Source organism: Numenius arquata, chromosome 6 (genome assembly GCF_964106895.1).
Source record: "Numenius arquata chromosome 6, bNumArq3.hap1.1, whole genome shotgun sequence".
In the NCBI taxonomy this organism is placed as follows: domain Eukaryota; kingdom Metazoa; phylum Chordata; class Aves; order Charadriiformes; family Scolopacidae; genus Numenius; species Numenius arquata.
Window position 1 is genome coordinate 58418303 of NC_133581.1, and position 144179 is coordinate 58562481.

Consider the following 144179-nt stretch of genomic DNA (forward strand, 5'->3'; position numbering starts at 1 on the left):
CCAAGAGGAAGTGATTAAGCCGTTTGCTATGTCTGTTGTTGATAGAACTTGAAGTAAATGGGCTTTGATTGCAGTGCAGGAGATTTTAGTTTGATGTTACAAACTTTTATTAGCAGTGATGCAGAAGCATTAGAACAGGCTGTCTGAGAAGGGCTGAAATTTTTTCAGAATAGGCTGGAAAAAAAATCTGTCAAAAATAATGCTGCTATAGCTGATCCTCCATTGGGACAGAGGGATACACTAACCACCTGAGCTGGTCCTAGCCCTATTTTCTGTGACTCTGTGAAATATTAAGATGTGTATAACTTTTTGTCCAGCTGATGTAAGCTTGAGATGGGTGCAAGTCTGTATATCAAATAAGCACTAGCTCCTATAAGCTAGCAGGATAGTGTACGAAAGATTACAAGCAGTCCACTTTGCTTCAAAGGCCTGCCATCCAAATGCTAACGTACCCAACCATGGTATGTCTTAAAAAGAGGTGGCAGCAGCACTCTTTCTTGCTTAACCAACTTCCTTAATTTTCATCTTCATTTTCACTGCCATGTACAACAAAAAGACTAGTCTCTCTACCTTTTTTTACTAGTGATTCCTGTAAAATTTAGTTTCAGTTGTCCAATACCACTGCCAAGCTTTAATCATTGCTGTAAACATTTTCTATGCCTCTGATAGACTTGTTTTGTGGAAATTTTTATCAAAAGCAGCAATTATATATATATATATTCTATTTTTTTTTTAAAGAAAAAGTAGGGAGTATGCTGTGTTCTTCAATTATGCCTTCTTTCCATTTAGAAACAAATCAAGAAGATTGCTCTTTGCAAAGCTCTAAATCAGCTTGTGTTTTGGGGACAGCTGGGGCTGTGTGGGGGCAGAGGCAGTGTCAGTAAGTGTGGCCACCAAACAGTAATGGAAAGACAGGGTAAAGGGAGCTGGGCAAAAAGGCAAGGAGAGGAAACAAATAGTTATAAGCAGCTGTTGAACAAGGAGGCTGGGGCTGTGGAGTGTGGGGGAATGTGATTTGGAGGGATGAGAAGAGAGCAAATCAAAGGGATAGGATGAGAAGACAAAGGCAGTGAAGAAAAGAAAGTAGGCTGGGATGGTCTGGAAAGGAGAGAAGAGGCATGACTTGGATTGAATGGTTGGAAGAGCCTCTGAATCGTTATTCCTCAGCTGTCACCAGTGTCTGAAATTCACCCACTGTTTCACGCTTCTCAGGTTAGTCTTCACAAAGGAGGATGAGCTACCCTTGCAGCTCATTTACTCCATTACCGTGGTTGTAGTGGTCCACGTGGTGGATTCGTCTCTTCTGATAATCCACAAAAGTGTCATTGTGATGTTTCATGAGGGTATTTCTTTGCTGTAAAAGAAACAATAAACTCTGTGAAAAGGGCACTTTGAAAGGTGCTAATGCAATAACTGGAAGCTGGGGAAAGACCAGTTATCCTCTGCGTGCACTTCTGTCTACCTGACTGTGTCCGATACAACTCATGTTTTAGCTACATCACTGTGTGCTGTTTCTTCCAGAGGACCCCTGCCTCACTCACTGCATGTGATGGACCTGCTCTGAGACAAATCAGAGTTGCACAGTGAAAGACACCATCTGTAGGACCACTGCCTCATTTGTCAGGTGTGTACTGAGTGAGACAAGGACTGCAGGAGAGAAAGGGAAGCTTTTATAGTTGGGCAGTGAAATTCTGACCTGCCAGTTGACTTTCTTCTCTGACCACTTCTGTATGATAGTTTTCAGGTTTTTTGAATCAACTGTTGTGCCAGTGGTTGTTTAATTGTGCATTCCTTATTTTATAGGGGACCTTTTTGATCCCAAAGGACCTGCTTTACAGAAACACTGAGTGCTTGCAGCTGCAAATGAAGTGAATAGGAATCCACTGAACCCAAAGTGCTATACAAGCACAGATCAGTCAGGCTGTTGATGTCTCAAACTGGACACCCAGAATTAGCAAATATATTTTAATACAGTCTTCAGTCATTCACCCAGAAAATGGGAATAAAAATACCCCCTCCTCTCAGAGGTGTGTGAAAAGAAATGATCTTGGGCTGGTGAAGCTTGGACAGTGTAATGATAAGCCCATAGAAAAACACATAAGGAAATGAATAAATCTCTAGAGACAGGTTTGAATAATATGCGGTAAATAAGGCCTGGGGCCACACACTGAACAATGAGCAGAAACCAGCATCTCAAGAAGCTGCTCATTACATAGGAACAATCCCTTCTGAGTGCAGTCTGATGGGGTACTGTGGAAAAAATATGATCGTGTAATTAAGGGCTATAAAATAATACATATATACATGAGAGCCAAGAGTATTTCTCACATGTAAGCACAACTGTGGCATTTCCTAATTCTTGACTTCATTTGTAGTTTGCCTTATTTAACATACAGGTTTTTTGTTTGTCTTTGTTTCACGGGTCCTGTCACACTTTGCAGATTCGTGTGCTGTGAGATGGTGTTGTCCTGGACTCTCCATTTGGATTAAGTGTTGCTATTTCATGTAGTTGCAAATCAGCTAATTGCAGGTGGTCAAAACCTGCTCATCTTATATATTATGTATTCCACAAGTTGTAATCTCCACTGAGGTGCAGATTTGTGTGAGAAAGGCAGATCTGACCCTTTAATTTGCCTTCATGAGCAAAATTAACTCCCAGATGCTGCTGTTCTTGACAGTGAAGGAATTGAGGATAGTTGAGATCTTACAACCCACTAGCAGTAATTAAAACAATAAAACCCCCAGTAATTTTCCTATGCAGCAATATGCAAGAGAGGAGAATATCACTAGGGCTATGAAATTACTTTAAAAGTCTTTACTGTAATGGGTGGAGGAAGAATGGCAAAGCTTAAGCTCCTAGTGAAATTATGCAGAAATGTAATGCTCAAAATACCTAATTTTAAATAACCATGCTTTTGATGACTGATTATGTGCATGTTTAGGAACAAATATATAATGACTGTAATGGTAGTGGAGTAGTGTTAAAATCTATCAAGTTGAGAAGTTGAGTATAAATGGTGTTGGGATGATCACTGTCCAAACCTAATACGGGTTAATCTTTCTGTGGCATGTCTGATATTTGCTATAAATCCAAGGGAGAATGTTACGAATAGTACAAGAAGTGGAGCTGTGACACGTACCCCTGACATTTTGTTTGTAGGAAGTAGAATTGTCTATTGCAAGTTTCTAAGAAATGTACCATAAAATCTTTTTCTCTTATATTTTTCCCTTCTGTTCACAACCTCAAATACTGGAAGAAGAATTCATTGGCCTATTTAGGCTGTAGAATGTGATGCCTCTCAAGGATGACTACTGTCATTGTTGGCCAGTTGATGACTTGGAAAGCACTGGTTCCCACATGTGTTGCAGATAATGGTTCATTCTGGAAATGAAGTAATCCAAACCTATCAAACATATTTTAATCTGTGTAAGAGACTGAATGAGTGTCCTTTGTGCAGCGGTTTAACTTCCCAGTTTTAACAGTTTCATCAGACAAATGTATTGTATCATTTAAAGAGGACAGAACAAAAAGTGATGCCAGGGTACCCAAGAGAAGGAACTCTGACAAAAATCCCCTCAGGCAGGGCCTGGCACTACTGGCCAAAGGAGAGAGGAAAGGGCAATTAGAAAAATGCAACAATCTGTTCTCATAGTGGTCAGACAGCAAGATGCAGCACGTGTGCTGGGTGGGAGCCATCAATGAGAGCGGTTTCCCCATGGGATATGCAGACCTGGACTATCAAAGTAAGCTGGGGCTAGGACAAACAGATGTTATGCCAGACACGTCAGCAGAGCTAGTCCGTTTTGCATAGGTGCCTGATCTTACTTGGCATGCTTTAAACTCTCTCTTTTCTGAATTTCAGGATGCAATATAACCATTACGATTTCATCCTCACTGCTCTGTTCTCCACATATGGTGCAGCTCTGGGGTATTGCTTCTAACCTACACAAATGGGAAGCTGAGGCATAAGGTGGGGTGTTGCCAGGTGCACAGCTCCTGAGTGTGCAACCTCACTCACATGCCTCCTCTTCGATGAGAGAAGGAAGAGAGGTTGTGGGGGCACTGCATCACCAAAGTGAACAGTCTTTCCCTACAGGTGTCTTATTGACAGAGTTAGGTAGCATTAGTGCCCCAAAACTGATGTTTTGAAAACACTATCCTGAGGCATTGCTGCACAACAGGTGCTCTGCCCTCTGGAAAGCCAGTTTAGGACAAAGTAGGGAAAATGAGCCTGAACATATGGGCCAGTGGCCACCACACCACTGTGGCAGTGCAGGGGTAAGGACAGTCCTCGGCATCACAAAAGCTGCATGTGACTGGAGCGTGTGATTCTAAGTGTGCTCAGGGGCAGGCAAGTGAGGGTCTCACTCTTTACAGACCTGCCAAGTGGAAAATGTTTATTTGCTGCTCTGAATCCACAATCTAGGAGAAAAGAATAAAACTGATTTAACCTCCAGTGTGAGGAGAATCACCTGACTGAGCAGGACGCAGAGGACAAATGTAACAGAGGGCCTTAACCTGCCCAACCAGGAGGGATGGGGAAACAGAGGTGAGACGTGGAATCAGATTCGTTAATTATTATTTATTATTCATTTTCTAATTTTTCCCTTGCTCGGATTCCATGATTGCTGGAAATAAAGGCTCCTCTAGCTGTCTGGGTGCATCTGTGACATTGACTCTGTCTTTGAGATGGGGAGCACCCTCTGGTGGTAAAGGATAATCTGACATTTCATGGGATTGGCACCCATCATCCCTGCAAGACGCCAGCTAAATTGGGCAGGCGGCATTGCTGGCTTTCTGTCACTGCTGGGATGGGTGTTTGGTGCTCTGACTTTCTAACCCGGGAATCTGAGTTGACCCCTTGGGAAGCCTTTTTGCCCTGTGAAAAGGGTGTAAGGCATGTGTTTTCTCCTTGCCCTGCTGTTGGGTAAAAGCTCACATTCAGCCCCTTCTTGCTTTTTCCTGGTGAGAGGGCAAGTAAAGTTCAGTTTGCTTCATTAGTTCCCAGTGGACACAAAATCCGGCCCTGGCTCTCTCCTTAGGGACTGCTGTTCCCTGCCTCTGCTCTTGCTCCTGTCTCCTGAAAGCATTAGTCTTGCACCCAGAGCTCTCCCCATTCCAGCTCTGGCTAGATTTGCTCTGCTGAGGTCCTAAAGCCAGCACAGTACAGTCCCTTGCAGGGAGCACAGGAATTCAGCTCAGGTTTCCCTTCTTCTTTCCTAAGTGGATTAACAGGCTGAGGGGATCGTCTCTGCCTGCCTGACTCAATCTTCATTAGCTAACATGTTTTGCCAGCCGCAGTCACATCCTGGTCTGGAGAGCTGTGTGACAGGAGCGGATTCTGGCTCCAGCCTCCCACAAAGACTGTTGCATCTTCTTTGAAGGTTTTCGTGATAGCAAGGCTCTGTGGGCTGCCCAGGCTGGTAGGGATGGAGGGCAGGAGTGCTGGAAGATGTGCCTTCTTGCTCTATGCAGTGTTCACTTTACAGTAACTAATCTGCATCCTCTGCTGAGACCTGCACCCCTGTGTAATGCACATGCTGTATGAGTGACAGAACATGTTCTGCATCTCTGAAGGTGCATCTGCATGTGTTTTTTTTCCCCCCTTGTATTTTCCAGGCAAGGGAGGATCCTGCATATATTGGGATATCCCTGAAACTTTTGTTAGTTGGCTGTCACTTCTGCACGCGCTTTCCTGGGTGCTTATAGGTAGTCAGTCTGAATGCAATATTTCTGAACAGGCTCTGTGCAAGAAACTGACCCTATCTCCTCAGCCCCTTCTCCTCCCTACTGCTTTGTGGTACTTATCAGTGAGTGCTGCACCCTTGTGCAGGCAGTCATTTATTTTACAAGTGCTGCTGTTTCCTCACTCCAGAGAAGATCTTTTATACACAAGGAAGTCAAACACTTTAAATTGCATCAATTTGAAAACAATCCATTTAAACTACTGAAAATCCAAACTGTGGATGCTCTTCTGCCTGTTTGAGGATGCATCATTTTTGCTCATCAGATGTCTAAACAGGTTTAGTTTCAATAGTAATGAGTGCCTTTTGCATCAGTTTAAGTTAATCTATTAAAACTGTACCATAAGATGTATTGCAGTACTGTTCTCATGCAAAGACAGCCTGGGAGGAGAGGAGGTGAACACTGGGCATCAATAATACCAAATGCCATTGGGGGACCTTTGTGCCGAGCTGTACAGAGGCATTTGGTATCTGTGCAGGGGCCTGAGCATACCTTAGCAGGAAGAAGAGGCCTTCTTCTGGCTGTCAAATGCATGTAAATGGGTGCAGATTGAGCCTTGTATTTCTGCAAAACTGAGACTCTGTGAAAGCACAGACCATGCTACAGGAATTATTGTGACTGAAAAATCTCAATGGGAAGTGTTTCACAAGGAAGCAAATGTTCTCCTTTTGTTTTTGTAACCTGACCATTGCAGCGGGGGAAGTTGGTGTGCCAGGCTCTGAAAGCAAGGTCGACTGGCCAGGAACAGAATCAAAATGGATTTTTTTTTTCTTTTGGCAAGTTGGAAGGGAAATAAAAAAGGCAAATGAGCATGAAGGGGCAAAGAACACTGTGGACTCTAGAGGATTTTAGAACCTAAAGCTGTATTTAGCAAATTAAGGGATGAATTGAATTTCCCAAACAATGTGTGTTGAAGCACACAAATTAATAACCCCAGCATTTATGAACTAGCAGTGTATTTGGTTTGGCCCTGTAAAGATTTTCAAGCCACAAGTCAATGGTCAAAGCAGAACAGTCCCCCAGAGAGCTCTGGGTTGTCTGTGCCTTAGCTCCCTGGGGGATGCAACCCTCTCTGGAGCAGTTCTCCATCAGGGCTAAGTAGCTATCAGTGCTTAATGATGTTCTTCCCAGAGTGGGAAACAAAGGTGATACTTTTGTGTTCTTCAGTCCTTTCTTTTTCAAAGGTTTCCCAAAGCACTGTATGCATTAATGAGTTATTTTGCTACCACAACTGGTTTTGCAGTAGCTTTAATGGCACAAAACAATGTAGTGATTTGAGACCATAATTGAGGAAGAGTATCATTGCTGGGGAGTAATGCAAGATATATTAGCAGAGGCAGAGCAGGAATAAACTGGGAATGTTGAATGAGATGTGTCTAAAGCAGTAGTTCACTGTCCACTCCTGCCCTTTTCGTCTCGGTCTCTGGCATCTCATCAGTAATGAATTGCAGGGAGACATGAATTGACACAGTGCAGGTGGCACCACTCACATAATGTGTTCAGTCCCTGTCAATGACCCTTTTATAACACTGTTCCACAGCATCTTCCAGTGAAAAATTCTGATGGTTGATAGTTTCCAAGCCCCTGGTTTCCCTTTGTGGCCCTCTGACCAAAGCCAGAATGAGGGGATAGTTGCCTTATCTGTCTTACTGGGCAGATCTGTCTGTCTCTACAGCTCTTTTTCAGTTAGTGGTGAAGGGTCAACTCTGAATACTGAAGGAAACTCTGTGATTTTAAGGGATAACTCATCTTCGTTCTCCAGTTTGGGGAAACAATAAGAAATTGTTGATTGAAACAATAAGAAATCAGAAAAGACAGTACTGTATCTTGAAAAGGAATTTTTGATACAATATCAAGAATTCCATATTTCCATGCTGACTTTTCCAATTCATATACTTCCTCCTGTTTAATCTGGTAGTCCTTCCCTCCCCCTTAAATTTAGAATGTCTAGATGAGCTTTGAATACAGACTAGACTGATGTGCTTTCTGTGTAGTTAGGATCTGGTTGCATGTAACTTCAGGGTTGCTTTATCAGCTGTGGATTGAATTGAGGATGTCTATTGGGAGTTTCAGGTCTTGGTTTTCTCATTGGAGGTCCTTCCATCAGGCAGGCCTGTTAAACGCTTGCTGAGTCCCTAGAGACATTTGATCTGTGTTTAAAGGGAAGCAGCTGAACCATGAGAAGAAAGAAACGGCTGTGTACTCAAGCACTATTGCTCTGAAGGGATCTTACTCTAAACTGTGCAAAGCTTGCACGGCAATCTAGGTGCCTGGGGCTCTCTATGTGCTCCATCCCAGCAGAGACCCGTGTGATGCTCTTTCTGGCCTTTCCTGTTCTGAGAAAGACAAGTTGATGGGTCCAGGATGCTTTGGGCATGAACTGTGTTTAACTCTCCTGAGGCCCAGGCCAGGAAAACCTCTGGAGGATTCTAAGCAGCACCTGCCTCCTGGTCCCCACTCCTCTTAAAGCTTCCCCAGTGGAGACACCTGCTCAGGGAGAGCAGAAGTCCATAAATAAATAATTCCCTCTGTCTGTCCTGATCAGCCCAAGCAGCTGTGATTGCTCCTGAATGCCTGGGTTGCTTTCTTCTTAATGGCTTTTAAACCAATTTTGCCCTCATCTGATGACCCAGCTTCTCCTCCTATTTTTGGAGGAACAATTTCTTCTTTTAGAGAGAGGGTTTTGGGGGGGTACTTATATTGTGTCAAGAGTTTTGGCTGAGGCGAAATAGTATAGCACTGAGGCAAAGCTGCAGTTTGGTGCTCTTGAACTCTGTATGTATGAACTGTAGTAGCTAGAAAAAAAAAAAAGCGGTTCTTGCATAGCATGTGTATAGCCAAATCTAAAGGCGCTTGGTTTGTGTCCTACTGCAACCCCTGGAGATATTTACTGCTCATCTGATGGGTGTCATCTAGGTTTGTCTATGCAGAAGTATTCTGTCTTTCTGGAAGTATCAGTACTGCCTCTGCAGGCAGAATGTAGGCGAGGCATGTGCTGAACATCTTTCCGGTGCTGGTCAGGTATCCGATGTAATGTGTGCTAGCACAGCCCGGTGTTGTGTTGCAGGCCAATGATGGTCCCCCTTGGTGCCTTTGGAAGAGGCACTAGTCTAGCTGGGTGGAATGCAGGTGCCATGCCTACGGTTATAATGCCAAATGGGTTGATTAAATCCAAATGATTGCTGGCTAATCAAGGCTAATGACCTACATTTTTTTTCGGTTGTTTTAAGCATCCTGCTTGACCAATCAGTTTACTCTCCTCATGAAACAACCCCCTGGAAACAAAGTGGTCTCTCAAGGTACTCCTGCCTGATACCTTCTCCCTCAAATCAAGGCAGGGCGTTCCTGTGTGCCATGTCATTGGCTGTTTGGCAGGCCTCTCTATCTGAAGCAGTAACAGTCTTTCTCTCCTACCATCTTCCTTCTGTCCTGCTTCTGTCTAACTTCTTGGTACTCTGAAAAAGCCGTGGGTTTAACAAGAAGTAGTGCTGACCCCAGGCTGTATGGTTCCCAGGATGATTCTGGTAGCAACAGCTTCTGGAAGTTATGTCATAAAAGCCTACTTGTTACTGAATTGCTGACCACATGAGTTATGAAATACTTCCAAATGTTGAGGGGCAAGGTCTAAAAGATGAGTTGAGTACTACTGAGTTCATCTGACTGTAAATATTTAATGGAAGATTAAGAGCAAAGAGGGGAGGCATGGGTAGTCTTTGATCATTGCTAAAATTAAGGTTTTCAAGAGATGAGCAAAAGACCAAAACTGGGTTTTCCGTTGTAAGCACTGTGGAGACCAAGGGGACCTCTTGCTAGGAGGCTGCAGCACCAAAGTCACCCTCAGACCACGTGGGACTGAGATTTGAGTTTGCCTTAACAATAATACTGAAAAGCAATCTTTTCTAATGCTGCCACAGGAACAGCGAAGCAGTCAACATGTGACTTTGAAGGATGAAGTCATTTTTACTGGAGTCCAATGGCACATGTTCAGGTCTATCAGGAGAAGGCTTTACTGCTGCCCACAACTACCTCTGTGCCTGGATCTCTGAGAAACTTAAAACACATGGAAGTCAGGTCAATAAGCCATTTCCAAAAACGTCCAGGGACTTGTACTTCCACACATGAGAGAAATTGCCATATTTTGGAGTACATGAGGCTGCATAACAGAAGTAGGACTGAGCTAGTGAAGTTTCTCATTTCCTTTCCACAGAAAAGCTTTTTTTTTCTGGTAACCAGCATCTGTCTCCTTGTGCCTAGCTACCCTCTTGATAGTGTATGTGCATATACTGTGTAGCTAAAGCAGACATGTTTATATGGTCATGAGTTGACCTGCCTCTTCTAAATGATGTTTTGTGGCATAGACAAGGATTGTTTTTCTTGTTCCTTTTCCATTTCTTGTTTGAAAAAGTACAGCAAAACAATGATCATTCATGGTCTGTAGGCATAGTATGGAATGTTAATGACTTGTAGACAGCAGCAATTTCCTAACGTGTTTTACTGCAGGTGTCTGAATGAGATACAGTTGATGGAACTCAGAAGTTAAAAGTATGTTAAGAAACTTGGGATAGGGTTTGTTGGCAAAGCTGTCTAATCAAATAATCTGTCATACCAATTTGCTCTTGTCCAGAAAGTGAAATAAATGTATTTTGAGTAATAAATAAACTCAAGAGGGAGTTGTGAAAAAAATCTGTATTGTTGTTCAACCACTAAAGTTAGTACAGAACAAATCTTCAAAATTGTTGTGTGCGTAACCAAGCTATTTGGAGAGCCAGAGCAGAGGAGACTTGCAGTTGTTGTGCCGCTGATACAGCTTGTCAGAAGGAAGCCAGCTTCTGTCATGTCTGTCTGTAGCCAAAACCTGTAGCCCCTTACTTTAGAAACTGGAATATTCTGAGGCTGGAGAAGGTGACAAGGAGAGAAGTCCTGATCATCTGATGATTTCTGCTTTTTCCATACTGTCATGCATCAGGTTTCCTAAGGTCACTTGGGACCTGCAGATTCATCTCACTGTTAAATACTTGTGCATAGATCTGCTGTCGGTGAGCTCCTCTGTATTTTGCCTGGCTGACCTGGTGTAGTCAATAGTCTTGTATTGACTGTGCCCAGATGAGGCCAGATGCAGGTTCCTGCAGGTAAAGGAAGGTCTTTAATCTTTGCTTTCTTCATCCCTCATACTCTAGATAGAAAAGTCCTTTCACTGCTTTGCTTCTTTATAACTGCCTATATCACTTCCCAAAAGGACTCTGTTACCTACTCAGAGAACCCAGCGAAGAGGAAATTGCACACTTATCCACTGTTTTTTGTCACGTCATAGTATTCAGACTGTAAAGTCTGTGCCACTGCAGCCACCTCATTGCTGTTGCTGGGAAATATTAAGTTCCTATTTCCATCACAGACTTGGAAAAATTACCTTCCATTTCCACTGCCAAGCTCTCTAACAGTAGGAATTCTGAAACATTTTGGTTCTTTAAGCCCCACTCCTTTTCTGGGTTGAGACACTTGGCATTGTCAATGCACATGCCAAGAATGCTTTAATTCTTTGCTTGCAGCATAACTGTTATTTCTCCTGACAAGACAGATTTTTCTTTTGATCAGTTCAGTGAATAAGCTGGTACTGTGACTATTAGGGACCTGAGGTGATTAGAATGCATAGGCTTGGAGAGAGAAGCAGCAAATCATCTTCCCAAATTAGAAGAATGAACAAGCATTCCCTGTTCTTCTGACCTCCTTCCTTGGCCTTTTGCAATACAAGACTTGAAGCTAGTGTACTGAAGTAGGAAGCTAAAGGTGAAAAGGTGCTGTTTGACTTTGTCCCATTTGACAGGATGAACCACCATACTGGGAAAGTCATGCTTGTGATGCCTCTGTGCTGGACAATTGGCAACAGCTAAGCAGAAGTATTTCCAAGATTCCTTGATGCCTGGTGTTCCCTCCTTCCTCCTGGTAGCTAAGCAAATACCCCAGCTACTGCTCTGTGGACACCTGGGATCGTGGATGGGGAACCATTCATTTCTGCTTTGCTGCAATTTGGAAAGAGGGTGGGAAATAGCAGTGAGTGTGCTAGTAAATGATGTGTAGCTGTCAGTGTGAATAAAATCACTTTCCAGTCAATGTCTTGGTCATGTTGTGCCTGACCACAGTGGCCCTACTGAGAGTTAGTGCAATACATCATGGGAAGCAGATCAGCAACAGGTCAGAATCTGGAGTCGGATCACAGCTCTCAATTGAAGTCTTCTAAGTCTATGAGATCCATCTACCTCTGTAACTACCTGTCTTTTTTTGAGGAAGGTTTCTGCTTAGTTTAACAAGAGTTAGGCAAAGACTGGCTAAGAAGTAGATTGACAAAGCATGAAAGCAGAGGCACTGCAGTATTTCTGGGCAGGGAGGATAGAAGTTCCTATCAAATACCCTAGCTAACTGATGATGCAAGAGAGAACAGAAGACATAATCCCAGCTATATAATTAATTCTCCTGCCTCCCTGGATGTTTCTTACTACAAGTTCTTCCAAAATCAGGAAAACTTATCTCTTTTCCTGTCATCTTTATTCTTTCCCATTTGGTAAAATACTCTGCTTCTACCTCTTACTCTGATGCCGTGTTTTGAATTCTACAAAAGTTAGTATGACTTCGCCTGGTTTGTCTTTTGTGCATGTGTGTGTCTGCGTGTGCACTTTCATCTAAGATGTAAGCAGGAACATGTTCTGCTCTGGAAATAGAGTCCTGCTATTAACACTGCAAAGACAAAAGGTAAAGAAGGTATAGAAGGACACAAAACAGCATTGGCCCGACAAAACTAGGGGTTATTAAAAGAAAGTATTGGCTTTTTGTTGGCAACGTAGCGACTATGTCTTATCTCAGGGCTTCTAACACTGTTATATCCAAGCACAGGACTTAATGAAAGGTCACATTTTTGGGACAGAGAATTCTCAAAGCAGGATAGTAAGGGTTAAGAAACTTATATGTAGACTCTTGCTCTGCTACATATTTGCTCAGATTGATCTAGGGCAAGCCACATAACCTCTTTATGATATGATTTGGCAGTCTATAGGTTGAGAATTATGACAGATGTTTTAAAGACTAGGTAATGCTTGAAGCATGTCTAAGTATGTTCAGATGGGCAGTTAGTTAAAAATGACAATGTGAAAACTATTTCCAGCTTAAATTGATGTTGAGCTTCAGCAGTGATGGTGGTAATGCCTTTTAGATGGAAGCTTATTGTTCATAAGGCCAATTAAGAGTTTTTTTGGGAAAAATTATCTATTGGTATTTGGTAGAAAACAAGACATTGCTTTTGGTGGGGAGAGCAAACTATTTTGTTTGACTGTGGTAAGGGAAAATAGACTAGAGCTGGAAATAAAGAAGTCTGGTTTGTTCTCATGGATAGAGTCTGTCTGGGATAGCTGTTTGCTGTGGGAGTGGTGAAAGCCTACCAGCGATCAGGGACCTGTGCTCAGGGGACCTAAGTTTTTCTCCAGGGTTGGTAGCCTTGCAAAGCAGAGGGATCAGGGCATGCAACACAGTGACTTATGTGAGTCCAAGCAGTACTATTGGCCTCAAAAGTGTGAAAGGGTTGTCTTCTAAATTCATTACAATGACCCCTCTGTAACTGTTGTTTCTTTAAATGAGACAGGGGCTGGGAAAAGTCTCCTGTCATTGAACTCCTCTTTCCCCAGCAGACAAGATAGGAATGTGTGTACACAGTCTGTTCCCCCTACCTTAGGTTTCCTAGTTATTATGTATGGTTTTTACCCTGTGCAGATACCACTTCATTGACTTCCTTGTAAGAATACAGTAATAGGCCCTTCATAAAAGGACAAGAAATCCCAGACCCCTCAAAGTAACTACATCTCTCCATCTGCTGCATTTTCCTTATTCACAAAAAAACCCTACCCTTATCAACAAGTGAAATCAGGTTTGTTTGGCATGATTTGCAGGTTACTCCTGTATTAGACCCAATGAAATTTCTGTCAGTCAATCAGTCAGCTTGCTGGGAAGTTGATCATTATTCCATGATAAAAGTTTTTAAAAAAGCAAAAAAATTAATCTATCAAAACCAGATTAGTCATTAAAGGATGGCAGGAAATTCTCCAAAGAAAATCTCTATCCATCATCTCGTGGAAGAGCCAGCAAAAGTAGAGACATGCCTTTGCAATTCTTGCTTGCTTTCTGGGGAAGGGGGTTGCATGTCTCAAAGAACTGATAGGCCTATAGCACTCCAGTTGTACACTGTCCGAGGCTAACATCCACGGAAAATCACTGTTCTGAATTTAGACCACTTCTGAGAAGAACCAGTGATCTCAGAAGCCAGAGGCTGCCTTATGAAAGTCATCCCAGTGGATAGCACTTCCTAGAACACCTGTGTGTGTGCTCTGCTTAGAGGCCACAGACTGAGCGGCCAGGACTGTTCCTGCCGCTCCGCAAGCAGAGAGCAGCACTTCCAGGGCAGGATTTGGTGAGGCCGGCAAACAAATGCTGTGCTCACAAGGCAAGGTTCTGCTGCTGTTGCATGTGTAGTTCTGCCTCGTATTCACCCAAACCAAGGTTTTTGTCTTCTAGATCTGCCAGCTTAATCTTAAAAGTCCTTTCTAACTTTGTCCTGGTACTTTTTTAAAAACATACAAGGAACGGAAGGAAGGCCATCTGGAGATCAGTGTTTCCTTCTTTATGCTTTGGGAGGAAGAGAAATTGGCTAAAGTTGTGAGAAGAGCTCAGCAAGTGCTGTGTGTGGAGCGGTTTGTAGAAGATGAAGTCTCCTGAAGTTCCAGAATCAGCCTGTGGGACTCTTACCCTCTTTCTTGGGGAATTCGGGTTGGCAGGTCAGGCCCAGCCAGCAGAGACTACTCATTTCTATCCTTCTCAGAAAGGAAGAGCCAGGCCTTTTCACAGCTACTGCCAGGGCAGGGGGAGCTCCATTTGTCTATTTGCACTGGGTCAGAAGAGATTAATGTTACATTTCTGCACCACTCTGTAAATACCCACCTTACCCAGGCAGTCTTCTGTCAGCAGCAGCCCATTTCCAGAGTACAAACCCACCATTGTACTGTTTGTATCAGTTAATTCGGCCCTGTGGACCTTGTGCCAGGCGATCGCATGGCTCCCTGCTTGCCTCACCTCGGCCTGAATAAAAGTTAAAGTGCAAAATTAAAACATCAGCTATTGGAACAGCAGGATCTGCCTGCCAGGCCATTTCCACCCTTGTCTTCCATATGCTGAGAGCCCACACCAGAGGTAATCTTTGCACAGTCAGGATCCAGCCAGGTCACATCTTTCTGGAGAAAGTTGTTTTCCATCAAAATCATCTCACTGCAAACACCCTGACTGCTCTTTAACTGTAGCCTGCTCAGACCCTGACCCTGTGTGCCTCCTGCAGCCTCTCTTGCTACTGTTCATCAGGAATCTTCTTCATGGGGTGACTAGGTCATCAGTGAGTCCCTCTCTGACCTCAGATTTCTGTTGAAAATGCCTGGGTGCTGGTTTCATCCTTCTTGCCTCTGCTTGGTCAGGTGTTCTCTGATGTGGTTGGTGAGATTCCTTGCTTACAAACTTGGGCCCTACTAATGCTAATGCCCTACTAAAGCTGTTGTCTTCTGTCTCTTCGACATTTAAAGTACCTTAGAGTTTCTGTTGGGCTGATATATCACTTAGGTGTACAAATGTATATGTGTCTATGTTCCATTTATATTAATTCTGCTTCCTGGAAAGATGTGTAATCTGAATTGTGTCAACTGCAACATTCAGGTAATCAGATTCTGCTGTACTCTAAAAAGTCCGTATGAGTCTTCTCTCTAACGCCCATTTTCTAAACTAACCTGTTTTCTGTGCCATCTTCACGTATACCTCTCACCATAAAAGACCTCTGTTTTGACATCCCAAGGCTGTCCTGTCTTAAGGATAGAATCAAACAGCTTGTCCCCCACATGGCCTGGGGACACACTAGGGCATACCATTAGTTTGTATGGCATTTTGTTAAGAACTCTGGTAGAGGAGGTAATGAGGAAGTTGCACTGATAGACTTCAGTAAAGCAAGGGCAGTTTACACTGGCTGTGAATTTGGCCGTTCCTCCTTTTTGAATATTGTCAAGTTTCTACCAATACTGATGTATGAAAAGTTTTAGCCTAATTTACTCAGTGTTTATTGCCGTGCTTATAGCTGAACCACACTGCATTTTCTTCTATGCTGCTTTGCCCTCGTCATCTTAAATGCTCTAGTCCACCCTTTGCTTCTCCCAGTATTGTACACTCTTGCCTCAATTTAGATTCCAGCTTTTATATTAAGAAATATCCTCTTAGCTCCTACTTTTTTGTTTGCCTGGCATAAGAGAATGAAGATTTTATCTAGGTGTGTTTGTATTTTCCGTTTAAAAAGGCGTGTAGTTCTTGTTTATCTGTTAAGGATATTTTTATGTATTTGAGCACTAGGCATCTAAAAATGAAGTGGAAGCATAGGAGAGGTGTGCTTGAGTGCAGTGTGGAAGGTGGAGAGTAGGTAGGAAGGGACAATTAGATCCTGTAGGATACCTGGATGCGAGTCGGGCTTTCAGTGCAAGACTGTGTGTGTTAGGCATGTGCCCAAGAGGCTCACGTGCTTACATGGAGAGGGATCTTCAGATAGGTATTGGTACGTTGCTGTAAATACGCAGTGGAATTGTATGAGTGTGAAAATGCGTGTGGGGATTGTGACAGCACACTGACTCTACCAGCACCCAGAACTTGTGCAGAGCTTTGCAAATGTGTCTTTCATGAGGCTAGTTGTGAGCGCCAGTTTTGATGTTTGTGGAGATTTCTGAGGGTCTACATCTATAGTTTGTGTGCCTGGGAATACGTGCTGTTATCCTGAATGTCTGATTCTGATCTCATGAGCCAGGATTTATTCCAGTGTGGTTTCATAAGCTGTACCGAAGTGACATCTGAATTACACTCGTTCAAAACGGGACTTGGACACTCTTCTGCATGCGTGTCTGAAAGAGTTTGTGTGTGTATGGGAAAGCAGATGTCCGAGTACAACGATTAAGATGTGTCAGTCAGAGATGGGGGGTCTGTGCATGTGTACAATGTGAGCACATGTGGAGTCGTGTTTGTGTGTAACGGTGCCTGTGACATGCACGTATGGAGTGGCAGGCTGGTGCGTTGTGCTGTGCCTGCCGACTGCCATCTGGGTGGACAGAGGCCCACCACGCGTGCCCATGCGGGGTGTGAGCAGGGCACCCTTCACCTCAAGGTCTTGCTTAACCCTAAACTCTACAGCCGGTGCCCACGAGAGACACATTAGTGGGTACGAGGCAAGGGGAGCGCGGGCTGCCGCTGCGATCATTCCCGTGGTGGGACCGGGCTGGAGCTGCGATTTCGCGTCACCCGCGCTGCCGGCGGCCCCGTCGCCCCGGCTGCAGTGCCAGGGTCAGCAGTGCCAGCGGCCCGCACTGCACCGGGCCCGGCCCGGGACGCCCCGCCGCCTGCCCCGGGGGAGCGCGGCGCCTGCCGGGCCGGGGCTGCGCGGTGCCGCCGGCCGCGCTGCGGTGCCGGTGCCGTGTCCGGCGGCCCCCCCCCGGCCGTGCCTCCCCCAGCCGCGCTCCAAGCCCAGCCCCTGCGCGGGAGCCAATAGCCGCCCTGCCGTCTCCATCCGTCTCCCGGCGTTAAAGCTACAGCGGGGCTCGGGGCGGCGAAATCCCCCGTGGCCGTGTCCTGCGCGCCGCCCGCCTCCTGCCGCCGTCAGTGTGTCCGCACGCGGGTGCGGGTGCGGAGCGGCGCTGCCTCCCCGCCGCCCGCCCCGCCGCCTCTGCCCCGCCGCCGGCTCCGGGCGGGCTCCCCTTCCCGGGGCTCCCCGCCTTCCCTGCCCTCCCTGCCCGCTGCAGTTTAGTTGTTCTGTCGTGTTTTTTCTTTCTTTCCTTTTTTTTTTTTCTCTTTCCTTCTTTTTTTTTTTTTTTTTTTTTTTTTCTCCTCCAACCGGGAATGCTCAAACTGGACTGATGGACATTTCCGAGCTGTGCATCTCCGACCCGCTCGGCTACCACAACCAGTGAGTGTGCCGCGCTGTGCTGTGCCGCGCCGGGGCCGGGCGGGCCGGGGGCGGGCGGGGACCGGCGCTGCGTCCCGCTGCGGGTGGGATGGGGCAGCGACCCCGCAAGTCCCCCTGCCTCCCTGCCGCAGAGCCGCCTACCTCCCGCCCCCGCGGGGCACCGCATGTGGCGGGTGTATCCGGGCGGCCGGCCGCGGGCAAGGCGATGCGCACCTCCGGGCGGGCAGGTGCGGCAGAGTCCGCGGTGGAGCGCTTTAGGGGGTCGGTGTGTTGGTCTGTTTCTTTCTTGCCTTGTAACTTCTCCCTCTAATGCTTCATCTCCTAGGAACAGGCAGCTCACAGTGAGCACTGGCAGTCCTTTCTGCGCAGTTTTACTTTCCGTCTGTGCTAGGATTTTTATCAGATTAATTACTAGGTGTCTATAAAGAGATGTACCTTATAAAATTACACAAAGTAGATCCATTAAAGCACTGTCTTTTATTTGAAAAAGTCCGGTTTTCACCTGAAATGCCCTATGGAAATTTAGTTTCCCACAGCTTACTGTTTGGATAGCCGGCCCGGGGAAAGAGCGGAGTGAGTCGGAGGGCTGGCAAGCAAACATCCCGAGCTGGGACCGGTGGCTGATACCTTAGCACCTGCTACTGCTCTTTGTATTCCGAAGTGGGCTGTGCCTGGTAACGCTGTATTTAAAATCACCTTAGTATTTTAAGTTTGGCTTGATCCTTTTGGGGAAGTTAGGAAACAAGGCAAAATCTTCTCTGTGTTTGCATCCAGCTGACTGGCGCAATTAATTTAAAGTGCATTTCTCCTCTCTAATAAATCTCACCCTCAGCAGAGTCCCCTTTTGTGTGTTTGCATGTTAATACATGTGTCACCTACGCAGGTTCTGTGGTGTCATCAGAGGTGGGAGTGAAGTAATTTTGCCTATTTCATTGCTTTTGTTTTAAGAACACATTGTATTTAGTAAAATTAAAACAATTCAAACCAAACAAAACCCCCGCAATGATACTTTTCCCTTTTTCCTCATTACAGCTGTTTTTGTCTGTCTTTCTGCCTCTTGTTTCCTGATATTCCATCTGTCCTTACACTCATTTCTTCTTCCTTTAATCCCCTGCTTCCAGCACTTTCATTAAAATGAGACTTAGTATTGTTAACAGAAATTAATAATCTAACCCATGTGATTTTCTTTTCCCCACTGGTGCTTCACTTGTGGCTGCTCCATTTTGAATTAAAAATAAACAAACAGTTTCTTAAGGGAAATGTATTCTGTATGCTGCTGGGAGTCTTTTAATATTAAGGCAAAGCCAGAAAGTGCATTTACCTTCATTAACAAACAAACAAAAAAAAGAACAAAATGCCACAATCAAAAGCTAGATATTCAGCACGTACTATATTGTCTCTTAACTTTTTCCTTTTATTTTTTCTGCTTTTGAAATTGAGTAAAGGAACTCAAACAACATGAGAATAGTAAGAAGTAACCTGTATGTTCTATTACTGTTGACGCGTTTTACTTTTCCATGCGCTCTCAGTCTGCTCTCAACAATGTCAAGTGCACCTTACCCATATTCACAACTCTTTGGCCGCTGAGTAGACAGATGAAGGTGGCCCTGGGGGAAGTGCCACTGAGCCCCTACAGCTTTATAGGGGACAGAGAGTGCTGCTTTTTGAGATGAGAAACTGTTGGAAAGCTCTCTGTTTAGGGACGCGCTTGGCTTGGTTCTGTGTGCCAACTAACCTCTCTAACACTGATGATGTTGGGGAAGAGAGACAGAGAAATATAATTTAAAATATCTCAATCTCTATTTTTTCAATCTCTTTTTTTTTTTAATTAAAGGTGTACAATGATGCAGGGAAGTATGGCTAAGTCTGGAAAAAGTTGTTGAGAGAAGGAAAAGATGTGAGAAGCCTTAAAAATACAATATATTTAAAGGTATATCTGAAGAGTGTCAGGTACTGATTTGATTTACATTCTGGTTTTGTTAAGGTTAGATTTCAGGTTGCATTCCTGGAGCTGAGCATAGAAGTTGGCCCAATATATATCCCTTTAGCCATTTTTTTTCTCCCACTGTAACACAATTATATTGTGAACATACAATGTAAATACAGGTGGTGTATTTTTGCCCGTATCGCTACACAGCTTATTATCCTTATTGCACTGATTTACTTTTCTGACTGCTAGTCATTGAAAAGATTTTAATAGTTATATTTCTTTTTTTAAAAAAAATACTGCTTTTAATTATGTGGACAGCATTTTTTGTCAAATTATACCTTAAATTAGAAGACTGCCTCTTCTTGTTTAGTTGCTGGTTAAGCTATAGGAAAAAATAGGAGCAAAAGTAGGAAGAGAAGTGGATGCGGGCACTCAATACGTGATCCATACAGTTACCTGGAAACTGTATTTCACCTCACGATTATTGAGAGAGAGAGAGAGAGAGAGGGGATGAACAAGGCAAAGGAGAGAAGAGGTGACTCCCTTCACCTTGGAGTTTAAGGAGAACTTAATTTTTGTAACAGTCAGACCCAGGAAGAGTCTGAACAAAAACTAAGCAAAGGAATTCATTGTACCTAATCCCACTCATCAGGTTTTGGATTTGTCTTCCTCAAGCAGTGAAAGTTCCCTTTCCTTTGCCTGCGTGTGTTGATCTGAGTGATTATACCAGGAACCTGCGGAAGTTCTGCTCGGCGGGTTGTGCGGTTTCCCTCAGTGCAGGATCTTGCAGGGAGAGTAAGAAAATGCTTCTTCCTAATTTTGACCTTCTGTGCATGTGTCCTAAGGCAGCGTATGTATTTAATTTCTTACGTAGGAATCAACTCTTTAGCAACCCCTTACTGCCTTTTGGTACTGACCTTTGGGAGAGTTATTCCTGGGGCAGGTGATGCAGCTCCAAGGAAGAAGCTTTTGTATGAGTTCAAATTGGGAAACTAACAAAGACAATGATTTGTACCTGCAGTTTGTCTCTCAGGTGAGGGCATATGGCGAGAATACATTAGTTACACTGTACTGACAACGTCTGTCTGCAGTACAGCGGGAAGGGAATGCGTGTGCAGACACCGCAAATGTACACCCTGACATATAAAAGATGTGATTATATTCACACACAAACACATGTGTGCATCTATAAATATTTATGTGTAGGAATATGCACATACATATGTATGCTCATACTGAATATTGGTGTTGCGTCTCCCTCATGCAAACCTAAGGCTGTTTCAAAGGACAGTGAAATACGGCATTTTTACTTTTGCGTATTAACTTCCACATCCCGGAGAATTTTTTTTCTGCCTAGTTATAGTTGCAACTAGAAATGTTGATAGGATTACAAAATTGCCATCTCTGTTTCTAATTAATATTCTACATGACAGACAGAAACTGACCGAGGAACCATCATGAAGGGAAAATAAAAATCATTGGCAAATGAGGGCATCCTGCCAGATGCTATGTCTCTTACACTGTTTCTTCTGATGTACAAGAAGACACATGAGTCATTGATCTGATAAAAATGAAAATTATTTTATGAACAGAAGGAGAAAGTTGAAAGGAGTAAGTGACATATTTGATAGAGAGACGGAAAGGTATAACATTGGAATTTTAAGTCAATGAAGGAGCAAATTCCGGACTCTGTGACAGAGAATTAACAAAGTTGTTGTCACTGACTCTAATGCACAGAGTGAGGAAATGTGACTTGATTTCAGAGGTTACTGGAAATCTCCGTATTCTGTGAATGGGAGGAAATCTGAGTCAGAGAAGCTGAATGCAACTGTCTGCTCTGAGTATCTCTGAAAGTCTGGAATAGGGAGGAGTTTTTAACTGGGGAGAGTGGGGAGGGAGTTGTTTGCTTTATTGACAGAATAAATTGAAAAACCTCTGTAAGGGAAATGGCCTAGTTACTGGGTTCCTGATGCGGTTCCCATCATAGAATGGGGTCTCAGTATACTAAGCTTATTGAGCGCAAGGCTGATGAGAAAACTAGTACCTTTAAAGTGTTTACGTTAACTTTTCCCTCCTCTTCCAATTCCACTTGTAAAAGTAAAGATGATCTAATCATTATCAATTATTGAGAAATATGGAAAGATCGATATATTTAAAAAATAGGATTTTTTTCATTGTATCGATTTGAAGTAATCAATAAATATTGCATTTAGCCTGAGAGGGGAAAGGCTTTGGAGAGATTGCATCAGAGAAAGTTGCTGTGACAGAGATTTCACATCCCGTTTTCCTTCCTCTCCAAGAGAATGTTGCTCTACTCTCTGTGCCCTTTCCACTGTTACTCCCCAGCCCCGTTTCTGTGCTCTTACGACTGCTCAGAACTTCATGTCATTTGAAAACACCCATATTCTTCAATTAATTTTGGTCCCATAAGAAGTTTTGTGCATTGTGCCAATGGGTGTCTTAACCAAATTTTCCAGGGCTCAAAGGATACAAGCTCTCTTAGAGAATGGAAGAAGGGAGAGGGTAAAAGGTTTAAACCTGAGACTAGATGAACTTCACAGGTTCTGTTGGGAGCACAGTAGAATTTCTCCAAAGAGCGTAAAATATCTAAAAGAGATTTAATTTAAGAGAAGAAATAGTAAAAGTAGAAAAAGGTGGTGTCAAAGCTTGGATATAAAAGCCAAAATCCTTTCCCCACCTTTTTCTAACATGCAGTCCCCGGTTTAGGAATTGGGGGTCATAGCGGCAGCTAGTGTTACGTGTCAACGGTTCCACTGTAGATTGCAGAGACTGGGAAATTCTTCCCAGTAAGACCTTTTCTTTATTCCATGAAGCTACCAACGGTAACTTTACAGCCAGGGAGCACAAGAGAATTTTTAGTTTGTGCAGTGTGAGCAAGTAAATTTAGCATCTGTCCAGTACCCAGCAGCGAGGTTCCTAGGTAATGCTGCTATAGAAACTGGGGGGAAAAAAAAGAAAGATCAGAGCCGCCATGGCAAACTATGAATCAGAGGGTTGGTTGTTTAGCTAAGAGACTGAATGAAGACGATATTGGCAGTACTTGGCTGTGGTGACCTTGCCAAAAATAGGAAAATCTTGATTTATTTCTGTCTTCCTGGTGTCGGCTGCATTTGAGTTGTGAATGTAGTTGTCTCTATGTAGCTTGCATGTGTAAAGTGCTTTGTTCCTGTCATCAGGAGCAGAACATAATTTAGTATTATTTATTAGTAATAGCTATTGATCTGGTGAGTTTTACTTCTTAGGAATTAAATTGTAGTAACTTATTCTCTGTGTTTGTTTCCATCCTTGCTATGCTGCCTCTCTCTAAAGCTTTGACCTGTCTCTTTAGAGCAATAGAGATGCCCACAAAATGATCCTTGCAGCTGGAGCACAGTGCACTTTGATTCCTCCAGTGCTTCAGAGTCTGGCTGCTGGCAGTGACTGTCCGTGAGGAGAAACATGCCTGCTCAAGGTGGAACGCACTGTATAATAATATATTTGTCATGTTTGTAATTGCAAATGTAATTAGCAAACAAGCTCTGGGGGATTGAGGACTTGAAACTTTCACTGCACATCATTTGACCCTATCTTGACTGGACCGGAGCTTGTATGCCACTGTTAACCCTTGCTGTTCTTGCAAAGAAAAGCTCCTTTTCCTCTCACTGCTGCTAAGTTCCCATCTTTCCCTTCCCCCCCCCCTTTTTTTTTTTTTTGCTTTGAGCAGCGTTGCACCTGTATTTGCTTATACCTTCTTCTATTGTGATGGCAAGTGCTTATGTTCCTCCTGCGACACACGCACTAATATTTCCTCTCCTAGCACTTCTGACACAGTCTGGAAAGCGTTCTGCAATGCCCTTTGTGAAGAGCACTGTGTACCAGTAAGTGCTTTTGCATACTGAGCTGTTCAGTGCATTCCTATCACCACAGGCAACGTTACTATTCAGTGCCCCTTGCACTTCGCAAAGACAACCTGCGAAAAGCAGGTGGCAAGCTGTTATCACACAACCTGCGATGGCTCTGTGTCCCTGCTGAGCTGGAATTTTCTTGCGCTGCCTTTCTGAATGGGGGAGGAATAAATATGTAAGAAATCCTGTTCATTTTGTGGGATCCTGGCAAATCTCAGTCTAGTCACCCTTAGGATGACTTTTGTCGTCCTACAAAGAATATTCCCGAGCTGTAAGGATTTAGCAAACAACACAGAATCTGTTCATAAAGTCACAAACTTACATAGGAAGCAAAGAGGGCTACTTTGCTTTTTCATGTGAATATTGTCTCTTATTTGGTTTTTCGTTTTGTTTTTAAGATAGGACTTAAATTGCAATAAAATTTGGGATAGGACTGTTCTTGTTTTTGACAAAATTTTATTTAGTAATAGCTTAAATGTAGAGAGGGGTAACCATTTTAATGCAATTTTTGTCACAAGTGCAAGGATATATCACAAATATTGCATCCTGTTGAAGGCTTGGAAGGAAAAGGAAGGCTATTCTAGTTTCTTCTTGGTAGGGTAAGAGCCTTTGATGAGAACCCCTTCCTTCAGTCCAGATTTTCCTTTTCCATTCCCGGAAATTATGTTGGATTTACCATGTATTTTAAGGGCCATATATTTTTCTTAATTTAGAATAGCTTATAATGTGGGACCTCAAGCTTAGAGTATCCTGCGTAACAGGAGACAATTTCTCATAGCACCTTTTGTTTTGAATTGATTGTGTGTTACTGCAGCTGTTTTTTGATGAAGATTTCTTGTTGCTCTGTGTCTACTGTTCTGAAAGGCTTTTTGTACATACAGTATATGTAGAAGTGTTATTTTCTAATATTCCCCCCTTTTTCTCCTGGCACTTTAAAGTTCCCTTTAGTAATAATGGCCCTCAATCTCCGGTGATGGAGCCGTCACTGTGAACAATGCTGGTGAGTGTATTGTCTCACTGTCCTTTTACTCAAGAGAAAGGTCAAAAGAACAGCTTTAAAAAAATGTTCAATTCTTCTGTTATGATTTTGCATATAGAGATGATCATTTTAAGAATGTGTAAGCACTTGGGTGAAAATAAGACAGAAATATGATTTTCCATCAGTTGCCGCAAGTACGTTTTTTTTAAATGTGCTGACGTGAATGATTGCAAACCAAATTTCTCACTGAGATTTACACCATTTTATATATTTAAAAATTAAACAGCTGGAAGTAAGGACACTACAGAATTATTCTTCAACAGATTTTATTTTTCTAAAGTCTTCTGTGTTTCTTTTTATTTTTATTCAGTCAGTCTGACATGTTTCTTGTTCACAAACATATTATTTGTTTCCTGATTTAAGAAATTATACTTATCTAGATGAGTTTTTCACAGATGTAGCAACATAGCAGTGAAGAGCATAGGGTGTTACTGATCCCTGAAGGAATTTGGTTTAGGTTTTGGTATACATAAACTGAATTAGCCGATATGCATTTTCAGTGTGTACATTTTCTTCATACTTTGCTTTTTAATTTTTAAATCAATCTTTGATTTATACAGAAATTTTGAGGAGTTGCAGTCATTTTATTTTTGTTTCTGGACCATGTATGGCATGTGATCGCTATCTAGTTTTAACAGTTCAGAAAGTGCTGTAGAGGAACAAGAGCAATTTAATTCTTCAGAAAACACACAAAGTCACTCCTTCAGCTCCTTTTCAGACATACACTATGTTGCTTCTACTTTTATCTTGAAGAGTTTAATTTAGTTTCTTCCTACTGTTTGTATTTCTGTTGATGAGGTTTTTTTGGTCATTTTTGTAGACAAAAGAGGGTAACGGTATAGGGAGATACTGAAAACATTCTCCTGTGAAACTAAAAACGTTGGTGCCTATTCCTGACACTCTTTAGTAGGCAATTTTTGTTATCATATTCATCAGTGGCGCAAAGGTATCTGGCTGGATCAGGGCTCTCCGTACACCTAACTGTATTAAACAGCAACTTCCAAGCGATGCTGTGCAGCCTGCGATGCAGCCTGGGCAGGGGCTGGGGCAGGGAGGGGGCCACAGCTGTCTGGTACAATTGAGACTCACTTTTAAAGCCAAGGAAATCCTGACACGGGAACTTGCATTTCTGTGCTTAGGTTTTGTGAAGGATGTTGACTTTACTTACTGTGGCTTCTTTTTGCCTTAATAGATCGTAGCAAATATGACCTTTTGAAAATGATGTTTAAGTCTATCGATATGTCCATATGTATTACTTTACATAGATGATGCCAGAAGGGTTTCTATCGGAATAATTGATACAAGTTGCACAGTGGCACCAGGTGTGCTGTAGAGGACTAGAATGACTCAACGTACGAGAGAAACAATTTTCTTGCATACTGTGATCTGTAAGTGCATGGGTGGCTATATATATCAGGATGGGGGTGTGTGTACGCACTTCTTTTTAAATACATGTGCACACACTATAAATTAACAGAATGCACATGTCTATGAAATACATAATTTTGTATATAACCACATGTTCATTCAATATTGCATAGAGTACTGTTTCACTTAAACAGTTGTCCGTACAATATCTCTTTGTATGCATATGCAAACCTTTCTGCATATGGTTGCGTATTTCTGTGTGTATATGCACGTATGAATGTATATAAAAAAAAAGGATAGGTGTGTCTGTTCTTCACCACAAGGTACTTCCAAGTCTTTGTTAATTAAAGTTTGTAAATCTGTTGATAGCCTTGCATAGAAGTAGTTCTATAAATGTAGAATGCTGTAAAAATATACCATATATAACATATGTGCTTAAAAAAAATGTGGTGTTTCTTTCAGAACATATGTAAATATGGGTTATATAGGGTTAGGTGCTACTAAACAACTGCAGTTAGATCTTCTGTTTGTAAATCAATGCAAATTGGAATTTGTGATTTTTAAAGAGGATCAGGATTTTCTTTAATTTAAAGTATCAAAGAGGAATTTGAAAAATGATGTGCAGAACATAGATCCAGCTATAACATTGTCCAGATAAAGCTATGCTCAGGTGCCATAGCCAGAAAAGTCAGTGGTTTGGAATTTCTTTCTTCTTTGTGTTTAATTTTTGCTTATTTTGGAAACTTTTATTTCTTCTTTTTTTTTCTTTTTAATGTGATTTTGGTTTTGAAAAGCACAAAATATAGTGTGCTTCCTCTTATGAAACTTGCTGCTTAGAAAGTTATTTGACAATGAGATATTTTGTTTTTTTTATTTCAACATCTACAGTGTTTCTGACCTTTCTCTTTTTATTCTTTTAGAAGTGTTTTTTTAAAACAATAACAAAAAAGCCAAAAAAACCCCACCAAACCAAACCAAAACAACAGAGCAGTTCCTTTTCTTCTAGCAATTACAGCTAGGGAACTGTCCTTGCAGAGGACTCTATAAGCCGTAATCACTGCCCATGATCATTACTTCTATAATAATACAGATCATCTCTGTCGAAATTTCCCCTCTTGAGTTCCTATTCTAACATGGACTTATTTTTAAAAATATGAAAAAATATAATTCGACAGCCTTTTTTAAATAACATAATTATGAAACAAAAAGCAATAGCTTTCGCAGTACAGGGATTTGGTACTTATACATGTTTTAATATACTAATTTTCCGTAGAATTTTCCCCTCAGGTGTTTAGAGGAAAACAGATGCAGCCCCCCCCACTCATGCCCCTTTAATTGTTGGTTGAAAGAAGAAAAAATACCTGCTTTTGGCTGGTCTCCTTTTTCAACATATTATTACTTTGCTTCAGTCTCTGAAAAATGTTATAGATTCAATTCCCTTGTTGGACCAAGAGTTAAAAATTAATTCATGAATAATAAAAACCAATCAGTCTTGTTGAGTTTAAGAAGGATTAGAAGAAAGGTTTTTGTACAGAAGCCGTTATGTATCTTGGTGGTGATGTTGTTGGACTAATAGATATTGTACTAGGTCCCGTTGGTTATCTGATAAAGGTAACTGATTTGCAAATAGGATTGTTATCCCGATGACTAACGAGTCTAATATTGCATGGATTAAAAGAGGTTGGGCGGCTGGTGTCTATTATAAGTTCTCAACTCCCTCTTAGGAGATAATTTATTTGATTCAGACGTGTAGATTGGAAATAGAGCAGGTAAATACATACCATAAAGGAACGGTTCGTGCTACCTTACTGCAGCTGGGATTTTCAAGGAAGGCGATGTGACTTGGGCAGCGAATTCCACCGAGTGTCGGTGTGCCTGTGGTGGGGAGCTGCCCATAGCGCGGTGAGAGGCCGGTAGAGACATCAGGCTTTCCTGCGCTCAGAGCATGTGACTGATAGAAGGTGGACACGGAAAAACTCATGATCCGTTTGAGACAGAGGAAGGATTTGCACCCTGTCCCCGTGTAGATCTGCTGTGTAACACTGGAGAGGGGAAGAAGTGACTAGGAGACATGGCTTTGGGGGAATGAGAGCATCTAGAGTGATGGAGATCTCAATTTTTTTAAAAAGAGTTCAGAGCTAAAGCTAGAGTGGAAGCCAGGGGATGAAGGTAGCTTATTTGAGGGACAATGCCTGAGCCTGACATGGGATATAGGAAGAAGGCTGATCCTGCCTTTCAGCACAGTTAGGTGGAGGTCTGGGGAAAGGAGGAAGAGGATATGGCTGCCATGGGCAAGAGGAGGAATGGATAAATCTTTTCAAATATCTGCTCCATAAGAGCCTTTTAGTACTACAGAGCCTTGGTGAGAAAAGCATCTTGAGCAACAAATTATCCTCCTGTAAGAGGAGATTGCTGTCATGTTAAAGAGCTGCAGCATCTCTGTCTTTCAGCTGTCGTTGTAGGAAAACTTGCAAATGCAGGATCTTTGGGAAGTTAAAGACAGTGATATTCAGCCAGCAGGTGACTGGCTGTTAGATTTGCATAGAAATAAAGACAGCATAGAGAGAAGTGTCCTTCTTTTGAAAGGAGAATAGTTTTTCTTCCTTCAGTGGGGCACTGGTCAGTGGCTTTGCCTCCACCTGCCCGTTGCTCCAGCACAGGTAGGAGCTGGAAGAGCTCTGCAGCCATCTGCAGGGCTCTGCTGACAGTGCGCCGGGCATCTCGCTGCTGCGAGAGAGGCTGCAGGGCCTGCCTGGAGAGCAGCCATCACACCTTTCTTTTCACAGGCCAGCTCTTTGGAAAAGTTCAAATTACTTTGTCCTCTAAAAAGTGCATGCAGGTTTCTCCTGGGCATCTCGGCAGTGCTCTCATTACTGCATTAAGAGGGAGTTTCCATGTTTACGGACCTCTTGGAGCCTTCAGGGAGGCTCTCTGTCATCCTTGATGGGTCCTACCCTGCACACTCTCTTCTGCATCTTAGTAGTATATGTTTGGATGCTGTCACCACATCCCCTGGAGAGCGATTCCACTGTCTGTGGAGATCTCATGGTAAAGCAGCTTGATGAGGAAAGAGAAACTTTAGCGTTTCCCATATGAGTTTCGTGCAGTCTTTGAGAAATATGTAACTGTCTTCATGAGTGCATCTTTTGTGTATTTGCAAACTGTTTCCTAAATGAAGCAATCTCTTGCTTTCTCACAGAATCACAGAATGGTTGAGGTTGGAAGAAACCTCTGAAGGTCATCTGGTCCAACTCCCCTGCTCAAGCAGGGCCACCTAGAGCCGGTTGCCCAGGACCATATCCAGATGGCTTTTGAATATCTCCAAGACAGGAGACTCCACAACCTCTTTGGGCAACCCGTGCAAGTGCTCGGTTATCCTCGTAGTGAAAAAGTATTCCCTAACGTTCAGACAGACCCTACTATATTTCAGTTCATGCCCTCGTGTTGTGCCTCTTGAGGTTTTTCCCTCATACGTGAGTTTACCCAGTCATTTTATGGTGTCTTAAAACTCTAACTAGTTTGTCAAACTCTTCCTAATAAAGTGACACACAGAAATTTTAGGTACATTTAGGTTAAGCCTACGTGGAAGAGTAGTATCCCCTATCTGGTTCCGTGACAGTGAATCTTTGATGTCACTTGTGTAGGTAATTGACAGCTGGGAGTATAACTGTGTCATTGGGATCTGAATCGCTGGGCTCTTGCAGCCTGAGTTAAGAGTGACAGGTATGTTGTCTTAAATTCACAATTGGTTCATCAAGAGCATCTGTTGTATCTCATCAGGAGATACAGGAATTTCTCATCTAGTCTAGAGTATAGTTTGTCCACATCACAATATGATGAATGTGTAGAGGTCTTTGTTTGAAATATCCTCTTTATCTTTTTCTTAGTCAGTAGCTGGTTTATCAGCGTTCTTTTCTTAACAGGTTAAATGAATAGCAGTGAGCAGCAATTAAATGCAGATTTAACAGGGAACAATCCATTAATTTGGGGGTTGCCGTTATTTTAACCCTTGTCCTCAATCCTCATTGTCTCTGGTTTCTTATGGGAGAATGACATCTGAGTGTTGGTGTCACTGTATCTTTGGTACATCACCAATGTGAGAGACAGGATAAAGATTTGACACTTCCATGATGTGGACTACTGAACCAGGGAAAAAAACCCTTTAATAGCTGCAGAGAAAAATCTTTGAGGAGGATGCCATATTAAAATGACTTCTACTGTGATAGAAAACCTTCTGCCTGTAATAATGTAGTCAGTACTTGCTGCCTTTTAGGAGCAACTACGGCGCTAACAGGTTCTGTTTCACTCGCAGCAATAGGTAATTTTTATCAGGTTACTTCATCTTCTGAGTGCAACTAACAACCATGAAATGCCGTCACTGTTGTTGAAGGAAGAGGCTGGTGTTAAGAATTTATATGGGAACCAGACAAGCAGAAGCCACAAGATGAAGAAACCATCTACAAGCTTTGAGGTGTTTGGGAACTTGCTTTTTAAAACTGTCTTCTAAGGTACTTTGGATCTGAATCTGCTGTCATTTTTACTTGTGTAAGAGACAAGTAACTCTGAAAATCAGATGGGATACACCAATGGAAAACTGGCACAAGATTAATATTAGGCCATTCAGCTCAACATCACAGTAGAGGAAGATATATCTGGAACCAACATAAGAAATCATATTATAGTGGGGAAAAAAAAAGGGACTAAAGCTTTGTATGAGAAAGGCGGAAACTAGTGATTTTCCTTCCATAAAACTCTGCCAGGTGTGTTAGTGCCTCAGATCACCAGCTGCTTCTTTCTGAGTTCAGGTTTCATGCTTCTAATGCATGAAATAATTCTTTCAGCCCTTTGGGAATAATTTGGAGTATGTTGGAGAAGGCTACATAGTGGTAATTGGGGAGCAGTTTGATGCATTGCTAAAATGCACAGAGGACAAAATGCCAAATGAGGTGTGAGAGGAGGTGAAGTGTGAACTCGCTGAAGTTGCAAAGAATATTATCGGGATAAAAGCACAGCAGAGGTGAGTAAAGCAGGACTCCAAAGCAGCACTCCAGCATGTGGAGAATTCCAGAGAGCTCCAGATGAGAATGCCCTTTGCCAAATTTATGAGGATGAAACCAGTGGAAGAAGAAGGCCTGTGCAAAGGAGAAGGAAGACTAGAACAAGATAACTGGGAAGAAGAGACCTAAGTCTGGTTTCAAGCACCTTTTAAGGTATCTGTATAATGCCATCAAGCTGAGCAGCAATTGCATCTTTATAACAATAGATAAAATCAAGAAAAAGTGAAAGACCAATGTAGCAAATTGTGCCTTAAGCAAAACCTCCCTGATATTCCCCTGTAGGTAGGAAATCCAAGTTTAGCACAATCTGATTCTGAGACCTCTGGTGCTGCAAGGAAATGCAAAAAGCAATGCCAGGCAATACTCTACTGCTCTAGACAAGAGTTCCAAAGGAGAATTGATGGTTCAGAATGACTATGAGCATTCTGGATTGTAAACAGTATACATCCACTGGACACTGTTGGAAGTGTGCTTAATTGGAGATGGTGAGCTGGAGGAAAGACAAGCAAGGGTTGAACCTGTGTCATGGAGCTTGAGATCAGACTGCGACAGAGCGATGGTGACTGAAAACTCGAGGACAGCAGTCCAGTCACTGTGGCTGCGTCGTCTGTGTGGCTAAGGTTTCTATCTGAAGCACGGTAGGAAACATCTATTTCTCATCGCTTTTCTCATTTAACTTACTGAACATACACTGAAAACACACAGCCATTTCTTCCTCCAGAAAGCTGGAATTTGAATACAACAGCTTTAGGAGGAGGAGAGATCAGAGAAGAGGAAGAAAGATTTTGCTAGCACATGCAGAGGTTTCTGTTTCTAAAATTGAACCTTGCAAAACCAATGCTTTATTTCTCTCCCAGCTTTTTAATTTAGTATGCACTGTACAGCCACTGGACTGGAAATGGGCTTTCCTTCAAATTTGCAGACTGTCTTGTTATGGACAAGGTGCATACACCTCTGCTACAAGGTGAAAGTTGTCAGCAACATCCTGGTGAGGTGAGGAAGAGGCATATATGTAAAGGCTGCCCAGACAAACACACAGGTCCTTTTCACCTGACAGCCCTAGTGTGGCCTCTTGTCACTGGCTGGAAGCAGAACCTGCCTCCTGCACTCGTTGTGGGGAACCTGAAAGCCAGGTGGTGCTGGGAGCAAATTGCACTGGGGAGGGGTGATGAGACATAGGGCAGCAGGATATTTCAGAGGGCAGAGGAGCTTTGAAATGGAGCTTTTGACATTGGAAAGAGCTGCTGTGTGTAATGTCATGGGGCCTGAAGAAAGAGAACTGTTCCCTTGGGATGAGGAGATTTATTACAGTGTGTTTAGCATCCCTGCATCTAGAGAAGAAAGATGCACATTAGCAGCTGGTAGGAGGCCTGTGCTGCACTTCTGCTCCAAGGGAGCGGAGAAGGCAGGAATGACACATTTGCTGTGAGATGGGATGGGAGTGGAGTCCTGTGCATCAGTTGGGGCAAGTTAGAGAAACACTGGCTTGGCATGAAAGAAGGAAAAACTCATCTGACCTTTTTCACTGTGGTAGAGATAATATAGAATATCCCTGGAAGAAAAAGCTCGCAGTCAGTTAGGTGAAGAAGGGGGAACTGTGGACCAGCAACCAATTTTAAAAAATTTTCTGGCCTGTTCTAATGGCTGCTGCTGGCTGTTAATATGGTTTCAAGTCTTTGTGCTGTGTTGCAGGATTACAGGGTGCTTACCTTTTGCCTCCTTGTTGGATCTTGGAAGTCCAGGAGATGGCTTCACTTTCTTCCAACTTTTATATTTATCTGAAGTCCTTTCTGCTGAGTGGGAGGGAAGGAACAGAGAACAGCAGATGGCAACACCTCTTCTGCTTGAGAAATTCATGGGGTGATGGCATTGCTTTGTAACTCCTGTTCTGGTGGTTCTTTACATTTGTGCAGTGCTTGCTCTAGCAGGTGTACATAGAGATGTGGAAGGAGAGGAAGGTTCTGTTTTACCTGTTTTTAAGGAACACTTTCATTGATATTTCATATAAATACTTTATATGCCAACGAACATATGGAGAGTTACATGGTGTCTGCCTTCTACTTCTTGGTGTAAATGGATTTGCTACCTCACTTATGCGCCTTATGCACACCTCTTCTGTGAAGCTCCATCTCAGTTGCAGGAGGTGCTTCTTGCTGAACTGAGTCTCAGAGCATCTCGTTGGCCTGAGGAGGGTGCTGTTCGGACTCCTTCTGTAAAGGTAATAAATAAAACAACCCAACAGGAGTGTGATCTTGCTGAATGAACATATTAAATCCCTGAGAGAATCCGTATTCCAGCAGGAGATGGAGATTTGGGATTGGGGTTATTGAGCCAATGCTTATTTAAAGTATTGTCAAGACTGAAAGGTATTTTGTGGAGGTGGGTTGAACAGCATTTGCTCTAGGAGCTACAGTTTTATTGGACAGGGAACAATGTAGTGCTGAACAGGAGAGTTTAGCACCTCAGAAATTAGTTTTGAAAAAGCCAGTCCATGATGTTGCTTAAACAAGGTTGTTGCCTGTCCCCTGCTTTCTGCGGGGTTTTAAAGGTGCAAAGTGAAAGATCTTCATAGGAATAGGAGGTAGAAGGTGAACCATGTTTTCATGCAGTGATGCTGAACCTCTGTCAGATGTGTCCTTTCCCTGATGTGAATTCTGATGTTTGCTTATCACTCGGGGAGCAAGAACACATCTTTTGTCTCCAGCAGCCCAGCTGCCGGGATGGAGTAAATATTGTTTTGTGGCCAAAGGGGCCTGTTAGCCTCCAGAAGACACAAAACAGCAGCACTCAGAAAAATTAGCAGCAGTAAAAGTACATTATACAATTCATCAATCTTTTGTTTTCAATGCTGAAGCAATGCTACTTGGGGCATGCGGGTTACACCAGGGTCAGCACTTTCATTAGGAGGTCCCTGGTCCTCCACCCTCAGCCTACCATCCGTCCCCAGGGGTGCAGCAGAATTGCTTCCAGCAGTAGGTGCAGGCAGCTGCCCGGCACGGGTAAGTGAGGCTGGGAGCAGCCACTCAGTTCTAGGCAGCGTGACAAATCAGAGGCAGTTAGGTACGAGTAAAAATATTATAAGTTTCCCTGGTGTCAGCACAGGCCAGTTCTGATTTTAAAAATGAAATATGGCAGCTAATTAATCTAGATCACAGCTTAATCGCCTGTGGTGGGTTTTAAAAAAAACATTTTTGTGTGAATTTAGCACTCATGAAAGTGAGAGGCTGAGATTACTGCATAGACCAAAGCACAGCACGGATAAGCTGTCTCCTGCCGGCTCTGTTCATACTCCTCCGCGGTGGCCTGCAGTAGTCACTGCTATTATCTCCGGAGCTTGCCTTTCATACCCTCCTCTGCAGCAACATCCACACATCCAGTGTGACACACACCTCCCCAGCACCTCCACATCTCCTTTTGGGAGCAGTTGCAGAGGTTCAGAGGCACAGAGCAGCAGATTTGCAGATTCACCCCAGGACGATACAGGGAATGCCTCTTCCTAGGGCCCAGGTAGTGGTGTGCTACCTGCTGTTAGGGATGTGGTGAAACACAGCAATCAGAAAGCTGAGAAGACAAAGAATTTGCTAGCTCTGTTCTTTCCCTCAGACCAGCAGCAGGCCAGCGTTGGGGAAAAGAAAAACAATCTGTCTGATTTTATAGACTGTGAGTGCATTTATATTTTGTAAAGATTTTGAAAAGACAGAGCATGAGTCCTTCATTGCACATCTCACCCATCATTAGTGGATTGCTTTCTGCCAATGTTTTCAGTAGATGTAGGTCTTGCGAAGGGATGCGTCACAGGCACTGCTACAAGACAGTGTCAGCCAGTTGGTTGACCGAAGTGAGGGATGGAGTGGCGGAAGTCAGGTGCATGTTTGAAAGATGGGCAAAACAGATGGACCAAGCTGAGTATATGTGATGGATCACAGAAAGGGCCAGGACAACGTGAGAAGAGACTGCCTATTAAATTTTGTGGAATGGCTTTAAAATAATCCATCAGCAAAGCGACAGCTTTCTACTCTGTTCAATCAACTTTTTTAGTAAGAGCCTCTACAGTTAGGAGCAAACCACTTACTTTCTCCTTCCTCTCTCATTCATGCTTATGCTAAATTGTGGTCCTGACTGTTCTTACAGGTTAGCAAAGCTGAGCAGGAGGCAAGTAGTCAAATGTGGAAGGCAGGGCAAGAGCTGGTGTTGCTGATGAAAAATTCTTTGCTCTGAGAGCTGGCACCTCAACCTGGCACCAGAGTTGTCTCTGTGTCCCTGGCACCCATCGTGGCATTGCAGTATTGGTAATTTGGTGGATGCTGATGTTCTGATTAAATTTCAGATGAGACATTTACATTGTTCCTTATTTTCCATTATAGTTTCAATAAGAAAGACAATTCTTTTTTGACTTCTTGAACTCTGGCTGTACGCTGCAGAAGTGCTGCTGCATTAGGCTTCAGAGATGGGATGAGTGAAACGACCCCTTAATGTGCGTACAATTTTGAGTAGCAGTTTGAAGTCCTTGTGGTTGAAAGATGCTGCATGTTGCTTCTTATTCTCTGTAAATCATTTTTTAATATATTTTTTACAGTGACCTGAGTGGATAAAAAAGGAACTCATCCATTTTGTGAAGTAATAACTGCATCCTAGGTGAAATAAAATATAAAGGCAAAAGCTTTAAACAAAATCGGGTTGTTAATATTAATAAAACACAATAGTACTGTTTTATATCTGTAACCTTCAGTGTTTATACTGACCTACATAGGAACAAATACTTAGTCCTTAATTTGAATAAAAACATTATTTCTTATTTTGTTATTTAGATGACTTGAGAAGATGAAGCAGTCAGGTTTACTGAGGGCATGGGGATAGTGGGGCCAGAGGGCAATAGAGATCTGAAGAATACGGTTCCCATTCAGCCAGTGTTATGACTGGCAAAGAAAGACCTGTCTCAGCGTAGCAGCTGGGGAACAGACATGATTTTCAACTTGAAAACACAGTATTAATGGGTTGTATTTTGTTGTGCAATATTTGATCCATGAGGGCCCTGTGGCCAGGACCCCGTAAAGCAATTTGAAAAATGTAAGGTATGTGTGACAAGGTAAGAACTCTTAGAGAAAAGACAAAGAATTCACAGCAATGTGGAGTGGGTTGTAGTGAAAAAAAGGGAGAGTTGCACACATCAAAAGGTGCTTCAGAATGATTTGAGGTATGCACGTGTCCACTAGGTCAGAAACAAGGAGAGTCTGGTTTGTCCTCTTCAATTTACCTTTGTTATTACACAGCACATATCCTCACAGCATCTCAAAGTGCGCTGTTTTGTCTTGAGGAAGAACAACATATACACGAGTTTTTGGAATAACTGTGATTTGTTCTTGTAAAACAGAGCTTTGACAACCCTGTGGGCACAATTAACGTTCATTTTAATTCAGCCCTGTGGGAAGGGGGCAGGGTCTCTCACTCTGTCTCTTTGAAATTGCTTTGTAAAGGAGATGGTTAGTTAGCATCGACTGAGCATCTGCCGTTGAGGCTCAGTGAATAATCATCCAACCCTGCTCTGGATTAGAAGAGGAGAGAGAAATCAGACGACTAAACACCAATGATTAGTTAGCTTTATTGCAGCTTGGGAATGTATATGGACTAGACAGGACTTATTTGGCTTTCCCAGTTTTAATTTCCATGATTCTCTGTGAGCTAGTCAAGACAAGGCAACCAGCAATCGTGGAGGAAAAAGAGCAGACCTGATAGCTCCTTTTTCTCTTTCTTACTTCTTGTGGAAATTCTCCCCTTTTTCTTTTGCTTCATTTGTGATTTCGGGTCACAGAAAGATGAGAGCATCCCTGAAGATGGCAGCACAGACTCCCCAAACCCTAGCTGCGGTGTGGAGTTAATGCTTTCTGGTCTGACAGAGGGAACCTTTCCCTGTTTCATTCCTTCTCCTGCAGACACTCAAGTGGATGTTTCTCCTCTCCAGCACTCCCTTCTGCTGTCTGGTTAGCGTTCCCTGTGAGTGGGAATTATCTCTAGGACTTTTTTTTGTTTTTTTCAAGGAAGTTGTAAAATTTTAACTTGAGAAAATTGATTTATTTTTTTCCGAGCTGTGCTGAAATGAAACGGAGTTGTCCTTCCATAGGTGTCATTTCTGAGAGAAAATGATTTTTCTCTTAAAATAAATGAAACAAAATCAAAGCAAACATACATCATGAAGGAAGAAAAATCCTGAAAACTCTTCAAATGTACTTATAATATAAGTTTTGGACCAAACTGAAAAGGTTTTGCAGATGTGAATGGTGTTTTTTGTTGGTGGTGTTTTTGTTAAAAAGAGATTGTTTTTTCAGTGGTATTATGTCCTCACTAATAAATGAAGTACATCCATAGGTCTTGGAAGCACACGAAGTAACTCCTGTGATTAAGCCACTCTCCCACTTTCCGCTTCTTAGGGAGGGTGGATGATCTAAAGCTGGGATCAGGATCAAAGACCAGTTCCCAGCTCTTCTATAACCTCCCTAGGTGAACTGAATGAACACTTCAAGTCTCTGATTCTCTCCTATGCCTGTAAATTGTGCATCAAAACATTTTCTTTCTTTTATTGTGTCTCTGGAATACAAGTTCTTACAGACAAAGACAGATCTTTAATATGTAGTACACTGCCTAACACTTTGGATCTGTGAAGTGCTTTTGTAATGAGAATAATGCCTTTAATAATACAACCTGCCATGTCCTAGTCACCATCCCACAAATTAGATGGTTTTCCGTTTTTGATCTGGTGGGTAGGAAGTTCCTGAAGATGGGTGCCATGTACTGAGCCCTTTACCTTGAATTTCTGTAGTCAAGATGAAAGATTATGCACTGCGTCAAGTCAAGTCAAGATTATGCACTGAGCAAATGCATCAGTGCTACCTTGACACAGACTTTTAGGCTGAATGGCAAAGACTTGTTTGCCTCTTTTCCAAGCGTGTTCCTATATGTGTGTGTATATATAAACTTACACTGCACATGGCAGTCCTGATTTGCGCACTCAGATTTTGTAGGTAAGCATATTTTATAGTTCTGGAAAATACTGTCCTTTGAGAGGAGGTCTTTGTGTATTGCATTGCGTGTCTAAGCACTAATTTCAGAGACCTTTTGCCCTAGCACCATCTATATCACACTGTCTGTGCCCTGCCTCTATGTATACTCTGTGCCAAAGTCAGAAAGGACAAAGTGCTTTCTTTTCCTCTTTTTTTTTTTTTCTTGCTTTTCCTGCTTACCTGTTGACTGTCTCCTTTTGAGGCAGATCTGCCGCTGTCTGATCCAGGTTGCCTTTGATTTACAGTTATTGGAACCTATTTTTCTCTTTTGCTTTTCTGCCACCTTTTGGAGTCTTCAAAGAGTTAATTTCTCTTCTATGCTATCTCTCATTGTTCCCACCTTCTTCGGGGTTGGCTCTGTCTGGTTTGTGAAATCTAAGGCTTCCCAGGACTGCATCACATGCCTTTTGAGCCATGGAAGGTTCGTTTTCTCCTCTTGCCTTAGCCAGGCCGTCCCCTGATCTACAGTGTCCCTTTGCCCCAGATTGGCTGAGTTAAAGCTTTTGAATTCTACCAATGTGAATGCTATGTGCCTCTGCTATTCTGGGGAGCTTTGTAACTTGAAGAAGGGCAATATTGATGGGTTAATTACTTCCCGGGTCAGTAAGTAGGGCAAAGCTACTATTCAGGTTTATCTCCTGGGCAGTTCTGCAGTATCGTCCTTTACTTCGCAAATGTAGGAGCCAAGTGGCCAAAGGCTCTGTAAAACGAAGGTTCCAATAAGGAACTTGTCTTGGCAACTTCAACTAGTCTCTGTTAATCATCTATTTGTCTGATGTGTTCTGCAACTGTATGGCTCTGTTCCGACCCTAGCAAAGCTTAGTGGTATCTGCAACAGAAATTTTACTTCCGTGTTCCCTCCTTCACCACCTAATGGCTGTGATGTCAACACTAACATGGTATCTTCATCTGTCTGGAAACTGCCACCACCACCAGCACCTACCTTTATTGTGACAGAGCACCATTCAGCAGCCTTACCTCAATTTCCTGAGCAAATGGGACCACACATCACTGACCTTGAAGTGCAACACTAACTATATCCAGCGGTTTTTTTGGCTGGAGTTGTAGGAGATCCTTGTCCCTTTGTTGGATTCAGTTCTAGCCATCCTGAAACACCCACTAGAGCTAAAATGTGATAGTCTGTTTCTCTAATGATAGGAGGGGAAAATTGCTCTTTGAGAGTTGAGACATCACTGAACGTGGCAGATGAGAGGCTTTTTGCCTTCTCACATGCAGAGGTTTAGGTTTCTTTAATTCTTCTTTCCTATAGACAAAAGTTCAAAAAAACCTCAGTGATTTCCATCCAGAGATTGTCATCTTGTATAATGGCAGGTTCCAGACTGACCTTCGGGTGAAGTAGATATTACTGGATGTCACACAGAATGTGCATAGCCCAGTGTTGTTAAAGATGTTAACAAGAATTAAATTTCTTCACAATGAGTTTTCCATATGTATATTCTGTCCCCTGCCCCTCTGCTTTTGAATATTGAGGTTCTGTGGGAAGTGTATGCTGCTCCATGAGGTCTACACACAACACAAGAAAGTCTCCTAGTGGGAGGTGCACACGGAGTGGAACAACACATCTCAAAGCTCCTAAGGTTAGCTGGTTTGTAGCTCTTCTTCCCTTTCCTTGTTTCTCAATGAGTGAGTATGGACAAAGAAACTAGAGTTTCAGGATGTTCTGAACATCAGTTCAGGATGGAGCTGAATCCTGAATGTGTCCTGGCTATATCTTTATCCCATTGGAACACTGAAAACACTTCTAGGATTATGAGGTTTTAGAAGTTTGAGCCAGATCTGTGTTTGAAAGATACACTGGTTATTTGAAAAATACAGCAACGGTTTGTAAAAGAGAATGAGTAAGGTGTGTGAAAATAATGATGCTTCACAGTGCAACTGAAAGCAAACTTTATTGAAAGAAGAAAAGCAACAAAGATGGAGAAAGGAGGAATCTGTAGTCTTGCAATATTTGATTAGGCCTTTTTTTTTAAGTTATGCACCAGTTATCATTTTAGTTCTTAATGCAAATTTCTTGCCCTCAGCATTGCAGAAGGAAGTTTGATATCACGGCTTGAGAGCATACAAGTAACCCAAAAAACTGAAACGGATACAGAAAACAAACAATGGGTTTTTTTATTTGCAGAATTTCTTGATTTTAAAGCCATTTTAATAGTTTTTCAAGGGCGTAATTTAGGTTCTAGAATTTTGGGTGCTTGAGTTTGGTGACACGTCTGTGGCAGGTTTGAAATTAAAGAAGTTAGATGGACTGAGTACTGCAGGATAAATCTCAACAGAGACTCTTAAAGTCATAGGCAAATGTGAGTCAGGTTTGAACTTCTCCAGAACTCCAAGACTGAAATCACCATGGGCTGTATTGACAGGATGGCTTGATGTGGGAGGCAAAGGTACCTGTTGCTTTCTCCCTTCCTTTCTCCACAGGCAGTGCATGTTTGGGGTCGTACCACTTAATATCAGATTTTGACACCATGACCATCACTTCCCAAAGCTCAACAACTAGAAAGGAGGAAAGTGACTCAAAAGCGTGAGCCCTTGGGGTACAGTAGTTGTCCTTCACCCCTGGGAGGGCTGTTGTGCCTGTCTTATTCCAGCTAAGGAGAGTAAAACAGCACAAAAGCCTGAGGCTCCATTCCAAATTTGGTTCTTCCTAAGCCACAGAACAGTTTGCTGCCTTTGTATCACCCATAAGGGCTAGCCCTTATGCTTTCCCATCCGAGGAATTTTCCCCTTTCCCCCAGCTGTGTGCTTCTGCTGCCCAGGGTACGTTCCTGGAAGAACGCTGCCTGTAACACACCAGATCAGTGGGCGCAGACTCAAGTCCCCTCTCGCAGGGATCAATATGATGTTGGAGTACAATGCTGGGGCTGGCACTGCCTGCTCCTTTCAGGTCTGGCATTGATTAGCTGCAGCCTGCAAATAGAAGTGGAGCAGTAATGCTCTGCAACCTCGATAACCCATCCCTAGGAGCCTGCCAGAGTCAAGGGGCTTCTTGCTGCCACCACAGCCAATAGAGCCATTTCATTAGGCTGGAAAGGTTAATTGCATTGAAAACTGGCGTCATCCTCAGCACATGACCATTGTAAAACTCCACAGTGGTGCGAGGCCTGAAGCTGTCTCAGGGCAAGTGGAAACCTTCCGAGCTCTGAGAAATTTTGCTCAGCAAGGCTTCTGTGTAGGGCAGTCAGACCCCATATCTGCCACAGTTCTCATGCTGAGGTCCCCTTACTTTGTGTAGAGAAAGCTGGTGAAGGTGTGACTGATAGGGTTGGTTGTTGTGGTCAGAAGGGCACTTGCTGGTTTTGTACAGCTTTTGGATTGTATGCTGCATGCACCCATGCAGTAAACACGGAGGAACAGCTCATACGAACTACAGGTCTTACTCTGAGCCATGCAGATGAAGAAGGAGCGTAGCAGGCTGGGAGTCATGGTCTCTGCGCTGCAGCTCTGCACTGAAAAGGCACCTGCGATTCTCTCTGTTCTGTGCGAACAGTGAGCAGAGCTCAAGATAGAATCATAGAATGGTTAGAGTTGGAAGGGACCTTTAAGATCATCGAGTTCCAACCCCCCTGCCATGGGCAGGGACACCTCCACTAGAGCAGGTTGCTCAAAGCCCCATCCAGCCTGGCCTTAAACACTTCCAGTGATGGGGCATCCACAACTTCCCTGGGCAACCTGTTCCAGTGCTTCACTACCCTTACAGTAAAGAATTTCCTCCTAATATCTAATCTAAATCTCCCCTCTTCCAATTTAAAACCATTTCCTGGAAATGGTTAAAACCAAGTTCCTGGAAACTGTTGCTGCAGCCCCTTAAAAGGTATAGCTGGGGTCTTCTCTGCTGTAGGACGCCACTTTTGTCCTTCCAAGCTCTAAGAACTGTCACCTGTCCAAAAACCAGGGGGAAGGCTCCCTCTGCTGAAGGTTGGCCCTGTGAAAGTTCAAGTGGTTTCTTCTAGTGTGGTGTTGGGCTTGTGTGTGTTAGTTAGCTGTTGGTCAGAGAAATTTATTTTGTAATTGATGTATTTTTGTTGGGATTTTCAGGGGAGTCTGCTGCATATGCAGAATGTCACAATTCAGTTTGCCAACCAGAGTTTCAGAAATGAAGAACATTCTGATCATCTGAGAACTTTTGAGGATCTAAGCAGTGTATTTCGTCATAGATAAAGAGGAATTTAAATTTTTAAGTGGTTTTTTGTTTTTGTTTTTTTTTTTTGTTAAGACACAGGTGTCCTCTTGTCCTTTTGTTAGAAACAGCATCTTAGAAAGCAAATAGTTATAAGGACTGATGTTGGGTTCCGAGATTTGGCTTTCTAATGTGTGTGAAATGTTTTGAGGTGCTTTTACTGAAAATATTAAAACAGAGCAGAAGATTGCTCCCCGATCTGACACAGAAAACCTTGCAAAACCAGAGTCTTCACAGATTGCTTTATTCTCTGGTTGTTGGTCCCTGAGCAACAGATGGGTTATTAAATCAATTGCAGCTTCTTTTATAAACTGTTTTCTGTCTCCCCTTCATAGTCATCTTCTGTGGTCATTCTTACCTAACGTTTTTTCCTTATGTCTTCTTATGCTTCTTTTCCTGGGTGCCACATTTCAAACCAGAGAGTTAGTTTCAGAGGGGGAAATGTGCTGCCGCAGTTGGGAACTTCTGCTGCTAAACACAGAGACATTAGGACAGAAGGATGTGACGATGCCAGGTGTGCGCAGCTGCTGCTTTCTAAAGGCAGCCCTTTACCATACACTCAGTCACATCTCTGTCAGCACGTGGCTGTTGTGGTGTCCCAGTTATATGTGCCAAGCACCACGGCAGTGCCTAGCACCTTGTGTGTGACTGCAGAGCACGCGTGTTGAAGTAGGACCTCCCCTTGAACCTGGTCAGCTGATCATCCACCTTGCCCACTTCTTGTAGATTCATGGCCTTTAAAGGGTGGACATCTTCTCATTATGTCGAATTCCTAACACATACTAGGACTCTGTAGCTCCCCTGTCTCCTCTGCCCTCTGTGCAGGGACCTTCTGCTGTAGTCTGACAGGAAGCAAATGAAAGAAAGGACTTAAAGTTCTGAAGGAGGACGACAAGAGAGGAGGACAGAAGGGGACATCTCAGGTTCAGGAGAGCTGTTTTGTGTTTTGAGGTGCTCTTCTAATGTGCCCAGGGTTCTTGGTGGGAAGGGCACAGTGAAGAGCTTTCTCTTTAATACAGTGTGCGTTTTATCTCCGCAGAGTTCTTGCAGACTTAGTTTAAAGATCTTAGCTCAATACCATTAGTGTATCTCTGCTGAAGGCCCTTTATAAAATTGATTAGAAAGTGGGCTTTTGCATGTGTGTGTGTGGGCTCTAATCTGATTTGAGTCCGAGATGGTATCTTTAATTCAGTGCATCGCGGCAACTAACTCACGAACTTCACCGAGAGTCAGAGCCCCTAATTTGGTTTGAGAATACATTAGCAAAACGAGCTCAGAAGGCCCCTTTTCGGAGAGAGGGGGAGGGGATATCTTGAGGGGGGCCTTGTGGGAGGATGGGAAGAATTGACTTGACAGAGAAGAATCGTGGATTTAAACAAGATCCTGGGCATGATATTCCTGCAGTGGTTCCCAGGAAAAAAAAAGGAGGAAAGAGAGAAGATTGATTGATTGCTGGCCTTGCACAAACCATGGAGAACAAAGTGAACCTCAAAGGAGACTTAACCCTTTCTTCCCACTCAAACAGAGAGAACTTGAGGTGCTGTTTATCCAGAACTGGTTGTCCTCTTCCCATTCCTTTGTCCTGCTCTGTGGGCTGGTGCCTAGAGCAGACACTAACATTGCAAAAGTAATAGTATGCTTTTGTCCTGGTGGATGATCCACACTGTCAAAACTTTTCAGGACTGATTCAATTCAAAGCAAAGTATTAAACCACGTCTCTCCTTCTTTCCTCCTTACTTCCTGAAATAGAAAAAAAAATTGTTAGAAAGAAATAAATAGACCAATACAACTGGTGTTTGCAGTGGGACAGTGAAAGCAGTATTTTGCTGCAGGTGATATGTAAAAGCCTACCCTGGGGATTGTTAGACTTAGTGGAGTAGATATGTACATACATTGCCTGCTTTATAGCTAACCTTCACTCTTCAGATCCCTTATTCCTGTACGAGAGGTATCGAGGGCTGTGTAGCATTCTGTATGATCCAACAGTTATGGAGCAGGGGGGGAGAAAGTCTCCAGGTTCCCCCTGGCCCCTTTTAAATAAAGGATTATTTTATTTTTATAAATTGTTAAAGTAAATGGGGGAGTAACTTGTCTTAGATTCTGTTGGGTGCTATAGAAATGCTCAAGATAGAAGTAAATATTTAATTTGAAAATGCAATTAATAAGCTGTTAAACACAAAATGTTTGCTGTGTTAATTCAGTTTTATGACTGAGGTCTTACACACAGAGATGTCAGAGATGTCAGAAAACTCCAGGTTGTGCCTCCTTCAGTAGCCATATTGTATTTCCCTTGCAGCTGGGTAGTATTTCCACTTGCCAGGAGTATAGAGTTCTAGGACTTGCTGCCTAAATTTTGTAAAGTGGTACAATTCCATTTATTGCAAAGGAGCCTTACTGGTTTATAACCAGTTTGGCCATTAATATAATGTCTGAGTTACATTTTCAAATAGCGGCTCCTAAATCATGTTTGTAAAGTACTTACAAGATGCCCATACAGTTGCATAGACAAGGCACTCATGGACACAAATGACTAACACAGTAGCACCTACATGTTTATGGCTAAAGTTGACTGAAACATTGTTTTTGTAGTAAAAGTGCATATTTTGTAGTTGCAATTCAGTATTTGTGTTTGAGAATACGACCATCTCTGCAATGCCATGTTATGGTTGTTTTAGGCAGAGTAACATCAAATTTCAGACTAACATCAAATTTCCTAACTTGAGTATATTGTAAAATATTCAGTATAGTGGTCCTTTATGATACATGTTTCCATTCCATTGCTTGAGTATAAAATCAGCCAAGACCATAGCTGCACAGAGGGCTCAACATATTCAGAGAAAATCTGAGCCCTTTCCTCTTAAAGCAGTGTATTTTGGAAGAGGGAGCTTACTATACTTTCAGGAATGAAGAGTCTCAAAACCAGATACCTCAGAAATGCAAGGCTTTGGCAGTAGGTCTTACTACTGTCATTTGGATATACAACAGGATATATGACTTGATTCAAATGGCTAAGCTCAGCCACCTTCCAGTAATTATTTTTGTTGGTCTTCATGCTCTGCAGATAGTATACCGTATGCTTAGTTGAGGTTCCTTTTTCCATGTTCTCTGATGAACTGCTGAGGTCAGCAGTTTTATTTCAGTAGCTTACTCTCATGAACTTTATTTCTACACCAGCTTCCCCATCCAGACAACACTGCAGTGCAGAGAAATAATCCAATTTTACTTGATTATTAATAATTACTCTCAGCTGCTATTTTTTCAGTTGATTGATTAGAATAAACACTGCTTTGATGGGATACACCAGAATCCATAACTCCCCTTCCTTCTCTAATGCTACTTCAGCTCCTGCTTCTCCAGACACTATGTGAAGTGGAATACAGAATGGCTTTTTTAAGTGTGCCTTTTCACTGTTTTTTAACCAGCTGTGACCAAAATTCATTTATCTGGATTGGTGGAAGTCTATAAGCCCTGAATAATGTCTCTGGTTTGCAAGCCAGTGCTTTTGCTAAACAGGTATCTTTTCCTGTTCAGGGTTGAAGCTGGGCAAAACAACTTCAGTCTTTGTTTTATTCTTCCAAACTGATCAAAGACTATAGGTTTGCAGGACACGTGCTTCATATTGACAACTTTGTCCCATGTCTGACTGGTTGTGTATCCCTCCAGCAGAGTTTCAGGCCATGAGTTACTTTGGAGGCATCTTATGTTGTAGTTGTGTGACGTCTTTGCTGTACCAAATGTGACAGTTTCTTTTTAATATTTGAAAGGAGCATAGAAAAAGGCACGCTCTCAACAACTTGTGGCCTGAAACTCTATCCAGCAGTTCTGCTGGGACAGAGGAACTTTAAAGCGTTTGCAGATTTGTCAGGAACTTAAACACCTCAGCTAAATCATGCACAAAAAAATAGGAAAACGAACATTGATGTTCATGTTTGCACCAGCTTTGTGCAGAGTCAGGAACAATCTATCCCAGCACTGCAATCCAGTCTCTGTGGCTCCCTTGCTGATCCAGCCTATTTTGGACCAGATTTGCGGTGAATGCCAAGTGGTGAGCAGCGCTGCAGCCAGTACCTCAGGAAATCAGAACTGGCAGTTCAGGTGTAGCTGGGATGAACAGTGATTTTCCTACAAAGTAGCTGCTGTTAACCATGTGGACTGGAATTCTTTTTGAGGAAGTAGTAGGTGCAGCATGGGAGACGGTTTTGCTACTTGTAGCTGTTTTCATTTGCAGCTTGGGTTCCTTAAATTCATCCCGTGTTGAGAATAATGCTATTTCCGGGGTGGGAAGGTGGTAAGTGAGAAGATTGGTTGAACATGGACAGAATTTACCTCCTCTTTGCAAGCAGGGTAGCTGTCAGAGGTGCCTAGAGCTTGGGCTGTTTATCTGCCTAGGGTGAATCCAAGGAAATAAATGAGTCCCCATTAGAGACTTCTTTTTAGGGATCCTGTTGTTGCTGAATTTCCTCTCTGGAGTGAAGTGCACAGAGTGGACAAGCCTGTCACAGCTGGCAGAAAAGTGGCTTCCAAGGGATGCTCAGGCCAGTGAATGTCACCTGGAGATGGAGATGTGTGAATGGATTCACTGTACCCCATGATTTGCAATGGTTGGTTGGGGCCATCAATCTGCGCAGTGTGACCGGCAGGAGAAGAGTGTTTGTGTGTAAGTGGGGATTTCTGAGAAAGCCCTCTAATGGGAAAGGTTTGGTCGTCTTGCTTTCCTTCCAAGGAACATTTGAAATAAAGGTGTGTTTGAAGAAGTAGCTTAACACTAGAAGACAAGTCACCAGAAATCCAGTGAAGGGCATGGAATAGCTGCAGTGTTCAACATTCAGATGACTCTTCAGATCCTGAGGTCCGGTTCCTGTTCAGATCAATTGAAATCACAATTTAATTCCAACAGTAGTTGAATCAAGGCTTAAATGAAAAGATAGGATCCTGTCCTAACTACTTGTGATTTATTTCCACTGTAGCTACAAAATGCTGGGTAGAGTTCAGGTAGCAGGTAAGATATTTACACTCAATTCCAACAATTTTTCCTCAGTATGTTGTAAAATGAAGTATTGTCTTGTGGCTCACAGAGGTGCTAAGAAGTAGCGCTCCTTGCCATGAGTGAATGAGAAAGAAGTTTCATTCAAGCTCTCATCAAAGTGGATAAAATGTCCAGGTCAATTTTTGTAAGTTGATAGGGAGCCAGGGTTTCGGAGCTTCTGATCACATGCCAGCAGTGATTTCATTGTGATGCAAAAAGAATAGGGTAAAGCTTAAATTGCACCAGATGGAAAAGCAGAGCTGGGTTTCTCCAGCAGCACTCAGCTTTCAAAACATAGTGCTTGATTTTTGGCTGCAGGATGCTCCTTGACACGTGGTTAATCCCTACCATGTAAAAGGACTGAGTGATACAGAATGACCATTTTATATGAGTTGATGATACAGCTTCCATGGCACTCTTGAATTTCCAGAACTTTTATGTAGAGTTCCAGCTTTTCAGATGATTTAGATGCAGTTTATTTGCCAGTAGCTGTCTCTCTATGGTGCCTGGCTAAAGAAGATAACATGAAGTGTCAAAACGTTTCTGTGTGCATTAGAACATACATGTTTCTGAATGCATGTAAATAGGGAAAAGAGACCTGCTGAGTGAAGCGCGAGCCGAGGGCTGTGTGAAAGATACAGGGAGTGGAGCTGCATGAAAATTAGAATCTTGTTTCTTAGAATATTTTATAGAATCATAGAATTGTCTAGGTTGGAAGGGACCTTTAAGATCATCTAGTCCAACCATCAACCTAACTGAGAAAAAAAAACATAACTAAACCATGTCTCTAAGCACTATGTTCAAAATGTTATTTCATCCCAAATCTGGCTGAAACCTGAAATTTTAATCAGAGTGGAAATTTGAATAAAGTTTATTTTGAGGGAGCTTCCCATATTTTGTTTCATTATGTTCTTGAAATAATGCACAGTTGGTCAGTCAAAGAACATGAGGCAGCACATGACAGACTAAACAAAGTCCTAGGAACAAAGCAAAATTAAACATCTCATTTTCTTTAGAGTTGTTTTGGAAATCTTACAGTGCCAAACATTACCAAAATTGACCTAGTTCTGTAATGAAACAGAATAGCATTTTTTAAAAAAATTACTTTTTCATTAAAAATTGTTGTGAAGTGTAACTGCGAAGGAGAATGGAAAAATGGGTTGTATGGTGGTGTGGTCAGGAGGAAGCTGGGGTGTGAAATAGCAGCTAGGAAGATGGAGATAGGATTAGGCAGTATTAGCGATAAGGTTATTGTGTAGACTGGGTCACAGGGGACTGGGCTTAAAGTACAGTCAGATGTAGGAGGAGGTCAGAATTGGTCTGTATAATACAGACAGATTTGAGAGGCCAAGGTTTTATTCCTCTGGCTAGCTTGCATGCAGGAAAACACTAACTACTCGTACTACTTGGGCAAATCTCTGAGCTGCAGTACTGAAGAAAGAGGTTCAAATTCTGCTGATAATCTCGGGGAGGAAGGCCATCATGTGAGCACAGGGCTTATCTGTCCATCATCCTGTTTAGCACACTCATCTGCACACTCCATTCTTTCAATCAGAGTTGCTGATTAACTCTCACGATGCTCCTGAGAGGTAGATCATTCAGGACTATATCCCTGCTTTTCAGCTGGGGAAGCAGTGTCTTGGAGAGCTGCAATGACTTGCTGAAGTCTATGAGATTAGTATTGAGGCTGGAATTAGACTTTGAGACATTTTGGCTGCATTTTAAGGGCTCAGGACACTGTACTTCACTGCCCCATGTCGTAACCACAGAGGTAGTGACTAGGAGTCATGTGTATATGGGTCTTTAGGCTGTCTTTGGAGCATTCATACCTAGTGGTTGGAGAGAGATGTGATCTAGGTGTAGAATGGTTCCCAGAAACTCTGCTCCCAGGAGTGGAGTCAGAGAAAGGATGGGCACAGACACAGATCTGGGAGAGCAAGGTCTAGAGCATAGACCTGGCCAGAGAGAGATGGGTGTGGGACACAGGCTTAGTTTGCCAAGGGCAGAGGGAACTGGGAGTCTGGGCACACAGAGCGGATGAAGTGTGAGTGTGTGGAGTTATAGATCCTGTCTTTATGCATCACATTGATCTCATTCAGTGTGTTATACTTAGAATTTCATTTATATAATGTCAGGGTGTTAGATTGGTTTGTTTATTTTTAACTCATGGATGACTGGCAGTTTCAGTCTGGATGCTGTCTGATTATGAAGTAGGAGAAATTTGTCCAGGTCTGGCAAAAGATCTTTGTCAAAGGGTCTCTGGAAATTGAGATAAATGCATTTTCTTGACTATTTATATTACCTTGTCACTTGGGAGCTAAGTCCAACACCCTCCCACAGACTATGCAGGGGGTGGTGAAAGCACTGACCACCAGTTGCATGTGTTGGTAAATGGTTGTGTCATTTTGTGATACATTACATTTGATTTAGGAATTTAGGCAGGAAAAAGAAAAGGGGCCAAGGTGCATTCTGCACCATGCAGTAGGAGTCTGGTGCAAAACCAGCCACCTGGTGAAGTACATCCTGTTACTGGAAGAGCTTGGGACTAGAAGCTGTCTCATAACCATTTAATCATGCCTGACCTCACTGCAGACTTGCTATTTGTGCTGTGTTTCTATTGTAGACAGGGTTTGAGTGAAACCAGTTTGGAGATTTGGCAAAGGATTCCCTGATGTAAACAGAGTGCTGAATCAAGAGAGACCAACACCTGCCAAAGATCTGTCTCTTACCAACACCTCTGGATGCCCCTTTCTTGCTGTACCACCACCAGATTCTCCAAAGGCAGTCACGTTTCCTGCTATACTGAAGAATCCAGCAAGGACTAAGAGGGTTTCCACCCTGCAGGTTTACACACAGCATCCTGCATCCAGCTCTAGGGCCTACTGAACCCTGGTAGAGCTAGGCTGCAGAATTTGCTTTAGAAATGACCCTGTTTGCCCTGATGGATTTGCAATGCTCACTGCTGGCTTGTCACCAGACATCGATTTCCATTTCCCATTGCTCTGAACTCTTGTATGGCTCACATACAGTGAGCTCAGTCTGTCTTCTGTAAGCTGCCTGGGTTGCCCACTGGTCTGAATGACTAGCTTCCAGCATCTCCCACCATCAAAATATTTGGCAAAGCTGTGCTGTAAATGGATTTATGCCTATATTTGTGCCTATCCCTATCCCTTGTCCAGGTTGCTCACACCGTCTGTTCTGCACATGTCTGTTCCCCTTCAGCCCAGTACTGCCTGTCCATCTCCTTCTCTTTCTGTGCACCTAATGGAGGTTGGTAATCCCGTTAGGTGCTTGCAGCAGGCGCTGCCGAATTTGCTTGCAAACGCCTGTGCCAGGTCGAGTGTCATTGCCAGCAGCGCTCTTGGCGGGATGAAGGTTGCATTAGTGAACAGTAATTGAAATGCAAAATAACATTTTGATCGAGCGAGCAGGCTGTTTATTTATCAGATCAATAGCCAAAATGCCCCATCTGGAGAAGTCAGCGTGATAATAAGTGATGGCATTCCAAGGGCAAAAGGAACAAGCGCAGCGGGGAGGACATGCCGGCAGGGTGGGCTGGGCTGGGTCACACCGGGCCGTCAGTAGCTGAAACTTGCTTCTTTTGGGGTCCCTTCTTTGAAGAGGGCAGCTCCCCTCCTAGTAGTGTCTGCAAAGGGTTCCAGACCTCTGGACAGAGAGCAAACAGTTCTTAAATACGAGATCAGGCAGAGCGCAGACGTATGTAAAATCATGTGAGGTCTTCTCCTACTCGTGCTCTGGTAGACACAGGGCTGTGACTGAAGGTGCAGACTGCTGATGCTGTGGCTCAGTTAGGCAGTGGTTTTTTGATTGTTTGTTTTTGCTTTAGCGCATTATGTTTGCTATAAAGGTCTTGAACACTCACGGTGATGGTCTGGAAATATGAAGTCATAGTTTGGCTTCTATAGCAAAGCTGCTGGAATGGAATGGAGTAGGTGCATCCACATAATGAGGAAAGGAGAGATGTGGGAGGGTGTGTGTGAGGAAGGGTTTGTGTGTATTTGCACAATAAATTTATTATATGTATGCATACGTGCTATACACAAATGCCCTGCAGAATAAAGCTATGTAACTTTTAAGCCTATCTCAGGAAGGTACTATATGAAAGTGTAGAAGCAGCTGTCTATCTTCTTTGTGGGTGCCTGACTGCCTGTCTGTCTGCTTTGCTGTGTCTGTCTGTTTACTTCTGTTTGTCCATGAGTAGGGACACTAAAGACAGGGAACGGGAAGTGAAACTGAGGTTGAAGATCTTGCAAGCTTTGGTTTTGTGTTGTGGTTTTTTTTCATGTCCAAAAATAATAACAGGAAAAAGTGAAAACTTCCTGGGATGAGGAGATAATGTATTCACCATGACAGAAATATTTTTGTGAGGTTTTTTGTAATCATATTTAGTTAAATTTACAGTGATGCAATTTTGGGAGGAAAGTGGAGGGAATTTTAAAGTATTTGCTTTAGGATTTGTTTGGGGTGGGTTGTTTGGTTTTTTTATCTAGATAAATGAATGTGCAAGTTACACAGAGTGTTGGGGAAAATCATGTGCTTGTTCTGCTATACAGTTTTCTGTCTAAAGAGTTGAGTTGTTGGCCGTGGTCTCCTCCTCATCTCAGCCAAGTAAGAAAGCAGGACACCATGGGGCCTTAGGTAGGGTTCAGCTTGCGTGGACTGGAAGCTGCTTTGTCAGTCAAAGGAAATGGGGACAAACAGTCTGGAAGATGGATGAATGAAGTGGATTTAGAACAAGTCATTAGGGTTTCAAGCTGGAATTTGGGTCAGCTACAATGGGCTACTTAATATATGCAGTGTGTGGTAAGAGATCTGCTAAATACCTACCAAAGTTGGGGCTTTAAAGACTCAGCAAAACTGAACCTTGAGGTTATCTTAAATAGGTAGCTAATGATAATCCTGTATGTTACAGCAGTCTAAGGTGTGCAGAAGGAAATGGGATGTTTCCATGTATCACCTATTCTCCTCAAACCTGTGGTGTTCATAAGCTTGAGAGGAGCCTGGTCTACAGCTACCTCTGTTATGTACTCCCTTTCTCTGCTTGTTCAAGTGCTGTAACTCAGCCTCACCGTGTAGCACAGGTTTCTTGTCTGTCCTTGACCCCATGCAGTTCTCCTATTGTGCCTCCATCCTCACTGACAACCCAGCTCTCTCCCACTTCCACACTTTTCCAGTGTTTTTGGGACATCTACCCTATGCCAGATTCAGTGTTTGTACTCAGGCTGTTATCTTGCTTTGCCACTGTATTATCTTAGAAATGCTTTCTGGAGAGTCAGGGATAAAAAAGATTTCAAACTGAAAAGCACTAATTGCCCATTGTTATTTTCCATGCTGTAATTTATGTGGAACTAATTTCAGTCAGTTTTTCAGGATCTGTCTGGTTTTGAGTAATGTTTCTAATGATGAGGCACTTAATTATAGATTCCTTCAAGAGCTACAAGTGGAATCTAGGCAAAAGCCACCTATTCTGTCTGGATTGTGTTGGCAAGGGTGGGAGAAGGAGGCAGAGTCCCACTACAACTGTAAGTTTTGAAGTGTAAGAAACAGGGACCCTCAAAAAAAATTTAATAGGTCCATCTCAGGGAATTCCCAAATGCATCCAGGTTGGACAACAAGCAAGTTCAGATTTTATCTGAATAAAACTGGAGTCCCCTTTCAGCAAAGTAGTACTCATACAGAAATGCTAATTCTTAGGTTTCTTTTCACATTTGTTTCTAGGATGATGTCCTTGATGTGTAAGCGTCTCCCATCCTAACTCCTTCAAACACCTATAGGAATTAAGCAATACCTCTGGGTCTCTCTTTTTTTCCTGCCATTGTTCATCATGAATTGCAGGCAAGGTTGAAGGGAGGGGTGCATTCAGAGGATATCTTGAAATGCAAGGAAGTGCAGGCTGAAGATTTTACACTGGTGGCAGCTTTCTCTCAGAAATGCTAAAAGGGTACTGAGTGAAAGAAAAGCTCTATGTGAGATGAGACAAGGGATCAGGCTGGGATGCAAAAATAAATGTGATATGAATGGCAGCGCTGGAGGTGTTCCTTTCCTTACCCAGCTGAAAAGGTGTAAGCATAATTCTGACCTACAAGTGTTTGAAGTGTGCTTTGCTGAACATGTTGTTGTATGGGTCTCATTCACAAGTGTCTGAAGGACACTGCAGGTACAAAGAGAGATATAGATTATAAGTGCCCTAGATAGGCAGAGTATAAAGAAAGGCATTCAAGAAGAAATGAAGGTCTAGCTGAGCATTTCAACAGGGATTGAGTTGCAGCTTTGCTGTATGCAAGCAAAGTTGTTGAACTGGTGTGAGCAGTCTCCCGGATGTGGAAATGTGAAACACAGAATGATAACATGGTGGGGAAGAGGGTGCTGGTAGAATTTGGATACATAGTGAATAGCAAATCAATCCTAGTCCTTGTTTTGCTGTCGTGTCAACAGTAAGTATAAGTAATAAGTATTAGCTCAAGTGCTGAAGCAATTCACTCTGGAGGGAGTGCCGTTAGCACACCAGAGGGCAAGGTACCTTCAAAAAGGTGATACATTAATAAAAGAATGAACTGATAATATATGTTACACCTCCAGATTAATTGTCACTTCATCTGTGTAATACTAACAAGAGTATCGTGCTAAAGGTGAAGAGAAATTACAAGAATGAGGAGAGGGATGAAGGCTAGTAGGAAATCCATAATGTCTTCTGCCCATGAGAAGCCTTTTTAATGTATTAAGGAGCCTCCAAACAGTTTGCTGTGGCAGCTTTCATCGGCATGAGCTAACTTGACTAGAGAAGATCTACTGATACGTAACTGGGCTCTGGTTATGCAATGGGTCAAAGGGATAAAATGTCTCCTGGGCATTAGACAAGCAATACTGTTTGTGTAAGAGCCAGAATATGAGCACTTGCTGTCTCCATCTCCTTAGCTTGCAGAAGAGCGCATCTTGGGCCTCCATCTCCCTGCTGTGCAAGGAATATGTTCCTCCAGTCTACATGGCAGAACTGGCCTCATCTAGTGGCACACTTTAGTAGATCTCATACAACCCAGTTCTCTTCAGGAATATTAGGGGAACTAACCCCTGGAGACAGGTCTCTAGATAGGCTTTTTCAGGTGGGGAGCTGTGGGACTTTGCTGGCTTCCTTACATGTTTACATTTTAGCTTCTTCAGCCTCCTCACTCAAAAGTTCTTCTCCTGACCCACAGTCAAATTATAAAGCAAATAAAAACAATCTGTATCTCTCTTCAGAGCAAGGGTGAAAGCCAGGCCAAGTGTGATGCATTTTTACAAAATAAGCCAGTTCCAGATGCCCAGCAAACCTAAAGGCAACAGAAAATGGTTGTAATTGGAATCAGGATGGTAGCTCTTTTAGAATGAAATGCTGACAATTGGACCTTGTTGCAACCAGGTTTGTGAACTACAGGTTGGTATTCATGCTATGGAGTAGAAGTCACACAATGCTTTCCACTCCAAATTAGAGAGCAAGCTCATCAGCCTTTTGCTAAGCTGTGGTTTATGTTTGTTCCAAAGACAAGTATGTTGTATTTGTGTTGGGTGTATTATGGACAAATGCCTTGCAAACAGGCTGTCTGGGGCTTGCCATAATCTACAGAATAGAAGCATAACCCACTCAAGCCAAAGGGAGGTACCACTAGCAAACATGACAGAACTCTTAGAAATCATATCTGCACTCCAGAGAAAAATATTTAGATTGATTTGAGGTTCTTGCTCTCTTGTCCTCTATAGCAATGCAAAATACTATGATTTAAACAAAAAACCTCTGAAGTCTATGTGCGATTTGTTTATGATCGTGCCTATCAATGCCCATTTACTACCCAAGCTCTTGCCTAACCCCAGAGAGAAATGAAGTTTCCCCTGGGAACAGGATATGTTCCTGTATGATAGAATAAGCCCAGAAAAAATTCCTGGACTGTGGCTGGTATGGCTGAGTTATCCACAGGTACTGTAAAGTGGCACATTGGCAGATCCCATTATTCTTGATCTGTTGTGTGGAGAAGAGGTGTCAGTAGAGATAAGGAGTCTCTAGATGATGTCTCTCTCATCTGAAGTCCATACCAAGTAGAAGAGCAGGAAAAACCGGTGGGTGTGCTGAGCCCTTGGCTCCCTGGCCCCATGGTGGGTGTCCTCAAGGAGGAGAGGAAGGGGTGGGAGTGTGTGTGAGAACTGTCCATGGTAAGAGCAGGTCGCCCAACAGGTGTGGGCATCTCAGCTCCATGGCATTAACTCTTTGCATATGTGACCTAAAATTACACTGGCTGTTATTGCAGCTGTCACATCTAGCCTGGCACTTGGAAAACATTATTTATTTCTGTCTCCCATATCTAAAAAAAACCACCTGACAAAATCTGGCTTGTTACTGGAGTTGCAGCCAGTGTTTGAGAAGCTGATCTGTATTGTTTGTCAGCCAGCTGTGGATTGCAAAGCTCTCTCATGTGGCCCACAAAGGACATAAAGTCTGTGTTGCCCAAATGGTATCATGGCATGGTATGCACATCTCATTTACACATGCAGTGCAGGTTTATGTCATCTGGGCTAACAAATACTGATAGCAAAAATAGGCCTGTACCAGAGAAGAGGTTGAATGTTTTATATCTGTTTAAATCATTGGTGTTTCTGCAGATTAATGCTTCTTTGGTCTTTCATGGTTGGTTTAAAAATGTCTGTGCAATCTGAAGTGTGCTTTTGTCGCAAGCTGGGGCCTGAAGTGAGCAGGTTTCTACGGGCAGTCTTCTCAGGTTTTGTCAGTAAAGCCTGAATCTACTGTGAAGACTACCTATTTCTCCCTATTAATCATAGAATTTTCCCTATTTCTCCCTATTAATCATAGAATCATAGATTCTGTGATTCTATTTGTGGGCTTCAGGACTGAAGTGCAGTTCCACAAGCACAGCCACAGGGCACCTGGAATTTACAAGCTGTACAGGCATCTCGCCTGCAGGCGTTTTCAATTTCATGGTAGATCTTAAGAGGGACTTTAAAAAAATCAAGATTTTATTCTGTCTGGAATCCACATCCAGCTGTAAGAGCCACCCAAAAAAAAGACCATTTCTGACCTTTTACATTTGTCCTTGTGCCCAGAATAGAGAAAGTTTTGCCTGAGGAAGGCCTGAGTGTTCTCTGGCTCTCCCCTTCCCTCAGCTGATACTAGTCCTACAGTTATATTTCAGCATTCATTTTAAGGAGAATTTCAGTCTTACTGTTAAAGATCTCCAACATGTTGAGTTGGTCAGTGTGTGATTTTATCAGTATATACTGGTGAAAGGACTGGCCTACATGGCAGAACTTCTGATGTCCATTCCTTACCTTCCTCCAGGAAATGGGAGTGTAACACCGAGCTACCCTTGCCTTTCCAAGTGAAGATCACGTAATGAGGACCAGCCACTAGAGAAGCTCAGCAGTGTTGCCTCTGAACTTTCCTTGATCCAGTTTGGAATAGGGAGTGCTGCATGGAGAAGGCACAGGGTCAAATACTTGGGTTTGCCTCAGTGCTTAGATGCTCAGGTGGAATTAAGTTACTGAATTGTGGATACCTTTAGCTGAAAGAGAATTCTTCTGGTGGGGGAAAGTTACCTTCTGTTACAAAGCCAGATATTGCCTGGCTGTCTTTCCAAGCAGGTATGAGTGTTTTTTCTTGAGTCAGGTGAAGGCTTGTAGATAAGGAACACTGAATTCCTATAATTTTCATCTCCAGAAGTGGGGGTAAAGATGTGAACATAGCTACAAATTGCTATTTCTGGCAAAAGTAACCTCAAAGGCTGTGCAATAAAATAGCCTTATCTGCATGTGTCCCAAACTTATAATCCTTGATGTTTAAAAGACCAAAAATGGGGGCAATATTTACTGCCTGAATTTTATAATACTAATCTTGTGTAACTTTCTGGTTCTGTCCATCTAGCAGTCTTTCCCTCTCTTATTATTGCTGTTCTCAAGAGAGCTCTAAACTCATAAGCAGTCCAGCCATTATAGAGAAATATCAAAAGATGAAAGGCCAGAGAAGAACTGGAGAAACTTGTAACATTAACCCAACATCACCGCCCCTGGGAGAGAACGCTAATTGATAAAAACCTAAAGCACAGTCTCGACTTGGTCTAAACCTGCTTATTTACATCCAGAATCACTGAGATTGGAGCGTGCTTGTCTGAGGGCAGTTACAGGCACATAAAGGCTAACAATAGTGTTAATGATAAACAGCAGTGGGTTTATGAAACAGGAGTACAGCAGACAATAACCTTTCTTGATACAATTAGATAATTAGTGGGAAAAAGGAATGCAGTGGATAGACTGTCTCTGGACTATGCATGGGCTTTTGACACAAAGCTGTACAAGATCTTATTAGGGAAATTAGATCAAATTGGTTTTGATACAAATCCTGTGAAATGAATCATGGATTAGCTGACAGAGTGTAAACAGAAGGGTTAGAGACATACTTTATCCCTCTGCAAAGGTGTTGCCCAAAAGGGCAATGTTTTGGTTTTAAATTCATTAGTGACCTGGAGGAAAACGTAAAAGGAATAGCTATCAAATTTACAGTTGACACAACTGAAAGATCCTAGAAAAAAAAATCAGAGTAGAAAAAAGAAGAGCTAGTTTGAAAAAATGAGCATTATTAACAGGCTTTGGTAAAACAAGTGGCAATTAGCAGTATGTGGTTTAAAGATGATACTGGAACTACTTTGGAACAAGGAGAATCTCCAAATTTCATGTTGTGCAGAGCACGGTGGTGAAAGCAGCTTATGTTCAGAGAGGTCCCAGTGAGACAGTGGCTATCAAATGATGTGAGCTGATGTGCAACCTGATGTCTGGCAAAGCTACTGCTCAGTTGGTCCATATGTCCGCCTGGCTGTGTGCTTTCCAGAGCGACTCTCCCCTGTAGCGCTGTGGCATCGCACTGTGCGATTTGGGGCACCTTGCTGCAAGAGAGACCCAGGCAAGTTGGAACAAATCCAGAGAAGGGCCACAAAGTTGCTAAAGGGATTAGAGGGAATGACCTATGATGAGGAAAGGTGAAAAGAACGAAATGTTTAGAACCTCTAAGCCTGTTACATGGACACAGAAATAGTAACGGAGTTTCCTGTGCCAGCACGGAGGAGAGTTGGATCAAGTCTCTCTCCTTTTACATTCCTATTAAGGTAACTAGAGCTGAGCAAAATGGCTGTTCATCACTTTGAACTCTTTGCAAAAAACATTTAGCTGTTCTTCTTGAAGTTCAAGATGTTGTATTTCATTGCCAGGGGACACTCTGAGCCTGTTTAAAAATCGCCACAGGATCTCCATGAGACTTGCAGAAAGTCAGAGCTGGTGAGGCTTAACTCAGGGTGTGCTGCCCAGCAATAATCAAGTATGCAAGTTGTTCCAGAGGCCAGAAAAGAAAAACACAAGCTCTGGAATGGTTGGAGTCACCTTAGCTACGATCTTTGATCTGTCTTGTATTAAGGACTTTTGCCCCTAAAGCATGCGCTCACGTCTAACCAGAACCTGCTATGTATTACTGTCTCCTGGAAGGGAACAGGGGCATCCTCAGCTGTAAGGATGTGGGGGGTTTGTTGCTATGCTTGATTTGCCATCAGACAGTCACTGTTTGCCTGCCTTGGGGAGGAAGGCTGCTTAAAGGAGGTTGTGAGTTGAGAAGTGAGTTGGTCCTAGGAGACTGATCTCCCCTCTTTTCTTTTTTCTTTTTTTTGGCAGTGGAGGGAAATACCTCAGTGGGTCCTCTTGAGATTCTCTGAATTTTGGGCTTTTTAAGAGACAGAAGCTAAGATTTGAACTCTGCTGACTGAATCTGACAATACAACTCACCTTGTTGTCATGTCTTTTTCATATTGTTGTCCTCTCTCTGCCCTTCAACTCCTTTTACTGTGGAGTTCCTCAGTGCAGAACAGTGTTTTATGGTGGTTTTGCCTTCCACTTTGACACTAATCTCATGTTATTTTGCCCAATGATTTTCAGGTTTTACTAGAAACACACTTTTTGGGTAGGAAAAGGTTGCAGAATCTGGCCAGCACAGCAGCATTCAGCTTTGATGTGAGATGCTAAGATCTGGTCTCAGCTAGAAAAGCTCCGTCTTCCTCCACAGAGTCAGCTGGCATTACACCAGGAGATCTACAATCTGTCTAGGTGCCCTGTGGGATTAAAGATGAATGCACCTGCAGCAATTATTCCTGTAGCTGCTCCGTGGCCTCTAGTCCAGTGTGACCCTCTGGGCAAAGCATGGGCATTCATCAACTCATCATGCTGTCTCTGAGAGGGACCAAACTCTGGATTCCTCTCAAGTAACACCAGGCAAAGCAGCCGAGGAACGCGAGATGCCTGCCCATACTCTCAAGGTCAACAGTCTTGCCAAATAACAAACTTGGCTGATCGATCCCAGAGATAGGAGATGAGGTCAAACATCGAGGATGAAACAGAGAAGGGAAAATTAGGAGATACCAGGGTCAAATGAGATCACAAGGATGCAGGACTGTTAAGTTGCTGCATATCGAACGTACATTCATATGAACAGACATAAAGATGGGATATATGTACATATGCACTCCAGCCTTGCTGTATCACAGAATGTTTTGTCTTGTCCCCTGACGGGTTTGACATGTTGGCAGAAGGAGTTGCCACAAATACCAGGTAAATAGACTGAAACTGAAATAGAAATAGAAATTACCCACATGACCATGGTATGGTAACTTTAAACTAGCAGAGCTTCCAAGAAGAAAAGTCAAGCATCCCCACTCAGTCAGAATGCTTTGGGCAGATTATCAGGAAAATGTATGTATTTAGGTTTTCTTAAAAGCCTTTGACAAATTATCTTGCTGAAGGGAAAATTTAACCTCTCAGGTTAATACTATTATCAATTAAAAAGTGTCTGAGACAGAAAAGAAAGGGTAGACATACCCTACCCAGAAAAGAAAGAGAAGTCAATTTTCAGCATGATAAAGGTTAACATGAATCACCCACAAAGATCAGTGTTGTGGTGTTTGATCCATGTGTTAATGATCTGGGAAGCAGGTGAACAATGAGACTCTGCAGAGGACATCAAATTATCAATGAAAACTGAAGAACTCCAGAGGATCCTAATAAAGCTGGGTGCATGGACAGCACAGTGGTAGATGAAATACACTGTTGACTGTTGCAAAACATTGCACACCAGAAGACATTAATTTGATTTTTCATACATCTTAATGGATTCTAAATTAACTGAGTAACTCAGGAAAGATCTGAGGCTTGCAGTAAGGAACTTGCTGATATTCTCTGTTGAAGAAATGGTAACAATTTAGATTTTAATTTAAAGAGGAAAAAAAACCAGACAATGTAAGGAGTTATATAATAGGCTGAAAACAACATTGAAAATATGGTAACGTCAGTAGGTAACTGATGGCGTGCCTTTGTCTTGACTAGCATCCAGACCTTCAGCTGGAGAAGTGATGGAGCAGTGCCAGTTTCATGCTGCTCAGGAGCTGGCTCATTGAACTCTGTTCTGGACTGAACAGAAATAGCCAGACTAGAGGAAGTTCAGAGATGGATGATGAAGCAGATAAGAGATCTGCAAAAATTTCTGCGTGAAGAACAATTATATAGATAATGAAGGGCTGAATGAGGAGAACATGGCAAAAGTACATTTCCTGAGAAGGAGAGTCAGGAGATGTTCAGGGAGCCTGAAAGGCTGCAAATATAGTACGGGCAAATAAAAGCGGGATCTTTTTGTTTGTTCACACACTGCACAAGTAATTGCTGGAACTCATTGCTGTAAGATATCATAAAAATTAGCAGTGTTCTAATAAAAAGACTGAACTTGTATATAAGGAGTAAGACTATCTGTGACTACAATAAGGACTTCGTCCATATTTGGTAAAGATGCAGTCCTTTCCTTATAGTTAAGAGCAAAACCCTTTCTCTGAGAAGTGGGAGTTTGAGAGAAGTGTCTCGATGCAAAAGCCTTAAACTAGTAAATAGAAGAAAAATTAAGATTTAAGATTAAGCTGGAGGAAACTTTTGATCAGATGATTTTCCTTCAGTTTCTATGCTCCCCTTTTTAGTGATGATAGTAAATCGAGGGGGAGGGAATTACTTTACTGAGAGGGTGGTCAGGCACTGGAACAACCTGCCCAGGGAAGTGGTGGAGTCGCCATCCCTGGAGGTATTTAAGGAACGTGTAGATGTGGCACTTCAGGGCATGCTCTAGTGCCTGAGATTGTTGGTTTGTGTCTGTTTGTGGGTGGGTGTGGTGTGTGGTTGTGGGTGTTTGTTTTGGTTTGGTTTTGGTGGTGTGTGGTGGTGTTTGTTTGGGTTTTTTTGTTGGTTTTTTTTTTGTTGGTTGGACTCGATGGTCTCAAAGGTCCCTTCCAACCAAGTAGATTCTGTGATTTCACTGAATTTCACTGAATTTTTAGAGTTGGAAGGGACCATAAAGATCATCTAGTCCAACTCCCCTGCTGAAGCAGGATTGCCCAGAGCATGTTAGAGCATGTTACTCAGGATTGCATCCAGGCGGGTCTTGAAAATCTCCAAAGAAGGGGAATCCAACATGAAAATTAATCAAAGACTTCTGTATTACAAGTTAAAATCTGAGCAGGTTCTTCCTGCAGGGTCTGCTAGTGAACTTTTTACTTAAAGCCAGGGCAGCGCATCCTGAACTAACCAAACATCTTTTTCAGCTGGCCTACCACAGACAGGATCATTTCTTTCTGCTGTCCCAGGGGCAGATTGTTCTCTGGGTAGATTGTGCCTCATCAGCACTGATGCCCCTTCCCAGCACTGCAGCCTGTGAACAGCCTGAAATTGTCATCTACACAAATAACCATGTCTTTATTCTAGTGTGAGTTTGGGGGGAGTAGGCAGGCTGTTCTTAGTGAGGTGTACTGATATTCCTGAAGGAGAAATACCTGGGGCGGGGGGAGGGGGCTGTTGAACTGTCTGAGCCAACTGGAGTTGGACTGAGGTGGGAAAAGGAAGGCTCTTTTATAACCAACATGGAGCTGGGTTTGGCCAGGAGGCCGCTGAGTGCCTTTGCTCTCTTCCTGCAGGCTGCTCGGCAGAATGGCCACGGAGGAGCGGCACCTCTCCTCCAGCTGTGGGTCCTTCATCAAGACCGAGCCCTCCAGCCCATCTTCTGGCATCGACGCCATCAGCCACCACAGCCCGAGCGGCTCCTCCGACGCTAGCGGTGGCTACGGCATAGCCATGGGTGGCCACCCCAATGGTCTAGACTCACCACCCATGTTCAATGGCACAGGGATTGGTGGTGGGTCCTGCCGTAAGCGTTACGACGACTGCGCCAGCGCCATCATGGAGGACTCGCCCACCAAGTGCGAGTACATGCTCAATGCAATCCCCAAGCGGCTGTGCCTGGTGTGTGGGGACATTGCTTCTGGGTACCACTATGGCGTGGCTTCCTGTGAGGCGTGCAAAGCCTTCTTCAAGAGGACTATTCAAGGTATGGTGGGAAAGGAGGGAAACTGAAACATTAACTCCATAACAAAAAAGGGAGGCAGCCCCAGATATTGCTGAGACTGCAGTGTTTCCATGTCATATAAAAGGGGGCAAGAGAGGGTGAATGTAATGTACCTAACCCTCCATCCTTTTGTATGCCTCATCTCTCCTTCTGCCCAGCTCTGGCCCTTCCAAATCAACCTGGACATGAAGCTAGGCTTTGCAGTGGTAGGAACCTTTGCCAAATTCCTAGCCTGGCTGGCTACCAGATCTGGGTATCTAGCCTCGTGGATCTTCCTGCCTCTGCTAGTGGCACTGATGCCCTGATGATGTGGCTGCTAGTGGACCGAGGCCTGGAAAGAGAATGCTTTGTACTCCAAAGGTGGTTTTAAGGCCCATTTGAAGAGTGGATGCCCCTGCCTAGAGATGGCATCTCTTTAGAGATGTCTTTATTGAGATTGAAGCTCTAGCATTACAGGAGTAGAAAGGTTCTCCCTCTGTCCTGCCAGTCTTAATTTGTGGCCATGGACTCCATACAGACCTCACCACAAGGCTGGGCAGGGCACTTGGATGAGAGTCAATCCTGTGTTCTTCCTTTTCCAGCTCCACCAACCCTTTTCCTTAAGATACAACTTCTTTGAAAATAAAAAATTTAGGCACTGAAGGAAATAGAGATATCCAGTTTTTGTTAGTCTTACTAAGGATAAGAAATTCCTCAGGTGATTTTTTAAAACCAGTGCATGTATGTGTAGATGAATTGCAGTGCATGCTCCTGCAGGTACGATTCACATATGAGGTGTATGTCTGTGTCCTGACTGCCGAAGGTGTGCTGCAGATACGCACACATGCAGGTACAACGGTGTGGCTGAAAGTGGAAGTGCATCCAGGCAAGCTCCAACATCTATGGGTGCTTGGGTGTACTTGCACAAGCAGGGCCTGTGTGAGCAAACATACCTGGACATATATATATACTCCCTTTATTTCCTACGCTCTCTAACTGGAAAAAAGGCAGAATCGTTCACCTTCCAGTGGAAAGTGTATTGAGTTTACGCAACCCTGGTGGGGACAGATGTCCAGTAAGCAAGCAGCTCTGTGTTTACTTGGCTGTTGGCTGGGGTCAGTCTACCACTCCAATGCTTCCTTTTCTCCTGTGAAATGAAGGAAATGCACATGTGGGGAGAGCGCTCATTTTTGTTTACTGAATAGGCCTGATTACGCTCTGTCACTGGGATGTTGCAATGACAATGTTAATGACATGTTGTCAATTGACAATGTCAATGACAGACAATGGGATCGGGTGCACCCTCAGCAAGTTTGCTGATGACCAAGCTGAGTGGTGCACTTGACATGCCTGAGGGACAGGGTGCTATCCAGAGGGACCTGGACAGGCTCAAGAAGTAGGCCTGTGTAAACCTCACGAGGTTCAACAAGGCCAAGTGCAGGGTCCTGCACGTAAGCCAGGGCAACCCCCAGTATTAGTACAGACTGGGAAATGAAGCAATTGAGAGTAGCCCTGTCAAGAAGGACTTGGGGTTACTTGTGGATGAAAAGCCTAACATGAGCCGGCAATGTTTGCTCGCAGGCCAGAAAGCCAACTGTATCCTGGGCTGCATCAAAAGAAGTGTGGCCAGCAGGTTGAAGGAGGTGATTCTGCTCCTCTGCTCTGGTGAGACTCTGAGTACCGTGTCCAGCTCTGGAGCCCTCAGTGCAGGAAAGACATGGACTTGTTGGAGCAGGTCCGGAGGAGGGCTAAGAACTAGATATAAGGAAGAAATTTTTTACAAAAAAAGGGTGGTGAAACACTGGCACAGGTCGTCCAGAGAGGTGGTAGATGCCCCATCCCTGGAAAGATTCAAGGTCAGGTTGGATGGGGCTCTGAGCAACCTGATCTAGTTGAAGATGTCCCTGCTTGTTGCATGGGAGGTTGTACTCGATGACCATAAAAGGTCCCTTCCAACCCAAACTATCCTATAATTCTATGATTCTGTGTTCAACTCTGGAGTGAACAGAGCAATACAGGGTGCAGTTCAGCCCAGGTCTCTGCAGAATTCACTATTTCTAGCTTAATTTCTTAGATTCTAGATGTCTCTCCTTACTGTTATCCAGCTGTGGAAAGAATCACTCTGTATTGCCCCACTGACTCTTCCTCTTTTATTATGCCATGTGGAAAACATAGCCATCTCTAGGGCATTGGCCTGTTCCCTGGCAGGGTTTCTGTGATTTGTCATTGCTGAACCTCCTGTGATTGAATGTGAACTTTTACTTGGATTTCTGACTGTCAACACTGGTTCTGTCCCTCCTCCAGCACTTGGACACATTCCCAGTGTTTCTTTTTGGCACATTCAGGTGCTAAAGGAGGGATGGGATAATACCTAGGGGTTCCCTATATAGGAAGAGACTGAAAAACTAACCCCTCGTGCGAATGATACTGGAGCATCTTTGTGGCAGAGCAGAAGGAAGACCTAACCTGGAGAGAGAGAAAAAGACCTAGGAAATTTTGAAGAGTTTTCAGAGAGAATCAAAAGAAAATGATGCAGGGTAGCAGTAACTAGAGCCTGTATCAGCCTGGGTGATATGTCAGCTGACTTAATCCCAAGAAAGGAGAGTGCTTTATTCCAACCCCATCTTCCCAACACAGCCATATTCTCCCTGTGGTTCCCTAATTGATTGCCTGTTAACATGTAACAGATGGGGGAAAGGAATAACCGGAAATTTCTCTCACCCTGTCATCAGTTTGGGCTGGCGACTGAGGTACCAAAATGCTTTTATTCCCAAGAGTGGGAGAGCGGAGTGTGCTGTGCCCAAGGGTGAGCAATTTCAGCTATGGAGCTGAAGGCTGAGCCCAGGGGAGTAGGCAGCAAATAGGGCTGCAGAGTTTGGTTGAATCAGGAAAATGCCCTGTTCCCTGGGCCCTGCTGCAGTGCATGTGATATCCAAGCACAGCCCTGGGTATGCAAGGGAAAAGGTTTTAAGGATCATGTAAAAGAGATGGTGAGTGGCAAAAGCATTTCCAAAAGGTGTTCAGCCTGCAACTCTATTATGTTCAGTAGATGTGTTAAGCATCTAACTGAAGAAGTGGGAAAATACCCATGCAAGCTGCCTAAAATCAATATAGGATGTGCAGAAAGCATGCGTATGTGTATGCTATACAATTGCATTCCCTGCTAGTATCAAAAGACTTGCCATGATGGTTTGATTAGAGAGATGGAGCCATGACCCCAGGATTTCCCAAGTGCTCAGGAGCCGCAGTAGGTAAATTCATCATCAGTCTTTTGTGGTCTTGGACCAGCCACTTCACTTCTCTCTGCCTGAGTATTGAAAGATTAAAAACTAATTGCTATTATGAGAGTACTTAATCTGGTGGCCCTACATTTGGTAACTTTATTAAGTAGTAAGTGTGCATGCTCCTATAAAATGGCTCTAAATCTCTCCTGGATGATTAGACTTCTTGCAGCCCTACCTAGATACCCCTGATCATGAAGCAGAGCTTCATGCTAAGTCTCCCCTCCAACTGCCCCTCTCCCCTGCTACAAATGAGCCCAGTCTGCCTATTGGGTTTTTTTAGCTGCATTAACTCATGTAAAACCTGCACGTCTTGAGGCAGGAGGATCTTGCGATAGCCTCTCCGCTCCCCCTGCTGCTGCCACAGCAGTTGGAAGAACAGATATCCAAGTCGCAGACCTTCTTTCAACCTGACAGCTCTGCAACTCTTTTTCTCTTAGGCAGGTGAGGCCAGGATGTCCTGGACAACACAAGGGCTGTTGCTTTTCAGGTGATGGGGAGAAGATAGGCTGAAAGCCAGCATGGACATGGCTGATTATCTCTGAGGTCTATAGCTATGTGGAAGTTTTCCATCAGCAGGATTTTTCCAAAGAAAAGCAGAATTTTTACCAAGTAAGATTTCCCCAAGGAAAATTTTGATGATAGGAGAAAAAAGAAGTCAGGAAAATCCAAACCATGGATTCACTTGAAGCTGGAGTGGTTGGTTTTGCTGAACTAAGCTAGGATCATAGAACACTTCCTAACCTGTCCCACAGATTATGGGGAGGTCACACCTGTGACCTCTCCCATGTTGTGTTACATGGCCCAAGGGAAGGTTCAAGGCCTGGAAAACTGTGTGTTATTTCCACTTTGCAACACTGGCAATGCTTGAGATGGAAAGGTGAAAACCCAAGATGAGGTGACAGAACATGCCACTGGGCTACAGGCCTTTGTCTCTGAACATGTTATTTTGAACCCCAGGGCTGGGCTTACCACACTTTGAGGCAGAGTCAGAAATTCTGCACTGACTTGAAGCATTTTCGGTCAGCTAGGCTGTCTGACAATATGTTAATCCTATTTCTCTACCATTGTATTGCTTTGTGGGAACTGTGCTTTGAGTCTCCATTATATTCTAGCAGCAGTGTGCATTTACCTCCATGATGCAAATGTCTACCCTAAAAACACATACCATTGGCATCACCTGACTTTGTGAATATTGTAGAAGGTGCAATTTAGCGAAGATAGGTAAGAATCTGAATTTCAGGCATCTTGAAGTGTGCTGCTGTTGGTGCTTAAGAGAGATCTGATTTGAAACCAAGAATTTCATATTAGTTGAATGAAATTAAATGGATCTGTTACATGAAAAATAATGTGGTTTAGATATTTCTGAATTAAAATTTTTTAAATTTCTATTTCATGGAAATCCTAACTAATCCTTTCATCCAAATTTAGGACAAAGACAAATGCTGGATTTCTTACAGGGTACAATTTCTTAATCTAACTCTATTCCTTCTTTTAATGGTTTGCTCAGTAGGTAGAGTATTATATATCAATCAAATATATTGTCATTATCTTTTGTTCATCAGTTGTTACAACTGGTAGGTAGTTTTGCCTATTCTGAATATCAACTAATAACAGTGTTATGTAACCATATGAGCCCTTTATTATTCAACATATTCATGACTATGACTACCCTTCATCCATTTTTCATCTTCAAATAGTGAAAATTAAGTCTATTTCTAAAATGACCCATTAATATAAAAGAATAGCTTAAAGCTCATCAAAATAAATCTGAATTAAGATTTCCCTCTCTGATCCTTGTGAATCATCTCATTGTGTGCTTGGAACTCATACCCATAAGGTGATACAGGACTTGCAAGGAATGATATCGGAGAGAACTGGTTATTGAGGGGGTTAGAGAGGAGACATGTTTACCATCAACTTCTGAATAGGCAGGTTATGTATCACACAAAGTGCTTGCATGTGTGGATTCCCTGCTTGAGTCTTGCAAGCTTCAAACTCGGTGACTGTAGCAATACCACTGCTGTGCTGGAATGCCCTTACACCAATAAGGGGCTTAAAATGTGGATTATGCAGCTCAGAAGACTTGTAGGGATTTATAACAGGCTTGTAACAAAATCCGTAGTCTTCTAGGGCTGCCTGGTTGTCATTATGGTGGTTAGAGTGGCTCTAAGGAGGGAGGGGCAGTTGAGAGAACTTGCTTATTTTCCTGTGCAGAAGAACATTACCATCCACAGGATCAGCAAGGGGCCTGTGAGATGCAGAAAGGAGGTTTTTTGTCCCTACAGAAGCAGCCACAGCTGCCAGACACTGTCCTATCCTTCTGTCCTTCTCAGAAATGTGCCTGCTAGTTCTCAGGTGGGACTCCACAGCCAAAAACCAGGATGTGTTCTGAGCTTTTCAAAAACTTCTGAAGCATACCAGGGAAAGTAAAGTAATCCCGGAATCTAGTTCCTGAGTGCTGCTTATTATTCACAGCTATAGCACTTTGATTCAGAAAACCATCTCCAGTGCAACTCTATTAGTCTTGTGTTTTCTTCTTGCCTCTGTGCATCTGTACAGAGAACTCTGTGCAGAATGATCTTCTCTGTGGAACTTCAGTACAGTATTTCTGTGTCAGAAACCCTACAGACAAACTTGCTGCCAGTAGGTAGCCCCCAGGGCCCATCTCCTGTGTCCTCATGCAAGCAGGAGGCTGATTTGAGTGAGGTTGTGTGAAACGTCCAAGTCCTCTTTCATGGACCAGGAGCCAGGTGTGCCACCCTGAGGAGGCCAACAGTCCTGCTGTTACACATATAGCTACCTCCTTTTCCTCTCATAACATCAAGAGTAAAATTTTGGTTAATCCAAGAACTAGTACTTATCTCACTTGCTTTTCCAAAGTCTCGTTTTTGTGCAAGTGATAAATGCGTCTACTAGGATGGGAAGTTCTTGGGGTTGGTTGGGGTTTTTTTTGGGGGGGTGTGGTGGTTGTGTTGGGGGATTTTTGTGGGTTTTTTGGGATTGGTTTGATTGGGGCTTTTTTAGTGTTTTTTTTCTTCCCCAAAATAGGACCCTCTGCTGATGCTTGTATATACTCAGGCACCTAGATCAGGGACATGTCACTGGAAGCATAGGACAGCCCTGCTGAAAATCAGGTCACTTACTTAAGTGCCTAAATACAGATTTACAGGTCCAATATTTGAATCCCTTTCTTTGCAAACTGTGGCTTAAAAAATAACCCTCTTACCTCACACAGGTCATTGGAGAGATTTTCTTCTGATTTTCACCAAGTACTTTTTCTCATAGCAGGATGCAAGTTATGATACCTCAGTTAGAAGGGATAATTTAGTGGAAGGTAATAGAGAATCCACTCCATGCATATTATCAGTGTTCCCTGTCCTGGTGCAGGAGGCCGGAGTAGTGCCTGCTGAGGTCAGAGGAACTGCTGGTCTGGCACTGCACTGACCGAGGGCCTTTTTACAGCCTTCAGGTCCCTTTTCACTGAGACACCCAAAAGATCCGTTTACCTTAGAAATCAAAGATTAAAGGGATTCAGGACAAAACACAAAAAAACCCCAACCAAACAATAAAAAAAAAAAAACCAACATGGATGCAGTATAACTATTGTTACAAAAATTGGGATAAAAGGAAATAAATGCAAAGGCTGAGGTGCCTATGAGATGGTTTTCCCTGGGAATTCCTGATCTCAGTCCTCTGGCCCCAGGAGACTGGCAGAGTGGCACCACATCATTGGTCACAACTGCAGCATGCTGTGTCAAATCACTAGCGTGAAAGACATGGCCTGAATGAAGGGAATTTGGAACTTAATAGCAGATATTTCTGAATCCGGGGTTTTCCCTGAAATTCAGGAAAAGCTGTAGTCGTCTGGCCCTCTGAGTCACCCAAAGGAGATGAGAGGCCTGTGTGTAGCAGGACAGAGTATGCAAGGAAGGGAGAGGAAAGGGAAAGAATGGTGAAAAGAAATGAAGAAGAAACCAGGAAAAGAGGAGAGATGGAGGGGGAGGTGTCTTCAGAAAACAGAAGCTGAAGAAGTTTTAGCTTTAAAGATTTTGTTAGCTACTTCTATCTAATCTTTCCTGAGTTTCCTTGTAGAAAGGCTTAATAGAAAGGCAGGATCAGTAAGCAGGGAGCAGTTTGTGCTCTCAGTGCTGTACTAATTCTGAGCTCAGTTCCCCTGAGAAGCCCTGTTCATAACTTAAGCAGGAGCTGGGTGAGACTTTATGGCACTCCCTAAGCTCAGGGAGGCATTCTCCTCTTCCCAGTCCCTCCCTTTCCAGAGAGATATGGTGACTATGGGGTCTCTTGAATGACCAAGCTCTGGTGTGCAATTTTCAGGTGCTCCTATTACATGTGCACTTTATGTTCCAAACTGTTTAACAGTTAAAGGTCTAATTTTACAGAAAATAAGGTAATTTTGCAGTTCTCCAGCATAAAAAACATGATCTATCACTTTAATAGTCCTTGGCTGTTTCTTAGCATCTCTCATCAAAAGGCTTTAAAGTGCAGTTAGACCTTAATGAATCAAGACTCACGAACTCCCCAGAAGGTAGGTTTGGTGCTCGTTTCATTTTGCAGACAAGCAAACTAGGACACAGAGAGGAAGAGATTTGCCCTCCAAGGCCACATATGAAGGCTTAGAACAAATCCAAACTTGGATCTGGTCACTCACCACTTGATTCTTTTGAAGCCATTTTTTAGGCAAATCTTATGCTGTGGCATCGGTAAGGTCCTAGCGGTTTGTTTATTAGATTATCCCATTTTCTGCCCTTTCCTTCTGGGCCACATAATGTACAGTTCACGACACAGAGAGACTTGACTCAGATTTTATACGTGCACACAGACTTGTCCATGTGCACCCTTGTGTGCAGACGCTCTTCTGCAGGGCCCTGCAGCACCCCCAGCTGCTGCAGTGAAGGGGAAGATCTCTCCAAGCCCTGGGTGCCGGCAGCCGGGCTGGTGGTGTGACCGCCAGCCACTGGGAGGCTGCTGGAATTTCGATGAGTTAATCTCATCACTTTATCACAGGGCACTTACAGAAATTACAGGGAGCTGCGAGCAGCTCACTGTGCTGGCAGCCAGCCCCAGGACCCATAAAAGAAATTGAGACACACACACACACAAAAAAAAAGTCAGAGAACTTTGTTAAAGTTTTGGAGACAATAGTTTTTCTTGGACGAGTTCTGCTTGGGTAATGCTGATTGTGCCTTCCTGTTTTCTGCAATAATGGCAGGTATTGCCCCCAGTTGTAGCTCTTAAACCATTCGGTGCAGAGACTTTTGAGGCCTGATATAAAACTCCATTTACTTTGGTAGCACTGTCTTGTGTGAAGAGGGTACAGTGGGCCTCACTTCTAGCATTTGCAGCTGCAAAGAGGGCTGTAGGACACAGCCACTGGTGCTTTCTTCCTTTAGACTGGGCACAGCGTGTGGAAGGGGCACATGAGCCTGTGTTCAATGAGAAGGCAATAATTGTACTGAATGGGAGGTCCCACCAGTGCTGGGTGTATTTTTTCACCTGTGCTTACCAGCAAACCACATGGCTGCTGCACTACATGATGGCCTCTCCTTTACCATCCAGGAAGGGACACTTGCCCTGTGCCCACCCTGCTTTATCTCAGTCCTTTAACAGTCATGATCCCAGTACAGAAGTTCCTTTGAGAACTGCTTATTCAAGCTGTACATAAAGTGGTGTATATGGTAACCAGTACCTACACCTACTCTGACACTATCACATTTAGTTGTGATGTAGGTTTTGTAGACCATTTCCAGTACTTGCTTGTCAGGTTCATGGCAATTCCTGATGCCCTGGAGGCATGGGGAAGTTGGAGATCTGCTTGACACACTGACTGACCTTGAGCTGCCAGATGAGGGCTGTCACTGCCTCCTGCTGCTATAAGGGCTCAGTGCCCTTGGTGTAGTGTCTCTGTGTTAGGGAGCAATTTTTTGGCCTTGGGACCACAAAAAATGAAATCTTACATCTCTCCAGAACTCTGGTCCTGGCTTTGGTGAGAATGGTGGGCATTGAAACTAAGGCAAAACCTTCCAAAGTGAGACTGTGTTTTGAGTTTTATCCCAGATTTGTTCCTACTGTGTTCCTTCCTGTGTGGGGCACAGCAAGTATCTGATCATGAGGTCAGGGCCTGCGTGCTCATGGGTCTGTAATGTGCTGGAGCTCTGTGTTGAGAGCAGGAGTTTGTTTATTACCTTGAGATCAAGCCTGAATCTCAATTTCCAGCTCTCTGAGAACCTTGATACATTGCTGGCTATTGAAATTCAGATGCTGCACAATGACAAAATACAGTCTGCAACTTGTGCAGCACACTCTGCTCCTGCAGACAAACTGCATTTTTGGGGCAGATGAGGAATGGGGTGGCTGGACTGGAGCTTGGGCACAACTTGCAAGTCTTATGACAAAACCAGAGGCAAGAGGTAGAAGGTTTATAACTAGCAGGCAGATCACCTTTAGGCCTTGGGAGTTGTGTGCTCCTGGGTTTTCACCCAGCATGGGCCAAGCATAGTGTGATAAATCAAATGGTGCCTTCTTCCTTTTGAATCTGTGCTCTCTTTCCACTCAGATTCCCAATGGGCTTTCCAACTGCTTAGTTAGCCCCATGGTCTAATCACTGCTTCAGAGATTGGTAGGTATCAGGTTGTTGGTCTTTAATTAGAGGAAGGAAGGGTTTTGCACAAGAGCGCAGAAATCCATTACCGATGTAGGAACAAAAATAAGGTCCTGTCCCAGGGCTACTAAATGGTAAACTCTACTTCTAATCTGATGGTATACAAAGTTCATGCTGTGTATTCTCTCGGCTCTTACCTACGCTCCTCCCTACAGCTCTGACTGAACTCTTGAATTCAATTTCCTGCTCTAAACCACCAAACCAACTTTTCCGTTCTTCTCAGCTGACTGTAGAGCTTAGAAATTCTTTTTGGAGCTGCCTGATTTACCCAGTAGCTAGACTGCCTTAAACGTATTGTCGTTGTCAATGCATCACTGTCAAGCTTAGATTTCCAGTCCTGCTCCACAGCAAATATTGAATAGGCCTCTTTAGAAACATTGCCTCCAAAGTGAATGGCAGGATGGAGACAGCTGTTTCTTTCTGTTTGTTGTCTTCTAGAACTAAAATTGCATTACACTGTGATCCAGCATAATTCCATGTACATCCTCATATCAGACCCTCGCATCCATGTTTCAGTTGAATTCTTGGCTTATGATAAAATACAATGTGACCAGAAGTAAATTTGGGATGTTTTTTTCCCTGTTTTGTCTTGGAGGCAGTGTTGTGAGTTGATCATAAATGAAAGGGAATAAGGAAAGAAATGCTGATGCTCTGTGCAGAGGGATGAGAGGCAGGTGCACAAGGACTAATAAAATAAATCTGGAAAGATTTGCATAGAGCGCCTGTGTTCATTTTACAGGACATCTTATCCATATTTCTCAATCCAGACCTCCTGCTTCCCTGCTACCTGTAGTATGCCAGCTGGCAGAAAGAAGCAAAGGAGGAAATGCCATCTCTGAGCTTCCTGGTCCCCCAAACAAAGCAAGAAAGGACAGGTGACATCCATCCCACAGACATGGAGCAGGACTGGCACAAAGGAAATGCTGCTAATGTCTGAATTGCTCCCACTCTCAGCCGTGGACTTCAGGGAACAGGCCAGGTTATAAGGGATGCAGCACAAGGGATGACGACATGCCTGGAGGACTCATTGTGCGTGAAAGCCCAGCATTGCAGTCAGTCCCTTGGATGGACAGGTTTCTCCCAATACATACAGCAGTATTGCTTTTTTCTGAAATGTGTTCTAATAAGTAGTGCTGGGCTCTCTAAAAGCCATCACCAGGTGGCTGTGGTCTCAGAGTATGTGTGTGTGCAAATGAGTGAGCAAACATGCAGCATATACAGACTGATGGTGGTGAGAATATCTGGGCACTACAGCCTGTCCCTGGATCAGTGGGGAGCACGTGGTTCCTGGGTGACCGTCTCTGTGTTTGATTGCAGGGAATATTGAATACAGCTGCCCGGCCACCAATGAATGTGAGATCACGAAACGGAGGCGCAAGTCCTGTCAGGCCTGTCGCTTCATGAAATGCCTCAAAGTGGGGATGCTAAAAGAAGGTAAGACAGAGTCAGACTGAGAATTGTTCCCTGTCCCAACAGCACCTGGGTCTCCAGGCCTTGCGGGATCTTCTAGGCTAACTACATAGTTGCCCCCTCTGGCTTTCTGAAGGTACCTTTTCACAGGCTTTATAAAAGAGTCAGGATGGGCAGTGACCAAGAGGGCAGTCCAGAGAGGAGAGTGGTTCTAGTCAGCACCCTCATGCTAGGATATTTCTTCTAGCACTTGCAAATTTGACAAATAACTGGAAACGGCCTGTGCCAGACCATTTCCCAAAGGAACCTCAGGCTGGAGGGTGTTGCTCTTCTTGCCCCCTAGGTCATTTTGCAGTGTTGGGGAGGAGAGGCTCTTGCGTGATCATGACTGGGTTGGCTGGGCTTTGTGAGGGAAGGATGGAGTTAATGCAGAGCATAGTGTGCAACGAAGGTCTGCCCATATTCCCACACAGGAGATTTTCTGAAGGTGGTGGATAGCACAGGTTTGTCTGGGAGCTGTGGGTCCCCTGCCCTGCATGCTCAACCTGCATTATGCTCAGCCTATTGATCTGTTCAGCACTCTCTGAGCCATGTTCAGCTTCTCTCTTGTGCTGCTTTTCCTACCCCCACCCCCCTCCCCAATCCTTGCCCATTCAAGATGAACCACAGGGAATTCAGTGGCAATTAAACACATTCTTATGGATTGACTTTAAAGCTTTGTTTCCCTTGGGCCCCTGTGGGAGAGGGATCAAGAGGAGGAGGGGGAAGAAAGGAGAAGCATTGCATGCAACCCTCTGCGTTGCTGTACCTGGCAGAGCATAGTCCCCCCCAGTTTAACCACAAGCAACAGCAGCTGGCTGTGGTCTGTGCGAGTCCTCTATGCTGGAGCCAAGATACCAGCATGCAGCCTGGTTCCAGGTCATACCATCATAGCAGCTGGTGATGAATTGTACAACATCACTTGAGCGTGTATTGCTTTGCACTAGGGCTTTCTCATTTCTTGGGAGGTGTGTTGATGGCAGCCAGTGTTGTTAAGAATGTAGATTAGATGTTAAACCCTGTTCTGTTCTTTGATGGATGTGTAGTTTCTATGGTTATATCTTCCTGCCAGAGAACACCAGTTACCAAGGGGAGGAGATGCAGACTTGTGTAGTGTGGCCCTCCCTGACTTAGGTATAGAGGTGGTAGACTGGGAGGATCTTGATCCACTACTGGGAGGGAGGCACCTGCTTTTGGAATTAGAGAGGGACCACTGGAAACCTGCTTCTCTGCGTAGAACTACCTCTGTGGTAGTTCGGAGAGGGGATATATCCCCTTATCCACACGCCAATCCACACTAGTGACACTGGCTTTAATGGGAGCGCGGATTGGTAATGCACTGTAGCCTGTTTTTATGAATCCCCTAAAACAATGTTAAAAGCCTGATGTGGCTCCAGTCACTCTGCAGAGCAGCAGCATGGGTCCAGGCTCGCTGGCTGCCTGCGTCTGTGCTGCTCTGCATCCCACCAGTGGAGCCTCTCAGGCTGGCAGCTGGGGGCATAGAGTCACAGGAGCCAGTGCTGGCGTGTCTGACTGTGTGGCTGGGGCATCCTCTGCTTCCAGTTCTGGGAGTTTGATACAGCCCAGAGCAGAGTCCTCTGAAGGGTTTTGTGGCTTGGCCTCCAAGTTGTGTGAAAACAGTTAAAGCCTTCCAGACCAGAGTTAGGCTGAAAAGCAATGTAGGTTCACTCACACCATGCTGTACCTGAACTCCTGAACCCTATGGGATGCTACTCATGGCAAACTGAAATTTGACTCTAAGACTGCTTTTGTGCTGAAGTGTATTTAGCTATTCATATAGGGATTGATTTGGCATCATTAAAGCCACTGGGGAACGGTGGTTTGCTATTGATGTCAGTGTATCTGTGATCCTGCCCATAATATTTAGAGCTGTGGAATATACAGTATAAAGATTTATTGATAGTAATGGGATGCAAGAACACATGACAGTATCAAGAGAAGCAGAGGAGACTACACTAGCAATCTGTAAATAGGACTGCTGTGTCCTATTTGTGGTCAAGCGATGTTAAGCGGGCATATTTTTTTTCTTTCTTTTGCTCAGTTTCCCAAGCTGAGAAATAAGAGTCATGCTGCTTTGTTTTGCAAAAAGCTTGTGAGGACCAATTAGTTAAGTTTATGTGAAGCCTGGTGGAAACACAAAGTATTAGTATACAGAATTCAATCAATACACATCTTTAAAAGCAAAATCCAAAAAAGGAGAAAAATGGTTTTACAGTCTGTGGTCTCCACAGAGCCAGGAGTTTCTGGAAAGAACAAATCCATAATTGTTTGACTTGCTCAAAATGCAGAATTGGCAAGGGATTTTGGATTAGAAAAGGTTCGTTGGTCTTTTCCATCTCTGATCTGTCATCCTATTAGCTCATCCATCCCTTTTCTCTGCCAGGGCAGGAGTGTTCCCAGCTGTACATTTCTAGTGGTTTATCTGTTTTTAAAAATCCCTGAAGTCTTGGTTTCCCCAGAGAGCCTATTCTGCAAGTCTCCAAGCACTCATTAGGACAAGATGTGTCTGGATACTTAAGCTATGACTTTTTTCCTTTCAGTAGCTCCCCTTCCTACTTTGCCTTGGTGTACCTCTCTCTTCTTCCTTGGGTTCATCCATGGCAGAAGGTTGCTAAGACAGGTTCTTTTTCCTGCTTGATTAATGAAGTTTGGAGAAAAATGGTCTTGTGGTTAAAGGCAAGATCTAGAAACCAGTTCTTCTCTTGGCAGGTTTCTCCTTGATGTCTTTGGCACTGGGCTGGTAATTTAGTGGGGACATTTCTGGGTAAGGAAACTGTCCTTCCTCTGAAGGAGTCTGATATTGCATTGGTACCTAATTTAGGGCTCAATGACTTCTTCTTATTAAGGGAGGAAAGATTTTCCTGGTTATTGTCATCATACGTACCACCTCCTTCCTACTGGACATGTGGCATGAGCCAGTTCTTCAGGCAGAGGGTACCAGAATTCAGAGATGACAAAGACAGGTAACCGTGACTTCAAGCTTCTGCCTTACACTTGAAATGCTCAGCTTGATGCTGCAGGAGATACTTAGGCTCTCCCCTTGGGGAGTGCATATGAGGGTCACCACGCATCTTCTCTCCTCCCTACATGGGCTGCAGCTAGGCAAACAGCTGTGAATGTAGCCCTTTAAGATCTGGAGAGACTGCCCCTAATGCAGAAGCGCAGGTTATTCAGGCATTGCCGAGTGAATGAGGATCAGGGCAGGAAGACAGCCAATGGAGCAATCAATAGGTGTCTCGGATATCCAGGCCACTTTCTTTAAGAGAGCTCCGATCAATGCATTGAAACGAGGGAGCTGCACGGACACCAGAGCTTTGCTGTCTCAGGTTCTCCTGGTGTGACACTGCAAGGCAGGCGAGACTCGCTAGGGAAAGCGGCAGGCGGAAAGATTTGCCCATGGAGCCCAACTGGCTCAGATGTCTGAAGTGTTGGCCTGTCTGGCTGCCTGTCTCTCACTTTCCCCTTCCATCTGGAGTGTGCCCCCAGAGAGCATTAATTAGCCCTCACTAGCAGGCTCAGATAGGAAGCTGATGAATCTGGAGTCCAGGATTCCAGTGGACTCTAGTCTCAGTGCCCCTGTGGAGAAGCAGTGTCCCCAGAAAACCTGCGCTCTGCTGCTCTTGGACTTGCTGAAGAACGAGCCTGCTGGCAGCGGGAAATGGGTAGAAATGACAGACAGGCAAGCGGAGGAGAGGTAACATGGGACATATCAAATCATACCATACCAAACAGAGCAGACTGGCTGTTGTCTGTGCATTTGGTCCTTTATTGTTATGGAATTTTTTCTTCAATGGACTCCCACCTTTTTCTAAAGCTGTGTTGTTCCCTGTTCTGTGCTTTCACATCTGCAGAGACCCAGATTGAGCATGAACAATTCTGAAAAGGAAGCAAAGCTGGGTCACTGATGCTTTCATGAAGTGCATGCATAAGCAATCATGTGTCACATCAGACAGTGACAAACCAAATAGCAAAGAAAATAACTGCTGAAAAAAATCTCATCCGGGCATTGAGATGTCATCCATTATTCCACCAGCCTTTGAGACTTGTTTTCCTTCTAATTAGGAATAATGTATATTATGTTGCTGCTCTCTGCCAGTGCTAAGACTTGTCTCCTCAGAGTCCTGCTCATGACTGAGGCCTAGGAGTATCTTTCTGAGATGTGTGAGTGGCTTCTGCCAAGTTTCTTGCAGACGTCACTGGTTGGCTTCCAAGAAAGAGGGCAAAGACTGAAAGGGCCTTGGGGACGTGTCCTGTGGTAGACCAGGCGTACTGTATTTCAGAAAGTAGAAGATATTTCTGGAGTTCCCCAGATCTACATGCATTTCTTGTGATAAAATCAGGAGTGGGAATTCCCAGGATAGGAAACCTGCCTTGTACAAGGTGCTTTACCCCACTCTGAACATCTTTGAAAGCAAATTGTCCTCTGGCCTAGCCTCCTGGCTCTCAGGAGTCACCCAGCAGCAATTTCTTTTGTGGCAAGGGTGAAGTCTACAAGTGAAAGGAAGGAAGGTAGAAGAAGGTAGTCTTGATCCAGATGCAGAAAAGGATGCTTTAACAGCAAGACAGAGGTTAGGCCATTATCCAGGAAAGGCATATGATTTATTTTATCTACATGACTCTGTTTCTTCCCAGAAGTGTATCTGCTGTGCTGTAGTAATCCCAGGTACAACCATTCCTTTCCCAGGCTTTGTTCCTTTGCTGCCATAAGAAATGCTAGAGAACATGTTAAAATTCAACAGGGCACCCAAATTCTTTGTTATGAATCCACCATGCTCTTGAACCCCTATCTGTCTAATCTAATTTCTGATGTAATAGTTGCTTGACCTGCAGGGCCAGGTAGTGAAATAGGAATAAGAAGTGAACAGAGGAGAACCACAAAGTTCATTCAGCTCATCTTCCTCTTAGTTGCTCCCCTTTCCCACCGGCTCCTTTAGGAATACCCTGCCCCTCAGAAACTTGCAACAACCTGATAACCTTTGTGCTGCCTAAGTGCCTGCATCTCAGTGAATGGTGGAGATCGTCCCCACTTCAGACATGGTGGAGAGTGTAATCTCCAGATTTCAGAAGTGGCTGTCTCTCAAATCCATCCTCCTCCTGTTCGAGACTGTGGCTGATTAGGAAACCCTGTAGCCATTGGAACTTTCCACACAGGAATGTCTGCTCCTGACTTTGCCTTTTCCCTTAACAGCTGCAGCCAGTGGCTGATGTTGCAAATGTTTCCCAAGGAAACAAATTTGTCACCCTGGGCAGGCCTGGCTCTGTGACATTATAAATTGGGTGCAGTCATCTAGCATCTAAATAAGAGATTCCAAGCGCTAGCAGTCTCAAACTACTTCCATTTAGTAACTTTGCCTTCATCCTTCACTAAAATCCAGATAACTGTATCAACAGCAGAGCTCCTTTCCAGCAACATAACCAAATGGAGGGTGTTTCATTTCTGTTTTCAAGCAAAAGAATCTCTCAACGGAGCAAAGTGTTTCCAGCAACCTCTCCCCTCTCCCTCCTGCCCCCATCCCTGCTTCCAGACCATGTGTTCTCAAAAAGATATTTGATTTCAGTGAAAGCTCAGCTGGCATCCCCGCAATATGCTCGGGTTCTTGCTTTGTGCTTCCTGGGAAGGATGAGGGCTCCTCGGGGGATTCTGGGTAATTGGGTTAGTGGCCAGCTCATGTCAGGAAATTAAAAGGCAGCCCTGATCAGGTTGCTGCTGCATGCAATTTAATGGCTTTGTATTTATAGAGTATTCTGCCTCCAGCCGGTGCCAGATATATCACTATTGGAGGCATCCAAATGAAAAAAGGGAATGAAAAATTATTTTTCTTTTTCTAAAATACCTCTATGTTTAAAAACAGACAGGCAAACCCCCTGTTCACACAGGATCTCCAGGTGCAGTGAGTGGCATCTTGATGCCTGTATCATCCACACCCAACTTTTTTCCAAGGCATGAATTGAGCATTTGCGATGTGGCTGGAGTTGGGCTGGGCGATGGTGTGACACAGAGCATGCGCCACCTTTGGCAGAGTGATAGTAATTCTCCAAAGAGGAGGCTTCCAGTGGATGGGCTGTCCACAAAGTGCACATTGGGCTGATGGTATTTGGTATCTGTTTTCTGACCTTAAGACTAGTGCGTCCAGGAGCCTCCCCACACCTTGTGCCATATCCAATGGATTATGAATCTGTTTAGTTTGGTTCCTCTCATTCATTTTGAATTATTAATCTACCTAGGTTCTTGCCATACCTAACTAAATCTCCATTCTTTCAAACATGAAGTCCAGGTTCCATCGATGTATGTTTGCGTGGATTCAGAGAGGCATCACCTCTACACAGATTTATGATAATCACTTTGTACATTCTGTCATTAGAAATTGTGGTTAGTGCTCTTATAACACGTACAGAAAAGAGGAAGCTGCTAAAAGCTGCAACCATCATGGGATGTTTAAACCCCAACCATTGTGCTACAAGCTTTTAGGCAGTTCTGACAACATGGTTGGTAAGATGCTCTGAGGTGAGCAAGAGTGGGGTGTGACTGAATTGTGTCTCACTGCTCTACAGTAACTCAAGGCATGTGCATCGACATTTTCACAGCCTCTGGTGACCTACGTTCACCAGTGACTCAGCTCTGCTGAGATTCTCAATCCCTTCCCCTGACTCACCTTTGAAGACTTTGCCAGCCCTTGGGCTGCAGGGTATCCTGAGAGGGTCTTTACTCAGAATTTCCTGGCACAGCTGTTCTAATTTAAGAATTAAATAATAAGTGGACACTAGTTCTTAGTGTTGGAAAAGCCGCTGCTGGGGTGAAGACTTCAGGAGAGACTTCAAGGCTGCAAGGCCCAAGCAGAGTTGCTCTAAGAGGCTGGCCAAAGCAGCAGCGTGCTGTGTTGGTGGGTCTAACTTCCTCACCTCTGTGGATCTCCATCACAAGCAGCCTCTCTCCGTGCAGTGATGGGGGCCTCTTCATTGTGTCATGTATCTAAAAATTTGATTCTCGGTCCATGCTTATGCTCCTCTACCTATTCCAAAAGGCTCATACACTGTACCTAAATAGACTGAGACAGAAAACTGGCCTAGAGAAAGCATTGGTTTGACCCTGCAGGGGTTCCCTTGGTAGTCAGTGGCAAGTAAGTGTGTGTCTTCACTTGTCCTCAGGTAAGTGTCTGGCCAGTGACATCAATGTGGCGGTGCCTGCTTCTCTCTGTTGCCCATCAAGGGAGCCCAAATGCAGAGAAGAGAGCTATCAAAGTCTAAAATAAGGTGACTTAAATCACAACCAGGGCTTCAGGTTCCTCTAGACAGCAAACACCCTTTTGGGGTAGCTCTGAGTACTACCTCTTGGAAAGTCAGTGTGGCTGGGGCTTTGTCATCTTTTAGGTCCTCTTGTGAAAGGCATCCTTAGTCTTTTCATGGCAGGCACATGCCTATATCTGTGCCTTTCACGCAGTGCCCCTTAGCCTGCTGCTATGCAGGCATTGCAGCCATGGGTGACGTAGCCAATAGATCTGCTCTCCTGCTTTTGGCTGTTTAGAGGGTTGGGAAGGGAAGCAATCAAAGGAGAACATTTGCATGAACCATGAACACAGGGTGAGTGTGTGGGTTATTAGAGCGAGCTGAACAAGGAACTGAGGTATTCTTTATTCACATCTGCCCTTGAAGCCCTTGTCAATTCCTGACTTTCTGGGGTGGTTGGAGGGTGAGGTAAGAGGGGCTCAGCACAGGAGGGAAGCTGTCCATTTGAGAGACAGCAATGGCTAATGCTGCAGAGACGCTCCTGCAGAGCTGGCAGCCGTGCAGCTGGCGTTAGCAGAGGACAAGGGTTGGTTTGCAAGCTGTGTGGGTTACACCAGATCCTGTATGCTTTGGACCAACCACCTGGGACGTGCTGCTTATGTTTCTGTGTGTAAGGAGCAAGGACACCTTGTGTCACTGCTCCAAGGCTCTCATACCAGGTATCATCAGGCATCATAGGGCTAACGTGTTCCTCTGAGTCCAAGGACTCTTTAGCCAGGCAGACAATAAAGGAGCTTTCCTACCTGACTAACATATCCCTGAAAACATCAAAGGTGGAGCAGGCTGCAACATCCTGCTTTAACTGATCTAATCTCTCTATAGGCCCTTGTAACACAGGAGATGGATTTTTCAACTCCACTGCTCCCTACCCCAAGCGAGTCCCTCACCCTCCCATTGCAAGTGTCACTCCCGGGTTTGCTCACCTGCATCATGCTAGTCATGGGGTTTTTCTGTCCATGCTGACCTGTGACCCTCAAGTCACTTTCCTGTGTTTCAGACAAGTTGGATAATTGCACCAGTCATCTACCAGGACATTTTTCCAGAGGCCAGCCTATTTTGCAGTAGTATAAGAGCCTAATACTACAAAGGGATCTTTTCCCCTTCCCATACTGGATGCTCAGAGTAACGAAAGAGAGCCTAGTCAGGTTGCAGCCTCTCCACTCTCGTTAGACAGAAATGCGTTTCCCTATAATCTATTTCTTTCCCCATCTTGGCAAGCCTAACTTTTATGGTCATCGCTGTTCTCTGTTTCCTTGATAGGCTTCCTCATGGACCATTCTTCTCATCCCCACATCCTGTTGTCTCTCCTGAAGTTCAGAGCAAAAAGGGAGAGTGAAACTCTGTAGGAGACACCTTGGGCACAACCCTTCTCCCTTCCTTTCTTCTCTGCCTACACCTTCCAACTTCCTTGGGCAGTGCCAATCCATGTCCTTTAGACTGCAGCTCCTGGGGACAGGGGCATCTCTGTTAGCTGCAGAGCACCACCCCAGCTCAGACCTTGGGAGAGCAAGCAGGCTGCATTGATGCAGAAACTGCAGCTCAAGGATTAGGTGGGCAGTGCAGTGGACACAAGACCTGGCTGGTGTATCGGGGAAGCTCAGTAAAAGCAGCCCCGTGGGCATTGCTCCCTGGCCAGCACTTGCCCTGTGTTGCCTTTGGTTGTGTCCTTCTTGGTCTAGACACATATTGTACCGTGCAAACCCTGTAGCTTGGCTCCTCCGTTAGCTCTTTTGGCAAGATAGATCTTTCTGTTCCTATCAATTCATGGGCATGTGATAGGACTCGATGGAAAGTGAGGTGAGGCTAGTAATTTGACACGACAGCTGATATTGGGCCTAGACTGCATTTCCCACTGGCTAGGGCTTAGCTTCACAGAGCTTTTAAGAGTATTTTTAGTCCCCAGAAAATAAAAGAGAAACTAAACCTGACTCTGTGTGCTGTCGCCTCTGCATACTCGGCTATTTTTACTTCCGACAGACTCGGCCTGGGTCCAGCTTTTAAAAAAAGCTGGAATTATTTTACTTCCATTAAGAAAAAAACCCCAAAGCCTGATGTTATCAAGTCAGCAAGGGGACATCTGATCCCAAAGTTGTCAGGCAGACATCTCTCCAAGGGGCATGTCAGAGAAATGCAGGGAGCTTGAACAGATCAGCAGATCAGCTCTCCCACTGCAGAGGCTTGGTGCTGGCACAGACCTCTCTGCAAGAGCGCTTGGAACACGAGTGGCACCCACAGGATGCTTAGAAAACTGACATCCCTACCCCAGGCAAGATGCTGAGCTGAAAAGTCCTGCACGAGTCCTGGCCCTGCCCTCCTCCCGGCTAGGTCAGAAGGGGCTCGGGCAGGCTGGGGATGCTGAGGGTGTGCTGCTTGTGAGCTGGGACTCAATCCCTTTGATGGTTATCAGGGTCACCTCCACACTTAGGTCAGGTGGGGTGCCAGGACTCCTATGCAGAGTCCGTCAAAAGGTAACAAGATTCAGCACTTCCTTGCAGCACAGGGGAGTGGGAGGAGAGAGGATGTTTCCAGCAGAGACAGCCTTCATTTGTAAAGAAGCAGCTGCCAGAAAGGCAAGTTATCAAGGGGTGCTACTTCCCAAACTTTGCCCTATACCATTGCATCTCATGTTGCATATGTAAATCCTCCTTTCTTTGCTGCTCTAGCAGTCCCACCTTGCTGATGCTGTCAAGAAGTAGGGTCCAGGAGTGCCTACGGTGGTGACAGATTTGTAGGATGAGTGCCTTCTCTCCTGGGAACTGGCCAGTTGTGATCCATGTGAGAAATGCATTTATGCAGAAACTGGAAGGCGACTGCTTTCTCTTGCTGCTGTCTTGTTGTCAGGCTATGGCACCAAATCCTATGTAAGAGTCTTCAGTATGGACCAGCTGCATCTCGTAAGTTGCTGCTGCACCTTGCAGTTAAAGCTCAGGTGGCTGGACGTTTGATGTGAAATCTGCCCTCAGGATTACAGTGTAGGCATCACTCAGAGAGAGGCGCTCACTCTCTCTCTCTCTCTCTCTCTCACTCACACCTTCCTTTTACTTACACCCTCTTGCTTCCATTCATATCTCAGTTTACATCCCCCTCCATTTCTTCCCTGCTCAGTGCTTTCCTTCATGCTGCTTCTCTGAGCTCACCCACTGCACCTCCCCATTCCATTTTCATGTCCTTTAGTGTCCCTCTCAAAGCCTCATTGTAGCCAGCCTGCCTATCTTAAAATCAACCACCAAGGAAATCAAAGTAGAGCAGCAGGCATTAACAAGCCACCTGAATACCACAGCTCAGTCTTGATTTTTGGCTGTGCCCTTTCCTTCCATCTAGATATGCCACATTAGGCTGTCACATCTTTGGGGAAGGGATTTTGCCATGATGCTTATGTCTGGAGTGTCACAGTCAGGAACTCGGGGGTTGAAACGCTTTTGCTTCCTGTAGCACCCGCAGGTCACTGCATTCAGCAACGGGCGCTGGGATGCGCTACTTAGGGGTCAGCCTGTTCACCAGCTCTGTGGCTGGAGCGATGACAACAGAGTAGAATAGTGGCTTTCCAAATGCTGATTGAAAACATTTGCCTCAAGGAGTGTCGAACGGGATGGGGAACAAGAGGAGGAGAAACACTTCTTCAAAATTAACAAGCCAAAGTCCTTGGACAAACAGACCTCTATCTGCTCAGTGCGGGGAAGGAGGGATAGAGGGTAAATCTCTCTGCATCTCTCTTATCTTTTTTTAATGCACTTAAGTCCTTGGTGTCCTTATAATCTGATTGAGGGTCCCTAATACTGCTGCAACCTGTGCAGCCATCCCTCTGCCAAGCACTGGAGGATGGCATGCTTCTCCTTGGGAGAAGGAAACGAGCTCTTTTCCCCATTTTTTCTCTACCCCTCCCAGTTCCCCCTCCCGGCTGCTCATCAAACTGCACAGCAAAAGCATCCGGGAGGGCTGTGTGTTGCTTTCTCCTGGACTGCAAATGGCATCTCCCGGCACCAATGACATCCTGCCCACTGGCGTGAGGGAATGGATCTGCCTGTGACCACTCTTTTGTGAGGGTCCTGGGGAGCTGTGATTCAGGCCTGAAGTCCTGCAGCCTGTTCTGGATTTCTCCATAATCTTTGAACACTGTATTCCTGACCCTTTTAATTTTCACACCTGGTTACTTGGTTTTCTGGCAGTTTCTGAAATTTGTGTCTCTCCCTCCTCTCCTGGCTTATTCATTCAGCAGAGCATGGTCTTTCTTAGGAAAACAGGGCACATTTATAGAGGGAAAGAAATCATGGATGGAAATGAAAGTTTCCTGCTTCATCCAGGACTTTGTTAGTGCTGTTCCTCAGGAATCTCCCTAGATAATCTGAGGTTGGGATTTCCTGGCTGCCCTTTCTGAAATCACTCTCTGAAACATGTTGGTGCTCCCAGGAAGGAGTCTTGCCTATAGGTTATCTGCTGCTGGGAATGGAGGTAAAAGCAGCAATAGGCAACATTTTCAGAAACACTACCATGTAATGGAGGAGAAAGGTGGTACTTATGCTTAGGCTTGCCAGGGAATTCTCCACACAGAGTCAGAAATAGAAAATGGGGCAGGGGAAGGAAATTACTCAGTGTGATCTGAGTTCACCTATTCAGCTTCGTGTCTTTCTCTCCATCTTCAATGTCTGCCGTCCTCCCATAGCAGCCACTTGCAACAGAAGTTCTTTTGCTCTGGAGAGCTCCAGGCCTGCTCATTCCTGCTTCTCCCACTCAATGGGAGCAACAGGACTCTTCAAAGGAAGCAGCTATAGAGCATTAGTAACATCATGCCTGCGAGCCTCTGTTCCCACACATGATGGCTTACATGTTATGCCACCTAGACCTCCATGTGGGTGTCGCTGCTGCCAGAGAGATTTTGCTGTCAGACTGTGTAACTGAGTGCTGTTGACCTGGTTGGTGTTGGTTATTCTTGCTGTTGGGGGGCTGTTGGTACTGTCTGTCAGTCAAGCTGGTTTGGGTGCTCCAGCCATGAAGAGTATCAGAATCTAGATGTTGTGGCAAGTGACGGATTCATGTGGTGCAAGTGGGGCTGGTGGGGGCACTACAATAAAAGCTGTCTCTTTTCCATGACATAGTAAGCAAATGTGGCATTGACACGCACTGTGTAAATGATGGAGACGTGTCTCTTTCTAGGGTAGGATGTTTGTCAGCAGACTGCAGGTTTTTTCAGATGTACAAGTTGTTCAAGAAGCATCACTTCAAAACTAATTTGGAGTGTTTGCTTTTAGTTGTTTGTGTTTATGCAGTGGATTGATTGCAAAATAGTAGTGGCTCGCTGTGATTAGTAAGTGTATCACATAATTGGTTCCTGTGATCAGACTAGCTAAACTCAGGTGTGTTTCTAAGGAAATACTTGTATAATGTAATTCAAATTTTTATTGTATTTGAATGCTCCTACGTTTATTTACCTTGAAAGATTTTTATTAATTTTTTTATTTATTTTTTTGCAATAGCTGCTTCTCCCAGCAAGACTGAGTTACTGCAATTTCACAAGAACTGATTACCAGAGACCTTGTGGCTGGCCAGAAATAACTGACAATTGGACAAATATCCAAATATGGCTTTTTTTCACAATTTGTTTTTAACAACATATTTTGTACTAATACAGTAGTTCAACTGCTGTTCCTGGTCTATTGATGCTGCTATGGTTTTTTGCATGGTGACAGTCACTGGTGCTTCCCAGTCATTGGGAACTCTTTTCAATGTGCTGTTTGCTTTATGGTAGTAGAGGTTGTTTCTATTTATTTGGGTTCTACTTTTATTATTGTTGCCTTACTTGATCAAGGCTGAAACATCTTTGTTGAATTCATAGTTCATAATCTATTTGCTATAGGTCACTTTTTTCAAATATAAACAGTGAGAGGTCACAGAACATTTAACTTCTCATTTTTAAGAACAATCTAAAAGCTTATTTTTATAACTGCAGGTTTGATTGACATTTAAAGTCTTTCTTTTTAGAAGCAAGATCATCTAGAGGGCATTGAGGTCTGAAGCTTTCCATTTGCCCATCAGATTGATGGTGATTCAGGAGTTTGAATGGGTTAATTTCTGTCTTCATTAATGTTTTGAATAAAAGTAAAGCTCAAAGCAGCATGGTTCGAGCTGGAGGCAGTCTAGCTGGTATTATTATTGGGATTGCTGGGTTCAGCTGAGATCTCAAGTGTTTGGGAGAGGGAAGCTCCCTAGAGTGTGGGGAACATCTTCCTTAGCAAATTTTAGCATCTACGTGTCAAGGTTCTCTGTGGCACTAAGGAATCATGAGGATTTATCTTTTACCTGCAGGTGTTCGCCTGGATCGAGTCCGTGGAGGCCGCCAGAAATACAAGAGGAGGCTGGATTCTGAGAGTAGCACTTACCTGAGCCTACAGATCCCTCCCCCAGCTAAAAAGCCACGTATGTACTGGTCTTGAATTGTGGTCCTCTGAGCAACCACTAAGTTTCTTTTTATTGGTCTCCCAAAACATACAATAGAGCAGTTGTCATTTCTGATTCCCATATCAGTCACCAGCACTAGGATTATTTTCTTTTGTGATGGTAGTGCAGAGGTAGATTAGGTATGTCTAAGGCACAGCCCAGGTGCTGTATTCATTGTACCTACAGTTAAATACCAGACCTTTCCTAGGAAATTATGTAAATTCATTTAGTGATATTCTGATCTTTTCCTGTATCCAAGCCATGTTAACAGAACTGGTCCCAGGCTGATTTCTCTTTTCCATACTACCCATCGTTCTCTCAACGTTTCCACATCCCACCAACTGATGATTCATACCTCCTCATCCCCTTGTCAGACCTACCTGAGATGGCTGACAGACTTACAATAGCTTCCTGCTTTTGTCATCCCTGTGCAGAGCTGGTCTGGTATAGTCAGATCACTACAGCTCGTGTAACTGCAGTGCAGTTTTTCCTTTTGTGACCAAAACCATTTCTGAGGTCCTACGGACTCTACAGTCATGTCTTACCACAGGAAGGTCCTTCTAGAAAGGGCTGTTGTAACACCTTATGTCATGAGAGATCCAACAACAACTTCTCCTTTGAAATGTGCAGTGACTAAGATTGTCTCCCACTTGCTGGTGGCTGAGCCAGAGAAGATTTATGCCATGCCGGATCCAACCATGCCAGAGAGTGACATCAAAGCCCTGACAACCCTCTGTGACCTGGCAGACAGGGAACTGGTGGTGATCATTGGCTGGGCAAAGCACATCCCAGGTAAGCAGGGGGAATTACATGAGTGTAAGCATAAACAGCAAAGGGAGCTATTACTTACCACTGTGCCTATCAGTTTTGTCTTCAACCAGGCTTTTTACATATAGTGATGGGTGGAAATCAACGTCACAGAAAGCTGCTTGTGGTGGGCTTTCACTGGTAATAAACTCCAATTGAGCCTATGGTGTACGTGCATAAATTGATGACTGTATGTGTGTGTGCCCTGGGATTTGAAATGGTATAATAGAGTCCTCAGTTATACCTGGTACTAAGTGGCACAGCGAAAGCACTTGGGAAACAGTCCTTGGGATGGTACAGCGGACTTTCATGATTTTGCACTGCAGCAAGACGACCTAGGCCTGTTGTGTTTATAGATGAATTAATGTTATGGCAGTGACTGCACTTTACTGCTAATGACAAGGCAGGTACCCATCCTGTCTGCAGTGGGTGTTCTTGCCCAAACTCAGGAAAGCTTTAGTCGTACTGGATTCATCACAGAACAAGTCCCATTGCAATGGAGGACATACTCACTATTGTCAGTGGCTCTCCAAGCTTCTATGCTGACAAATAATGAGGACAACTTATTGGCAATGTGACTGGCCTTGGAAGGCTCACTGACTATCCAGTGAGTGCCTGTATGATTGAGTGACATAGCAAGTGTCTCACACCTGCAGGTAGGATGGACCCATGCTGAAAGCGCAGACATGGCCCTCAAGGGCACTCTGGGGACAAAGATTTAATCTGGGAAAGGAAAATGCCTCCTCTCTCTAGCTCCCCTCTGTCCCCTGCCAAAAAAAAGATAGGTTGGATTTGGGTGTGAAGATTGCCCAGGGAATTTAGGGGATGTCCTTGGGGTTTACATGGCAGCTTTCCAAAGACTGCTTCAGACGCTTGCTATGAACAGCTCACTACAGCCATCTCCTGTCTTCTGTCCCCTTTCCTTGTGTCAGGAGAATATATGAGGCTCAGCCCAGGATCACAGGATTTAACCCATATTGCATATTCACGGAATCACGGAATTGTCAGAGTTGGAAGGGACATTGTCTGTGTTCTCTTGCTTTGCTTCTTGGCTTTAAGTTCTTCCTTGTTTGATAAGGCCTTTTATCATGAGTGATCAGACTGTTTTGTTCTCCCATGTATTTTGTCTCCCTTTGTAACTCCCCTTTTGGCTTTTTGGTGGCTGCTTCTCTTTTTTCAGAGAGAGTATTTCTCCTGTGACTCAAGGGTTAGTAGTTTCCTGGGCTATATGGAATATGGACTGTGATGTTGTGGGACTATAAAGTCTGGAGAAAGTTTTTCAGGATGGTGTTTCTGAGTAGAGGTTAATCTCAGTGGTGCCCTTCTTACACAAGATCTGCAGTAACTGTAGGGATTACACCCATCACTAGTGCTAGAATCCATCTGGGGCTGATTCATCATAAGTGGGGTTACAGTGGCGATTAGGGAATTCAGCCTGGATTGCTCTACTAACCCAGTACTTGGGGTGTTAACAGGAATGGTTTTATTGCAATGCAATTAGCCGCTATGCCTGTCCAGTGAAGTGCCGTTGTATGTTCTTCTAACCTTGGCTATTTCTGTTCGCACAGGGTGCCCTGCTGTAGTTCCTTAGTTTGCGGTTGTGGGATGGGCGTGCGATGCTCAGCTCTGAGTTTCTACAGATTTTTCCAGCCTACCATGGTGATATTATCCCAGAACAGGAGTATAGTAGCGATTATTCCTGCACTGTGAAAGGGGCTCTTCCTCTCCTTTCTGACAGGCAGGAGATACCCGCCATCATCTCAAATTTCTCTGTGTATTTTCCTTTCCTGTCAAAGGCCCTGCATCACGGTAACAGCCATCAGCCTGGCACAGCTCAGACCAGCAGCAGGGTTATAACAGGACTGTGTGTACAGGAGAGAGCTCAGGGATTGTTACACAAGGGACTACTACCAAGAAGCAAACACAATAAATGACAGTTCATAAAAATGGAACAAAATACCCTATAGTTCTGAAACAAGTATGAAACATACTGAGTTAGGCAGCAAGGGGGCAGAGCAGGGCAGGGCCAGAAGGCTGCCAGGTGTCTAGATTATCCATGCCCTGTATTTCTGCCTTCCAAAGAATTTCAGCAAAACAGGACATTGCTTCTTGTGTGCATGACTCTTGGACAGAGAGAGATGGAGAAAGGAACAAAAGTCATATATTCCTGCCAGTGTTCACACTGGAATTAGTAAAGAACAGTGTGATGTTAAATTCATACCAACCTTTCACTATCCCAGGTGTCAGCACAAACTTCTACCCCACAGTGTCAGCAAATAAAATCAGTTAAGCTTAAAGACAGTCTCCTGTGATAACAAGAAAGGATGATTTAATGGTGTTTAGCAAATGTTATTAGCTCAATAGCCTTATGAGCCATTAGCTCAAAAGCCACGCTTAGCCAACATGGAGTTGTTCCATTCTGTATGAGCCCCCCCCCCCCAACTCTCCCTCCCCCTGTGCTAATTGTCTTTGAACAACATCTACCTCTTCTGCGTGCCTTGATGCAGGGAGACAAGGCCTCTCTCAAGGGGTGACGACGAAGGCTCTCCCAGGGTAGCTGTTGTGCTGTTCGCACTAGGAAGACGATAGTACTAGCACAGAATGAAATATGGCAAGTGGAGTGACAGCAGCTGTGTCTGGAGTGGCCTCAGATCCTATAATTACATCTCCCTTTATTACCTCTGCTAATGGCCCTCCAGGATGACAGAAATGATAATAAATTAACAGATTATGAACTCCACTTGCCACAAATTATGTGACTTTTTTTTTTTAAATTCTGGGAGCTCCCACTGCCAAACCACTGAAATAAAAAAAAAAAAAAATCACAAAAAATAAAAAATCTGAATGTCATATCAGCTATTGCAAATAAAGCAGCTTTTCTCAACCTGCAGCTGGGAAGGAGGGAAACATGCATAACGCTCTGTGCTGGAGACAGAGGCTCCTCTTTTTGGGAGCCTAGGGAGGGTAGTAGAGCGTTCAGCATCTATCAGGACAAGACCTGAGAAAAGCAGCAAGAAACAGATCACTAAGGGCACTTTCTGGATGCTGTGCCATCAAACAGCTCAGGAATGCAAAAGGGCTGGATTCTAGCAATTCCTGGGAGCTGTAAGATGGCGAGGCAGTTGAATTTCACAACTAGAGGTTGTCCAGTGTTATAAACCTATAATAGCAAGCCTGTGATTTTCGCCAGGTGAAATTACCATTTACCTTTCCTGATCTCAAGTTTTATAGCATGGGAGAGCTTCCCTTGTCTGTGCAGACTGCAATGATAGAGGCACGGTCCTCCAGCCCTTGCATTCTACATGTGTAAACAGGAGGAAAAGGTTCCTGATTCTGTCAGACCTTTCAAGTCCAAGCTTGACACCGCAGCCCTCACGCCCGCCTGCCGGAGCTGGAGTTGTGTGCTACCTGGGAGTGCTTCTGGCAGGGGCTTTCCCAGGTGGGTAGGGCAATTGCAGCTGGCTCTTCTGTTCTTCTTGGCACAGGGTAAAACATGGCCTCTCCTGTGCAATTCCCACCTGCTATAACTGCCTCTGGGAAAGAGTGATTAACAGAGATGCTGGATGTTAAGTCAGGGTTTTTTTTTTTAATTTATTCTCCAGCAGAAATGTGTGAGCCATGTCTGTTCCGAATCCTCTCACTCTACTACACGACTGTTTCTCAATCTTTAACAGCTTTCATTGACAGATGACAGTGAGGTGATGGTATATGCCCTTTTGTAATCCAGATGGAGAATGAAGATGCAGAAAGGTCATGTGACTGACCCAGAAACTAGGCAGCAGCCTAAATCCTGGACTGTTCTCCATGGTCAGAGCTAGGAGAGGGGTGACTAAAGGAGAGATTCCAGGTGCCAGAGACTGTGACAGGGGCTGAGTACAGCACCATTACCCCTGTCTCAAGGTTAATCTCACCAGTTCCCTGTGCAGCAAGCAGGAGACCTAGGGAGACGGGATTCCAAGCCTTCGAGCTGCATCAACCTGCACTTGGACTCAGTCAGGAGGGCTGCCTTCAGGAGCAGCACTGTACTGACTGCAGGAGACAAAGGGCAGAAGGGTGAGGCAAACGACGAGGCACCCCTGAAGTACTCACAGCCTGAGCAAGGGGTGGGATTCACCAGGTGCTACACGGAGCTCTGGCTGTGCTGTACAGGAATCAGTCTCACATTCATGGAGCTGGATTTGCAGCTCTTCTTCCCAGTAGCCTGGACTCCTCTTTAGCTGTTCCCTCTGGCACTCCTCCCCAATGGTTTATTGATTCTTCCCTCCCACCCACTGCTCCCCTCAGACCTTGCACACACAACACGTGACAGCTGATTGGTATCTGTTAATTAATGTGGCCTCGGGCCTCTTTTCTATTCAGTGGCCTGATAAGGGAAATTGGATGTCCAAGGGCTGCCAGGCCATTATCACCCTTTGCTTCCCCTGGCAACACAAACACAAAACATGGCGTAGTGATAAATAAATACCACTAACCCACCCTTCTGCCTTCCCTTCCCCAGCTGAGATAGTGCAGATAGAAAAAGAGAACCCACAGTCAGTCAATATAGCAATCATCAGCTCTTTTGTTAATTGCCAACTTGATAACAAGAGAAATCAAATGATCATCATGGTGGCTGGCTACCCAGGCCCAGATGTGGGGCCAAGAACTGTGAGCAGAGAGGGCTGTGGGATAAAGGAGTCCCGCTGAGCCTAGCACACAGCCAGCGGGGCTGGGAGGCTCCTGGACGGAGGCTAATGAGCTCACAGGCCTCTTGGTGAGCCCTGAGGCTTAATAAACATCTGGGGAGAAAACTGGCAGGGGAAGCTGGTGGAGCATTGCTCCCCCAGCTGAGGGGTGCCTTGGTGTCCCATTCTCTCACAGCCCTGGGAACCTTTAGCCACAAGGAGCTGTCAAAAAGCACAGTCCCTGTCTGTCAGTGATGAGCAGGAGCTGCCCAGATGGGACCAACACGCTGTGCTTTGCATCCCTGTCTGTAATGGCTGTTGCACAGCACCTGTCTCCCAGGATCTTTCATGGTCTGGACTTCAGGCTACCTGGTAGAGAGGACATGACAGGCACAGTCTTCCTTCCCATGCACTCTTTTTTTTTTTTCCCTCAGGTCAGACAATGCCTCTGTGTTGGCCTCTTCACTTTCTCAAGTGGGCCCTGGGGTTGTCAGGGTCTATCTCCAGCTGGTGATTGCTCTTCCTGTATTTGAGGAGAATGACTTGGTTCACTGCTGGGTGCTGGTTCTGTTGCTACGGGGTTCGGCTGTGATTTAGGTACTTGTATAGCACCATAAAGGTGTTTTTGACAGTGGGTAGCGTTGTTGGCTGTGAGGTGCAGAAAGCTGATGGTGTGGAGCTCCGGGAGTCATGAGCAGTAGAAGATGATTCTGTTCACAAATGTGTTCAGCTTTTGAATACATTGCAGTACTCTGTTGTGGCAGGACCTTTTCTCATGTTGGCCAAAATGAGATTGTGGTATGCTTGTAATTCAGGCCTGTGCCATTCCCTCCTATCTCATCAGAAGCCTTCTTTTCTGCCATCGGGAGCTCTTCTCTGTTCTTTGGTCAGCTGGGGTAGACTAAACAGGCTGCAGTACAAAACTAGAGGAACAGTGAGCAGGATGATGTACAAAACAGTTGCTGCTATAGAAGAATCAGAGATCATTGAAAAGAGGTTATCATTAACCTCGGGTTGCCATAAATGCAGTCAGAGCACCAGGACTCCCGTTGGAGGCTGTGGGTGGGCATGGGAGCAAAGACAACGGTAAGGTCCACATGTGCAGATGGCCACATAGGGTCGCTTTAGTATGGTGTGTGTTTGTTTCTTTTTTAAAGCAGCAGGCCAATGGGGGAGAGTGCTTGGGGTCAATGCCGGGGTCCCCAGGCTCCTAGAGGCTTTGCTGCACACCCATTTGACCCTGCTTGTCTTTTGCCATGTCAGGGTTCTCCAACCTCTCCCTCGGGGACCAGATGAGCCTCCTGCAGAGCGCCTGGATGGAAATCCTCATCCTAGGCATTGTGTACCGCTCTCTGCCGTATGAGGACAAGCTTGTCTATGCCGAGGACTACATCATGGATGAAGAGCACTCTCGTCTGACGGGGCTGCTGGAGCTCTACCTGGCCATCCTACAACTGGTGCGCCGTTACAAGAAGCTCAAGGTGGAAAAGGAGGAGTTTGTCACGCTCAAAGCTCTGGCTCTTGCCAACTCAGGTACAACCCTGGCCCAGCCAGCCTCACAGTCAGGGAGTCAAGGCCCACACTGTTATCTGGCCTGGGAGGAAACTAGAGGCCTACTGCCCAAGACTGTGCTCTGCCTGTGTCATGCAACATCCTCAAAGCTCCTCTCTGTCCACAGAGCAGGACCTAAGCTGGAGACCAAGGAGAAATGAAGCTTGCTGTTGCTAGAGCTCCAGCTGTGCTCTGGCCCTGAATTAGGGAGCGGAACCAGGTAGGGATGGGCTGGCTGCTGGTGTCTGGCAGTAAAAGAAAGGCTGTGGACCCTTCTCCACTAGCAAGCTGACTCCACTGCGGTGAGTTCAGGAAAGGGAATGTACACACCTGCCACACCTGTATCCAACCTGTAGTGTTGGTCAGTTCCAGCAAACAGGGAAACCCTGATCCCAGTTTCAAATGCCATGAAAAGCTGTGGGGTTGGGGCTGCCTGGTCCTGTCCCAGAGATGTCAGTGACCACTGACACCGAATCCCCCTTTAACTGGGAGGCAGTGTGGATCTGGATGCTAGAGGGTAAGATATGCTGGCAGAAGCCTGATATTGCCTGTTTCTTCTTGAGAAGAGGATGAGGAAGGCCAGGGCCCTCAGCCCAGTGCCTTCCATCTCAGTCTGGGGAGGGCTGCAGCCCTCAGCCCAGCAGGCTGTGGCAGACACAAGAGGTGCTGTGTGCTGCCCTGATACTGCACAAAAGCCAGACACGTATTTTCTCAGGAGTCCCTTCTGAAAGGGAAACTGCTAAAGCTACTGTGTGACGAGGGCTCCCTCTACATCCCTTGAGTCTCATTGTCTCACATCAGATCTTGCTGAACTGCATTGTGCAGGTCACAGAATTCGCCCTTGCAGCCCAGCAGTGAGTCCGATATCTGTGTTTGGCTAAAGCTGCCTTCCAGAAAGACACCTGGTGTGAACCTGAAAGGGATTGAAAGAGGGGGAATCTCCATCTTTCATGGTAACTGACTCTAATAATTAATTGTTTTCTCAGTTTAAAAAAAAAAAAAAAGGAAGGCACCATATCTTTAACGTCAGTTTGCCTGACTTCATCTGACTTCATCCTCCAGATACCGGTCTTTGTTGAGCTGTGTCCTATGACCCCAGGTCTTTTTACACCTCACAGCTTGACATGATAAAGTTCCTCTTCCATAGTTGCATTCCTTGGCTATAGATGTATTACCTCAAGTGCAAGCAAGTGGTCCAGAATGCTGTGAGCCTGCCCTGTCCTATTTTACACCATTCTGTTCCCCTTTGCCATCCATACTTCTTAGCAGCAGCAATTTAAAAGAAAAAAAGAAAAATTACTCATTAATAAAAATGTTGAGTAGCATCTGGGTTTTTTTTACTCATCCCTGTGGATTTCCACTAGAAAACTCCTCCTTCAGGAATGATTCACCACTGATAGCTACTTTGAGATCTGTCATCTAGCCAGTTACTAATCAATTGAAAGTGTGCTTTATTGATATTGCATAGTGCTAATTTTTTAATGAGAATGTCCTGTGGTGCTAAGCCAAGTGCCTTATAAAAGCCTGAGTCTATTATATCTATGCAGTTAACTTTATCAACCAAACTTGTAATCTCATCAGAGAATGAAATCAGGTTTGTTTGACAAGACCTCTATTCCAAAGTCCTGTGTTGACTGGCAGTAGTTGTAAAACCATCTTATAAATCTTAATTCAACATCGGTTGTGGTTTTTTTTTTCTCTTTATTGTGCCCTGGTTCACATCAGGCTAGCATGGAAATTATCAGATAAGACCTAGGAAAATATTTCCAACATTAGAACTTTTCCAGTCATCTTGAATTTCTCAAAAATACCAACAATCGTTAATAATTAATCTGCCCTAGATGGGCCTCAGCCAGCCATTTTAGAACTCTTAAAGCCAAGTTATCCATCTGTGCTGATTTCTGTGAAGTTTGTCCCTAACAGATGTCTAACATCTTCTTGCATAAACAACAGCCTAAGAAGTCATCATCTTCATATAACACAGGTACATAATGCTGCTTTTTTCTAAACAGGACAGAAATACTCACTGAGGACTTCTGTCTCCTCTGCACTGCTATTAATAGTTTAATCATCTACAGGTGAAAAAGAGTCCCACATACAAATGGTCATTTTTTCTTCTATTTCTTAAATATGTATAAAACTTCTTTATTGTCCTTAGCCCTTCCAGCCATGGATTTTCCTCCTATGTCCTTCACTTCCCTTATCGATTTTCTACACTTCATAACTTCTGATTCAAATAAATTGCTATCTAGTTCCCTTTTTCAATTTCTCATATATTGCTTTTTTAGCTCTAATTGCTGCCTTCACTTTGCCACTGAACCAGGATGGGCAGATGGCCAAGGCTGGTCTCTCTCAATTGTGGGACGGTGGCTTGTGGCGATGTAATCCACTCTTGTTAAAGAACCTGCCTCCTGTCTACCAGGAAGGTCACAGGGTGCGACAGGGAGAAGGGCTCCTCAGAGAGGCTGAAGCGCTAAGGTAGTGGTTGTGACAGGGTGACAGGATAAGTGCCACAGCGGGACATTTATGGGGCCCATGCTATGAGCAGAGATGCTGCAGGACCTGAGCCTTGATGCTGTCAAGCTCCTCACGGTGCAACAGAAGCGCTCTGCTGGTACTGCTCACTGCGCTGTCAGGACTAAGCCCAGGGTAAGCCTTCTGGGACAGTCTGTGTCAGGAGCCGAAAAACACTGAGCAAAGACAGAGCAGAACAACCAACACTCATCAGCTGCTTTGGGGTTCTGCTTCCAGCGCTGGAGTACAGAAACCAAGGTTAAGGTCAGGAGGCATGGGCCAAAGCACGTTCTCAGCTGGATGGGAAAAACCATTCTGACTTCACTGGTTTCTCCTAGTGCAGCTGTGTAGGAGCATAATCCACAAAAATCCTGCTTTGTTACTCCTATTGAAACATATGAAAGCAAAGCACAAGATCTTGGGGTTTATGTAATTAAAGCCTCTCACAACACACATGTAAGGAAGCTAGAATAGCACAGGTGTATTTTTCAAATGTAACCTTCACATTCAACCTTCACATTCTTTTAATATAAATTTTTTTTTTGTAGTGTATTTTTGACATGGAGGAAACTTGCAGAGCCTGCATGTATGTGGTTGCCTGCAAACACCTGATCCCTAAACCGGTAGGAACGCAGACAACCTCTGGGCCAGACCTCGGCTCCCTTGGGTCAGAGACGAGGTTTAAAGCTGAGCACTTAGATTAGCACCTCTGCTGCCCAGACCTGCTTTCTGCCTTGCCTCCCGTATACGCAAATTCCTGAATTTCCCCTGTTTCCCCTGGTTGCTCATGCAACCCAGCTTCTAGGGACTTTCCCCCTCTCCATGCAGCCCTGTGTATATTGACCCTTTGCTTCTAGGAATTAAACCAAATGACAACAGAAGTGGGAGCTCACTCGCTCTTCACTAGAGGACAAGCTGACAATAGGCCGACCTTGCCAGAGCTGTGGCTGATCTCTGAGTCCTCAGTGTAACGCACCAAGGTCACACCTGCTGGGACTGGCAAAGATAATTCAAGCAAACTCTGTTTTTAATAAGTGCATTTTAGAGAGCTGAGAAAAGAATTCTTAATGCCTACAGCAGCAGGCAAGTCCCAACAATATGATCACCCATTTTCTGACAGCCTAGGGGTGCCGTAGACTTAACTTGTTACCACCTCAGAGCCACCAGATCCCTTCTTAGGCGGTCCTAGGTCCTCTTTCCTCAAGAACACAAATTGATCAACCTGTGTACCAAGGAGCCCTCCAGGTTCACGCACAGCACACATTCAGTTGAGCACATCCCAGACTGGCCAAACCTTATTTTCCTTCTTTTTTCCCCATGCATTTAAGTGCTGAGATGGGGTGAACGAGGTCTGGATTGAGCAAGGGGATATGTAGCAAATTTTGTACTAATGGGTCCTGTGAGGTCCCTGCTCCTCCTGCTTCTGCCAGAAGCCTCAAGAAAAGAGATGAGAAGGCAGTGGGCCTTGTCCATCCTCACACCTGCCCTGTACCCCATCCCAGCAGTGCTGGAGAAGGGCTCCTGACATAAAGCCTGACTTCTAGGGCAGCTGACCCTCAGGGACATGGTCAGGCAGGCTCCCTCCACCTCAGTGCTCTGACAGCTGTAAAAATTCATAGCTATTGATTTTGTAATTAACAGTTTATCAATGCCATCGACACCAGCTCACTGATGGATTGCAAGGAAATTAATCCTGCAATGTTATTTTATTTTTCGCAGTCAGCTGCCAATTTGAGCTTCTTTCAGCAAAGAGTAGGGGGGTGGGGCAAGCTTTGATCTTTATTTCCCCAATCCCTCTCCCTGTATATGTCTAGTTATTTAGCGCTGTTATTTCTCATCACCTTACACAAGTCAGGTGGCAGAAGGGCATAGCTTTGGGATTCTATCTATTGTACAGCAGCATCTGCACCCAAAAACAGAGCACCCACTTTGACCTAAAGCATGGCTCATTGCCTGTTGCTTCTAGCACTTGCTGGGATCTGCAGGCTCTGATGGGCTGTGATTACTTCTCCCCCTTGTGCCCCTAGCCAGAAGGACATTAAACAGAAAGGCTGGAGGACATTTCTCATCAAGCTCCAGCTCTTGATGCTTCCAGTCTCCAAAATTATCTCTGCAACTTGGCAAAAAACAGATCCCACTCACTTCTCCTGGATGGCGCGTAGAAATTTTCCAGAGGTGCTACCTGGCTGGGAAAAGTTGCCAGACTGACTGGGCAACATGCTTTTCCCTCCCTACTTTTCAGAATCAACCTCTGTGGGTAGGTCAGGTCACTGTGATGACCTACCAGCCCTTCTCCAAGAGTCTTTGCCTGGTCTCTTGGACACAAAAAGCATATGCAGCAAGAACAATCCTTCTTCAGTAGTCTTCTTGGAAGTACAACCCTGTAACATCCTCTCATTAGTACATTTCTTCTAACAGCTTCTTGAACAGCTTTCTTGCTTGACATAACATTTTCCCAACTGTTGTAATACCTTTATAAACCGTGCATCATAAATAGCATTTACTGTACATGTGTCTTATGAAATTCACAGTCTCTAATTTGTGTTGTGCTCTCCGTAGAGTTGACACATATTCCTAGAGAGATTTTGGCGCTTCAGCCAGCTTCCCTCCCCTTTGCTGCTGTCACACTGAGGAGCCCATCCGTGTCCTCACATTTGTGTTGTTTGTGTGTGGGCTGAGCCAGAGCGCTGCCACGCTGCAAAGCCCAGCCGCAGGGGCAGACACTGCAACTGCATGTGTGCGTGTGTGCTTGCCAGAGTGTCCCTTTGCTGCTGCTTCTGGATTCATTGCCCTGTGGCAGGAATCTGTACCAATGGATTCAGTATCGATTAAAAGTCTCCAAACAATGAAGACAAGGGAACAGTGTCTCCAGCTCTGTCAGGGTTTTAAGAAAGCAGCAAGTATCAGCAAGATGAAAAGGAGAAAAACCTTCAGTGATGCTGTGCCCGGTTAGCTTCTCTAATCCAACATCTCTGCTTCTCTGCTCTGTGGTGCTGCCCTCTGTCACCGTGACTTACCCGCAAGTTTAGCGGCCTGTGTTCAACTCGCATTCCCCAGCTCGACCCTGGACTGGGTCACTACCACCTACCTTTGCCTCAGAGACACACCAAGGAGCTGTGCTTGCTTCGCAAACTCTGCTAGCCCCTCTGGCAGCTTGTAGAAATCTAACTGGCAGCCTAAGGGAAGAGGCCTTGCAGGAGGTTTCCTTTATTGAAGCAGTAAGCTCCCTGAGCAGCTGCTGACAGTCTCTGAAAACAGGGGCATATGCACAAAGGTGGAGCTGGCAACACCCCTGGGCACACTGGTTGTGACCTACTGGGGCTTTTCTGTCTTGCTGACACCCTGAGCAGCTGCATGGCAATTAGGCAGTTTAGACAGATGAAGCGCTATAGCAGTGTTAATTATTCTTAATGAGATTGCTCCCAAGTGGCAGCACAGCAGCTGCTGCCCCTTGCAGGGTGACTCCCCCCATAAGGAGCATGGAGGGCAAGTGAATGTGCAAGTCACAAAGGCCCCCCGGCTGACCCCTGCACAGCCTTGGGGTGGTTGGCAAAATGGGCAGCACATAGGGCACAATGTGACACCTACCCCTGGCAACCTGACTGTCCCTGCAGTGCTGGGGCCAACTCATTGGGATCAGCCCAGATCAGCTGAACTTCACAGCAGCAGCACCAACACCTGCCAGCAAGGTGGTTATTTTCCCCTTAAGAAACAAAACACCACCACCACCACCCCAAAAAAAAAAAGAAAAAAAAAAAAAGAAAAGGAAAGAAAGCATCTTTCACTTCAGGACCATAAAAGATTTCCTTCCTCTGTCTGACTTGTCCGTTTGCTCTTTTTTCTTCCTCCCCCCCAGACTCCATGCACATAGAGGACATGGATGCAGTGCAGAAACTCCAGGACCTTCTCCACGAAGCCCTGCAGGACTACGAGCTGAGTCAGCGCAACGAGGAGCCCCGGCGAGCAGGCAAGCTGCTCCTGACCTTGCCCCTCCTGCGGCAGACGGCCGCCAAAGCTGTGCAGCACTTCTACAGCATCAAACTGCAGGGCAAGGTTCCCATGCATAAACTCTTCCTAGAAATGCTAGAGGCAAAGGTCTGACAGCCCCAGCGCCAGCCGACAGTGGCCGGGGAACAAACTAGAAACAAAGATGCAGACAACGGAGCAATCCAAACAGCAGCAGCAGCCACCGCCGGCTTTTATCTCCAATCATTTATTACAGAAGAATTATTTAATGTCTATCTGTCGGCGTGACTGCAGAATCTTATGTACAGGAGGGGGGAAACTCTTTTAATCAGTCACCTGTTTCTCTTTTTTTCGTTTGTTTTCTCTGTGGGAAATACCAGAATATGCTCTTGCACTTGTTGAGGTGGTGATCGGGGCTCAGCCCCTCTGAGCAGTGATGCTCTCAGTGCTGTCCAGGCCGCCTGCTCCCCAGCTCCCTCCGCCAGTGCTGGAGGGGGAGTGGGGACAGAAGCAGGAAGAGAGGAAGAATAGAATCAATATAAACTTTATCTGCTGGTGTTGTGAGGGGTAAGATAGAAAGGGAAGCAGCCAGGGTCCTTATTTTTTGTCACCTTTCTGGCTCTAACCATAGAGCAGATACTCCTTTGGAGAAGAGTGCTGCTGGACCTCTCCCGATCAAAATGACTGCCTCCCAGGCTCCTCTGGCGACAGCTAGCACTTGTACATACAGGCCCCACTTCTTACCGGGAAAGATGCTCCTAACTGTGTAAGATATTCTGCGACCTTGTACAGTGTGTCATTATGCCTGGCTAGTCCTTCCCATGTACAATCCCCGCAGGCCCCTGAAGAGGTAGGATGTATGTCCCTGAGAGAGTCCAAGTCTCCTTTCCCAGATGGCAAGAAAAAAAGAGCCCAATGCTATGCTTCAGTGCTGGGTTGACTTGATGATCTCTGCGTCCTCTCCTATGTGGTGCTAACTACAATTCTTCCACACTTTTCACCCCATAGTGTATCAAACCTGCCTCTTCAGCTCAGCTGAGTGCCATTCCCCACTCATTCCTTGTGGCAGAGAACACAAGGCTTTGTCTGCATGGTTACTGCCCAAGTATAAATACACCCCAAAACAGGGCTTTCCTAGACTTCATTAAAGTGATAGCTCTTTGCCTCCACAGAGACTTAGGCTTTTTGCCAAATGCTAGTTAGGAATCAAGGGCACTGCTTTTTGGAGGAGGCAGCTCTTGAGCCTGAGAGATTGCTTTTTTGTGGCAGCCTAGGGAAATAAATTAGAGGGTGGCATGAAACCCCCGATATCTCAACTACTGTCTTCTCCTGCCTCATCCCATTAGCCTCAACAGCAGCAAAAGGGCTAATGTTGATTATACCTGGGCCTGGTAAGAGGTTCTCTGGCTGATGGGAAAGGAAATACCTGACCTTGAGGTGGTGGGAGAAGAAGTGGGGGAATGTTTATTTACTCTTTTCATGTAACCAGGTTCTTGCTGTCTCCAAGCCCTGGTTTAGATCTGCTGCCTAAGCCAGAACTGCTGCATTTCCAGTAGCCAGAGGGGGAATGCAGATGACTGACAAAACTGGCTGTTGGCATTCTCTGAGATTTTATTTTCTAGGTCACTTAGTTTTGAGCTAGCCTGAGCTGAATGTATCGTCTGTTTTGTGGTCAGCGGCATGGCAGCAGAGGTGAGAAAAAAGCCTCTGATCTACATTTGAGACACCAGTAGCTCTACTGGCCTCTGTTCCCCTCAAGCTTCCTTCCCTTCCTGGCTATCCCAGGAGAAGAGTGGTGTGGCAGAGGAGTAACTTGCCCCCAGTGGGAAGCTGTCCAAACCAGGGCTGAGGCGTGTGATCAGCGAGACACTGGGTGCTTGTTTTCCACTGGAGCAGAGCGTGTCACAGCAGGGCTGTCAGTGCTACAGACCAGTGCCCAGGCTAGCTCAGAGACTGGGGGCACTGACTGATGCTGACCTCTCAGCTCTTGTAGCCAGCCTGCTCCTGGTACTTGAGTTAGTTCAGTTCCATTTCCTTTGAGTTCTCCCTACGCTACACAATTGTAGCTGCTCTCACTCATTTTGTACTCACTTGATAAAGGAATTCAGTCTTGCTTCAGGCACATCAGTAAACCAGCAGAGACCTAAGAGGAAGAAGGCACATGGGAGCTGGGACTGCTTCCATGCTCACAGCGGTAGCAATTACACAGTGGCCTTGTGCTTTGAACAGCTACTTGTGCTTCTCTCCTCAGCTCCCTCCCAGAGGCAGCTGGGGAGAAAACGAGAAGCTTTTGGCTGCGCTCATGATCCCTGTACCCATCTGTGATTGAGAGGGACCAAAGTGAAATGCACACCACCACTATAGAGCCAGCTTTGGCAACTCTTTCTGGCTGTGGCATAAATGCTCTCACAAATGTGCTCAGTTGTGCTATCGCCTGTAAGTTTGACTCACTTGATCACTGTTGCTTCCCTGCCGAGTGCCACACAGCTCAGCCACAGCACTTTGTCCCCCAACCTGCTGGGCAAAGGTAGCTGTCACAAAATGGGCTAAAAAGATCCTAAGAAGTAATTCTTAGTCTATTGGGCCCTGGCTGGAAAGGTCACTTACACACAAAAAAAGAACCAACCAAAAAAGGCTCATCCAGCTTTGTTGCATTCGGAGTTGGGCCTGCTTTCCAGAACAGGGAAGGAGAATTATCTACAAAATATGATTATGGAGTTAGCCGAGTTAGCTTCTAGCCCATAGAGACTCCTGGCTATTTAGAGTAGGGCTGTGGTATGGAGGCAACTCCTGCCTTGGCAGAACACTGTAAAGATACCAAATGCATTTTTTTTTCCAGGACCACCTTGCTCCATTACAGCTGCATGGAGCCCATCAGGATATCCCCCATTGCTTGAAGATAATATGCCTGGAAACGTTTGCATTGCTTCTGAACTGGGACGGGAACTGACCCAGACAGTAATTAGCATATATTAATCTCTTTAAGCAAGGAATGCAAACTTTTCCCCAGGAACTGGGACAGAAACACCTGTCTAGATTTAACCCTTAAAAGGCATTACTATCTTATCTTGGCAACCAGGTCAGGTCTCTTGGGCCCTTCAGACCAGTGCAGGAATCACATCTATCCCTTTCCAGTTATTCCGATCTGCTGTGCATCACTAGTACTAGCTCGCTGCCACAACTGAGGAACATGTCCAGCCACACAGTGAGCTGGGCCTGCAGAGAAGGGTAACATCTTAGTGTAGTCCTCTCAGTGCAATGTGAAATAGGACTTCAGCAACTGCTTAGGTCTTTAAATGCTCACAGTCTCTTGCAAAAAGGTCTGGAGATATGGAAGTTGAGACATTAACTAGGAAATGGGTTCTGGGTCAGTGCTCTTTATGCCATTCATTTGTAATACAGGAGTCACAGAGTCAGTGCCATACAGCTGTCCTTCTACATGGGGCAAAAGATGATGGAGCTTGAGCCTTGGAACACAAATGGGCTCTATGACTTAAAGAAAAGCAAAGCAAAGCAGTAGAGGTAAGTGTATGAGTGACAGTGAATAAGCATGAAGCCCACATCCAGCAACTATGCTAAAAGCAGCTCCTGCCCCTGATTTGCATGTGCGGATAACAGAAGCCACGTACCCACCAGCTACGACAAAAGGCAATTCTTCCCAAGTGACCAGCTCTTCTGTTTTGGGCACATTCTTCTCTGGGAACAGCGGTGTCTGGCCTGTAATGCAAAACAAATTCCACGGGGATCAATTAAAAGAAAAGGTAAAATACCACACAGAATTAGGTTTCTGGGGAAACTTGGGCATTACACCTCGCAGCAGAACTGTGAAGCTAGAAGAAACTCCCCCACAACAATCGGAACCTTGCAGTATTGCTCATGCTAAGGGGGCATTATTTTTCTCTTTGTAAGCCAAGTCATCTTTTTTTTTTAAACTATTACAAATATATAAAATAAAATAAAACACGCTGCACCAGAAACATGTACGCAGCTATGAGAGGGGAAAGTCATTGAGAAAGACCCTAGAATGTAACTTGTTGAGCTTTTATTACCAATCGGAGCTGAGGAAAAAGAGCTTCCATTTTGTATCCACAAGCTATAATCAATCATATGGCCAAAGGCCGCTCTGTTGTTCTTGTGGCTGGGTTACGTGGAGAAGCCAGAGAGACAGAGGCTGTGAGAATGATGCAGGGAGTTATAGACAGTGAAATAAACAGTATCTACTTAACTATTATCTGCTCCTAAAAAAAAAAAAAAGAAAAGAAAAAAAAACCTGTTAAATAAATTGTATTCTTGTGGTACAGGTCATTTCAAACAAAACAAGAAATAAAACACAGAAATGTAAAAACTAATCCAGACAGAGTAATGTTTATTGTGTTTAGGACCTGCTCCGTTCTGTCCCTCGGGATGCTCATAGCCCCATGGAGGAGGCTGGGGTGGGGGAAGGCACACTTTGTGCACGCTGCGGAAGGGGAGGAGGGCCCCAGCCCTCTCACTTAGAAATACTCATTTGGTGTTTTCCCATACCCGGAAAAAAAATTTCTCAGCAAGCTTCTGAGTTTTTGTGAGGTTAGCTTTGTTGAGGACTGGTTAGAGGGGCACTGGTGTCTGTCTCTGCCATGGACTGGTCTGTTTCTTCCACTCACCCATTTTCTCCCCACATTCAGCGCTTCACTGACGCAAGGAGTAAACGAGCTAGCGATGAAAAAGCTTTGAAGTTGTTCCAGTGAAAAACAAAATCTCTAATCATAAAATAGACCGCTGGCTTAAACCCAAGGGTGACATCATGAGTGTTGCAAGCATTACAGCAGCTGCCCAGCGCTTATAAAGTGGGTGCAAGTGCTGAAGTGATGGCGTTTGCATTGATCTGGTGGGCAGGTGGGGCAGGAGGGCAAGCTCGTGCCTGCTTGAGAAAGCAGAAGGAAAGGCACTGTGGTAATTGGGGTAGAGATGTGAGAAACAAGGACCCCAGGTTTTTATTCTATGTCTGACCTTCCTTCTTCCAGGCAATGGCACTCACTTGGATGATGCATCTAAACCAGGCAACCAGGAGGCCTCTGAGCCTGCCCTCAGGAGGAGGAGGAGGTGGCTGATTTAGTGGTGGTCAGTAGGAAAGGCCATGGGCTAGAAATGAGCTTAAATGAAAAGACGAGCACAGAGCTGGAGAGGGAGGTGAAGCACAACAAGATTTTTTTCTGCAGTTACAACAGCTACTCCCAGCCCCATAGTCACCCCCACTCTGACTGTGACAGACTCAGGCTTTGAACCAACACAGGCCCTTTCCAAGTTCACATGGGGACCTCACAGCCTCCCCCATAGCCCCCCTGCACTGAGCGCTGAGGCCCTCTGAATACTGTATCCATTCACAGAAGGTTTGGACTTGGCCACCACAGCAGGACTTTAAAACGGACTTAACTTCAGGTTAAATATAGCAGAGGGATGGTTGGTCTGTGGCTTTGTAGTTTTGGGGTTCAAAAGTCTATGATGTGGCACTGGAGCTGCCAGTGCCAAGCCATGGGTAAGGGCAGCCAGAGGACTACAGGCAGCCCGGGGCCCACTGGTCTCTTCAAACACCGCTCAAGGGACATAAACTTTCCTTGGTCCCTTACCTCTAACGTGGCAGCATCCTTCCTTACATTCCCTGGGCACCCTTCTGCTTTGTCTAGGTTTTTTTGAGGCTTTCCTTACTTTCCTTATTATTGTTTAGTCACCCTAGAATTAAAAAAAGAAAAGAGGGATAAGTTGTTGTGTTTATAGAAAGCACATTGAGCATCGGGAGAAACTGAAGATGACTTGAAATTTCCTCTTACAGAAGAGCTTCACAGGAAACATTAGAAAAATATTCCATTTTCTCTGATTAGCTGAGGAGGGAAGGAGGTTTCTTCACTAATCTATGTTGAGTTCTCTAAACACCCCTCTCTTCCCCCAAATTAAAGGTGTGTTTAACTGCTGGGATATGTTCTTAAGATCCAAATATTAAATCACGATCGCAGTAGCTGTTTGTGGCTACCTGCACACAAAATAAAATGAAAACCGACAAGATTTTTCTCTTTCAGGCTAAGGCATCACACAGGGCATCAAAGCAAACATTAGCTGACGTACAGAAAGCTTCAGTGTTCAACTTCCCAGTAAGAGAAAGCTGGCGAGGTGGTGCTGTGTGCCTGGCTTTCTTCACAAAGACATTCCCTCCCAGTGCAACCAATTTGAAATGACACCATGGCAAAAACCCGAACACCTGTGCCTGGGGAGCAGGAGGACTGGCCCAGCAGTGTGCTGGAGTGGCTGGAAGAGATAAAGGCTGATAAGCCACTAATGAGATTTGGGCTTAGAAAGCACAAGGATGGTTCAGCAAAACACAACAGCCCGGATCCAAAGCAGTGCTGCCAGCCAGCCAAAACCAACAGCCTTGCTCCAAAAGTGCTGCAGCCAGCGAGCCTCTTTACATTAGCGCTAAACAGCTTTGAGAGGCCCATCAAGCTTCTGGTCTTCATGTGCTTCCTTCCACAGGGCTTGGGCAAGGGTAAAAAAGTCTTCAGCTCTGGGAGTGGCAGCATCCAAATAATTATAAGCACGAGTGAAGTCACAAGGAAGATCAGAACTGGCCAAAGGCTCAAAGCACCTTTTGTAAGAAAAACTGAGAAGACGAACAACAGCGGCCATTGACACACCACTCCAACCACAACAAAGCGGTCAGCCCCCACAGCCCCCTGCAGCAATGAGTTCCACAGATCAGCGCTCAAAGAAATATCATCTCCCTTGCCTGTTCTGAACATGCCATCAGCTCATCCTAGTTCGTGCTCCTACAGCAAAACAGTCCCCTGCTCACTTTTCCCTGCCATTCACAATCTTCCAGGTCTCTTGATTTCACCCACAGCCATTTCTTTTCAGGGAGGAGGTAGAGCTGCTGGCACTACCCCTTCACTGGGTACACACTGCATCAATTAAGTCAGGAAAATGTGATAATGAGAAAGGCAAATGGCTGCCTTCCACCACTCGATCTTGATGCTTTAAAGACAAGTACAAAAACCTGCTCCCTATCTGAGATACAAAGATAGATAGAGACCTCTCTTTCTGTAGCTCTCTACGCACATACATACTCATTGCCTCTCCTAGTTATGCTTTCATTTACGGCACCACTGGAGTTCACATTTACCTTCAAAATAGCTTAGAAATGAGATTAGCCTATTTAAACCCCATTTTCCTAACAATAATAACAATAACAGGTTGGAATCCGTCCTCCTTTACAGGGATGCGACGTTTTCCCCAATAGATCTTTTTCTCTTTTTCATCCATCTGAAACAAACAGAGGAAACTAAATAGGCACCTTGATTTTTCTCTGATATAATCCCTTTATTATAACACAAATGAGTGTTTTAAAAACAAAGATTTTTAATGCATTCCTTGATGTATTGAAGAAGAGAATTTTTTTAATGTATTCTTTCCTATTGTACAATAAGAAACTGATTTCTGTTTAGAAATCCCAGCTTGCTTAATTCATAACATGAATTAAGAAATAACAAATTATTGCTTTTCTAAATGCTTAAAATCAGCACGTTGACCATTCTACAAAAAGTCTCAAAATCAACGGCATTGTTTTGATGAATGAAATTATTATACATGATTTCAAGAAACTGGCATTACATTTTCAATAAGCTTTATCACACATCCCTGATGTAACTGCAATTGTTGAATAATAAAAGGCAGGGCAGTGATCAGATAAGGAGAAGCCAAGACAGAGCAAACCGAAATCACTTTGCCTAAATTGGCAAGAATCAACACAAAACAAGACTGCATTTAATAGATAGATCAGTTAGAACAAAGCACATAAATCATGTTTTTGAGAGGGGTTAATTTACACCATATGCCAATTAAGTCAAGTGCAATACATAAGTTATGAATAATCTCATTGGAGTGAAGAGTGTTATATTTGGAAGGAAAACGATTTAACTGAAGCCAAAATTATAATCACCTTCAATAATCACATTTCCAGCATTGTAAATTCTTTTCCATCGCAACACTGAAAGCTGCAAGTAATTTTCTATTACCATTCACATTATTAAACTCAAACATGTTAACCAAACTATTGTTTATAATTTTTGTCAGTGGTTAATGCTACTGCAAAGCGATGATCCTTTGGGTCAGTCTTAGGCAGTACAATTTTGTCAGATATTTTTCAATTTAATGAACCCTTGTAACTAAGCCTGGGGTAATCACTTATTTCCCCCATTGTTTTTGTCATTTTCCCCATTGTTTTTGTCATCACATCATAAAAATTCAGCAGTGTCCTACAGGAATGATGCTTACGGGAACAGCATTAGCATAAGCATCAGCTTTTCAGGGTGCCATTCCCAGCTCTGCCACTGCCTTGAGCACTTCTAGCTCAGACTCACTTTTTCTAGCTGCAGAAAATCCTAAATCGCTGCTGCTGCTTCTGCGCATTTCTTCTTTCCACCGCAACTTTATGATTCCTCACGATGAGGCACCTGTTATGATCCAGCCTGTTGCCCTGGCTAATCTTTTGTACGTTTTTTGTTTCTTCACTACTGTGACCATCTCTCTTTCTCCTGCCCCCCTCCTCCTGTCCCGTTTCTAGCACACTGCCCGTGTGGGTGGAGAGGGTGGATATTCAGTCCCCTGTGACAGCCGACCACATTGAGCTTCTCCAAACCCCTTGCGGGATGGACTGTTCCAGCTCCCTTAAAAACAAGGCCCCCGCGTCCGGCTGCCAGCATGCCGTTCTGAATACCTTCCACTTGGAAGAAGGGTCACCCCACTTAACAATGTTTATTGTTTCCCATTGCTGAGGCTCTGCTAAGATGTCCAGGCTTTCCAGCCCTGTGAGGAATACAGTGCCGCTGAGGTGACACCAAACCAAGGGGAGGGCTACAAGAGGGCATTTGCAAAACGACACTGTTTCTGCCATTTGGCCCAGGTTATCCTTCCCTTTCGTTCTCAAGCTTATATTTGCAGACAGGAATGAAGCACAGGCCTGAGACCCAGTCCACAGACAGACCAGATCATGGCAGCTTCTGTGGCAGCTCTAGTTAATTAGACAAAATTAGACAAACTATGCCAAATCAGTGAAATACCACAGTCACCTCAGGCTCCACTGCACAACTCAAGAGAACCTCAAAATCCTGGCTGCCTGAGCCAGTGAGGCCGTGCAGCAGGGGAGTACATCGCGATGTGTGGTGTTGCCAGTGCTGAACTAGAAAAGCTGTGTTCCCGTGATGCTGTCTTCGCTTGCCAAAATAGTTATTAACCCAAATTAAGTTACAGCAATCATAGAAACACCACCACATTCACATTTAATGATCACAGAAAATGAAGACATTTTACAAATAAATCATAAAGATTTTCTAAATGTGCCTAGAAATGTAATTGGAGAGAAACAAGAAGTCAAAAAGAGAGAACAAAACCTGGGCAGGAGTCTCCTTTTTGTTCCGTGCACACAAAGCAGACTCCTGGCTCACCTCTTCTTCCCTGGGCATGTTGCTTGCAAACAAATACATCCTAAAAAGTGGCTGAAACCTCATGTAAGTGATGCCTGGGACCTCTCAAATTCTGGGAGATTTAATCACTGCATTGGCTGAATCAGCTTGGACTGGGACTTGAGAACTGTCTTTGTATTTTTTGCTTTCCACACAGAACATATCCACAAAAGCGGTCATCAATGACTCATTCCAGAGTTTGTGATTGCCGTATGCCCCAGAGCATGCTGCTAAGTTGGACATTCTCACAAACAAAGATAGCACTAGGCTACCTACAGCTGCTTGGCTGCTGTGTGTGTTATCTACCCCACTACAAGGAATAAATAAATTACCTCCAAGTTGTCTGTGAGATACCATGCTAAGTATAAACACTCCTCCTTGGTACCAGGTTCCATACTCTGCTGGTTACACTTATTGTCACACAGGTCGTCACAGCAAATGCCCTTTTCACTCAGTCTGGTCCTGCAGCCTCCACAGCATGAATTGTTCATCCGGCAGATAAGCATTACTCTTTCCAAAGATCAAAAGAGTCAAAGAACAGAAACTGCAACAGAAACTGTCTGGGCTATGTCTATGAGTAGTTGCAGTTCAGCTGTGATACCCCAAGGGAGAGAAGCTGTGCTGGAACCTGCGCTGGGACAATTCTCCCCTAGAATTATCCTTTCCAAGTAATGAAGATGAGACACCATCTGAGACTGAAGTGTCAGGAGAACAGATGCTGAAACAAACTGCTAAAGAATACCCAATCACCAGCACAGTGCACCATGTACATCCAAGAGATCAGTAGGGGTTTGGGAGGGAAGTGTCTGAGCTGCTAAAAACATGAATTCTGTCATTAAAATCAGCTGTTCTGCTGGAGTAATGAAGGGTAGCAAATGCTGTAAGTTGTTCTAAAAAAGGCATACAGGATGATCTGGGAAGTCACAGACCACTGAGCTTTACTTTGAATCAGGTAAATTGGTTGAATTATCAAGTAAAATTATAATCATGGGAAAGGGTTGGCACAAAGAATTAATTTAGTTTTGCTCCAGTGTCCTTGCCCTCTTCCCACCGTTCCTCAGTACCTTAAAAGTCCTGTTGATTCTTCTGACGTCTTCTGCTTAGATCATTCCTCACTACTTTTTGTGCATTTGGCTATGCTCTACAGAAAAATCACTTTTCATCCTCCCCCATTCCACTTAATTCTGTCCTGGGAAAAAAATGCATAAGCAAAATATTTGTATTTATGAATGTAATAACTGTATTGCCATTGTGGGTACTACAGAGGAAAGCAGCAATAACAGAAATCATACCTGGTGTCCTAGTGATCCAGCATTGGTCCCTCACGTGTCCCAATCTTAACAGATGAGAACTATATATTCTAGGATGCCAGCTACTCAAACTACTGCAAACTGGGCTTTGCCATGTGAAGACCATGCAACAGCCTGTAAGAATGTTTTAGAAAGAAGTTTTCTACGTGAACCCTTATACGATGTTTGATCCAGATGGGTCCTTAGGGTGGAACAAAAGGACAGATGATCTCCTCAATTTCCTTGGCAAGATACACAGAAAAGAATGATCCAACAGGTGTCTTGGTTCTGAGCCTGGAAACTCTTTCCTTGGAAATGAGCATTCCTGTCTACCCTCCCTCCCCACTGGTTCAGGATTTTATTTTATATTGCAGCACAACTCCTTTTTCTGAACAAATAGTGGTAAGGAAGCAGCAACCTATGGAAGATGCTGGCCAAGGTATGGCCAGGTTATTGAGGGTACAGCCAGGACATGACAAGCCAGGAGCAGAACAGGTGGTAAATACAGAGTAAGCTCCACTCAAGAAACTGGGAGCAGGGGAGCCTGAAGCAGAACACAGAATCCAGCATGTGTTTCTTCTGGGAAAGCCAGGCAATGCATCTAGGTTCCTACCTGTGGGGAAACATCAGAGGCTAAAGGCAGAGAGATCCTAATCAGAAAACCCAGAAGCTCTGGTATGTGTTCTGCAAAATCCTATACTGGCAGCACAGAGGCACCCAGCCTGCAGCTGACATGCCCTAAAGGTGCACAGGCAGATGCTATTACAGTTTCACTTCTTCTGTTTAGATCATTACGCCATGAGTATTTGCAAACCTACCCTTTCCTGCCTTGTATTTATTGACTTAGATTAGTTTAAGATTTCACAGAACCTAATTAACACTCATTACTTTGGCAAGTTTGCTTCTGGTACTGTAATTACTACAGAAAATCATGTTTACTTAAGTAGAAACTTAACAAGTTACCAGTTTTAACTGTTTTTATTGTTCAAGCAGAGCAGATGATAGGATTTTACCTAATACCTCTTCATCGAGTCTGGTGTCTGGAAGCACCACCCTGAAAAAAGCACCAAAGAATCATGCTGATCTTGTACTACTTTATCTATTTTGCATATTCATTTTCTAAGTACTTAATGTTTCTAAGGCCTAATTCTGTAAGCACCAAATGTCACTGAGTAGTGACATTAATGAACACATTAGACTGTAATTCATACTAATTACCCGTATCACTTTGATCAAACCAACTTTAGTGTTTACTTGGACACTATCATAGTTAAATTGTTATTATAATTCCACTCCACATTTTGTTAAACATTCTGACTTAACAACTTTCATGACTATGATGATTTTGTTTTCCTTTCTAACTAAGAAACTAAGGTCCCAGAATTTTTCTGAGTAGACATTAGCTTCCATGCATCCACACGATGGCAATGCAATTCACTGTCAAACTCCTAGGGTCTACATTTCCCTGTTTGGATTTCTGGAAAATTAGAACACCCTTTGCAAGGTTACTGCAATGCTTCCTTTCCACTGTAGTCCCAAGGCCAAGTAGATATTAGGATTTATAAAGCTTATGGCCTTTATGGTTTGGGAACTGGACCATCTCTGTTCTTGCCTCTGAGTCACCACACACCTGATGCCTCACTAATCCCCAAGAGGTTTGGTGTACCATGGCACTGAACAGCTATAATTACTTCTGGAATCCAGCTGCCAGTCAAGTGACAAAGAAGTCTGCAGGGCCGTTTCCCCCAGTCCACGTCACTGAGCACTTGGACCATTTGAATACAATATTAAATAGAACAAGACGTGGGCAATATGTTATTTTTGCAAAGCTGAGCTTGTCACATTTGCAAAATTAATATGGTGTGGCAGGAGATGAAAGGGCCACCTACTACATGGAGCTCCCACATCTATGGAGCCAGACAGTGTAAGCCCAATAATGAAGTGCCTGGCTTTGCAAAACCACGTTTTCAGACGCGAAATGGGTAACCAGCAGTACATTGCAAGTCCTCCGAGATAAGCACAAAGATGAGAAAGTAATGACAGGAATGGGTAAAAACAGGTTTTCCTACTAAGCCTAAGCAGAATTTTTCTGGTTCTCACTGGAGCACTGTGCCAACAGGAGCCTGAATTTTGTTGAAAGTGTTAAGCCCTCACAGTGCAGCAAGCTGTGAGCACCTGGAAGGCAAAGAGCACTGGCAGCCTCTAGGAGACGTTCTTTCTGGGACCTCTGGACAGTGTTATGTAAATGATTTTTATTTCTTTAGCCTCCTCAGTGATCCCTCCGTGGACAAAGGGGAGGACTGAGTGCTTGCTCCAAGGAACCCTGCAGCCTGAAGTACAGATAAGTCTCTGCTGCTGTTCAGAGGGTTACTTTCTGGGCAAATTTCCCTTAGCTTTGAAAGAAAGGAAACACTTAAGATATAATAAAGAAGATAAAACAACCGCTGCCTTTGTAAAGCAAGCTGCGTTCCCTTGGTAAATAGCAGCAGTATCACCACAGATTTAATTTTGTTCCTTTTGCCCTTTCTTCAAACAGAAGTTAAACTCACCCATTTCCTCCCTTGGACACTCTCCTCTTCAGACAAAGACATGGTTCAGGACACCATCTCCAAATCAGAACTTCACTTGGACATGTCCTGCCAATAAAATCCCCAGTAGACACTGAAAGAAAGCATGGCATCTTTTGCTCCTTTGGACAATTTGCAAGGTGGATATTTTCATATACATATAGATGTGTGTGTATACACACATATAACATATATTGCACATATGCATAATATCTGTGAATAATATTCACATATAGTCAGTGCTGCATAGGTGTCAGCCAGCTCATGTATTCCCAAGACAGAGAGACACTGGTGAATGTGGGGGGAGCCTACCCTGAGCCTGAAATCTGACCAGGAAAGACTGTTTGAAGGAACTACAGGACTATGTGTCCCATTCAAGCTTGACCTTTTTGGTGGAAAGCCCATTGCCTGCGTGACACTTCCCACGCAGCCCAGAACTGTCCACAAGGAACTTCACAAGCCAAGACACGCAGCAGGCTTTTGTCTCTTCCCCTCCAAACGTAAGGTGGAGTCGGTGACCTTCTCTTCATCCCACTTGAGCATCCTCTTTGGGAAAGAGAAAGGCCAAGTTAAGAAAGGGAAAGTATGTCCTATGCTGGCACTGGGAATCCCACTGAGTGACAGGGAGCGGTTCTACAGCAATTGCTTTGTTTAAAATGCAAAATGTGGATGTGTTTAGAGGACGTATCAGCATCAATCACTGTATGCAAATACTGCCTGTGGAGAAGAGCTTCCCCTGTAAGTCACTCCTCACTGCCCTAATCGAGTTAACGCTAGTGACTGAGGGCATGTCGAACGCTGATGGGCCGCTGATAGTGCTGTCCCAGGAGAAGATTAATAAAAGGCAACAGAAGTGCTTAGCCCCAAGCAGGGCACAAAGTCAGAGGGGTAGGCGAGGGGGGAGGACAAGGGTGTCTTTCTGTCTAGCAGTCGTTGCCCATTACCACAGACACACAAAAAAAGCAAAACCTTGCAGCCCTCTTCCACAGTCACCAGGAAGGTCAGCACAGACGACATGCACTGACTTGGACAGGAGACATTGCTGACTTGCAATCCGTAACTCCCTTCACAGGGAAACATGGATCCATAAAAGACAGGTTAAAAAAAAGCAATTCTGCTGCTGTTAAGCTTGAATATACCTAAAACAGGGGTCTGCATCCAGCCTAGGGACCCACAAACTGACAGTGGAAATGAGAGCTGCAGAGAGAAACAATGCAAGGATTCTCTAGCACGTCATGGAGGAGGAGAGAGACACATTACACAAAGGCCCTGACAGTCACCAAGGAAAAAACATCACAATCTCGTGCCAGCTCTGCAAAGCTGATGGTGGCAGTGCCCAACGAGGTGACCACGAATCCCAGCCCTGGGCTACCTGTGAGTGCACGGGAATGGTTTTCAGACACTGGTGATCTCTGCCTAAGCCATGAAGGCAAGGCCCTGGCTGGAGTGAGTAGTACCAACTATAAGTGAACTTCTCTGGCAAATGCAGTCCTTGTCCCTTCCTGGCAGATGAATTCTAAGTACTGCTAATGATAGTCCCTCATTCCCTCTCTTTCTCAGCAGTCAGAGCAGTAGGAAAAGGACAGTGGTGAGGGTGCAAATGTTCTTGGTTTTCTCAGTGCTGGGAGCAGAAAAGGAATGGAGCACTGCTAGTTAGGTTGCTTTTCATCCATCCACTGATAGCAGTTTTACTGCCTACACTTCCCCTTTCTCTCCCTAGTCAACTCCTAAGCCATCTACCTTGCCACCTTTTCTTAGCTTCTCCCATCATCACCTTGGCCACATCACCCACACCTGCTTCCTGCACCAAATTGTGGCCAATAGTTTCCTCCTTCTCGCAGCCTCCTGCTGCAGACTTCTGCCCTGAGCTCCTCTTCCACCATGTCAGCTCTTCTCCGAACTTGAGTTATTGTCCCATGACTCCTGTACGTCCAAGTTACTGTCAGCTCCTTGCGGAGTGGGAATCTTCTCTTTTATGTATCTGTAAAGTGCTCAGAACATTTATATTGGTCTATAAATAAGGATAGTAAGAGTCTAATGCCAGCAACTCTGGCAGATGCATAGGAAAAGGATAATGGCCTGCTCATGGAGTGAGATCATTCTGCTTACTGGAAGATTTCATACCAAAACAGGCTTCTGCCTGGAGTCCAATACCTATCAAAATCTTTCTGAGCCTAGCAAGAGTAAAGCTAGTGCTGTGTTAGGGAGCTGATTTAATGCAACAGTTCTCAGCACTGCACTTCTACCTGGCAAGCAATACAGAGTTACAAAGAGTGTGTAAGAGAAGTACTGTCCAGGTATGCCAGTTGGTGTAATGTAACTTCCGCTCTTCTAGAAAACCCCTAATAGTGTAAGGCCAACCTGGCCCATGAGGAGCTTGAAGCAGAGATTGGGCCACCAACTCAGCTGCAGATTCGTAATGTGTACACCTCTACACCACTAAGAAGACACCCAGTCCTCCCAAAAAAAGAGCTCATGTCATTAAAAGCCTAGCAAAATTGGTCCTTCTGCAAGCAGTCTTACCATTGCAGCCTGACTCCCCAAGGCAGGCTGAGGAGTCCCACACGGGGTGTACACATATTTCTAGAAACACAGTACAGTGCTCATAGGCTTCTAGGGATGAGATTCATCATTACTGCTGAACCAAGAGTAAGACAGGGAAGGGAGGAGAAACAAATCCTTTGGCACAGCTCGTATTTACACCGTAAAAAAATGCTGCATACCTCCAGCTCCAAACTACATTTTTGCAAGTTTCAGGTGGTTGTTATCTGAAATCATTGCCAGAGCAGGAAGAAAGGGGTGAATACTAAGTCTCCTTTCTTCATCCTGTCATCTCCAAGTCCCAACAGGTATTTCTGTTTGCTTCTGAGTTATTTCAGCTTGTCCACAGAAACTGATGGACCACTGATCTGCAGTTAGAGGGTTGTTGTGGATTACTTTGGATTTGACACGGACGCAAGACAAAAGATGGCAGGATGCTCTTTCAGTTATGTTCTAGGCCCACATATTTCACAGCTGACACAGGCAGCTTCGAAGGACTTACACTGAGTTGAAAGGTAGGGATTTTGCACACTGCATCCCTTTCTCCATCTCTAGCATTTGAATGCTTATGTCCTCCTACAGGCACCAGCTGTATAAGAGTTCCATAGATTAAGGACCAGTTACCATCTCTATGGGATAAAGATCAACTATCAAATAAGCTTACTATCAGCTCTCCACTCCATGATTGGAGTTGCTCCTCCAAAGCCCAAGAGCTGAAACCCAGAAAAACCATCACCATTGGTCACAGCAGTGACTTTAGGGAGCAGAAAGGATTTTGTGTTTTTTCTAGTACCCAGTGAAAAGACAGTTTGTTTCTGGCATACCAGCTGTTTCCCTGCCAGGGCAGGAGTGGAGGGGAAGCAGAAAACCTGGCATAGCGGCAACGCAGGTGAGCCGTGGGTTCTGGCTTTACAAGAGGATGATAAATGATAACAGCATTAGGAACAAAACCAAACATCTTTCATGCTGTCAGAGCAATGAAGCCAGCACGTAACAAGACATGGGCACAGGGCAGTGCAGTTGCTTTCCAGAGAAGCACACAACTATCAAGTTACTTCTGCTCTGAGTCAACAGACCAATTCGTCTTCCTTGGGTTTCTGCAGAAGAGGGCAGGGGACAAAGGGCAGTCATTTCTCTCCAGTTAGCTAAGAGCTTCAGCCACTCCACAGTGCATTGAATTCAATAGACAGGGCCAGGTCAGCGCTGGATGCCAGTGCAGGAAAGCTGTGTGTACTGGAGAGCTCTAAATGATCTTGGACTTCTTCCCACACTGCCCTAGTAGTTACTAAAGGGTACTGTGGGACACTGCTGAGGAAGATGACAGCATCATGGTCTTAACACAGAAAGGAAAGAGCAGTCCAGAAGATGAGGACCACAGTGTCGCCCCAGATTCAGACTCCACAGAAAGCTTTGCAATCCTGCAGCTAAGAATAAAAATCCCTTCCTGGGGCTTACCTCATCTTTACAGGAGATGTCACCAGGGCAATGGCAGTAGCAGGTGAAGGCAGGGCTACAAAAGCAGTCACCTCTGTCAGGCTTTGTGAGGAGCAGGTTCAATGAATTAGTGTTCTGCTCAGCACAGCTGCCCTCCTGCCTTTATTGTAGTCCAAGGCTTGGCAGTGAGGAAAAGATTAATGGCCAGCATAGAATTAGGAATGGGATGGACTGTCATGCCCGGTTTTGCTTTTACCAGCTCCCTATTGTCTCCTTCCATAGCCAAAGTTGGCCCTGTTCCCACATTGAATCAAACAGAAAACGTGACACTAAGTGAACGTATGTGCATGTAGCCAGGAAGGACTTTCAAGCACTACTGGCCTGACAGACCATTCCTCTCAATATTAGGTGGTGCTGGAAAGTCATTCCTGCTAAACTCCAGTTCTCTTTAACAGAACAGTAACAATGCTGGTTGATTCTTCCCCTGACAACCACATCTCATCTTCCCCCACTAATGGCAAAAGACACAGACAGCTGTTACTGTCCTTAGCTTGCATCTGGGGAAACTGAGACACTGTTAAGGGAAATAAGCTTCCAACGTCAAGCACAGCAAGGATTCAGACATAGGCTTTCACTACTCTCCATGTTGTTTCCAATCTCTCTGTTTTGCAAATGAGCTCTCTCAATATGATCTAAAACCTCTAGCAACCCACACACTTAACCACTGGACTGTCCATAATCTACGCAGGCATCCTCCTCATCTCACTGCAGACAACTCTGGTAAGGCCCCATCAAGCAAGAAGGCTCTGCAATACCAGCTTGGGCTTATCTTGTATTGGCCCTGAGGACCACTGGCTACCTTTCCTCCTGCTGTGAGGGGTGGCCATGGACACAGAAACTTAAACAGAATTAATTGCTTTGCTACAGACACCCTATGCTCAAGAACGCAAACAAAATATATTTGGTGGAAAAGGTCTTTGGTGTCAGGCATGAAGCAGATGTGGCATGTGATACAATGCAACAGAAAATGCAAATCCATCCTGGAAGAAGATAATAGAAAGGAATATACAAATTCACACACCAGCTAGAAACAAGTGTGCCAGGGTAATCCTGAAACCATCTACTGAACCCATTAAAAATAGCTTTGTGAGCAGTGGGATGAATGAATCCCAGCTTCCGATGGATTTGTATCTTGTGCTGAATCCACAAGGCTGCATACAAAAACAAGTGAACTCCAATCAGAGATTTTCCCACAACTAGGACATTCATGCACCTCTTTTGCAGGGCTGTTTTTTGTCCATCTAACAAGAGGTGAGGTTAGAAAACTTTCACTCAGTGCAGACTCTGAAAAATTGTCTTCTCTGTCCAGGGAAATTTTTGGGATCTAGCACATTTAAGATGTCTACATGTCTTTCAGGTAAATTAATTTGTGGGTGAGAGGTTCAACTCAAAAGATATTTTGAGGAATGAGTGAAAAAATATAGACAGATAAAGACAGTCAGACAGACAGTGTGATCACTTAAGCCTTGTTTCATTTGGAAATGAGGCTTGAAAGAATTAAAATCTTCTCTGTATCTACTGGATATAGAAAGCTTACCAGAAAATTGGTGGGTCTTTGAATTATGAGAAGATTTGCATTATAAGAGGGAGATTAAGGAAGACAATGACACTGTAAGAAAACAGCACTATTTCTTTGGCGCCAAAATTTTTGAGCAGAGATCCAACTTGGAATTATTCTTTTCAGCTGATAAGGATGAAGCTTGGAAACAGTAAGACTCACACTAAGGAAGAACTGGAAAAAATAATATATTGAAAAGGAACAATCTCCCAGGATTTTTTGTCATTTGTTTGGGACCCCTGAAGAACATAAAGCACAGAGCAGCCTTGCTGCTGAGACAAAACACATAATAGAAATAGAATCTGCTGCTCTGCAGACTGAATTCCAGCCACCCACCCAGCCTCTACAGCACAGTAAAATGGCTGAGATCACTGAAATTAGTGAGGGCAAAATTGGGCCCACCCTAAGAGAGAAGAGCTTCCTCCGGCAACCTGGCTGGTGATGTTCAGCACGCCTGTGCATTTCCCCACTGTTGGATAAGTGCCCATTTCTCTAACCACTCCTGGCCTTGTTATTCCAAATAAGGATGAAGAGCAATGAAGGTATCTCCTCTGCCAGAGACCTGAAGCTTTGAAGTGCTTTTTCATGCAGGGCTTGGCCCTTTTTTTCCCCTCACACACCAGCTGTCTTTTCTGCATCCTGCGTGGCTTAGTCTAGCTCCTGTTCTGGGGACATGCTTTCTTCCCAGGTCAAAGTGGATGATTCGAACCCTGTGCCTGGCACGGAAATCTATGTAAGTGCTACTACACTAATGCTAACATTAGTTCCCAATAAGGTCACACACTGAAGAGCTTAGCCAGCTCCTGAAGTGGAAAAGAGGGAGCAAGAGAGGGGTTGGAGAGTAAGGAATACTGGTCCCATTGGAATATGAGGTGATCCACTGGGACCCTTTACTGTGACTGTAAAGTAACATCTGTGATGGGAATCAAAGTCTGGAGCAAAACAGTTGTTTGGGGAAGTAAGAAAAATCATCCAGCTGTGCCTGAGCAAAATCTAGGATGTATAAAAGCCTAAGCCATAAGACAAAAGCCTATGCCATAAACCATAAAGATGTCTTATGTCTCAGTAATGACCTTACGGAAGCATTTTCTATCCAACCACCAGTGCTCCTCCACAGGGAATGTAGTCAGTCTTGGCCCCTTGTCCCAACTGCTATTCTCATGTCATTTCAGTCTACATGGCTGTGCAATGCCCCATCCTCTCTATGGCCACACACTCAGATCCTTTAGCACCTGCCTACCTCTCAATTTAATTCTGGACCTTTCTTGTCACATAAAATGGATTTTTAAAATGCATATTTAACTTCATAGAATTTATATGCCACTGAGGACAAATTCACACTGTCTCCCCAAATGAAAGAAGGAAGAAATAAAATCCTGTCCTTGACTTAGCCTTTTACATGCACTGTCTCAGCAAGGATGGAATTCATTCACCAACAGTTCATTGTAGCTTTATTTCTAAATCACAAGCGACCAGTGCCTGACCCATGGGCCAATGATAGCCTCCAGAACTGTACAGCAGTATGGGATAGTCTGGTGACTCTTTTATCAATCAAATAGTTCCCCATCATTCTTTCTAAAGGTCCCAATATATAATGCTCAGGTCAGGCCATTTGTTTGAGTTCTGTGGAGCACAACATGGTTTGCTGTGTAGCTTTCCTAGCTTGTACCTCTTTGTCCAGACATGGAGGAAGACCTTGAATTTGTTGCACTGGATCTTATCATCAATGTATTCACGAGGAAAGAACTGGGTTCCAGTTCCAGCTATCTGCAAGGTCTACAACACCAGGCAGCTTGCTCCACTGAACAAGTCTCCATTAAGTGTTGTTCCTACAGGAGGTGCTGTGTAGCCCACAGAGCACACATAGGGTTAACATTCTTGAATTTCATCCCAGAGACAAATGGTTTGTGTTGAGGAACTGCTGCTGGGAAGGAAGAAAAAAAAAAAAGCCCCTTTTTTATTATTCCGAGGTGCATTTTAATTTGCACAAGCGACATTGTGTCTGTGATGGATTACACGAAGGGAAACATTACAGCCCAGCAAGCTCGGCAAGGAAAAAAAATAAGGGAGATATGGGGAGGATTAAAAACAACCCATTGCAATGCAGAATTCTGATAAGGGGTCCATGGTGCCTTCCGAGCGGGAGCAGGTGGAGCTCAGAGAAGCTCCAAGAAAGAGAAGGGGCATGGTACAGGGTGAGGGAAGGGGAGCGGGGTGGGAGCACAGACTGGAAGACACTCTTTGGTCATGTAGCCCATTCTCTTCCTGCTACCAGCACCATCACAGAAGTCCTTTCATAAAAGATCAGGCTCCATCTTAATATTCATTCTGTTTCTTTTCCCTTGGAAGGATGTTACAGAAACTCACTTCTCTTTCTGATGGTTAGAAACCTTCGTTTAATTTCCAGACTAATTTATTCTCAGCCAGTTTATACCCATTTGTTCTTGTGCCAACATTGTCCTTAAGCTTAAATAGCTGTTCTCTCTCTTGAGGGTTTTGTGGCTTGATGTATTTATAGACAGAAATCATATCTCCTCTTTCCTCATTTTGCCTGACTGAACTAGCATAGCTCCTAATATCCTGGAAAAGAGATTCCCCGTATCACTGCTCATCCCAGTACCTTTCTGTGCTCTGTTCCACTTCATGCCCATCCTTCTGGACTATTGGTGACTTGAACTGTATGTGCTATTTCACAAGTGGTCATAACAGTCTCTTGGACAATTGCACAGTAGTTCCATTTCTCTACTGGAAGCACCTCTATGCTGAAAATGCCTCATAGCTTTGGACCTTTCATCAGCACCAGGATGATCACTTGGCCAAGACCATGAATGGTCAAGACAAGATCAGTCCTGAGAAAAGACTTCCTTTAAGCATAATACTTCGACTTTCAGCACTACCTGTTGCTGTCCTCGCCTTCAGTCACCCTTATGATTCCTCCACTAATCACCATGCAGCACCTTATCTAATGATTTTCTGAACTCGCGATAAACAAGCTCTAGCCAGTTATCTTATCAAAGCCAGCTATCTCGTTTTTTATCCCATCTTCTATTTTGCTCTTGTGCAGGTCCTTTTCCTTTAAGAGTACAAAACTACTGTACAAGCTAGAGAAAAATCCCTATTGCCTGCTAATGCTATACAGTTTACGGCACAAAGGCAGATAATTCTGTCCCCTTGTTGGAGGGAGCAATGGTGATATGCAGTGGTCTCTACTACAACCTTATATTTTCTTACACACTCTTCAGGATCTCAGCAGCATAACCAGAGTCTTTGTACTCCATTTTTTTATTCAGCCTGTTCTTGTTTTGAACTGATATAAAAAAGCATTTCTCCAGAGATATTAGTGCCTGGAATTAAAGAAGATATATTTCTAGCACTTAGGGATGGAGCCATTTAATAACAATAAAAATGCAGCTTGGTAGGTGGTCTGAGAAATGCCCTAACACAGCAGGAGAGACTCGAGAGAGTAAGCTGAACTAGGCAGACTGTTGGTAAACCAAGGTATCACATTTTTGTACTGTGAATCATGGGGAGTATTTGAAGTGACCACAATAAAGATTTATCTGTTAATTTATAGGATGCGTCTTATTATAAAAATCCAGGCATGGCCATAAAAAGGAATGAAAAAACCCCACCCAGAACATCCTTATTAATAAGCACATAAATAAAAAGAGTCAGGCTACTCCAAAATCTAGGTAAGCTCCAGTTCAGAATAGTACTGAGCACCTGGAAACACCAGCTACTTCCTGGAAGCTACAGAGGCTCAAAATCTTTCTTGTTCAGAAGCCGAAAGCCCACTGCCATAAACCCTGGAGGCTTCTCTGGCAGAAGAAATAGATAAGCCCTGTAAAACCCCTAAGGTTTTATAGCTGGGCTCTCATGCACCACATAAATGGTTTCTGTTGAAAGTATTTGGTCATCAGTGCACGTATATATATATGCATACTGCAATGTAAACACAGAACTATTTGTCTCACCATGAAATGGCTAAAACCACAGGGGAAGGTGTGAGTACTTGAAGCTTAATGATTCCAAACAAAATATGCTTGTTTTTATAAGGCTATCATTACTTGGCATGAGTAAACTCAACAAAATCATGCTGTATTCTGATTCCTTGTGCCTTGTCAGTAAGAAATGCTCTACTGCTTAAATACTGTCTGGCCCTGACTAATGCTAGAGGCACAATGCAACAGCTCCCCTGCCTCCCTCCATGTCTCTTCTGGGAAGTCAGAGATTGGACCCATTCAGTTGGTAAGGGAAGAACAGAATCCTGCATCATCCTTCCCTATGGCCCTGCTGCCTCAATCGAACTACAAAGTAAAAGATCACAAATGCTTCTTTTTGATTCCAGAGTCAGTAAGGTTAACTCTTCAAAACTGCTAATAAGAAGGTAAGATTCAAAGACAGTTTTCAGAAATGTATTTTCCATTTTCCCCATTATCTGTGGCATCCCAGTACTCTCTATTAATTATTTCTATTAATGAAAAGTTGACAGTGAACACTTTTCAGAGCAGAACTAAACTCTGCTATTCTAATTAGGACTTTAGAAAGTTCATTGTTACACTTGTACTACTTGTGTCACAAAAGTAAGAAATCCCAGAGTCAACTTCCAGAAAATGCCAAGTGAAAAATTTTAACATAATAGAATATTACTTTTTAAATCTGCCTGTCTCTCTGTGCCTTACTGTCCTTCTGGCTAAACTTTTTGCAAGCAGACATCTTGCTGTACGCTTGAAAAACTATGTATCTCTCCTCAGAACACACATAAACTCCACTTTCTCCTCTAGGGTAGTAAAATGTGCTTCCTTACATAAATTCATTGCAGAAAATTAAGAAGCATACAGTATTTGGAAAATTCAATGTCAGCTAACTAGTAATCAGCAAATAAGTGTTGGGGTAGGAAGAGACTGAATGCATTAGATGAGTCATCCAAACAGAATGCTTTAGGCAGCTCAAGTGTAAAGTCCTGTTCCTTTACACTAATGTTACCATCACTGAAAAACAACAGCACTAAAAAGGGTACTAGGGACTTCTTCTAGGGAGGGATTCTGAAATACAGCCATTTCCCGCTCTCCTGGTGCATCCTTAATCCTGCCAGCTCCTTCTCTTCTAAGTGAGGTTTAGGCAAGCAGGCAGCACAGCCTAATTGGTTTCTTTGATGTGACAGACATATGAGGGGATCGGTTAAAGAGCTCCATGATAACCTTCCTCACTGAGATTTGTTTTCAAGACACAGTGGATGTGGCAGGTAGCACTAGTACAGGCTGATGATCTCTTGATATGGGAAGGGTCCTTTCTCACAGTGATAGTATCATACACATCTAGCCACCTAAGCAAGGCCCACCATCCTTCTATGGAATGAATAGGGAGTTCTCAGCCCCATTCCTGGTGCACAAACGCTGGGGTGGGAGGAGCAAACCTTCTCTCCAGACTCCTGAGCAAAGTGTTCTCACAGGCAGGGTGACAGTACTGAGAACAGGCGGCAGGGAAAAGCATTGATGGCCATTGCTTCTGCCATAGGTGCTCTGCAGAGAAAGCCTCAGGCACATCCATTCCCCCACATCATATGTGGGTTTCAAAAAAATTATTCTACTTCAAATTCAATAGTATTCTACCACTGAAGCTCTCAGATTTGCTCTTGCTCCCAGGTAGCAGCCAGTACCATTTGACATGGGGAATGGACAGCTGGTGTCACATAGAGAGTCGGGAGGTAGTAAAGAGAATGCAGGGCCCTTGCTTCTTGGGGGGGGCGGGGCATGGGGAAGCTACCTAACAGATTCCAAGGAAGGTGAGGTGGGGTGGGGGGCACTCCAGGCTTGCCCAGAAGTCTCTGCTTGCAATTTTACACAACTCTGCCAGGTTTCAGACTACTCAGCATAATTGTCTGCCTCTGCTTGGACGCAGAGCCTGCATGTTTACTTACTGCCTCGATATCGTATCGGTGTTCTTCCAGAAAAAAACAAGCTGCAGGAAGGAAACAGTGATTTCTAGAACCCAAATCCTGAAAGCAACAACAACAAAGCCCATTTTAAAAGTTCTTTCCCTGTCAAATTTCACACTGCCATGAAACAGTGGAGCTGTCAGGGCCTCTACAAATGTAAGTTTAAAAAAAACTTGATTCAAGGCAAACTATGGTCACTGACTCTTCCTCTAGAATAAGATTGCTGTGAAATAGTAGGGATTCTAGGGAGAACTCTAAACAGTAAATCACTCACACAGAGTTTTGCAACAATGAGACAGCAGAGCAAAGTAGTGGGTCTGTCATGTCAGTGTTCAGAACATGCCAGGTCCTTGGGAGGAGCCGGCTGGAAGATTAATCTACTATTGAACTACCTTTTTAAAATTATTTTCCAAATATATAGGTCAAGCTTCAAGGATCTCTACCTGAAAGAGACAGTTGGTATCACCAACCCGCTGGCATGTCAGATGCTAACCCAGTGCCCATATGTCTGGGTACAGAGTGAATCTCAGTTGCCCTACAAGTCATGAAACAAGTTATGGGCTAATTCCCCATGTAATGGATGACTTTGCTAATGTTCAGTCAAATCCTTTACATTATTAAAAGCAACAGTGTCAATACTAAAGAAGTCTCAAGTCACACAAGGCTTTAGAGATTATACCCAAAACTTTATGTGTCCATGGACTACTGTCCTCCTGAAAAAATGAGTTCAAAGATTTGCTCTCACTAACTCTTTGGGGGCTCCCAGCCCCTCCCCAGCCTCCTAGAGAGCTGCAGAAGCTCATTTTTGCTGCACTTTTGATATACATTTCAGGAAATATGACATGTTGGAAACACCTTGCACAAGCACCTCTTGTGTAGCTTCCCCTTCTGATTCTTTGCCAGCAACTTTCCTCCACAGCTCGATCAGAAAAGGATCGCTATTGTCATCTTCATGCCTACACAGGCAGTGGGGACCGGGATACTCCCAACTCAGGAATAATTCAGTTTAGTTTAGTACAGTTTCCACTGCAATGTCAGCCCACTACCGGACACCTGAAAACATGGGATCCTTCTTTACGGCACAGGTTCTTCTCTCTTCAGTGAAGATGGATTTTTAAATAATAATAGCAACAACCCCTTTCTCCATTATGCTTTTAATAATAATAAAGTATTATTATTAAAGACAGGTAAACAGAACACACTTCATCCTGACAAGTCTTGACCTTAAGCCAGCAGCTTTACCCACATGGCTCTCTTTTTAGGCTCTATTTTCATGTGCACAATCAATAGCAGAATTAAGAATTGCTTTGTATTGCTTTTCATGGAAAAAAGATTTCAAATGTAGAGAGCACCACTGCACCCTTTCTGGATGCATTTAACAGTGCCCAACATAATATTGTCTTTCAGCCCACAGGAAGATGATGAAGCCAAATTTCCACCATCTCCAAGTAACTCTTTTGCATGGATTGCCCAGCCCAGAGTACACTGAGCTCAGAATATCATTGGTCTTTATGGTGATGTTGAGCAGTATTATTGATTACTGAGTTACACAGTGAGTGCCAGCAACCATTCTTTGCTTGATAGGTTGGAGGGAGTATATATGAACCACATGGGATAGGAATGACTTGAGTCATGCTCAGTTAGCTCCTCTATTTCTTTATTGAAAGATGCCTGTGATACTTCTTGGTGAGAAAATAAGACTAAGGGCTTTAAAGAATGAGAATAAAGACAAAATGAGAATAAAGAGGAAAAATGAGAACACAGAGGATTTCCTCTACTCTTTCCCTAGAGAGAAAAAAGAAAAACTGCCAGATAAACATGAACTGATGTGTTCCTTTTGCCACACTTGTTTTGCTGTAAAGGCCTTATGTCAAGAAGCTGCACTATAATTAACTCCTGTTTTGTTTTACTGTTTATGCATAAAGGCTACTGCTCTTCAGATGGAGATGGCAATACCCACTGCAGAGCATGCCAGTTATCTCCTTGCTCGTGGGTTCTGGCACCAGCCAATTCCACTGTGTGATTTATCACCTAGTAATCCATCTCCTCCATCCATTATCCTGCACAAAAATCAGCTCTGGACAGCCACTTTCTCTGCAGCATAGCAGGCAGAACTGTCACTTTGCCTACCCTGTTCTCAGCAGGGCAAAGGAATTTCATCTTTTCAGATTCAGTAAGCCTCGTGGCAATTTGGTGGGATGTCTTACAGGTGGAAATAACAGGTCTGTGCATGTTAAGCTAGACTGATGACTTGTATAAACATTTCTCTTCAGTTGGGATGGCTCTTCCAACTTAGGACTTGCCAGCATCTATAAGATTCATGCAAGTTAGCCCTCATGAACCTTTTTTATTTTCCATAGGTTATTTAAGCATCAATTAATGAAGCCTCCAAAAACTATTTTACTGAAATCAAACAGATCTGTTGCCTCTATGCTGAACTGATAAACATAACATACAGTGATTTCAGATGCTCCAACTGTAGCTTCTGCAAACATCAGCAATAATTTGTGTTGTGAAATGATATATATAAACAAAACAATGCATTATTGCAAGCCAATTTTTTGATGTTTGAAATCTGTTTCTAGGATTTTTATATACGCAATCCATGTGCATATCCATTCAACACCTAAATAGTGCACCAGACTTAAGGTACACTGGAATACCATTCATAAGCAGTATCAAAGGTTTTTACATTAGAAAGGTATAGATATATTAATAAATTCAACACATTCTTTTAAAGTTGACATTTGCTTATTAGTACAAGCTTGGTTCAAGTTGATTCCAGGTATGGAATCAATGAAGCCAACAAAAGTTTCCTGTATGGACCTAGTCCGTATGATCAAGGTTTGGGTCCAGATCAGCGCCTCCATATTTGTATGAGAGTGAGCTACAACTACTCCAGAGCAAATATTAGCAGTGGTGAAGCATATGCAGAAAAATAACACACTGCAACAGAAATTAAAATTCTTCTGCCTGCAGCTGTGCAGCTCACAAAATATCTCTATTCTGCAAAAAGCTCTGTGTACAATAAAGAAAAAGAGAAAAAAGGAAAAAACTGTTTTCCTTCAAAGACTCAACAAAAAGCAACACGTCCTTTCAAGAACAAGACTTTCACCTTTGATACAGCTGTACTGGATCTAGAATTTGTCATGCGCTTAGGGAGAGGACTCACAAACCCAAAGAGAGTTCAGGTTGGGGAAAATAATTAATTTCTATTCCTCTCCTTCAGCTCAGTCAACCTCATGGGGGGAGGTGCCAGAAAACATTACTGCCCTCCCTTTCTTCAAATTAAAAAAAAAAAGTAGATGAGGAAGGAAAGGGGAAACAAAGATACAGAAAGAAACTGGGGAGGGGGGGAGTAGGGATGGGGAGCTGAGAAGCAAGAAGAAAAAAGCATTTGTAAAATTAAAAGGCAGGGCCCCATCAGATTGTGTCGGGCAGGGGAAAGCGTGTCGTAGGCAGGAGTAATTGGTAATCGGAGCAGAAGTGAAGAAGGGGATGATTTATGGGAGCATGGAGACAGGGGTGGAATAATTTTTGGAGCAGAACGGGGAACTTACTGAGCGCCTGAAACTCAGCTACTTATCCACTCGTTCTCGTGATAAATTAGCTCTTGTTTAAAGTAACTGGAGCTCCATTTTTCATTCTGATTACTACACTTGATATCTCTCTCTCTCCTTCTGTTTCTCTCTGACCACTGCCCCTTAGCAGGTTCTCTGAGCTGAGGCAATGGGTTTATGGAAACTCTTCACCCCTCCATTACACTGTTCCCCCCCCACACCTTCCAATTACTGTAGGGTTAACTCTTTAAGCTGCTGCATGTTTCTCTGTGCTGCTTAAACTGTTTCTCAGGTTTGACCTGGGACCATATGGAACACATCCTCTATTTATGTTATGGTGGGGAGAAGGTGGGTGTGTGGGGGGTGGTGTATGCACAAAGCTTGCCTGCGTACGGAACAAGCACAGTGGTATGTCATGGCTTCTGCCATTTGTGTGTGTGCTTGCCACATTGGAAAGCAGAAACATATCTGGCCTAGAGCACATCAGGTTATTACTAGGAATGATTTATTTTATGGTACCAGCCAAAGCCACCGCACCTTCCTCAGGCTCAAGGTCTCACTGTTCAGTTTACCACCTAAACCCATATGAAGACTCAGGTGAGTCAACAGGCAAGACTGAAACAAGTGGCAGAAAGAAGGAGGTGACATACAGTGACAGACCCGCCACAAGCAAGAGTAGACCATTTTAAGACAAACTCATTTAAAAATATCCTTTTAATACAAAATTTGTGGACAAATAAATACTAATAAATATCAAGTTTCTTATTGACATCAGAACCAGTTATTTTCCTAAAAGCATCAAAATACTGAAGTGGATGATAAGGAAAGATTTGAGGGATGAAGTGGTTTTGCCAGTCAGTTCAGGGAGTACAAAAGACAAAGTATAAAAGGTACCACAGGAGACAGACCAGCTAGGTTTCTGCTATCTTCCCTTATGAGCGAGAAAGACATGAAGAGCAAATTGCTGAGAATACTGAGAAATAAAGTACAAGAACAGACAAGCCAGGAGTTGGCCTGTTACTGCCATTAGTCTAGCACTAGGATAGAAAAAGAGTAAGGGGTTATTCACTGAAATTAAAAGATGACAAAGTAACTTTTCCACACACAAATAATTAGCTAGTGCAATCTTCACCTCAGTTGCTATTCATGCCAGGAGCATGGCACAATTCAAAAGGATAAGGCAGGTGTAAGAACATATCTAGACCTTTGTTGGTTGCTGTGGACATGAACAGCTAAGCCCCTACACAAGAAGCCAATTTCTACATATACAGTCTCAGCAGATGTGACCCCACAGTCCATTTGTTCCTTAACTGCCCCATGCCTGGAGTCCTTGCACCTTCTCAATTCATTTTGTGTCAGTCACAGCAAATGACAAGGCATCAAGTTAGCAAAGGACACCAGATCTGACACATCACAGAAGCACATGACCTCCCATATAGGACAGCACAGCCATAAATCCTTGCTGAATGAATACGCTGCCTGCCCAATACAGCTTACACTGAGTGAAAACTGTCACATACGACAGGACACAACATCAGTTAAACTGCACATTCAGTTCTAGCTCTTGTGAAGGAGCCATATTCTGATGAGTGTTGTCTGTCTGATTTCCTGCTACTGCCTGCCCTGTGACACCTCCTGTACTGCCAGCCTGAATACACTCTCCTAGGTACGGTTCAGTTAAATCACACTGAGCCACATTCAAAATGGAGCTAATTCTAGTACAGCTAGCATAAACTTAACTCAGGTTTCTCTTATATTTCTGTATCCAGCAGGTAGCATAACCACACATCATCATTTTTACGCCAGAAAAGATTAATATTATAGATAGGTACTTTTCCAAATAAGAAGACACACCTCAACCAAATGTATTCATGCTACTGTCTCTCAATACAAGGCTTTTTCTTATGGCTTTCAATGCTTATTCTATAAACATAATGATCTCCAGGGTCAAGCAGAGTAATTCCATCTCCATTGGCTCCTTATTCATACTTCTATAGAACTGTGTGGTGGCACTGAACTCCTGCTATTACCTGTGTTAGCGTGAGAAGCATTCTTTGAATAAGTAATTACAGCTTGAGTTATGAGGTGTTTAGGAAGAAAGTCTAGGTAAAGTAAAAAATTAGAAAAAATGCTATAAGTATTGTCATTACCAAAACCAGCAGGTGGGCAGGTTGCTTGGAAACAACGATGGAGTCTCTGCCTTGAAGGAGTCACAGACAGCGTAAGAGTCCAGACCTCCTGAGCATATATTTACAAGTTCACAGCCTGATGTGGTTCTCACAAAACTCACCAGAAAGGTATCTTTGGAAGATAAATGGGACCACCAGGCATTACACCATTAGTATTTCACCAGTGATGTCAACAGAGCTACATTGTGCAGGCAGGGACTGCAGCCCAAGGCCTAGAGTAAAAAGTAGCTGCAAGAGAGGCAACAGGCAAGGACAAGGTGTGCAATAAAAGGGTGAAGAGATAATGAACGTGCATTTTCTTTGAGGTGAGTATACTGCACATCTCTAACCTTGGAGGATCCCAGGGGGGTTTGGAAAGGGGATGAGGGTGGTTCACAGTTGTTAATACATTTTTATTATATATTTTATTATATTAAGTAGAGGGCAAACTGATCACTATGACCAGACAAGGACAGGGAGATTAGCCTTACTGCAGTGATGGGCAGTTTCTTACTTGGAGTCCAGACAGCTAATCTACCCACCATGTTTCAGACAGCGCTCACTTTATCTGTACTTGGGAGCCCAAACCCATCTCTCCTTCTCATACCTTTGATAGCAAGCAGCTAGATTTTCAGAGATTTCAGAAACTGAAAGTGTACAAAGCAAATGAAGACTCTGAAAGTTTTGTTTCTATACCCAGCAATTGCAAAGCAAGAGCAACTAGCATAGTCTCAGAGAGGAAGAGTTACACTTGAGAACCCAAATCCATGTGCTTAAAATGTACTTAAATTTCCCCAGTCTAAGGCAAAGAAGTAGAAATCTGTATTTTCAAAGAGAGATTCCTCGAAGCTGTGAAATAGGAAATGCAGCTGATTTAAGTAAATAATTAATAACATTAGTTTTAAAAAAGGATCTTTCAGAATTAGCCCAGAACGGAAACTGTCAGATTTCATAGGAAAAGACAAAAATCAGTGAAACAAAATGTCTGCTCCTGAAACTCCAGCCCAGGGCACTAATCCAAGGGAACAGAATTGGTAAATTTCAAAGGATAGTACTCTATTTTCCTTGACCCTGCTCTGTGCGGCTGCACAGGAGCATGTGTTTTACACCGAAAGAATAGAGAGCAAACAGCAGCTTTCACAAGTGTTGGAATACTTCAAGTTGAAAAGCATGAAGAAAGTATGTAAAATTTTTCTCTGGGGAGACCAGATTGTTGCAGAAACACCAGGTAGTAATGTTGCATCCCTTACCACAGTCCATAAGAAGACAATGAGGAAAAGAATCTTTCTTTTTTTTTTTTTTAATCCCAGAGGAGACCTATTGTTTTTACTCTTGGATTGCAGCTGACACACTTGGCATTTGAGATATGGCACTTGAAAACACAAGCAGGACAAAAGCAGAAGCTTTATTTTATGGAAAATTTCAAAGGTAACAGGCCACTGAAGTAATAATCTTATGCTTTCTTCAAGGAAGTGAAGTAGATGGAGCCTAAATGAGCTATATGGTTTGAATACAAGCTGCATGAAATTTGGCACACCTGTAGTTTTAAACTGGCATCTACAGCAGCTTGGGTTTTGAAAAATAAACACACACTTATTTTTTCCTGAAGGACTCTCAAGTGGTGAAAACTTAGTAGGCAGGTCTTGCTATAGACCATATAGAGGGAATGATTCCTTTGTTATACTGGGATATTTTCCGGGTCATTCGCACCTCAGCCTTCCTGATGAAACTGCAGGAAAACTTCCCAGTGCATTTTCTCTGCAAAACGAGGCAGACATTAGCGCAGCTGGGACACTAACTCATAGTACACAGCCATGAGGTAGTACTGACTGGCTGTGTGACTGCAAGATGAATGCTGCAGACTGATGGACTACTCAATCCATGGCCAATCAACTGAGCAACTCTTATTTATTGTATTTCAGTGTTTCTGATACCCTAACCCAAAGGTTCACACATAGCAGCTGTCTCCCTCGATGACCAAGACTACCAGGATGCAAATATGACACAGTCTTTCATGTGCTGGCAAACTCATCCTGTTTAGCCTAGGACCTGAGATGAGCAAGCAAGCAAGCATTACCTTTGTGGCCATCGCCTTCCTGCCTCTGTCCTGCAAAACCAGCTAACCTTCAGGGGAACATCCAGCACTCAGTGGAAAGGAATAGCTGAAATATTAAGAGGATGTCAGGACATCCTTTCCTTACAAAGAAAGCAAGAATTCATTTATGGGACAGAATCAAAATTCTACGGCTCTGCTTTCTGGACCTCTCAAGAGAGAGAAAAGTCATTGTTACTCAGTGGACAGTGAAAATTTCTCCCCACTTATTTCCAATACCAAGCCAATGGAGAAAAACTTTTGTGGACAATTTTTTTTGAACAAGACCTGAACTTCTTAGAGGTTCTTCCATTTCTGTTGGTCTTCTAGACCATACTGGAATTCAAATAATCTATCTGATTTATTTGGGTGGTTGTAAAATACCACAGGTAGAAGTGAGAGGAAGGTGGAGAGAAGAATCCTAAGATACAATGGATATATTTATTTTTTTAAGAACTATCGTTGCTCTCTTCTATGCCCCCACCCCTGGCAAAGGTGAACTGCATATCTTTAGTTAATAATTAACTTGTCATGAGCTCCATCAATATCCCATCATCTAAGTGACAGAGGGAAGGGAGGCGATGGGGGAGGTGATCAGCACGACGTGCCAGCTCTGCCCGCAGCCTGCGATCTCGTCTCGGCCATAATAAATAGGATGAAATGCGCTCCTGATAAATGCCCATGTCATGGAGAGATTTTACCTTCACTCAGAAACAATGTAATATCTCAGCTATTACCCAAAATAATTTATCAATGTGTAATAGCTTTGTGCAGAGCTCAGATAGGAGGGGAGCAGCGCTGCCCGAGATGGATGGATCCTACCTTCTGCTTTTAATTTTTAATGCTCGTAGGCAGCTTCACATTAAAGGCCAGGTGTCATATATAGACTTAATGTAAGAATGGAGTTCATGAATTCTAATCAGGAGAGAATCTCCCTCTCTCTTCTCTTGCTTTAGTCACTTCTCTTTTTTTTATTTATCAATTTTACTCTCTTTCTGTACTCCCATCTTCTTTGCCTCTCTCTTTTGGTCCATTCCTTTTCCCCTATTCTTCATACACATTATACTCCCTGTCTCTGTAACAAAACCATTTGGGTAGCTATTTGCTACTTCCAAAAACTGTACCATCACTTAAGGACAAAACAGAAGACCAGATCTACTTCTGTCTTGGTCCTGGTGTCATCATTTGCACCTAGAAGAACAAACTCAACACAGGTACTAGGCCAGAATATTAGCACTTTATATTCAGGCAAAAAACCCAGCACAGTAGAGTAGGAAAATCTGGACTGTGGCCACCAACATTCAGAGTGGAATTACGTTACTGAAAAGATCCTGGCTGTAAAGGCCCATCCCATATCCCAGCCAAATCACATATCCCTGCAAAGAAACATGCTCCTTTAACTGGCAAGAATACAGCACTGGGATGTGTAGATCCAAAAAGTGCTATATTCCAAGGTCTCATTTTCCTAAGATTTCTAGTCTCTTCGTAGCCATGTCAGTCACATAAACTCTCCTCTTCACTTTCAACATTATGCATGAAAACCCAGTTGGGGCCCATCTCATCTGGTGGCCTGCATCAGAGGAACCTATTCAAGCATCTCTGTAGCCGTACATAAAATCTCCAGTATGGACAACAGGCAATGCCAGGAAGTTCTATAATTAAAAATACACCATTAAGGCTCACATTAGAAATACCATTATTGTATCAATACACTACATCAAAGTATGACGCAGCGTCTGGGTGAGACATACCTGAAAGGAACAGCAATATATGACAGCACTTAGCTCTGAGCAAAGAATAGAACTGTAGGAAGGAAGGGGGGAGCACCACTTACTGGCCAGAATGTGCAGCAAGGGACAACAAGACAGTTAATACAAGCAGCAGACACAAAGAACAAGGAAGAGCCACAGGCTGCAAAAAAGGAAGATGTCGTCTGTTTGGACCATAGCTTTTGTTTGTGTTCCAATGTGAAGGAAAATAAAAGCACACCAAGGCAATACTGCCCACAGGAGGAGCACTGCCAGAGCTGCAAACCCTTTTACAATCACTTTGCTGACTTGCAAGTTATGAGGACACTAGTGCTAAGAGGAGTTTGGGCTTGATTTCCTGCTTTATGTTAACGGCTGGGTTTGTTGGTTGACCATGCACAGATCGAGTCACTCTCTGGAATTCCTTCAAAAGAAAAGACTCCTCCTGTGTCTAAAGACCAGGATGACATAAAAAAGCTCTGCTGGTGCTGCTCTGATATCCTCTTTAGTGGACAAACAGAGGACAACCACCTTCAGCTGTTGCATTGTCAGTGAACTATTTCTCTTTTCCTCACCACTCATCTTTCTTTCCAGAACATAGAGAAATTAAGACACATGCCAATTATTCCCTTGTGGTACTTAGCATATTCCTCAGCCTACCAGAACAACACAGCAGAGTTCTGTTCTCAAGCACAAAATTCACTACAGGAACAGTCCATAAGAAACTTTCATTTCATGTTCCTTACTTTATGCAAGGATTGCTCTGGCAACATTCCTCTATTTTCACCCTACTCCTTTCCCAGCTCTGCGCGTCACACAGTTCTTGAGGTCAGATCTGTCCCAGCCAAAACAAGTAGCATGCCCAAAACTTCATTGGCTTAGCACTGGTTCTCACAAAGTGGTTGATGAAGGGAAAAGAAAGGCTGGTGTCCCATTGTGACAAACCCACTTCGCACCCTAAGAAAAAATGTCCATAAAATATGTTAAAAACAAGTTTTAGGAAATTGTCATTGCATATTTGATAAAAGACAAAACTCAGCTTTGTATTCAGCTTTGTGAATGTCAGAAAAAAAGACTGCAAATCTTTGGAGAGCAGACCTGAAAAATAAGAGGGTGGAAAGCCAAAGTTGTATTGCTGGGCCATAGTGTGGCACTTCAGGGTACAGGGAATGCGTGGCTGCCTGTGGGCAGAAGCTCTGGAAACTTCAGGCTGTCTATGAAGATTCCCAGTTCTTCTAGGAACACTTTACGAAGACTGCCCGAGCCCTCATGTCTTACTGAGCACATTTTGCTGCTCTATGTCTGTGTATAAATGTAGCACTGCAAAGGCAAAACACTAGCATCCCCTGCTGCAGCAATCTTAGGATACCGTCTGTGATATACAGTTATCTGAACTAATAAGGAGGAAAGATGTTGTTTGAAGAAGGCAGAAAGGTAGCCTTACCTCCCCTGAATACCACTCACTTAGTGGCTTTGGCCTGGCTCCAAGCCAGGAGGAGAGCAGCATGCCCTTGTCTGCGTTGAATGAAAGCCCATTGCCAGCTGCCAAATAGCTTCAGGCAGACAGTGACTCTGTCTGGACCAGACTAAGAGCTCTAAACTCATTCACTCATGGGCCAGGATCTTTCCTAACCCTAGGGGGGGTGTGATAGAGAAAAAAGAGATACATCCCCCAGGTAACTGTCTCTTGCATCACACAGCCTGAGCCTAATAAGGGTCTATTGCTGTCTCATTCCATTGCTAACACTGTGACTCTAACTGCCGTGTACTACAAATTAATTCATTCCTTCAGGCCTTGCTGTTCAGTAACTGGCTGTCACAGCAATCTCCCGAGGAGCTAATTGAGAGTTGTGATCCGTGCAGTATTTCCATTAGTGCTGTAATGACAGGCAGCCAGACACACACACATGCATGCTCGCATACACACAGCACAGGTTCCTCTGTCCCCACAAAGGGAAGCAGATAACAAGCCAGAGCTATCTCAAGAGCTAAGCAGCAGCTGGGAGGAAGGGAAAACAGAAGGAACAATTTCCATGATTCAGACTGAGGTCACCAAAACTTTGCCTGAATGAGAGCAACTTGCTGGGAGTTCAAGGCAAGCTTCTAATTCATATTAGTGGAGTAAAATCCTTCACACATGCCTCTTCTGTACAGTGGCACTGTTCCCAGAGACTATAAATCCCACCCAACAAGTCTCCTCTATTTGAATGGCCTTCCCCATTGCATGGTGGGACCTGTAGTCTCCATAGAGATGCTTCTTCAGTAAAGGATGATTACAGTTGTAGTTGCATGTAATACCATAGAAGCTACTAATATTAGAGCCATGCAGTTTCTGCTTAGCAAACTAAAAGAGGCGTTGATTTGGCAAGAATGTATTTGATCAGTTATGATGTGGTTCATTCAGGAACCTTGATAGCTCAGGCATAAAGTCTGTTTATGAACTTAGTCTCTCTCTTATTTGTTTTTCCTTTCATGCCTAGTTTCCAGAGGATTACCAGGAAAACATTAAATACAGCACCTCCTGTAGCTGTGCCACCTGCACACTCAGCCATCTTAAAGGACACGTTTTATGTCCTAGCTGGACTATATCCTCACGGTTCTCACCCAGAAAGCACAGAACATGCAATTCTGTGCTGTTATTGATGATTATTTAGTAGAGTCAGTGTTCCCTTGGGGGTTTGTCCACTCTTTGAACTAACTCTACAATTAGCACTACCATATCTGAGGCCTTGTCTATGTACAGACTTAATTGTCTTAGAAGTTGGTCAAATTGATGCAGGCTAGTTCAGTAGGCACTTCTCACTGAGTGATTTATTCATTCCAAAGCTGTGACCAGTTTCTTTATAAATTAAAGACAGTTTCAAAGTCTGTTATCAATGGGAAACCAAATCACAATTATCTTGAATGACAATGAGTGAATCCTTTAAAAAGGTAGTCCTGGTGTTGGTCTTTTTAGCCTTAAAAAAAAAAAGACTATTTAAAGTTTCCCTAGTAACTAAAATTCTGTGCCATTTTAAGTATCTAAGCAAACCAAGATGCATTTGCAAGTGAATTATTTCAAAGTGATCTTTGTGATTATCATAGCAGCCTGCCAGATCTAAGTTAGCAGTTCCAGTCACTCTTAAATTGAGACTGTTGCAATGGCAGAAGTAACTCAGCCTTGTGTAAGGAGGTAGTTCATGCTGGGGAACTCTCAGAGGGTGAAGATCCCCTTCCTTGGGCCTGGACTGCTCACACATAGTCCCAGGCTTCCAAAGGCAGCTTTTTGGCAAGGGAATGAGCTACAGGTTCTTCAAGGCATTCCAGAGAGCACAATATGCTACTCTGACTACTAGTGCAGTCCAGCTTTATAAAAATATCTAGGGAAGATACCTATTCAAGGTACACAAACAGCCTTTAGGGCTCTGATAGAGGATTATGCTACTGAGCCTTAAGAAGTCATGGCATATAATCTTAGCTTGGTAATTGAGCACGTGCATGCTCCTGGCATGTGATAAATGCAAGGTCACTTGACTTAACCTAGGAGAAGACAGCATTAAGTGGAATTACCCCATGTCTGCTGCAGGCTAGTTGTGCACACAGCTGTTACCACAGCTCAGCTGATGCATAGCAATTTGTTCAGTTGTGCTAAATGTTACTGCATGTACAAACCCCGATTCTGCCCTCTTGTGACAATATCACATGAAAATGAGCTTCTTTTAAAAGTCAGATGAATTTGATAAAGGAAAAACAAAAATTTCAAAAACTTTCACAACAGTGAAGTGCCTCTGGAAAGTAGGATGTTCTGAGATACCCATATAGACCCATACTGTAATATGTTTGGCTTTCCTGTATATAACTGTAATTACAATTTTCAATTGGATATCGTGACAATAGACATAAAATCTCAGGGGACACAGTGGAAGGCAACAGAATGGACGCATCTGCCTCTTCTGCAGACAATCAAACTGAAAGCTCACACCACACCAAGAATAGACAGAATCACAGAATCCTCATGGTTGGAAGGGACCTTCGAGATCATCGAGTCCAACCACAAAAAAAAAAAAAAAAGAAAAAGAAACCCACACAAACAAACCACAAATAGACACAAACCAACAATCTCAGGCACTAGAGCATGCCCTGAAGTGCCATGTCTACACGTTTCTTAAATACTTCCAGGGATGGCAACTCCACCACCTCCTTGGGCAGGCTGTTCCAGTGCCCGACCACCCTCTCTGTAAAGTAATTCTTCCTAATATCTAATCTAAACCTCCCCTGCCGCAACTTTAGACCATTTCCTCTGGTCCTGTCATTATTCACTTGGGAGAAGAGGCCAACACCCATCTCTCTACAACCTCCTTTCAGGTAGTTGTAGAGGGCAATGAGATCTCCCCTCAGCCTCCTCCTCTCCAAACTAAACATGCCCAGTTCCCTCAGCCTCTCCTCATATGACTTGTTTTCTAGACCCCCCACGACCATCAGTCATGGCAAGCTTCTGAAAAAAGACAAGAGGATGTCAGTGAAGAAAGTTCCAAAAGCTCAGGGGCAGAGGAGAACCTGGAAGAGGCCACACAGCCCATTAGGGTATGGTGTGTCCAGGGGCTTCATTTCGATGATCATTCAGGGCATGCCCAAAGAATATGCAAAGTGGGCATAAAGCTTATCTCTGTTATCTATGTTGGGAAAGCTGTGGTAGAAATGGAAATGGTCCTGAGTTCTGACCAGTAACTTGTTACAGAAATACTATGTGCCACAGAATAGCTTTGCCTTCTGTGCAAAGTATGTCACATTTTTTCCCTTAAAATGTGATACAAGATGGTTTCCAGGTGAGAGGTGGGGGTGGAGTGCAGACATACAAGTAGTGATTTATTCCAGACTATCTTGAACTGATTACCTGGGGGGAGCTTCCAAAATGAGGTGACTGATTTAGTGAGCATGGCATGTATTTCAACACAAACTGATCTCTTCATAACTCTGTCATGCCAGCACACATACAGTTACACAGCATGACAGAATCACCCCAAACAACCTGAATCAAGTCCTGTGGCTGTATAATATGTGAAAGAAGCCACTTGTTCATGTCAGCATTTGACATCCTCATGGTCTCTATGCACAGCATAATTTTGGGGTCTGAGCATTTTGCTGCCAGCAACCCTCAGTGCCTGTGTTTCCTACAACATAATCCTGTCAATATTTGCACAAGTTTTTCCCATGGCTCACCAATGATTGAAAATACTAATTTTTTTACAGAGGAAGACCTCAAGCCTATCAAACTTTCAGTGCTCACTGCACTGTTCTGTTCAATCATTCAGTCACATTTCCATAGCCTTTACTTGAATGTTCTTGCAATGAGCAATGTAGTCACAAGCAGAACATGTGCTGTTCCGCAGCTTGGTCATGGGCTGGGGTGGGCAGAAGGGGAAGCACACATGGACTCACTTGGTACATTGGCAAACAAAGAGCACTTGTGCACTATAGGCTCAGGGAAGTCTGGTAAGTTCTTGCAAGACATAGGGAAAACCAATTCCTAAAAAGATTTTTTTCAAGTTAGTGCAACACAGAGAACTCCGGGCTGTACCTCCAGAGATCCTAGCGTGAAACCTGGGTTAGTACTTGGTGAGCACATGCACAGCTACTGTCTGTGAGCAATGGGGTGTGTGGCTCTGCAGAACTGCCATGCTCCCTCCTGGAAAGGTCTGGCATATCTTGTACTGACAGGATACCTGAGAGGCAGCTGTATAATGTAACAACATGGAAATGCCCAAAGGCAAAACAATGAAACAGGCCTGTGATACTTTCTAGTCTCTCTGTGACTTCCCTAGCAATGCCCAAGTCTTGTTGTGGGCTCCATACATCTGACACACAAAACTGAGAAACTGGATACAACTAATGTGGAGATGCACCAAGTCAGCAGCTTCACAGCAGAAAGTGGATATGTCATCTAAAGCCCCTTCACACCACATCTTCTCCAGAAAACCCAGGACAGCCCCCAGGTGCAATACCTGCCTCAGCTCAAGAGGTCCTTGCAGCTTGTGTTTGATGGAAGACACCTGTCTACCCTGTGAGTAGATCTGCTTTCCTGTGAGAACAGGGATCTTGAGAGAGGAGGAGTTGTCCTGATGCAGCAAGCTCATGAAATCATTTGCAAGGAACCTTTGGAGGAACATCTAGTCCAGTCACAAAGTGGAACTTCTACTACCACTAGAACATGTCAGCTGTGCCTTTATCTAGATGACTCTTGGAAACTTCCAAGGATGGAAGTTCCACCGTATCTATGGGTAATGTGTTTCACTGCAGCAAAGGCCCCCTAGGGAAGTTTTACCTATGCCTAATTTGAATATCCCATGACACAGTATGTACTGCTTGCCATAGCTGGCAGAAGCCCAAGTCCTATCTGGACTATTCTAAAAATGGTAAGCATAAAATGAGCAAAAATAAGCAAACATTTGGAAACGGGCTCACAAAAACAGTGTACAAACTAATTTCTCGTGCTACCTGAAACTCAGCACTAACTACAGGAACTCCTTCAGGATTTCTGTTTTCAAAAGCTCTCTGAGTCAGCAGGACTGAAGAAAGATTATGGTACTCTGATACTCCCTCTGACAGAATAAAGCTGCATGAAAACAATCAAGATGACATTAAACAATGTCTGACTGCAAGCCCAGCTTCCACAGCATTCTCTGTTCAGTAGGCCAGTTTACAGAGCAGGGACTTCAGTCTCTGATTATGGCCCCCCAGTTATACTGCTCAGTTCTCCAAGGTAGTTATCAAGTGCAAATAAACTCACAGGGGGACACTTGCCTCCTCTAGTTCTAATTAATGCCACAGAAACTCATCATTAGTTAGGCATATGAGGGCAGCTCATACACATGTAACCATCTATCAGGTTACATATACCTATTGTATAATACCAAACAAAGGAGATGCTTCTGATTCAGTTCAAGAGAAGGCTAAAGCACCAAAACATATATGTACCTCATTTGGCTCTTTGCCCACTTCACTTGCTAAAGCAAGGAACTAGTTTTATTCTGGGCTGCCATGTTCCAGGTTAAGTCACTGCATAATTTACTGTAGCTGTCTTACAAATCACACAGAATCATAGAATTAGGATTGGAAAGGATGCCTGTAGGTCATCTAGTCCCTGCTCAAAGCAGGCCCAGTTTTGAACTTAGATCAGGCTGCTCAGAGCAAATTGTGACTGTCTCTGAAGAAGATAGTCACTCTGCAACCATTCCCATTACAAACAACTTTTTCCTTACATCTATTGCAAACCCTTATTGCAGGTTGTATTCATTGCCTCTCATCCTTTTGTTGTGCTGCTCCAAGTAGAAACTGTCTCTGTCTTGTCTTGAACTATCCATTAGGCAGTTGAAGGCTACAATTAGACCTCCCTTAATTTTTCCTTCCCCACCTGAATAAACTCAGGTCTTTCAGTCTCTCCTTTTCTCTCATGCGCCCCAGTTCTCTAACCATCTTTGTCACCATTGGCTGGACTTGCTCCAGTTTGTCAACATCTTCCCTGTACTGGGCAACCCCAAAATGGACACAGTATTCCAGGTACAGTCTTGCAATTGCTGAACAGAGGGGAATAATCACTCCTCTACTTGTTGGATACAATCCTATTAATGCAGCCTAGTATGTGCTCAGCCTTCACTACCTCAAAGTCATACTGCTGATTGATCTTCAGCTTGTCTTTCAGGACCGTCCGGTCCTTTTCTGCAGAACTGCTCTGTAGCCACATGGATTCTAGCCCACACTTCTTTCAAAAACAACATTCACTTTCTGAAACGCCTTAGCAACATCACAAAATCAGCATGCAAATTGTAATTCAAGGGCAGTAAATACACCTCATGAGCAGAACAGAAAATAGATGGTTTGTCAGGGTGCCTGAATTTGCTTACAACTGACAATTTAGGGGGTGTTTAGGCATAATTTACAAATTGTATGCCCCCACCTCCTACTTTACTTTTTTTTTTTCCCAGTGCAGTATCTGCGCCTTACACATTTGTGTAAGGTGCCACAACTTTTGCCTTCTCTGAGGCCTCATGCACCAAATGTGCAGCCCAGCCTGATCATCTGGGGTCTGCTGGGGAAGTGAACAAGGAGCAAACATCTGCTACTAGAGTCAAAGGAAGCAGAAGGGACACACCCTTGCACCACAATTTCTAACCTGTGGGCAAAAGAAAGTTCTCTGGTTCAGAGGAAAGGCCAGGAGTTGAGCACTCTCTCCCCATCTTCTCACTCCAAGTTTGAATGAACAGAGGGAGGAGGAGAAGAAAAGAGGACCTGTCTGGTCAAGAGAGTAGCAGAAAACACTGCAGCTC

At 44.1% G+C, this 144179-nt stretch overlaps 1 protein-coding gene across 5 annotated transcripts; it reads left to right on the forward strand.

Moving 5' to 3' along the window:
- Positions 1 to 1544: 1544 nt before the first annotated feature.
- Positions 1545 to 105667, forward strand: ESRRB (estrogen related receptor beta). Of its 5 annotated transcripts, none has more exons than XM_074148501.1 (7): positions 1545 to 1624; positions 62376 to 62785; positions 74063 to 74179; positions 87800 to 87910; positions 88562 to 88723; positions 94666 to 94935; positions 101324 to 105667. In XM_074148501.1, exons 2-7 carry the CDS (start codon positions 62389 to 62391, stop codon positions 101566 to 101568), a joined length of 1302 nt encoding a protein of 433 aa, XP_074004602.1. In that variant the 5' UTR covers positions 1545 to 1624; positions 62376 to 62388; the 3' UTR covers positions 101569 to 105667. The 5 variants fall into 5 exon arrangements, with proteins under 5 accessions (XP_074004602.1, XP_074004603.1, XP_074004606.1 ...); XM_074148502.1 differs by lacking the exon at positions 1545 to 1624 and adding an exon at positions 17707 to 17756; XM_074148505.1 differs by lacking the exon at positions 1545 to 1624 and adding an exon at positions 88368 to 88375 and having other exon boundaries at positions 62383 to 62785; positions 87800 to 87914; positions 88529 to 88723; positions 101324 to 101568.
- Positions 105668 to 144179: the final 38512 nt, after the last annotated feature.

Coding starts and splice junctions, on each gene's coding strand:
- ESRRB (XM_074148502.1), top strand. CDS start 17,707: ATGGACATTTCCGAGCTGTGCATCTCCGACCCGCTCGGCTACCACAAC. Junction 62,786..74,062: donor CTTCAAGAGGACTATTCAAG/GTATGGTGGGAA, acceptor GTTTGATTGCAG/GGAATATTGAATACAGCTGC. Junction 88,724..94,665: donor CTGGGCAAAGCACATCCCAG/GTAAGCAGGGGG, acceptor TTGCCATGTCAG/GGTTCTCCAACCTCTCCCTC.